Source organism: Pinus tabuliformis, chromosome 4_1 (genome assembly GCF_031772625.1).
Source record: "Pinus tabuliformis cultivar Carrire ecotype Pingquan chromosome 4_1, CPIR1, whole genome shotgun sequence".
NCBI classification, from domain to species: domain Eukaryota; kingdom Viridiplantae; phylum Streptophyta; class Pinopsida; order Pinales; family Pinaceae; genus Pinus; species Pinus tabuliformis.
In genome coordinates, this window is record NC_142303.1 from 144,427,576 (window position 1) to 144,571,754 (window position 144,179).

Consider the following 144,179-nt stretch of genomic DNA (forward strand, 5'->3'; position numbering starts at 1 on the left):
ATTTACTCATAACTTTGCAGTTGTTCCAGACATGAGTCGTACCCAGATCATAACATACAATAAAACATGCGTCAATAATTCAGATCTAGTCTATCCATAATCAAACCATATAATGATAAACATTCCAAGCCTTAATATCCCGATCCATCGTTCATCATCACCCACATGAATGCATCCTTGGTTCAGATCAAGAAAAGCATCACAAACCCATAACCATCATACTAGATCTCACACTTCATCAGATATATCACTTACACTTCCACCCCTTGGCCTAATGATCTTCTCCTTATATAGGTTTAGGCCTCTTTCAATACCATGGTCCAAAACCACTTAGAACTAATACCTTGGACCTAATACTTGGGGTCAACACTTCAGACCAAATACCATGGACCAATACCAAAATACCATGGATCAAATACCACGAACCAAAACTTAGTTTTCCGACATGTACACACCTTTCCTCTTGTGAACCTACGTGTGTATGTATACACGTCTTTTGTTCTGATCATTCGCATGTATATGCACTTTCATCAAGGTTAACATGCATATATATCTCTCTTGACTCGTTGTACTATGATCTATCATCTGATTGAGTTGCCACCTGTATCATACCTCTGAGTGAGTTGCCATCAAGGACAACACCTGTATCATAATTCCAAAAATCTCCCCCTTTGGACTTGATGGCAACCACCACACCAAGTCACTCTCCCCCTTTGACATCAAGGGCAAAGGGTGGACCAAGATATTCTCTTCTTTGATATACATTCTGATGTCCATGTTCCCCCTGAGTACATGCTGAAGTTTCTGATTGAGCGGCCCCTTTGTACATGCCAAGATGTACCAATCTGTCCATGCTCCCCCTGAGCACATGAAAGGTCTACAAAAGCATAACATGACTCTATACATACATTGCCAATGACCTTCCTAAAGACTCATACATACATCAATCTCCCAACCAAGTGGGGATACACCATTTTTGACTCAAGCACAAGAACCATTACATCATCCATCCCATGCATAGTGGGGTAACAAGATACATCATATGACTCACCAAGACCATGACAGTTATCAGAAGCTATCATACACTATGTGATCTGCACTATAAGCATCTTAACCTACAATCCATTCTCTTGGTCAATCAAAAATCAGTAGCAAGACATGTCAATAAGCATCATCACCAAGGACTTCTAACCATAATGGCAACAACGCATTATTTGAAGCATATGCTCCCCCTGAGCCTGTGCCAACCATCATATACCATGACAGAACCATTTCCTGAGTCTGTTCTACTGTTTTTCTTCAGAGCTCCATATACGCGACTGTGGAGCATCTAACTCGTGTATATATGTGACTTGTCTTCATTATACCTATGTATGAGATTTAGAACACCGATGTTCCACACTTCCAGCTTCCTCTGAGTCTGTCATTGCTATGCCACATCTTTCTAGTTGTACTTCCTTTTTCTTCCATATCTTTAACTATGATGATGTTTTCTCCTTTTGGTATGGTTCCCAAAATCTTCTCTTGCATTCCTTTGCTATGTCTCTGAGCTTGTTACATGCATAACATCTTACATGTTTCATATTCCTTCTAAGACAGTCAATGGCTTTGTGACCAAACATATTGCAAGCAAAACAATATCCCTTAAAGTACATGGAACATGATGATCTTTCTATGTGACAATCTTGAACCATTCTACTGCTGCATCTCACTGCGACATGTCCAAGATTATGACATACATAACATTCAACATTATTCATCGGAGGAAATAATCGTCTATCACTTCCACAGTTAGGAGCAAAAAAATTTCTTTGAGGAATTTCTTTCCTTGGCTGTTGATGGGGTTGTCCTCTCATCTCTTTGTTGATGATTTTATATTTCTCATTAGAGTTCCTTGCCTCACCTTGTGAGCTAGATTCACATTCAACAGATTCATAAAAACCAAGACCAGTTTTGATAGCAGGCGACCTTTGACTACTAAAAATATCATCCAAAATCTTAGTGCTGTCTTGAGATCGTAATAGTTTATCCTTTTCTTCTAATTTAACTTTCAAGATATTTACCTCAACCTGATGTTGTTCTTCCTTTTCCAGACATTGCTTCTTCAAAATTTTCTCAGCATTTCTTCCTTCTTCCATTTGTTGCCTTAGTTTGAGAATCTCCTTTTCTTGTTCTTCATTCAGCTCTTGTAGCATTTGACAAACTCTGAAGGCACATTCCATCTGAGCTTTTAAGCTGATAATTTCTTCTTTGAGGGCACTCTCCCTTTTGCTAGGTAGATCTTGTTGATCTATGATTTTATTTGATGCTTCATTTGCTTGTCCATCTTCAATCTAAGGTAATTCAGGATCTGAATACTTGCTTCCACTCAATGGCAGGTTGTCATTGTTCCCTTGAGCTGTCTTCTTCTTTCGACGTGCTTTCTTTCCCATTGTTCTATGGATCTACTTCAAGCGATCAAGCTTCTACCAAAGGACCTGCTCTGATACCAATTGTTGGAAATAATACTGAGAGGGAGGGGGTGAATCAGTATTATCAAATCAATATAAATTTTTCATTTCCTTATTCAGATTCATATACGCTACTTAAGTTAAGGCAAACCATGTGTATACGCAACTGTGTGTAATGCAACAAGCGTATATCCAATAAACTTATGATTTAGTTAGTTGGTCCTTAATGAGTTCATCAGAACATTATTAACCATATTAATAGTAAACAGGTGTAGTAAAACAGAACAGATCATCACAAATAAGGAGCACACATGAACACCATGATATAAGGTGGAAACCCAATGTGGGTGAAAACCACCTGCTACAATTCGTCTCTATCTTCCTTTAATAAGAAACTTCTGTTTACAATATTTATGTACTGGTGCAGTCTTATACCAGTACGCAGGCTTCTACCTGCAGAAGACTACAACCTTCTCTCGTTCTCCAGTTTCTCCTGGAAGGGAGCCACAACCCCCTTAGCTCTTGTACTAGCCGATCCATTTACTAGTACGTAGGCGTCGGCCTACTGAAGGCTCCAACCTTCACTCATTTTCTAGCTACTCCTGGAAGGGAGCTACAGCCCCCTGGCTCTTGTACTGGTCAATATGTTTACCAGTACGTAGGCGCCGGCCTACAGGACTCTACGATCTTATTTCTTCCTCCAGGGACCACGTTTCATAAATTTTCATACTGGATCCAGCAACAACATTGAAGCACAAAATTAGTCATCACAGCTATACACCCATCAACTACACCTGCATCATCAATCTCTGAATCACCCATTACTAAAACACTGAAACCCTGCCAACAACAAAGTCACCAAAACATAGAACAGACAACATGACTCTGCAACAATAACCAAATCCAACTGCAACTTCAAATATCATATCTCATAATGCTACTATGAAGAACCAAACTAGCGTACATACACGCTTTCACCAAAGCCAACCCACGTACAGATCTGCAAATATTTACTCATAACTTTGCAGCTGTTCCAGACATGAGTCGTACCCAGATCATAACATACAATAAAACATGCGTCAATAATTCAGATCTAGTCTATCCATAATCAAACCATATAATGATAAACATTCCAAGCCTTAAGATCTCGATCCATCATTCATCATCATCCACATGAATGCATCCTTGGTTCAGATCAAGCAAAGCATCACAAACCCATAACCATCATACTAGATCTCACACTTCATCAGATATATCACTTACACTTCCACCCCTTGGCCTAGTGATCTTCTCCTTATATAGGTTTAGGCCTCTTTCAATACCATGGTCCAAAACCACTTAGAACCAATACCTTGGACCCAATACTTGGGGTCAACACTTCGGACCAAATGCCATGGACCAATACCAAAATACCATGGATCAAATACCACGGACCAAAACTTAGTTTTCCGACATGTACGCACCCTTCCTCCTGTGAACCTGCGTGTGTACATATACGCATATTCTGTTCTGATCATCCGCATGTATACACACTTTCATCAAGGTTAACATGTGTATATGTTATGAAACCAGCTCATGTAAAGATAGAAAAGATAGATGAACGCCTTAGAATTCAGCCTCTTCTAGGGGGAAACCTCCTTTACATTACATAAATGAACAATTCTTGGATGATTCAAATGACAAAACCTCCTTTCTATATATAGGAGTCTAAGGAGTCACAATATAATCCAGCCGACGTAACAATAATAATATAAAGCCACAAAAATAACAATAGAGGGATTCTATGCGGCACAGTAATAATAATATGGGGACAATAGGGGCACAACAATATTAATAAGGGATACAACTACAATAGTAATGGGGTAATCACTAGTATTATAGGGACCTAACATGCCCCCCTCCTTTAAAAAAGTGTTGTCCTCAATGCTTGAGTAGTTTTGGATGCTTCTGTATAAAATTCTCATCCTCCCATGTGGAATCTTCAGTAGATAAGTTCTTCCACTTGATAAGATACTCCGAAATTGATCGATTTCGTAACTGTAGAGTTCTTATTTCTGTGGCTGCTTCTGGTTCCAATATAATTTTTCCTTCCTCGTCAAGTTCTGGCAATATTTTTTGAACTGGGAGCTTGTCACCTATAACCTTATTTAAACATGAAACATGGAAAACTGGGTGCAATCGAGAAGCTTCAGGAAGCTCCAATTTGTATGCCATAGTACCAATCTTTTGCAACACCTTGCACGGACCATAATACTTTGGTGATAATTTATTATCCTTCTTAGCTTGCTTAATGGACATTTGCTTATGTGGTTGTAGCCGTAGGAATACCCAATCACCTACATCAAAACTTCTTTCGCTGCGATGTTGATCTGCATGTTGTTTCATTCTATTCTGTGCCAACATGAGGTTATCCTTTAAGAGTTGGAGGACTTGTTGTTGATGTTCGATGTGATGTTCTACTGCTTTAACCTTAGAATTTTCTCTTAAATATGATGTGATGGATGGTGGTTGATATCCGTAAAGTGCCATAAATGGGGTCATTTTTGTTGCTGTATGGAAGGAAGTGTTATACTACCATTTAGCCAGAGGTAACCATTTGAACCATTGTGTCTGTTTATCAGATACAAAGCAACGAAGATATCCTTCCAAACATTTGTTTACTATCTCAGTTTGCCCATCAGATTGAGGATGATAAGATGAGCTATGAGCTAACTGAGTACCAAGACAAGAAAATAATTTTGTCCAAAAATTTCCAGTGAAAATGGGATCTCTGTCACCTACAATAATCTTTAGGTTTCCATGTAGCTTTTGAATTGTTTCCATAAATGCAATAGAGACTGTACTGGCTTTAAATGGATGTGATAATGCACAAAAGTGTGCATACCTAGTAAGTCTGTCAACTACCACCATGATGACACTCTTTCCCTCAGACTTGGGTAAACCTGTGATAAAATCCATTGAAACCTCCTCCCAACGTTGGCTTGGAATGGATAAAGGTTGTAATAGACCTGGTGTCTTAATTGTTTCAACTTTATTTTGTTGGTAAACCAAACATTCCGCCACAAACTTTTGAATATCTGATTTAAGGCCCTCCCAAAAATATTCCTTGTTAACCCTGTGGTAAGGTTTTAAAAATCCTGAGTGCCCTCCTAAGGGAGAAGTGTCCAATTCCATAAGAATCTTTTGTTTTAGCTAGGAATTCTTATAGAGGTATAAGCGATCTTTGTACCATAACGAATCATTTTTCCAACTAAATGTATCAGACGTACTGGAGTCTTGTTGTAACTTTCAAATAAGTGCCCACACTTCTTTTTCATTCTTCCATTCCTCCCTTGCTTCGTTTATCCAATCTGGTTGGATAATAAAAATGACACACAACAATGCTTCCACTTCCTCATCCTTTCTTGAGAGTGCATCTGCCACCGCATTTTGCTTCCCTTTTTTGTAGATGATTTCAAAGTCATAACCCAACATCTTTGTGACCCACTTTTGTTGCTCTTTAGAGGATAATCTTTGTTCTAAAAAGTATTTAAGGTTATCATGATCCATTTTTACCTTGAAGTGTCTTCCCATTAGGTAGGGTCGCCATTTCTTAAGTGCATGGAGTATTGCCAACATTTCCTTCTCATAAATAGTTTTTTGTAAGAACTTTCCCTTGATTGGATGACTTTCAAAAGCAATGGGTCTTTCATCTTGCATTAAAACAGCACCAATTCCATTTCCTGAAGCTTCACATTCCACAATAAAGGTTTTTGTGAAGTCTAGTGTAACTAAGACCGGTGCTTGGCACATTGCCTCTTTAAGATGCTCGAAGGCCTATGTTGCTTCTGGAGTCCATGAAAATGCATCTTTCTTCAATAATGTTGTTAGAGGTGCTGCTATTCTCCCATAATTCTTAACAAACTTGCAATAATACCCTGTCAACCCGAGAAACCCTCGTAGATGCTTTATGGATGTGGGGATTTTCCACTCCTTAATGGCTTTAATTTTGCTAGGGTCTACCTTAACTCCTTTATGAGATACAATATGACCCAGATATTCCACCTCTTGTACTCCAAAGAAACATTTGGATCTTTTTGCATATAATTGTTTCTCCTCCAATAGTTGTAGCACCCTGTCAACATGTTTAACATGATCCTTCCAAGACTTGCTGTAGATTAGTATATCATCAAAAAATACTAACACAAATTTTCTAAGGAATGGTTTGAAAATGGAATTCATCAAACCTTGAAATGTTGAAGGTGCATTGGCAAGGCCAAAAGGCATGACTAAAAATTCATAATGACCCTCATGAGTTCTAAATGTTGTTTTCGGAATGTCTTCAGTCTTCATTCTGATTTGATGATATCCTGAATGAAGATCCAACTTGGTGAAGTAAATTGATCCATGCAATTCATCCAGTAATTCATCAATGATAGGAATGGGAAACTTATCTTTAATAGTGAGCTTGTTGAGCTCCCTATAATCTGGACACATGCACCATGATCCATCCTTCTTGTGCACCAATACTACTGGAGCAGAGAAAGAACTTTGACTCGGTTGATTTATATCAACCTCTAGCATTTCTGCAACCATACGTTCAATTTCACTCTTTTGGGCATAGGGATATCTGTATGGCCTGATGTTTGGAGGAACACTTCCTGGAATCAGATGAATAGCATGATCATGATCACGAATAGGTGGGAGACCTTTGGGAGTCTCAAATACCTTGGAATGATTGTCCAATACTTTTTGGAGATCTGGAGAAATAGATGATTCCAACGTGGAAACATCTAGCGAACATAATTGTGCAATTACACCTCTTTGTTCCTTTTTTAGAAGCTTTGTCATACTGTTAGAGCTGATTATCTTTCCTGGTTTCCTTGCAATACCCCTTAATTCAACTTCCTTTCCTTCCACAGAAAATTTCATGAAAAGTTCTTGAAAATTAAAAGCTATTTTACCCAAGGATTGTAGCCATTGGACTCCTAGTACAACATCAGCACCTCCCATTGGAATGGAAAGCATTGGGCTAGTCAATACATATTCTCCCATGGATAGCTTGATATTATGGCACTTTCCAGAGCAATTTATTGTTCCTCCATTTGCAACCATCACTTGACACTCTGGTGTTGGATATAAGAAGAAATTCAATTCTTTTTCTACCTTACAATGAATAAAATTGTGGGTACTTCCTGAATCAATCAACACTATTACCTTTTTCTTCTTGATTTGTCCTTCTATCTTGATGGTTTGAGGAGTGGTAGTTCCCGCCAATGCATTACAAGATATGGTCGGATTCATTTCTTCTTTATCTAGGCTTTGTTCCTGGAGTATATCCTCTTCTTTTTACCTTTCTTGCTCCTTTTCTTCTTCCTCTTCACAATCTATGTAAAATAATTTCTTCTCAGCACACTTATGACCTTTAGTGTATTTTCTATCACAACTGTAACAAAGCCCATTTGCTCTTTTTTCTTCCAATTTTTGTGGTGTCAACCTTATAGGTTGTGGAAGACTAGGGGCAACAACACTTCCATCTTTATAGTTGTGAGTGGTATGCTTCCTGGTTGCCATAGTTTTGCTTTCCATTTTTCTTGCTAACCTGAATGCCTTCTCTAATGAATCAGGTTCCCAAAGGCGAACATCATGTTGGATATTATCCTTTAAATTCCCTATGAACACATCAATCCTATGCTCCTCTGGAATATTTTCTACCCTTATGTTCAATTTTTGGAACTCCTCAATGTGCTCCATTATTGAACCCTTTTGTTTGAGACTTATCAATTGGCTAAAAAAAGTGTTGCTTTTTGTATCCTCATAATGTGCTGTCAATTCTTCCATAAAAATTGCCCAAGTGATAATTTGTTTATGAGAGCAAAGCCATTGATACCATACAAACTGATTTGGTTCCAAATATAAAGTTGCAATACGTACCTTTTGTGTGTTTTTCACATTATTGAGATCGAAAAATTGCTCCATCTGTAATATCCATGTTGCGGGATCCTTGCCATCAAACTTCCTCATATCGATTTTCGAAATATGGTGGGTCTTCAATCCAACATTAGAGTCTATGGAATCATGATTAACATTTCTTTTTTTCTCATCATGAGTTTCCTTTACTACCCTTTCACCATTAGTGACCATTTCTTGTAGCAACTTATTCATATTTATCTTCAATTCTTCCATCTTATCATCCATTCCATCAATTTTAGCGTCCATGCCTTTCATCTTAGCTTCCATGCCATCCATCTTAGCTTCTACACCTTTCTTTAAACAATCCATCTTAGCTTCTACACCTTTCTTTAAACCATCCATCTTAGCTTCTACATCTTTCCTTAAACCATCCATCTTAGATTCTGTTGCTTTTTGTGCAAGTGACACTTGTTTCACTTGGTCTCGTAATTTTGATATATCATGTTGCATTTCTTCCTCTTCTTCATGAGTCATGCTATAGCTTTCAGGTTGCTTACTAGGTGTTTGCATTTTCTTTCCTCGAGGCATCAATTACCAATTCAAACTAATTTTTGAAACCAAGCTTATGCAAAAAATTTACAAAAAAACTACACACCTTTTTTCACTTTGTAGAAGCTTGATATTGAATCTGATGTATCTTTGCAATTTCGGATCATCCAGTTTTGAAATTGCGATCTGTAGTAGCCCTCTGTGTCCTCTTTCTAATGCCACCAGTCTGATCCAAATTGGATTCTCCAAGGAAGAGTTATGCACAATCTCCCAAGATGACCTAATTATAGACTAGTTCAGTAGAACTTGTACGACGTGCCACGAGTCACTGTTTCAACCTTTGGCTCTGAAAAATATATACAAGAAACTAAAGTCTGTTCTCTTTTTGTACCTTCTTATGAAATTTCAATCCGATGCTCAGAGAGAAAGTTATGATGATTTTCCCCAGGTGACCTGTTTGGAATGTAATTCAGGAGCCTGCAAAAAGACCAAGTTCCTTAGATCATATCTCCGCAAATATAGTGCGAAAAGCTCTGAAATTTGGATCCGAGATTCAGCACAATTTCTTCTCAAATGGTTTTTTTTTAAGCTTCTGAAACGTTGCATAAAAAAAGTGATAGTGAAAATGCCACGATGACCTATTTGGAGCAATGAAACCCTAGAATCCAATGCTCTGATACCAAATGTTATGAAACCAACTCAAGTAAAGATAGAAAAGATAGATGAACACCTTAGAATTCAACCTCTTCGAGGGGGAAACCTCCTTTACATTACATAAATGAACAATTCTTGGATGATTCAAATGACAAAACCTCCTTTCTATATATAGGAGTCTAAGGAGTCACAATATAATCCAGCCAACCTAACAATAATAATATAAAGCCAAAAAAATAACAATAGAGGGATTCTATGGGGCACAGTAATAACAATATGGGGACAATAGGGGCACAACAATATTAATAAGGGATACAACTACAATAGTAATGGGGTAATCACTAGTATTATAGGGACCTAACAGTATATCTCTCTTGACTTGTTGTACTATGATCTATCATCTGATTGAGTTGCCACCTGTATCATACCTTTGAGTGAGTTGCCATCAAGGAAAACACCTGTATCATAATGCCAGCATACTGAATCTATAACAAGACTTAAGAAATGAATTTTCTTGGCATTAAATTCTGGTTTCTACTCTAAAATGAGTTTATTTGGCAATCACTTTTGAGTAATTTTGTTTCTCTATATTGTTCTAAGATTGTGATTTAAATTACTGCAAGCGCAACGAGCTGGATGGTTGTGCCCACCAACCATTCCATTACCCCAAACCTCTTAACTTTCATTTGCTGCATTTTAATTTGCTTGGTGTGAGTGTGATCTTAGATAATTTCGCAATTTCATTTTATAGCTCTTCTTTCAGTCATTTCATTTTCAATTTCATTCCACAAACTTTGTTTTACTGATGTGGTTATTTAAGTTTAATATCAATTCTTTTGGATGTATTTTCGTAAAGGCTGAACTTAGTAAATTATGAATGTTTTAATTGCGTCTCTTATTTATTCTTACAAAGATCTACCCTGATCTCATTGTTGCATAACAAAGTTTATTTCCAGAATGAAATGGTGAATTAATTGCTGAGCAAGAATTCAGGTTAACTTAACTTAACATATACACATAATTTCCTTTGAATATTATATGAGACAGATTCCTGCACTTTTGCAGAAAAACATTTATTCCTGCACTTTTGCAGAAAAATATTTATTCCTGCATTGTTGCAGGTAAACATTTATTCCTGCACTATTGCAGGAAAACATTTATTCCTGCACTTTTGCAAGCAGATGCTCGGATCAGCATAAGGAAAGATTGTGAATCTTGTTGACAAAATGCTCACATAATTCTTCATTATAATTCAATGTTGCATATATTATAAGGAAGTATATAATAAGATTAGAGTAAACAAAATGAATTATATATTGGTTATTTTTTCATATTTCTCTTACAACTAATGTACTAATTTTTCTTTTAGAGAAGCAGTGCATTATTATTTTGATTCTTCTTAAAGCATTCAATTATTTCCTTAGATTAGTTGGAATGAAGTTGTTGTGTGATTTCATGTTTGCAACATAGAAATAATGTTTTAAGAGGTTTCGCATTCTTTATTTCTTGAATCTCTTTCTTTTGAATGGTTCCTACATTCCCTTGTCCCTTGGACAATTGAGGAAGACTTATTGCAGGAGTTAACTCAACCCAGAAGATGAGCTAGAAGTAGATTCCCGGAGTATGTTTGCTTTAAAGAGTCTTGTTTATTTTTCCTGAATGATGCTCCTTTTGAATTTCTTGCAAGACTTTGGTTTTTATTTAACAGATCCCTAAGGTCGTATTCTGGCTTATATTGTGCTACGCCACTAAGTTTACTTACCTGGATGGACAAATTAAATGTTGGTGTAAATCTTGCATTTATACCACCTGAAATTTTGGCGCCCTTGCCAGGGAGGCATTCAAGGATAAGCCTCAATGATTTTTCATGTTTTTCCCTTCCCTTTGCAATTGAATTTCTAGATTAATGAGATTCCCCTTATTTACTAAAGCATACTGGATGACATTCCCAAAGAGCTCAGAGGCAAGGCTTTCCTTTCTGCAAATGAGTGATTTCCTTTACTGTAAATTGTGATGCATGATTTGTTTCTTTTACTACAATTTGGTTTTTATGAGTATTTTTTCTTTCTGCAAAGTGTGATGCTTGATTTAATGCAATTGAGTTTTTATGAGAAATTTCTTTTACTGCAAAGTGTGTTACTTTTTTTTTAAATATAGGTTATTTAATTTCTGCAAGTGTGCTTTCCTTTGTTTATAATATTGGTTTGTTATTTTTACTGCAATTGATCTTTTGAGCTTTTCAGGTGTTGAAAGAACCCCCCATCCAACATATACACCATTCATGTGCTAACAAATGTACTAGTTGGCTTGCTAAAAACAAGAAAATGGTATTTGGAGGAATCATCTAATGAGGAATCTTTATGCTGCTACAAAGGCATACAATTCATCCAATGAAGAATTAACAATTGAAAATTTTAATATTTTGATTGAACATAAAAATGATATCATTAAATCTCTAATTTCGAAATTGGATGATTTGCAAGAAGAGTGGGAGCAAGATGAAAACCCACCACTTATCTTTTGTGCCAACTGTAGAAAGAAACACCTCCTTGGAAAGTGTCCACTTAGTAACCTGAAAATTTGCAAAATTTGTGAAGAGGATCATCTAACGGAACGTTGCCCATTACTACCAGGATTACTAAAGGTACTCAGGAAATATTGTAAGGAGTCAAATCGACTACCAGGTATAACTCAAAACCCCTTATTATTTGATACTAGGAATAATTCTTATTTTCTTGCGCAGGTTTCTCAACATGTTTATAATCCTGCAATTTCATGTCAAACTTTTAATCCTCCTCCACTCGAATATCCTATTGCATGGTCATAGTGGCCCTCATCCTCGAGCCGGATATCTCCATGGCCTCAAGAATCGTTTGGATCCTTATCTCTAGGGAAATCTCCCATGCAAATTCAATCATATGAGCACCAACAACAACCACAATTTCTTTCCAATGCACCATTAAGATATCCTCCCCCATGGTCTCAGCCACATGTGTAACCTTACCCTAGCCTCAATTCATACCATACCACTTATCCTAATCCTTACCCTACTCATTATCCTTACCCATACCCTAGCTCTCATTCAAACCCTAACCCTAGTCCATACCCTTATCCATACCCTAGACCTAACCCTAGTCCAAACCCTAATCCCATTCCAAACCCAAGCCTTAGTCCAAGAATTAACCAAAACCCTAGCCTAAACCAAATCATAAACCAATCTAAACCATGAGGTTGCACAACAATTGGAACCACCTATTCTTCCAGTTGATTCCCATGTTGAACAAAATACTACATCTTCCATGTTTGGAAGGGGAATGAATTTGGAAAATTCCCCCATTACTACTGAACATTCACCCCAGGAAGTTATCATTCAAAGACCACCAGAGGAGAAATATTTCATTGGAACTTGTTCTCGAAATGTTGTTGAAGCTCAAAACCCTAGAATCTCTCTCAACCATTCTTTTCAATTTGAAAATCAAATATTTGAGCCTGAATTTGAGGGATTTATCTTTTGTCTTTCACCAGATTATTTTTGCCTCTGGGAGAGTGACTATCGAACTGTGGAAGACTTGCATCAGTTGGAGAATCATACATATGTGGATTTCATCGAATCCTGGTTTCGAGTAGTCATCAAGCCACCTTATTTCCTCATCATTTAGAAACTCTTGGTACCATATCAATTGAAGCAATTAGTTTCTCACACTTTGGTATGTCTTGAAGTTTATTCTTTAAAACTAAGTGTGAGTATAATCAGAATTTTGTTGCGCACTTGGTTGCATTGGAAGTCCTCCTATACTTAAAAGGGAGTCTTGCACTTCTTAGGGTATAGTAGGGTAGAAGAAGAAATAAATGCCATGAATAAAGTTGTTACAACAATGCAATTGGGGTTTTGACTTTCAAAGCATCACTGAAACTGCTTTTAATCCACATCAGTGCTTAACACACACATCTGTGACAAATCTTGTTGAGTATGATTTGTTCTAATACCTCATGATTTTTCAAAATTAACCATGATTAACCACTCTAACGAAGTTTCCATATGAGATATATATTTTCAGTTTTGTCGAGAAGGTACTATTGGAGAGCCCCCTATGGTGGACCACTCTTGTAAAGATCATAATAAGCTATTCATGAGAATGTTAGCATTATTAACTTAAAGAATCCTTCAGTCATTATCTAGGATATTTTTAATAAGTCTTTAAGGTAGAGGAACTAGCCAGTAATGATTAGTCATTAAAAAAATTTCATGCCATCTCGTACTCTTAAGGAGTAGATCTGTCTCCCAACTTATTAAGTAACCTTTAAGGTTAATCACAATCATAATTTATAAAATATTTAGGGGAGTATAGGAGGTCTCGTGATGAGCCAACCTACCACAATCATGAGACCTAACATGCATGACATTACTGTTGCTGGTCACCAAGCCAAAGTAATGGCTTTCAGCTGAAAAGCTGGAAGACAGGAGGTCTCATCATGAACTAGCTTGTTCATCCGTGTTATTTCTTGTGAGTGGCACTGCCATCAGCTGGTTACCAAGCCAGGACAGTGGCCTTCATCTAATTTTAAAAAAAAGGTCAAATAAGCTAACTCTGAATCTATATCTAGTAAGTCGGACACAGGCATTTCGCTAGGCTAAAATACATCCCCGTCGAGGTTATAGACACTTGCAGGCAGCAGGGCCATGTCTATGGTATTAAAGTTAATTGCATACTATGACTTACTCAGTTATCTTTCTCTTTCCATAAAATTCATCATTTTATTTCTTGGATAATGGTTTTAAGATGATTTGAGCATGATGCTTTGAGTTTTTTCTTTAAAAAATTAGGAATCTTTAATGATGTGGTACCCTTAATGGAGATAATTCTTTGTATTGGATTAAGGAGAAATTTACTTTCGCATCTACATGACAACAAATTTAGAGTGTTCAATTTGCTGATCGGTCTAGGAAGGTGTCATTTTGTTCTATTTTTATCTCCTTTTTCTAGTATCCTAACTCACTTAATTTTTTATGGTATTTAGAGTGATGAATTACTCAGTGATGATTACTCACCAGGCGTTGATGGGAAACAATGTGTATTGATTGTGGTTGCCTCTAAATAAGCACTATGTGACGTAGGTGCAGGATTGTTGCATTAGGTGAAGGAACCTTATGGTAATTTTTTTGAAATTGCACCTTTTCAACAAAGATTTGATTTTTATCATGATTGTTAATAAGACTCTAGACAGAAATAAGAGTTCTAAAATATATGACAAGCATGGAATTCATTAGAAATAGGACAACATATATTTGGTTTCTATCGTAAAGTTGCAGTATTCTTTTTTCATAATGTATGGTACGAAGCATTGCCTTCCTACCTGATCTTGTTGCAATTTTATCATTTCTGAAGTCGATACTTTCATAAGTGTTGTAACATGGTTTTATTTGTCACAGTAATAAAAATGTTGCAGACTTAATGAATACCTTAAATGATGACATACCATGATATCTTCATATTTCCTTGCTAAGATTTTTTTGCTGACACTTTCGTTGGAAAGCATGATTTGATCTTTAAAATATTTCCCTTGTCTTCTTCCATGCATTTATCGTCCTATGGTTTGGTTTTCATGAGGAAATGCAAGAAGGTTGGCACGGGGGAGTGTTGAGCCTCCATTTTGTCCAAATTTTCATGATTTACCTGAATAATTCTATGTCTGTACTAAGTGTCTATAATCATTATTATTCGTTTTACACATTATTAAGTTATCATTTAGAGGTATTAGAGCTGACAATTGTTGATCTATGAACTCTTCTTGTTTCATTAATTTAATGTGAAAATATCATTAATGTCATGTGCTTTTGTGGCAGGTGCTAACATTCCTATAGTAGCAGTTCCTATACCAGCTCTGCCTGCACCAACATGTCTACACTAATTTGGGGCTTTCATACATTGACACATCTCTAAGGAAATATGAAAGAGGTTTTTGTTCAAAATGGTGTTTGAACAGTTCCACATAAGCTAAGATGCACCATGGTCATACAGATTTATGTTTAGGCAATAATTAATGCTTCAGCCCCAAATTCGCAGTAGTTTCCAAACTGCCAACTTCTGCCTCATTTTCCATGCAGGTGAAGGCAAATGAAGAAATTCTAGAACATGGGTATTGGTCCCACTATAGAAAATGGAAAAAGCTTCAAACCGATTTCTAAAATTCATAATGGTATAAAAGTTAGATAACGGTCTTTGAGGCAGTTTTCTAAAAATAGACTCTTTTTCCATAATTTTAGCATCTCAGATTTCAAGTAGTCATTTTTGGACACGATGTACAAGGCAATGGATCTGAACTAGAAAATTCTAAGAGAGGTTATTGTTGAAAATATAAAAAGCTAGATTTCCTCCAAACAGGTTTTCAAAATTCGTAATGGTTAAGGAGATACACAAAACTCTTTAGAGGCATTTTGTTAAAAAAACCAATTTTTCCAGAAGTGTAGAAAATAGCCAAACTTGGGAAATTTGTGCCAGATATTCATTCCTTCAATGGGTAAATGGTTGTACTGATATTATATTGATGAATATTAGTTGGGATTCAATCCCCATGTTATTTTCTAAAGAAACTATCATGTAAAAACCAATATAAAAGAGAGGAGCTACGTAGGTGGGAGGATGGCAGCTTGTATTTTGTAAATTGTATTTTAGTTGCAGAAGAGGGAGTTAGATCTTGTTGTGCAGGAAAGGAGGAGCTGCACACAAGTGGGATGATCCCTATAGGGGACCATTGGAGCCAGTGTTGCATTATTTAATGAATCTGTAACAAGACTTCTGAAATAAATCTACTTGGAATTAAATTCTGAATTCTAGTTTCTACTCTGAAATGAGTTTATTTGGCAATCACTTCTGAGTAATTTTGTTTCTATATAATGTTCTAAGATTGTGATTTAAATTGTTGCAAGGGAAATGAATTGGATGGTTAAGCCCACCATCCAGTCTGTTGCCCCAAACCTCTTAACTTTCATTTGCTGCATTTTAGTTTTCTTGGTGTGAGTGTGTTCTTACATAATTTCGCAATTTCATTTCATAGCTCTTCTTTCAGTCATTTCATTTTCAATTTCATTCCAAAATCTTTATTTTACTGGTGTGGTTATTTAAGTTTAATATCAATTCTTTTGGATGTGTTTTAATAAAGGCTGAACTAAAGTAAACGGTGAATGTTTTAACTGTGTCTCTTATTTATTCTTATAAAGATCTAACCTGATCTCATTGTTGCATAACAAAGTTTATTTCCAGAATGAAATGGTGAAATAATTGCTAAGCAAGAATTCTGGTTAACTTAAATTAACATATACTCATAATTTCCTTTGAATATTATATGAGACAAATTCCTACACTTTTGCAGAAAAACATTTATTCCTGCACTTTTGCAGAAAAACATTTATTCCTACACTTTTGCAGAAAAACATTTATTCCTTCACTGTTGCAGGAAAACATTTATTCCTATACTTTTGCAAGTAGATGCTTGGATCAACATAAGGAAAGATTGTGAATCTTGTTGACAAAACGCTCACATAATTCTTCATTATAACTAAATGTTGCATATATTATAAGGAAGTATTTAATAAGATCGGGGTAAACAACATGAATTATGTATTGGTTCTTTTTGCATATTTCTCTTACAATTATAGTACTAAATTTTCTTTAAGAGAAGTAGTGCATTATTATTTTGATTCTTCTTAAAGCATTCAATTATTTCCTTAGATTAGTTGGAATGAAGTTGTTGTGTGATTTCATGTTTGCAACATAGAAATAATGTTTTAAGAGGCTTCACATTCTTTATTTCTTGAATCGCTTTCTTTTGAATGGGGCCTACATTCCCTTGTCCATTGGACAATTGAGGAAGACTTACTGCAGGAGTCAACTCAATCTAGAAGAGGATCTAGAAGTAGATTCCTGGAGTGTGTTTACTTTGCTTTAAAAAGTCTTGTTTATTTTTCCTGAATGATGCTCCTTTCGAATTTATTGGAAGAGTTTGGTTTTTATTTAATAGATCCCTGAGGTCGTATTCTGGCATATATTGTGCTATGGCTCTAAGTTTACTTACCTGGATTGAAAAATTAAATGATGGTGTAAATCTTGCATTTATACCACCTGAAATTAGTAAAAGATTATCCCATGGGAAGACTACAGGGAGTGACATTCGATAGCTAAGGTGCGAGCGTGTTTGCTGATTTTGAAGTGATAGAGATTTTGGATGATAGAAATCCCTACCCTGCACTCCTTAGGATTGATTGGGCTATCGACATGAATGGGGTGATTAATTTGAAGAAGTGGATTATGTCATTTGAAAGAAAATCACCCTGCATAGTAGTACCATTGGACCTTGCAGAAGGACCGCGCTACACTGAACCGGTCCGCAATTATGAAAGTGATGATGATTTGGACCAGATTTATAAGATAATGGTCTGAGATCAAGATTGGGTGAATTTGATAGCTGATTGATGCCTTGCATGGTACCGCGAAATCTCCTACACATCAGACTCAGACGAGGAACTGAAACACTGGCAGAATAAGTTGCACGAAGTATCTATGCTACAATGTAACATGATGACCAAATCGTTGCATTGCGTATCATTGGAGGTAAGAAGTATGCCTTACTATGATGGTTTAACTAACGTTGATAAATTTATGAATGCATTTTAAAGGGAAGTGCCAGAGAAGCATCGTTTCCAAGCCTTGGACTTGGCATTGCGCTCTATTTTTACAAGATGGTGGGGTACACATAAAGACAACTTCAATGGATGGCACGAATATAGAAGAATGATAAGGGTATGGTTTGGTTGCCCAAAGGTATGATTGACAAAGAAATATGATGGAAGGAGTGATCTGCACAATCACTTAGCCAAATGGACTGATGCTTATGGAGTAGAACCACAACAGGAGTGGGTGCATTTATTTTGTCACACCTTGGATGTGATATCTATGAATTGCTACTTGGAGACAGGGATTCTTGATGGAATTCAGTTTTGAAGATGGATTTGAGTGCATTGATGAAACGTTGCAGGAGCTCAAAGCAGTGATCTTCAGAATCCCATAGGATCCCTTGGATTTGATTCAGCCGGATTGAACCACCCAGCTGTGCCACGCGCTGGAGTGCTACAATGTGACTGCTGAAGAATAAGATGAGGATCCAAGGAACATTAATATCCCAGAAATAGAAGGACACCGTGAAGTTGAGGGGGCATAGATAGAAAACCCAGATATCACTGCGCCGCTGAAAACAAGACATGTGAACATCGGGACAAAGGCAGAGCCGATGTTTGTGAATATAGGGGACTACTTGGATGATGCTATGGTGGACAAGGTTGTTGATTTGCTCCGCAAATACCAGGACTTTTTCCCTACGAAGTTCTCAGAATTGAAGGGATAATAGGGGACCTAGGAGTTATGAAAATTACGTTGAAACCAGAGGCAAAGTTGATCAAGCAAAGGCCTTACCACCTCAATCCAGATTATAAAGAAAGGGTCCACTTAGAGTTGAATAAAATTCTTGCCATAGGTATTATTGAACTAGTGGAAGAATCTGATTGGGTGAGCCCAATAGTAGTTTAGGAAAAGAAGTAGAAGGATAAAATAAGGATATGCATAGATCTCAAGAATTTTAGTGATTCTTGTGTGTGTGATCCTTTTCTGAATCCATTCACCGATGAAGTGTTGGATAATGTAGGAGGACAGGAATCATATTCATTCACTAATGGGTTCTTGGGGTACCATTAGATCAAGATCGCACCAGAGGATAGAAGTAAGATGACATTCGCAGCTGAGTGGGGATGCTTTCAGTATATTGTAATGCCTTTTGGACTGAAGAACACGTCGATGATCGTTCCGCACATAGTCATCGTGGCGTTTAAGTACTTCATTCACAAGTTTATGGAAGTATACTTTAACGATTGGATGGTGTTTGGGCTGGTGAAATGCCATGTAGCCAACCTACGCTTGATGCTGTATACATGCCCAAGGTATTAGATCATGCTCAATTTGAAGAAATGTTTGTTCTGTGATCCTTTCGAAATCTTGTTGGGCCATGTGGTGTGTAGAAAAGGATTAATGGTGGACCCAGCTAAGATAGTAGTTATAGTTAATTTGGAGGCGCCAAGAAGTGTGAAATAGGTGCGTACAACATTGGGGCATATGGGATACTATAGAAGGTTCATCAAGAGTTATGCCCAGATTACCGTGCCGATGGAGAAGCTGTTAAAGAAGGATGCTACATTCTGTTGGAATGAAGAATTTCAGTGAAGCTTAGATGTGTTAAAGGAAAAGATGGTCACCGCGTCAATCCTAGTCTTCTCGGATTGGAACAAAGAATTTCATGTGCATGTGGATGTGTCATGTATTACACTCGGAGCAGTACTGACATAGGTCGGTGAGGGAGAGTTGGATCACCCTATAGCGTTTGCGAGTAGGAAGTTGTCTAAAGTTGAGAAGAACTATTCAATGATAGAGTATGAAGGTTTTGCTATGGTGTACATGTTCTAGAAGTTCAGACACTACTTGCTAGGTGGACACTTTAAGATGTATACAAACCATTATGCATTGAAGTACTTGGTTAACAAGCCTGTGCTAGGGGGGAAGATATGTATATCGCTATTGCTTTTTCAGGAACATGATTTCGAAGTCATTGTGAAGCCAAGATGATTGAATGCAGGACTAGATCATCTATCACACATTGAAATAGGAGACCAGCCTACCAATTTGGAGGACTGACTTCCTGATATGCAGTTCTTTGCGGTATGTGTAGCTGACAATCACTTTGTAGATATCATACACTTCCTAATGATGAGGACAACTCGAGAATGGTACACTAGTCAACAAAAGAAAGACCTGGTGGTGCACATGGTAGACTTTTCTGTCATTGCAGGACATTCATATAAGATGGGCTCAGATGAAATTCTACAAAGTTATGTACCTGACTTTGAATGGAATAGCATCTTTGCTGAAGCTCATGAAGGAGATGCGGGAGGACATTATGTAGGAAAAGCAACAAAGAAGAAGATTTACGCACTGGGTTGTGGTGGCCAACACTGCATAAGGATTCCAAGGCTTACTGTAGGGAATGAAATGCATGTCAGAGAATAGGCAGGCCATCGCAGAGGGATGAGATGCCTCTAAATCCATAAGTTTCATTACAACCGTTCGAGAAATGGGCCATTGATTTTGTAGGCTTGATTCAGCCTCCAGGGAAGAAGACGCATGCATGGTATATCATCACTGAGACAGAGTATTTGACTAGATGGGCAGAGGTGCAGCTTGTGAAGGACTGTACAGGGGCAACAACAACAAAGCACCTCTTTGAATATGTGCTGACTAGGTTTCGTTGCTCAAATATTTTGATGAGTGTCATGGCACATATTTCCTTAATGAAACGATCAACGTGCTGACGGAGGAGTTCCAAGTTTATCATCAAAAGAGCATGCCATATCACCCACAAGCTAATGGGACAGTTGAAGCATTTAATAAGATATTGGAGAATGCACTGATGAAGGTTTGCAATGCGCAAAGGAATGATTGGGACGTGTGTTAACTTGCATTGTTATGGGCTTACAAAACTACTTGCAAAACGTTGACTAGATAGACACCCTTTAGGTAGGTTTATGGCGTAGAATCTGTGATGCCAATGGAGTATATTGTACCTAGTCTACGCATAGTGGCATTCATAAGAATGGTGGATCACGGAGCCCTAGAAGAAAGGCTTGCATAGCTGACAAAGCTTGAAGATGATAGGTTTCTGGTTGGATTCCATCAACAAGTTCTGAAGGAGCATGAAAAGGCATGGCATGATCGACACATTAAATTGCGCACCTTCAAGGTAAATGATTTAGTTTTATTATATGAGAGCAAGTTTGATAAATTTCCAGGAAAATTTCAGATGCATTGGCTGGGGCCATATGTCATCAAAGAGATTACCGATGGTGGATTAGTTCAACTCGTGAAATTGAATGGAGATGCATTTCCCGAAAAGGTAAATGGCAGCCAATTGAAGCCATACACCGGGGATCCGGACCGTTGACTATATGATGGAAGCATAGTCTTAGTGCTCCAGGCAGCTGAAAGGAGGCGCGGGACTATAAACTACACTACTTGGGTTTTAGGGATGCATGACTAGGGGACTATGTGGGATGGAAGAATGTCACAGCATCAACAGAAGCACAAAGGGAGCTGCACTATAGGAGGAGAGACCATGCAGAGTAGCCAGAAAGTGACCGTTACAGTCACTGTTCATGATTTGACAATTAGAAAATGGCTAAGAGGAGTGGGGGGGCGACATTTAAGATGAAATTTAAATGCGAGATCTTTGAAAATTTGTTGCCAATCTAGCGTTTATTAATGGATTTTTGGGGGAACAGTCAGATTTGAATTCAAATTTTCCTATAAATTATAGATGGCTGCCCTACAAAAAACACTTTGCATTTTGTGAGTTGAGGTGTCGAGCTATTGGCTATGCATGAACCCTACGAGTTTTGAGGCTTTGGTGGCTAGTTACGTGTTTGGCAGGTTTCCTAAGGAAACCTAGGAGCTCCTTAATCATATGATGTTAGCACCCACAGAAACTGTAAGTGCTTGAGGATTAATGGCCTCTAAGGGAGCTGACCCTCAAGTCGTAAGTGTGGAGGTTCCTGCAGACATTCCAAAGTGACCACTGTGGCCGAGGCCTACACCAAAAAGAGATGAGCCTAAGACAAAGAATGAAAAATAGAAAGTGACACAACTGGTGCACGAGTCGCCAAGGAAGCCCCAGAAGAAAGAGAAGCCCACCGCGCAGGAGAAAGGCAAGGTCATAAAACTAGAATCTGACAAGGGCATGGATGAAGGTGCAAAGGATATTTATATCGAAGGAGTAGACCCTATCTCAAAGCTACCTAAATACATCCCTCTATGCCAGGGTAAAGTGAAGGTCTCGAAGGACCCAGATGAGGGAAAATTTATGCTTAATACATCTCTGCTACCCAATCATATCATATTTGAAGGTCTGCGCTTAGCACGTGTCCCACATCTAAAGTTAGAGGATTAGGACTTGGTGGATACTAAGCGATTTCCCCGCCTAGAGACTGATACATTTATGACACGCATATTCTATAAAGATTCTAGTGTCGCCACGCTAGAGTAGGTGAAGTGGATTAGAGGGGTGGAGAAGGCAGGATTGTTGAATCTGCTCTGGGTGCCGCATTACAACCATGCTCCCACAAATTTGACCATGATCAAACAATTGCTGTGTCTGGTGCACGATGGGTGCCTATGGTTGGGAGAGATGATACAAATCACGAATATGTTTATCCATAGGATCACATTGCTACTGCATTCAGGGCTGAATCTGGCCAAGGCATTTGGTGGAAAGGTGAGCAAGAGCGACATTGCCGAGCGAATGAAGGACAAGTTTAATCTTTTCAAGAAGCTTCATGGATACTCAATTTCAAGCATAACCAACCCTGTGGTCAAGGTAGCCACCCAAATCTTGGCTGGGAAGATCATGCAGAAGTGTCACGCAGATGAGGTGTTGGCACCCATTGTGTCATTAGCGGCCCAGTACATGGAGGGCATACAATTAAATTTGGGGCGCTACCTGTGCGGTGAATTCTTAGCGAACTGCAAGGAGACACAAGACCAAAGCAAAACGCATGGCTATTATCGTCGATTATGTTAGTGGCATGGGAATTACTGAAGGATAACTAGTTTCCTCTGATCACATCAGATTTACCAGAAGCAACAAAGTTTGCTTCGATATGGGCCACAAAGGATGTTGAGCAGGTCAAGGATAGTAAAATATTTTGAGTACTCATGGAGGCAAGCATCTGTGTGGCCATCAACTGCAAGCCAAGACTATCACCAATTGTTTATGATCAGTTGTCAAGATATGCGGAGTTCAAGGTGGACTTCCACTGTATCTCCATTCGGGTGCGAAAGGGCCCAAAATAGAAATGGTATGATCTCCCATACCTTGTGATGGATGATGCTATAGCAGCGGTCCTCGATCATTAGATAACAGAATGGCACACAGCCTCAGATTTTTCTACTAGATCCAGTAAGTCCACGGGAAAGCAGAAGAAGGAAGAGACCTGATTCAAAATGTAGCAGATGGCTGAAAGATGGAAAAAGGAAGTAGAGGAAAAGCCAGAGTTGAAGCAGAGCACACTGCTAAGGAGCATGTAGAAGAGAAGGAAGAGGAGGAAGAGCACGACTTTGATAGAATTCAGAAGTATCCTTCACCACAAACGGAGGATGAGTAGCAATCTGAACAGGGTGGTGGAGATCAGGAGAGCACCCCCTTCTGGATAAATCAGAATCAGGAGTAGGAGAAAGAAGGGTTGCGGAATAATTCCAAGGCCTCTAAGTCATCGCTTAACCCAGTCACCTTGATAGAAGGTGACTTAGATGACATTGGGGATAAGGTCAAGGACGCAACCATGGAACTACTACAGCAGTTCGAGCAATAACAGAAACAAGACTTGGTGGCCATTCAGATGGGTCTACGTGAGCTGCATCTCCAAACACTCAACTACATATCAATGTAGCACAAAGCAGCATGATGTCAACTAGTTTGGTGCCAGGAAATACTCAAGAAACAGAGATGGCTTGGTCATTGGATCCCAGGTCGTCGCGATGTCAGATGGAACTCTAACTATGGAGGCGAAAGCTAACAAGGCTACTAGGAGGAGGTTGTGCTCCCAAGTGAATCCCTTCACACGCTGCAAGCATGTGTGATTACAAAACTTAGGGCCCAAGAGCATTGCATGCTAAGTGTAATCAGTGAGTAGAAGGTTAACAATGCATAAATGTTCATAGAGAATACTTCAGTGATCGACACCTAGAAAAAGATTCAAGAGAAGAATGAGTGTACTGTAGCAGTGGTCACTCAAGCATGTAGAAACTATTCTGGAGCTTTATATCCCCGAAGAAGCACTGGTGGAAGCCAATATTTGGATGTTAGCTACAGTTGTGCGTGATGCCAAGACCAAGATGGCCAAGGTTCAGTTTGAGCTGAACCTTAAGATTACAGAGCTTGAGTTGAAGGCCCAACCTTCGACTCCACCAGAGGTTAAAGAATGGCACAAGGCAGCTATCAAGGATGAGGTTACTGCAATAGACAACGTGGTGACAGATTGCATAGTGCTCTTTGAGCAGTCGCTGGAGGTACTTACCATTCTGCAGGAAGATCCTAACCTGAAAAGGTTAAATACCAAGGTGAGGGAATTACAGCAGCATTATGACGAAGCAAGATCGATAGTGCGCACTATCGTCATCAACTACAGGAAGCAAAGGAACTGAAAGAACAGGTGGAAGCAGTGCAGGGAAAAGAGGTAGTACTCAAGGCTATATTGGTGCCTTAGCTGGATGAGGCCTATGCGCTCACCACCACCATTGAAGGAAAATTGTCTAGCCTACAAGCGGTACAGTAGAAGATCCAGGAAGATAGCGCAGGACCAGCGATGGAGCAGCTGGTAGAGCAGGTCAAGTAGGCAGTGATGCAGTGTACCGTTGAAGTTGCAATGGTGCAAGTGGAGCTAGGGGATCTTCATAACAAGATCTCCATGCCAGCAGAGTGACTCGAGGGCAAGTCACCATATTTGTGTTGGGGACCTGTTGGGACAGGGTCCCCTAGGGTCATTTTTAGAGTTAAAAGCCCAAGTTTTTCTATAAGAATTGTAAATTCTCCACATTTTGTGGTCGCAGAGCTCGAAGATGTAAAGTGTCAAAAAAGGGTTTCTTCCCTTTGTTTATTTAAGTCATGTTGTCTTTAAGAGATCTACCCATGGTCTATGGATCATGGGATTGTATAAAAATGGAAGTCTTAGAAGAGTCTAAGGGAGATGAGATTTGGTAATGGATTTTCATGTAATGGGTCAATAAGAGGTAGGAGTGAAGATTCTTAGCATAGGAAAGAGGCTCTACAGCTGTGTGCACAGAGGCCTAGGGTAGAAGTCCATAACTGAGTGTACAGACCCCTGCAGCTCTGTGCACAAGATAGTTAGAGTCTATAAAGAAGGTGGAGCATTAATAAAGGGGATTATTCTGGAATTACATGTGTTGATCTATTTAGCATGCAATTATGGTATGAAGAATATTGGGTTTATGATTTAATGGTATACTGATACACGAATCTATATGTTTTACTTTGCTATATGAATGCAAGTAATAATATATGTTTACATGAAGAATATCATAATACATGTTGAAGTTGTCAGATACTTAAGCCGATCAGGGTAAATATAGAGGTAAGAATAATTACAAAAGTGCATAAGTAGATAAATCACCTGTTTAGGGTCTGCGAAGGACGATCGTACACCTTCGTGAAGGTCTAGAAGCAGAATAAGATAAGTATATCAATAATCCCTAAAGGGCTTATTGATTTGTGTGAAGGTAGGTTTAGGGTATAAAATGACATCACTACCATCTCTAGGTGTAGAAACTTAGTTCCTACATCCCCCATACTGATTCGAGTGAGACTTCAGTTTTCGCTCGCGGATTGATTCCACAAGGGACAGTAGTGTAGGGTTTGTCTTGGCTAATTAATGTTGAACCTGGGTCAGGGCTCACTAAGCCAACACTTGGCCTACTTTTCCATTGTGGATTGGGTTTTATGAGATATAGACTTTCAAGCAAGCGAATGTCAAAGAATAATATATGAAGAAATATCCATTTAACACACAAAGATACAATCTGTATGACCCGCATTTTCTTGTGAAAGACCACTGCATGAGAGTACAGTTTAACTGGATCCGTGGGGCATGTCGTTAGGTGGAGGAAGACCCATGGAGATATTGTTACAGCTCCTCTAGACTCAATGAACTGGTTGGCCTCATTGTGGAATGGATAGAGAAGCAGCGTGAAGCAGGATCCTGAAGAGCACTAGAAGCAACAACAGCAGAGGTAAACATACCAATGGGCAACAAGGGCAAGAGGAATGTTATCAACATCATGGAGGAACAACAAATTTGAAAGTTCTGAGTAGACCCACTTATGAAGAAAGCAAATTTGGCAATAGAGGCAAAGAGGCAACATCATGGCAAGAGAAACATGTAAAGGCAGAGAGAGAAATGGAGAATGGAGGAAATAGAGAAGGAGTTGCATGAGTTGAAGGAGCAACTCTGGAAGGAACAGGAGTTGCACAGAAAAGAGAAGGTAGTGTAGTAGGAACAGGTACAACAGGGGGTGCAACTTGTGTAAATAGATGAAACTACGCCCGTACAGATAGTAGACTCATTAGAAAAGCTGGCATCACGAAAACAGGGTGAACTGTCATAGGAGGAGGACTTTGCTTAGGAGACAGAGCAAGCATTTGAATCGATGGATACAGATATGGAGCAACAGGAGTTATAGCAAGACATCGACCTCATACCTCATCACCAAGAGGTCGACCCACCAGCTTCATCACATCCAAAAGAGGACAAAGTCCCAAGCGACCAAGGAGACACTAAAATCCTTGGAGAAAATCTCAAGGAGGATATGCACAACATCTCATTCGATGAGTCCCAATATAGAGTTTTACAATCTCAAAAAGTGTCGACTCCATATGATCATATATCTCCTACATAGCTTGAGGAATGAGTGATCGTGTCTAACGTGCGCAAACATCTAACAACATTTTCCGATGCTACCAGAGCATATGCCGAAGCCACTAGCTCGAGTGTTCACTTCCTCATAGCTGAGAATGAGAAAATGGCTAAGGAGCTACAAATGGCCAAGAAGGGAGAAGAATTGGTTACAACATCCACCTGAGAAAAATTCAAGAAGGGAATACTGGATGAAGTATGGTCCCTTGACACAGTCATGTGGGCATTGTATTCCAAGTTTGGTAGCATGCATAAGGCAGTCATCCATCTCAACGATTGGCAACAATGATGTGCTAGAAGAGCACATATCCTATCGAATGTGCATGCTATTGTTGATTACATGCAAACGTGCACAATGATATACAAGGGAGCCCCGCTTCACTTTCCTAAGATGATGAAGCATAAAGCGGTCAAGCTGAAGGAACACATCTGGAGTCAGATCTAGAACTATGAGGATCTATCATAGCTCATCACTAATCTATAGGATTCCCATGCATGTGTATTCAAGAGTATGGATGTTGTGCACACACATGCGATCTAATCTATTGGGACATTCACCCAGGCAAAGACAAAGGCATAGGTCTGACTAGAGCTTGACTCATACTTTGACGAGTTGATGCGCATAGCCACTAGCCCAGACTTGTCAATCAGTGCAGACACCATGCATAAGTATGTTGCGGGTCCGACCAAACTCAAGACAATGATGTGCATGCTATCATACGAGTTTGACAGAGGAGCCTGAGCTGTGTACCCAGATGCTCTAGAGGCAAGAGTTCATTTCTAGAAAGATTCCACCTTAGAGTACACAGACACCATCATGGACTACCGAGCTTGGCATCAGTTCACTACTATCGACCACTGTGAGGATGTCGAATAGTTTGTCTTCCAACAATTGTCTGAGTCATAGTGATGTCTTGCATGGATTTCTCAAGCCATTTTGTCTCACATGGGTACATGTGTATTGTAATGTAATGGCTTGTCAAGTGTAAGGTCAAGTGTCAATAGTTGGATGTAATAGTCATATAGTAGATGAAGAGTCATGAGGTAGATGAATTTTCACAAAGGGGAATGTCAAGGGCCACCCCACCCTTTGCTATATATAGTCCATCATAACTCATTGTATAGGCTTTTGGTCAACCAATCTTCCGATAGGACTATCTTCGAGAGAGTTTGGACAATATTGTAACGAGCCTTGGCATTTCCACTGCACAGAGCTAGTATATTTGTTGGGTCCCTATAATACTAGTGATTACCCCATTACTATTGTAGTTGTACCCCTTATTAATATTGTTGTGCCCCTATTGTCCCCATATTGTTATTAATTTGCCCCATAGAATCCCTATATTGTTATTTTTGTGGCTTTATATTATTATTGTTAGGTCGGTTGGGTTATATTATGACTCCTTAGACTCCTATATATAGAAAGGAGGTTTTGTCATTTGAATCATCCAAGAATTTTTCATTTATGTAATGTAAAGGAGGTTGACCCCTCGAAGAGGCTGAATTTTAAGGCGTTGATCTATCTTTTCTATCTTTTTCTTGAGCTAGTTTCATAACATTTGTTATCAGAGCTTTGGATTCTAGGGTTTTGCTGCTCCAAACAGATCATCGTGGAATTTTCGCTATAACTTTTTTTCTGCGACATTTCAGAAGCTAAAAAAAAAACCCATTTGAGAAGAAATCGTACTGAACCTCGAGTCCAAATTTCAAATAGTTTTTCACTATATTTGCGGAGATATGATCTGAGGAAGTTGGTCTTTTTGCAGACTCCTGAATTACATTCCAAACAAGTGACCTAGGGAAAATCGTCATAACTTCCTCTCTGTGCAACGGATTGAAATTTTGTAAGAAGGTATAGAAAGAGCACGGACGTTAGTTTCTTGAATATATTTTTTAGTGCCAAAGGTCAAAACAGTGACTCGTGGAATGTCGTACAAGTTCGCTCTACTGAATTAGTCTATAATCAGGTCACTGTGGGAGATTTGGCATAACTCTTCATTGGAGAATCCAATTTGGGTTAGACTGGTGGAATTGAAAAGAGGACACAGAGGGCTACCACAAGTCATAATTTCAGAATTGGATGATCTACAATTACAGAGATACATCAGAGGCAATATCGAGCTCCTACAAAGTGAAAAAAGGTGTGTAGATTTTTTAAATTTTTGCTTAAGCTCGGTTTGAAAAATTATTTTGAAGGAATTCAAAGGGCATAGTAGAGAATTAGTATCGGTAACTGATGCCCCGAGGAAAGAAAACACAAACACCTAGTAAGCAATCTGAAAGCTCTAGCATGACTCATGAAGAAGAGGAAGAAATGCTACAAGATATATCAAAATTACAAGACCAAGTGCAACAAATTTCACTCTCACAAAAGCTAATAGAAGCTAAGATAAATGGCGTGGAATCTATGATAAAGGGCGTGGAAGACAAGATTGGCGATTTGAAGATAGATTTGAAGGCAGATTTGACAAATTCTCTACAAGAAATACTTACTAATGGCCAAAAGGGGAGTAAAGGAAACTCATGATGCAAACAAAAGAAATGTTAATCATGATTTCATAGACTCTAATGTTGGATCAAAGACGCACCATATTCCAAAAATCAATATGAGGAAGTTTGATGGCAAGGATCCCGCAACATGGATATTACAAATGGAGCAATTTTTCGATCTCAATAATGTGCAAAACACACAAAAGGTACGTATTGCAACTTTATATTTGGAACCAAATCAGTTTGTATGGTATCAATGGCTTTGCTCTCGTAAACAATTTATCACTTGGGAAATTTTTATGGAAGAATTGATAGCACATTATGAGGATACAAAAATCAACACTTTTTTTATCCAATTGATAAGTCTCAAACAAAAGGGTTCAATAATGGAGCACATTGAGGAGTTCCAAAAATTGAACATAAGGGTAAAAAATATTCCAAAGGAGCATAGGATTGATGTGTTCATAGGGTCTTTAAAGGATAATATCCAACATGATGTTCGCCTTTGGGAACCTGATTCATTAGAGAAGGCATTCAGGTTAGCAAGAAAAATGGAAAGCAAAATTATGGCAACCAGGAAGCATACCACTCACAACTATAAAGACGGAAATTTTGTTGCCGCTAGTCTTCCACAACCTATAAGGTTGACACCACAACAATTGGAAGAAAAAAGATCAAAAGGGCTTTGTTATAGTTGTTATAGTGTGCTAAGAAGAAATTATTCTACATAGATTGTGAATAGGAAGAAGAAAAGGAGCAAGAAAGGTCAAAAGAAGAGGATATACTCCAGGAACAAAGCCCAAATGAAGAACAAATGAATCCGACCATATCTTGTAATGCATTGGTGGTAATTACCACTCCTCAAACCATCAAGATAGAAGGACAAATCAAGAAGAAAAAGGTAATAGTGTTGATTGATTCAGGAAGTACCCACAATTTTATTCATTGTAAGGTAGCAAAAGAATTGAATTTCTTCTTATATCCATCACCAGAGTGTCAAGTGATGGTTGCAAATGGAGGAACAATAAATTGCTCTGGAAAGTGCCATAATATCAAGTTATCCATGGGAGAATATGTATTGACTAGCCCAATGCTTTCCATTCCAATGGGAGGTGCTAATGTTGTATTAGGAGTCCAATGGCTACAATCCTTGGGTACAATAGCTTTTAATTTTCAAGAACTTTTCATGAAATTTTCTGTGGAAGGAAAGGAAGTTGAATTAAGGGGTATTGCAGGGAAACGAGGAAAGATAATTAGCTCTAACGGTATGACAAAGCTTCTAAAAAAGGAATGAAAAGGTGTAATTTCATAATTATGTTTGCTACATGTTTCCACATTGGAATCATCTATTTCTCCAGATCTCCAAAAAGTCTTGGACAATCATTCCAAGGTATTTGAGACTCCCAAAGGTCTCCCACCTATTCATGAACATGATCATGCTATTCATCTGATTCCAGGAAGTGTTCCTCCAAACATCAAGCTGTACAGATATCCCTATGCCCAAAAGAGTGAAATTGAACATATGGTTGCAGAAATGCTAGAGGCTGGTATAATTCAACCGAGTCAAAGTTCTTTCTCTGCTCCAGTAGTATTGGTGCACAATAAGGATGGATCATGGCGCATGTGTCCGGATTATAGGGAGCTCAACAAGCTCACTACTAAAGATAAGTTTCCCACTCCTGTCATTGATGAATTACTGGATGAATTGCATGGATCAATTTATTTCACCAAGTTGGATCTTTGTTCAGGATATCATCAAATCATAATGAAGACTGAAGACATTCCGAAAATAGCATTTAGAACTCATGAGGGTCATTATGAATTTTTGGTAGTGCCTTTTGGCCTTACCAATGCACCCTCAACATTTCAAGGTTTGATGAATTCAATTTTCAAACCATTCCTTAGAAAATTTTTGTTAGTATTTTTTGATGATATACTAATCTACAGCAAGTCTTGGAAGGATCATGTTGAACATGTTGACAGGGTGCTACAACTATTGGAGGAGAAACAATTATATGCAAAAATATCCAAATGTTTCTTTGGAGTACAAGAGGTGGAATATCTGGGTCATATTGTATCTCATGAAGGAGTTAAGGTAGACCCTAGCAAAATTAAAGCCATTAAGGAATGGAAAATCCCCACATCCATAAAACATCTGCGAGGATTTCTTGGGTTGATAGGGTATTATCGCAAGTTTGTTAAGAATTATGGAAGAATAGCAGCACCTCTAACAACACTATTGAAGAAAGAAGCATTTTCATGGACTCCAGAAGCAACAAATGCCTTCGAACATCTTAAAGAGGCAATGTGCCAAGCACCTGCCTTAGCTACACTGGACTTCACAAAAACCTTTATTATGGAATGTGATGCTTCAGGAAACGGAATTGGTGTTGTTTTAATGCAAGATGACAGACCCATTGCTTTTGGAAGTCGTCCAATCAAGGGAAAGTTTTTACACAAAGCTATTTATGAGAAGGAAATGTTGGCAATACTCCATGCACTTAAGAAATGGTGACCCTACCTAATGGGAAGATACTTCAAGGTAAAAACGGATCATGATAGCCTTAAATACTTTTTAGAACAAAGATTATCCTCTGAAGAGCAACAAACGTGGGTCACAAAGATGTTTGGTTATGACTTTGAAATCATCTACAAAAAAGGGAAGCAAAATGTGGTGGCAGATGCACTCTCAAGAAAGGATGAGGATGTAGAAGCATTGTTGTGTGCCATTTCTATTATCCAACCAGATTGGATAAACGAAGCAAGGGAGGAATGGAAGAATGACAAAGAAGTGTGGGCACTTATTCAAAAGTTACAACAAGATTCAAGTATGTCGGATACATTTAGCTGGCAAAATGATTCATTATGGTACAAAGATCGCTTATACCTCTGTAAGAATTCCCAGCTAAAACAAAAGATTCTTATGGAATTGCACACTTCTCGCTTAGGAGGGCACTCGGGATTTTTTAAAACTTACCACAGGGTTAAGAAGAAATTTCTTTGGGATGGCCTTAAATCAGATATTCAAAAGTTTGTGGCGGAATGTTTGGTTTGCCAACAAAATAAAGTTGAAACAATTAAGACATCGAGTCTATTACAACCTTTATCCATTCCAAGCCAACGTTGGGAGGAGGTTTCAATGGATTTTATCACAGGTTTACCCAAGTCTGAGGGAAAGAGTGTCATCATGGTGGTAGTTGACAGACTTACCAAGTATGCACACTTTTGTGCATTATCACATCCATTTAAATCCAGTACAGTTTCTACTGCATTTATGGAAACAATTCAAAAGCTACATGGAAACCCAAAGATTATTGTAAGTGACAGAGATCCCATTTTCACTGGAAATTTTTGGACAAAATTATTTTCTTGTCTTGGTACTCAGTTAGCTCATAGCTCATCTTATCATCCTCAATCTGATGGGCAAACTGAGATAGTAAACAAATGTTTGGAAGGATATCTTCGTTGCTTTGTATCTGATAAACAGACACAATGGGTCAAATGGTTGCCTCTAGCTGAATGGTGGTATAACACTTCCTTCCATACAGCAACAAAAATGACCCCATTTATGGCACTTTATGGGTATCAACCACCATCCATCACATCATATTTAAGAGAAAATTATAAGGTTCAAGCAGTGGAACATCACATCGAACATCAACAACAAGTCCTCCAACTCTTAAAGGATAACCTTGTGTTGGCACAGAATAGAATGAAACAACAGGAAAATAAACATCGCAGCGAAAGAAGTTTTGATGTAGGTGATTGGGTATTCCTACGGCTACAACCATATAAGCAAATTTCCCTCAAGAAAGCTAAGAAGGATAATAAATTATCACCAAAGTATTATGGTCCGTACAAGGTGTTGCAAAAGATTGGTACTATGGCATACAAATTGGAGCTTCCTGTAGCTTCTCGATTGCACCTAGTTTTCCATGTTTCATGTTTAAAGAAGGTTATAGGCGATAAGCTTCCATTTCAAACAATATTTCCAGAACTTCGAGGAAGGAAAAATTATATTGGAACCAGAAGCAGTCACAAAAACAAGAACTCGACAGCTACGAAATCGATCAATTTCAGAGTATCTTATCAAGTGGAAGAACTTATCTGTTGAAGATTCCACATGGGAGGATGAGAATTTTATACAGAAGCATCCAGAACTACTCAAGCATTGAGGAAAACACCTTTTTGAAGGAGAGGGGTATGCTGGGTCCTTATAATACTAGTGATTACCCCATTACTATTGTAGTTGTACCCCTTATTAATATTGTTGTGCCCCTATTGTCCCCATATTGTTATTATTGTGCCCCATAGAATCCCTCTATTTTTATTTTTGTGGCTTTATATTATTATTGGCTGGGTTATATTGTGACTCCTTAGACTCCTATATATAGAAAGGAGGTTTTGTCATTTGAATCATCCAAGAATTGTTCATTTATGTAATGTAAAGGAGGTTGCCCCCTCGAAGACACTGAATTTTAAGGCATTGATCTATCTTTTCTATATTTTTCTTCAGCTAGTTTCATAACAATATCTCTTTCTTGGAGCAAGTGATTGTGGTTGTAACATTCCTTTGTCAGAGCTAGTGGTTGGACATGGATGTATTGTATGACCGAAACTTACACTTCTTAATATAAAAAAGCCAGTACATTTCATGCATACGTCGTATTGTATTTCAGCTATCTTGTTTACTGTAAATGATATATGTATATGTTTACTTACCTCATGCATGTGTAACTATTTTATGTATATGTATGTATGAATATTTCTTAAATGTGTTGTTGGTTTAACCATCACTTTGGATTGCTAGCTTACTTTCCTTCCATGTTGTGATGCATCTTTGGTCATGTGTTCCCTTCTTAACTCCGTGCTATCATAGGTTTCCAAGGGGCGCACTCACCTCACCCTCCGTGTGTTAGAACTGCTCATGCACCTCCATTGACTTACTGCATATGTCAAACCCTTGCTACCAACAGGGACATCTTACTTTCCTTTGTGTGAAACCACGGTCAAGGAATTACCATACGACCCACTATTGGGACTCCTACACCAAATGGTCTGAGGTCTAATTAGGACTTCTTACCAAGGAGATCCCCTGACATGTTGGCGGGTCTAGCACCATCAACAGATTGATGTGTTCATAGGGACTTTAAAATATAACATCCAACATGAGGTTCTCCTTTGGGAACCTGATTCCCTTTTGAAGGCATTCAGGTTCGCAAGAAAAATGGAAAGAAAAAATATGGCAGCAAGGAATCCTATCACTCACAACTATAAAGATGGAAGTGTTGTTGCTCCTAGTCTTCCACAACCTACAAGGTTGACACCACAAAAAATGTAAGAAAAAAGAGCAAAATGACTTTGTTACAGTTGTGATAGAAAATACACTAAAGGTCATAAGTGTGCTGAGAATAAATTAATTTACATGGATTGTGAAGAGGAGGAGGAAAAGGAACAAGAAATGTGAAAAGAAGAGGATATACACCAGGCACAAACCCTAGAGAAAGAAGACATGAATTTGACCATATCTTGTAATGAATTGGCCAAAATTACCACTCCTCAAACTATCAAGATAGAAGGACATATCAGGAAGAAAAAGGTAATAGTGTTGATTGTTTCAAGCAGTACCCATAATTTTATTCATTGTAACATAGCCAAGGAACTAAATTTCTTCCTATATCTAGCACCAAAGTGTCAAGTGATGGTTGCAAGTGGAGGAACCATAAATTTCTCTACAAAGTGCCATAATATCAAGCTATCCATGAGAGAATATGTATTGAATAGACCAATGCTTTCCATTCCAATGGGTGGTGTTGATGTTGTACTAGGAGTCCAATGTCTACAATGCTTCGGTACAAAAACTTTTAATTTTCAAGAAATTTTCATGAAATTTTATTTGAAATGAAAGGAAGATGAATTAAGGGGTATCATAGGGAAATTTGGAAATGTAATCAGCTTGTTACACTAAAATTTGTCACCATGACTATTTGCAGTTAGTATGGCTCCATCAACTGTCATACTATCCTCCTTGGCAAGCCTCATACCTCTGCTCTCCATGTCAAACTTCAAGAAAGAGAGAAAGTCATTAAAAATCTATATATCTCTGGGTACGCAGTTTCTCTTAGCCTTACCTGTGTGTACGCACTTCAAGTTCACAATACCTGCGTACTTGTACGCTCTGTATGTAAATCAATGGGTGCGTACTCCTGTAAAGGTCAAAAGGCGCAAGTTTCACTCCAAAAAAGTTACTTGTGGTCATTTCTAGAGCCTTCTAGAAGCTTGTTTGACGTGTATGAAGCGCCTCCAGATGGTTCATGTATCCCTACCAAAGAGGAACTTATCCCATCAAGAGGGGAGCTATCCCATCCAAAGAGGGGCTTATCCCATTGATGGTGGACCTGAATAACTTCCTCTAGAGCACTATAAATACAGGCATTGGGCCAAAGGGAGGAGGTTGAAAGCTGAACATTCCTCAGGGTAGATGCTGCTGGAATTAGGACTCCCTTGTAAAGCTTGAGAGGAGAGATTCCCATCCTTTCCTAGCCTTATTTGAGAGTGGGTGAGCTGATCAAAGTAAAGGAAAACTCTTGCTGGACCCTAGGAGGGACTTGCACAACACCAAGGCTCAGGTTGTAATGGTTCCTTTTGTTACCTTTTAATGCAAATGAACTTATTTTTCTCAACAAATTGTTATTCATGGTTTGTTTCATATACTCCTTGGTCTATATGATAGATATGTATTGTTTTATGAGTTTATCAGGTGATATTTAATCTTTTGGCTTGTTAGTGAATGCAGGTTTCGAAGAGAAGGAGGAGCTCATCCGGATCGGCGAGGCTGGACTACTACAAAGCGTTGGACTAAAGGTATGTTAAATATCCCCTGATTACTTGTATTTGCAATGCATGTTTAGAGAAAGGTAGCTTTATTTGTCTTGTTTGTCACTAGAAAGCTTTTGCTTCTAGGGAGGTCGGTTGTGTCCGCACTAACGACTCTTTCCGCATGACAAAATGGTGACTCCGCTGGGGAATCCATTAATGTGAATGTTTTTTACTTTGTATGAACTTTTGATCTAAGAAAAGTTATTTGCTTTCTGGTTTTTGGCTGTCTGACTGTGTATTTGGGTGGGCTAGCTTAGGGTTAAATTAGATTTTAGTTTTTCTTTGTTTTGCTAGAAGTACGCAGCCTCTGAGTTGAGCACAGTGCATACCTGTACGCACTGTCGCTTTGTGCACAGAGCGTACCCGCACCTGTGTAAACAGGTTGCCTGCGTACCCCTGTCAAAACTAAGAAAATTTCATTTTCCTTCTTTTTTACCTTTTACTTTTTGTTTTTAATTTGTTTTTCTGCCCAGATCCACTAGTTTTCTGCCATAAATCTTCACCTAAGCTTGTTTCGTCAGTGTCGAGGGTTTTAGTGAAATTCATAGGGATTTTGCCTTAGGGTTTGATTTTTAACTGGTCCTGTAGTGACTTTGGCGTTAGAGGTTGTCGAACTTTGGATCTCCTTGGTTTTGTTCAGTCCTCTTAGGAGTCGGGTCTGTCATAGAATTCACCCTTGTGAGAGACCTACCTTTGTGTCTTCTCTTTGCGAATCTCGAAAAAGTTTGTTGTTTGAACTTTGAATTTTATTCTTGAGAAAAGAACAAAAAGATTTTGATTTTTGTTTTTGACTAGTTTTTGGTTCTGCATTAACTAGTCCTTAGTTACATTTTGACTGAGTAAAACATCCAGGAATCATCTTTAGTAAGCTTTTGACTCGTTAGATTTACTTTTATATTTATTTCTCTTAGATTTTCTTTTGAGTGAAATTGAGTTGATTTGATTGCCATAGCTTTTTTAACTTTGATTTTTGTTAAAGTAAGTTTTACATGCTTTATTAATTAGGAAAAATAAAAATAAAAATCTTTTGAAGGAAAGTTTGCTTTGGTAGCATTTGTGTCTTTGAAAGAAAAAGGAATTTTCGTGAAGTGAATAGTGGTCATGTGTCGTATGTTTTGAAAAGATAAAGAGTTTGTTTCTTTGTTTTTCATTGCCAAGAAAGTTGTCTTTATTTCAAATTTGCATTCTCCAACTCTCTTAGCTAGGAAATTCATTGAAAAAGGAAAAACTAGTGTAAATCATCCTAAGTGCATCTTTTTAGTGGATTTCGGTCGAGTCTACACACCACCAGTTTCATCTCCACTACCTTTTGTCTTAAAAAAGCCATAAAATTAACGCTTAAAGTAAAATCAACTTAGTAACTTTTATTTACTAGGGCTCTGAAACACCAATATAGATCAGGCTAGTGTCTTGGAGTAGGAGAGTAATTAACTCTCCAAGACAGCAAAACCAAACAAGTAGCTCATCTTGTGGTAGGATAAATCCAACTGTTTCATTTGTACTCTGGGAAAGCTCCTCTTAAAGGAGAAGCACGAGCTCGTGTCCGAACCAGTGAGGGGATCAATCCTCCCTCGTTGGGAACGACGCCAGACACGCACGTATTACAAACGGTAAACCTCGGATTAACCATTGTCGAGGAGCCAGGGGTCACTTGTCGGTAAACCTTGGATTATTGTCAAGGAGCCGGCAAGGGGATTGAGCTTGATACTCTGCCCTTGCGTGCTTTCGGAGTGTAGACTGTTCCCCCAGGTGCATTTGTTGCTATTGGTAACCTTAGTGACCATTATCTTTAGGATTCTACCGAGGTGACGGTGGAGGGAAGATCCCACTGTACCTGGAGCAGACGTCGGCTAGACTCACTTGGATTTTCCGGGGGGTTCACTTCACTCGAGACGGTTAAAGTGGAGGGACTTGTGCCGGTCTATTCATTAAGCAGGTTGCCGGGGTAACTGTTCCGCCCACCACTTCTGTACTGAATTCAGCGATGTTGGGTTTCATCTCCAACTAGTGTTTTCGGTCCGGAAGGCTACTGTTTGTGCATGGTTTGACGCCCTAGATTCTTTAGGCGTGTGATTCAAATTTGTTTGGTTCTTTAGAGACTTTAGGTGGTTTGCTTTGAGATTTTACTTTGTTTGCGTGTGCAGTAGTTAAAAGTTTTTAACTGTGGCTGAATTACTGAGACAGTCCCGTAGACTTCGGGGCAAGTCTCCTGAGATTGTTACCGTGGCCGATTTGTTGAGGAAGTCCCGTAGATTACGGGGCGAACCTCCTGAAGAGGTCCCGAGTCATTACGAAGGTTTAAAGGTCCTTGTAACTCCTAGTGGCAGTAAAGTAGGTTCACCTGAAGAAGGAGAATCGTCGTTGGTAGTCCATCCAGATTACCAAGGTCTAGAAACAGGTTATAATCCTGAAGCAGTTGCAGTTTCCGAGCTTGCTGGTAGTTTTTCATCTACTAGTGATATAGGCGAAGAACCTGAAGTATCTGAACCTGTTACTCCAACTTCTAGTGCACCTGATTCACCTAGGGTAGAAAGAGTCATCACCGAAAATCTTCCTGCTGGTTTGATAGCTATTGAAGAACTTGCTCCAGAGGAAGAATTAGGCGTATCTATCCTTGAAGATCAACCTACTATTGATCTAAGGGAGCGTGAATCTATCTTTTACAGTCCTCCTAGAAGTACTACTTGGTACCTTTTGTTAACCAATTATTTAGACAACTCAGGGATAAGTTTTTCTCCACCTCGAACTCCTTTTCCACCTGGAGGTATTTATACTCCTGTCAATATGTCTGGTCAGTCGTCCGTGTTCACTCAATCTCCTGAATCTTTCTTGTACGGCGGTCCTTCTGTTCCCTCCGGGTATCAGTCACTTTCTGGTACCTTTGCAAGAGCATCTCCTCAACCCATTGAACATGGGTTATTAGCTGGAAACAATGGTAATAAACCGTTGGGTGTAGGGGACATTTACATGATGTCAGGTTCAGTTCCCGGTTCTCAACCTCAAGGTGGTCAATTACCGCCTGGGGGGCAACCTCAAGGTACACAAATTGCGTCTGGGGGGCAACCTCAAGGACAGTATGTACCCATAGTACAATACATTCCTCAAGGTCAACCCCAGCCTCAATATGTACCCCAGGGTCAACCTCAGTATCAGTATTTACCTCAAGGGTATCAACCTCAAGGTCAAGGTCAACCCCAGTATCAGTATTTACCTCAAGGTTATCAACCTCAAGGTCAATACTTGAGTCAAGGTTATCAACCACCTCAAGGTCAATCATATGTTCAAGGTACGACAACTGTACCTTTCAGTTATTAATCCTATCCTCAATCCGGTTATGGATCTCAATATCCTCAACCTGTCATGGGTCAATACCCCGGAATGAACATAGTGTGGGATCCATCGCAAGTTCAACAGGTATTGCAGCCAAGTATACAGTTGTCATCTCAAGCTGGACAACCTTTAGTTGCTGGTCCATCCCAGCAACCAGTCCAGTCTAATGTTCAAACTTCTGTAACTTCGGTAGTTACTCAGCCGCCAATTGCACCTAGTACTCCATCTCAAACAACGGCTGCTGCAACTACCGCAACATCTGCTCCTTCCACCACACTTGCTTCTAGAGTATCAACAGCTCCGGCTTCCACTGTCTCTGCAACTACTCCTCAAACATCTTTACCATTGTCTGGATCTACGATTCAAACTACGGTTCAGATGCCTGCAGGACAACCTGGTTTAAGTACGGTTGTCACTAGTCAACCACAATTCGCTTATCAACCGTACCAAGGACAGTACCAATTCGGGCCTGCTGTCCAACAGCCGGTTTACCAGTATCAACCGTATCCTGGGTACACTTATCAACAACCTCAGCAACCCCAGTACGGTCCGGTTAATCTTGGTTTTCCAGGAGGATATAATATCCCGAATGCGATTCCTATTCCAAGTTATCCTGGATATCCTCCTCCTGGGACTCGTCTTGTGACCCAGAGTTTTATGGATCCTAATCGGCAGTTACCGTTTATCGCAACTTTGGATTTACCAGATTTGTCGCGCCTAACGAACGATCCAATACAATATCTTCCGTTCTGGCCGCAAATGCCAAATAAGTTGCCCAGTGATATACCCAAGTTCGAAGGTAAGTCTGGAGAGGATCCGTCCAATCATGTGATGACTTACCACCTCTGGTGTGCTTCAAATTCCATCTCGGATGATTCGATCCGCTTACGTCTTTTCCAGCGTACACTCATTGGTCTCGCGGCCAAGTGGTACATTGAGTTACCACGGGCCTCTTTTTACAATTTTAGTCAGTTAGCTACCTCGTTCCTAACTCATTTTCAGTTGCCGGTCAGATATGATAATGGCACGGAGCTACTAACTTCACTAAAACAGTCGACATCCACTTATATTTCCGATCATATACATGAATGGAGACGTCGACGGCGATTAGTGAAAGTTTTTATCCCGGACCAAATCTTAGCTGAATGGTTTGTTAAATCATTATTACCGAAGATTACTGAAGATGTAGCTAAGGCCGGAGTAGTTACTGAAGAGCAAGTAATTGCTCAAGCGCAGTACCTTGACTTAGTTTACACTCAGTCAGGTACGTTACATGAAAAGATCCCAGATCTTCCAAAGTCAAATCAAATCGCTGCTGCTCCTTCGGGATCTCATGCTGATGATGCCATGATTGGTTCGGTAAATACTAAAAGCAAGAAGAAATCTTCAAAGAATTCTTCGCCCATTATAACCTTACCAGATTCCCCGACAGGAGAGTCTTCTCCTGAAATTTCCGCCGATATTCACGCTGTAGAGTCATCTACGGCTAAATCAAAAAACGGTGGGAAGAAGAAGGGTAAGAAGAAGGGTAAAGCAGACAAGACTCCAAAGGAGAAAACAGAAAAGTCAGAAACCAATGACGAAAAGCGCAAACCTCGATATCCTTGTCTAATTTGTGAAGAGGAACATTTTACGAGAGATTGCCCCCATCGGTCCGAGGTTGTGAAAATCGTCAAAGGTTCCTCAACTCCTGCTGTTTCGAAAGATCCATTTCCAAAGCAGGAGAGTAAGATGATAGGTTCTTCCTCGAGTGCCACTGAAGAACCCATATTGATGATGTCTCATGTAAGGATTGCGACTCGATCTCACGATTATGGTAGTAAAAGTCTTGTTGATGGATCGAAAGAAGCAGAATCTTCTCATACAAATCCATTAACCTCAGCTCCCGGTTCCGATCCACTACAGATCGAGAAACCTAACCCTGACTTAGTAATAAAACCGCCCGCCAAGGGTGTACTTCGAAGGTCTACTTTCAATCCACATGCGAGAGCAGCCTAGAATTACAACATTGTTGAGGATTTAGCTATTTTACCCTCAGCAATGTCGGCTTTAGAAGTGCTGCAATCATGCCCAGCACAGCGAAAATTACTTTTGTCGGCTATAGGAGCTGTTGATGTTCAGGACCCGAACCTGATAATCTTTGATCTAGAAAATAGTACACCGCGTCTCCCTCATCAGATGGCTTTCCAGATTCCAGTGATAGTCAAAAACAGGCCTATTCATCGGACTGTAATTGATGAGGGAGCTTCCACGTGTATTATGTCGATTCAGTGTTGGAGATCGCTTGGTTCTCCTTCGCTGAACCAATCCCCGACAATTCTTAAGGCCTTTGATGGCCGTGGGTTCCATCCGTTTGGCATTTTACAGGATTTGCCTATAGGGGTTGAAGGAAAAACCGTTAGTCTAGATGTGGAGGTGGTTGATGCCCCTCTAGACTACAACCTTCTTTTGGGTCGAAGTTGGTCTTACGCTATGACAGCGGTCGTTTCATCGGTCTTCAGAGTCATAAAGTTTCCACATAATGGCAAGATCGTGACAATAGACCAGCTGGCTTATTTTTCATCCGACCCAGCCTCTTCAGAGAGTATCCAGCATGTCGGTAAAATGACTATCCCTTATAAGGATGTTGGCATAGGATTAGTTAAAGATTCCGGTTTACTGGGAAATTTTCCTTTTCCTCCAATCAACGCAGACCCTTCATTCGCATCCATTCATATGATTACTTCAGACACTATTATTTACGATGATCCTTGGATTGTCCCATCTAAATCTGAGATAGACTCATTCGGTAATGCAATGCCTTTGAGTCCATATGAAATTGCGTATGAAGCCGTGCAGTCTTTTTCTGACCCAAGTTCAACCCAAATCGACCAAATGAATGTGGTCCGTGAGGAATCCCTTTTCGCGTCAACCTCGGAGTTAATAACGTTTCCCGAAGTTGTGTCATCTGACGAACAACTTTGTGAAGTCCTATGTGTAGACGATTTACCATGGGACGATCTCCATCATAGATCGTCGTTTTTACCTAAGGATGATCGTTTTGAAAACGATTTCTCATCAATTTTTACAGCTGAATATGTCAAAGACGCTCAGAATCCAATGAAACAACCTGATTCAGAGCTGAATTTGGGAAACGTTTCTCGCACTATTCCCATTGACATTTCAGTGAAGCCTGGAATTGTTGAACACATTCATATAGGTGCCTCGTGTTCAGATGATGAAATTCAAACATACAAGGCCCTATTTCAAGAATTCCGCGACGTGTTTGCCTAGTCCTATGAGGAAATGCCAGGAATTGATCCCTCCATTGTTGTTCATGAGATCAAGACTTACCCGGATGCTAAACCCGTTCGGCAACGTCTGCGTCAGATCCACCCTCGGAAAGCGGCTGCAATTAAAGCAGAAGTTGAGAAGCTGTTGAAAGCAGGTTTCATTTATCCGATCCCGTTAACGGATTGGGTATCGAATATTGTTCCGGTTAATAAAAAACAGGGAACAATAAGAATATGTATCGACTATAGGGATATCAATCGTGCTTGTCCCAAGGACAACTATCCAACGCCCTATATCGATCAAATAATTGATGATTGTGCCGGCAGTGAAATATTTTCCTTTATGGACGGTTTTTCTGGTTACAACCAAATCAATATTCTACCTGCCGATCAACCAAAAACGGCTTTCATTTGTCCATGGGGGACATTTGCTTATTGCAAATTACCTTTTGGGCTTAAGAATGCCGGAGCCACTTTTCAAAGGGCGATGTCTTATGCATTTCATGACATCAAGCACATTGTGCAACCGTATCTCGATGATTTGCCCGCTCACTCTTTACGTCGAGATGATCACCTTGTCCATTTACGAGCAATTTTTATGAGGTGTAGGCATTATCGTATACGGTTGAACCCACACAAATGTGTCTTCTGCATCGAAGTGGGACGATTGCTGGGATTTGTAGTTTCAAAAGCCGGCATTCGCGTCGATCCCTCAAAGGTCGAAGCTATCATCAAATTGCCTCCTCCTTCGAGTTTGCGCCAACTCCAAAGTTTGCAAGGGAAAGAAAACTTTTTACACCGATCATTCCTAACTACGCCGAGATTACCAAGGGTTTTACCCGGTTGTTGAAACAAAATTCTCAATTTTCTTGGGATGAGATAGCTCAGAAATCTTTCGATGCGCTAAAGCACGCATTGACCCATGCACCGTTGCTGCATCCTCCCAACTACAACCAGGATTACTTTTTGTACCTCGCCGCCGCTCATTCCACTATTGGAATGGTCTTAGTACAGGAAGATGAATTCGAAACGGAACATGTGATATATTATCTTAGTAGGACGTTAAATCCCACTGAGCTAAAATATTCGCATGTGGAGAAATTTCCCCTGGCAGCTGTTCAGGCTGTCCAGCGTTTTCGTCATTACATTCTTCTCCGTAAAACTACAGTCATTTCGGATTGCAACCCTATGATTTACATTTTGACTAAACAATTGCTAGGGGGCAAGTACTCTAAATGGATTTTTATCTTGCAAGAGTTCGACTTGGAGTTTGAAAAATCTAAGTCTAAGAAATCTTTAGTTTTTGCGGAATTGATGTGTGACTTCCCGCGTGCTGACACGGAAACTGTGGTAGAGGAACCCATTGCGGACGAATCTCTGTTTCTCATCAGCACTTTAGATCCGTGGTATGGGGATATAATTGTCTATCTCCAAACCCAAACCTTTCGTCCCGAAGCTTCAAAGTCGGAACGCCGAAAAATTCGATTCCAGTCCCAACAGTACAAAGTTATTGGAGATACTCTTTATCGTCGTGGGGCAGATTTAGTTTTTCGTCGTTGCTTAACTCATGAAGAGGCAGAAAGGGTTATGAATGACTGTCATTCTGGAGCGTGTGGCGGTCATATGTCTGGGTATGCCACAGCTCAGAAGGTGTTGCGTGCTGGCTACTTCTGGTCGTCCATGTTTAAAGATTGTATCATTGCGGTCCGAAAATGCCACAACTGTCAAGTGTTTGATCGCAAGATGCGCGCACCACCTGCTCCTCTCCACCCTATAATTGCTGTTGGTACTTTTGCTAAATGGGGTATCAACTTTATTACATGTAACCCTCCCTCGGCCGGGGGGCATGCGTATATCATCCTTGCGGTTGATTATTTTACTAAGTGGGCCGAGGCGATGCCTACATTCGAGGCTGACGGCAAGATAGCTGCGATTTTCGTATTCAATCATATTATTGCTAGCTTGGTGTCCCTAGGTTTGGTGTCCCACAAGCGATAATCACTGACCATGGGCGCCATTTTCGAAACATTATGATGACAGAACTTACAAGCCAGCTTGGTTTGCGTCATGATAGTTCTACTCCTTATTATCCCCAAGCAAACGGTTTGGTTGAGTCCATCAACAAAGTTCTAGTTATCATGATCCGACGAATCATTGGTATTCATCGGTCGAATTGGCACAACATGTTATTTTCAGCGCTTTGGGCGTACCGAACCTCAGTGAAAACATCAACAGGGTTCACTCCTTTCCAACTAGTTTATGGTTTGGAAGCAGTGTTGCCCATTGAATGCGAAATCCCATCACTTCAAATGGCTATCGAATTACTTCCAGCTACTTCCAAAGAGGAGAAGCGTCTATTATACTTAGCTAAATTAGATGAGACTCGACGTGACGCTGCATTGGCAATCGAAACTCACGCAAAAAGGATGAAAGCTCAGTATGATCGCAACGTGACCCCTCGTAATTTCTCGGAAGGAGACCTAGTGCTATTATATGATCAAGCTAACGATAAATTAGGTGCTGGTAAATTCGTTCCTATGTGGCATGGGCCCTACATTGTCAAGCGAAAGCTAGCAAAAGGGGCCTATGAGCTGGTAGATTTTGATGGGGACTCTTTGGGTAAGCCCAGAAATGGACTTTACCTAAAGAGGTATTATGCTTAAATGATGGGTATGGAGATTTAGGTAAGTTAGTTTTTCTTTCTAGCTGGTGTGTTTGTTAGTATAGACAGTGTGCTTAGTTTAGAGAGTGTGTTTTTCGTCGTTATTCTGGCTTATCTTGGTTTTACTCTTGATATTGCAGATGTCGACGCCTCTCCAAACGTACATTGGATTTGCTGATGGTGCTTGTCGTAATACACGGAATATCTCTTCCGCAGCTTGGGTTATCTATTCGCCCTCTGACGAGTTAGTTTCTATGCATGGGGTGAGCCTCGGTCAAACAACAAACAACATTGCAGAATACAGTGCAGTGATTGAGTTATTATCTGAATCTATTTCATTTGGGATTCGGAGTTTGATAGTGAGGTTAGATTCTGAACTCGTTGTATTACAGCTTAATAGAGTATATGCCATTAGAAATCCAGTGTTATTAAGGTTATTTTTGAGAGTGCGCCTCTTGGAACGTGAATTTGATTACATTGAATATCAGCATATTCCAAGGTCATTAAATACATTAGCAAATGCAATTTCTTCTCAAATGTTAGACAGACATTTGCGATAATCATAAATGTAAATTTAAAAACATTTCATCATACATGTTTAACAAGATAAGCCGGTAATAATGATATATATATAGATAGGAGTGTGTCAAAAATATACATCGTCTTCGATCATAGGTTGAAAAACACCTTATGATCGGCAAAAATGATAAGTACAAAAAACCAAAAATGTCATATGTGTCTACAAAAAGTGACTAGCCAATCACTAGTGGTGCTCTCTATACGAGACCACTGCCCGTGCTACCCTACACAGGAACCTCCTGAAAGGTCCTGGGACTGCGACCACATAGCGCTGAAGTCGGATAGGAATATCGTCTATAGTCGTCTCTGGTATGTCCACTGTGAGACGCTCTAGGTCCTGTTCCAGCTCGGCTAAGGTCTCTGCGGCCGCATCCTGTGGGGCCGGCGCTGGTGAAACTGGTACTCTTCTCTCGAATGGCCGGAGATTGGCCGGACGCTGTGGACCTACATCTGCATTTTGAAATTTGTCACTGTCAGTTTTGAGACGATATAAAAAACAAAAAAGTAAATAATTTAAAAACTTGTGAAAATGAAATACCTCTGTCGTCCCATTGTTCTCCCTGTGGAAGAACCATGTCCGGATCACCGCGAAAATCTACTCCGGCATAAGGAAAGTCCTGAATCGCAAAGACCTGGTCCTCCAACTAGTGAAAGTAACCCGCAGGAAATCGAACAACTCCCGCTCCCTCGTCAGGATGTCGGGCCATCACCGTAACCCATCGCATCAACTTTGGCTCCCGAGGAGGCCCAGCTGGAACAATGAGATGCTGTGGGATCAGCATCAAAACCCTCTCTAGGGAAAAGCTCACAACTAAAGGCCCATACCCAAAGGTCTTTAATTGCCCGTTCTTTGCCCTAGTCAGTTGGCCCTTCATATTGGCCAACACAGCGTCACACAAATTGAAAATGGTGCCTTGGTAGCAATCTATCGCCATCCGCATTTGGGACCCGGTGGCAATATGCAAAGCGGCTGCGCCGCAGAGTCTGGTAACTGTAAAGGCAATTACCATAAGTTCGGGCAGGGATATGTATTTGATTTCTATCCCTTTCTCCTGGTTTTGATTGTTGCACCACTCTAGCCGGAGTCTAGCAAGGGATTGGCCACCCGGCCTAGTCCCAGACAGAGTCAGTTGCTCGCCCCTATTAGGCAAACCAGTGAGAAAATATATGTCTGAGGGCTCTATCTCGAGCTGGTGCCCTCCGATGTAGAAGCATTGATCCTAGACGTTCCACCTTTCAACCAGTCATTCTAAGAATCGCACCTGGGCCCTCATGCCAGGTATGGCCCAGTATTTGTAGAGACCGCATGCCTTCAAAGCATCAATGGAGGGTTGATGATCTATTGCGGCCAAATCGACATCTTCGTGTTCTCTTTCGCGCCAATCAAGCATGGTGGGCAATCTACACACCAGAAAACATTCATTAGAATTCATTAAATCAAAAATTGATGGTTTAGTTTTGAGATTTGGGGTTTTGAAATTGCTTTGCGCGGAGTACGCACCCCGCGTTCAGAAACAGAGTGTATGGACGCAGCTGTTCTGAAGGTAGGCTGCGTACTCCTGCCATTTTCCCATGAACGAAAATGTCGGGGTACGCAGGTCGCCCATGGGGCACCTGCGTACCCTGAAAGGCGGATCCTAAAACCCCAAAGCCCTCAAAAAATCAAAATAGGGCTTAAAATGAAATTCTAAACGGATGAAAACAAAGAGGAGGATGTTGTGAAATACCTGAAAGAGACGGCACTCGATTCTGACAGTCGGATTCTCCGCAAAGTCCACGGGAAGTTTTTTGCCAAAAGCCCTTTTCTCTCCTTCAACAGTAAAATGGTAAAAATGACATGGTAAAAGGTATTTTTATAGGTTTTTTGGATAAATGAATGCTAAATTTGTTTATTTTTCACCATGGAAGGATATTTCTCAATGCATTTTTGCTTATCTTAAACAGGTATGAGTAATGTGTCGTTTTTGTGCAGGACAATAGGACTTTTAGGGAAAATTATCATTTTTCACGAACCAAAACATCAGAGTCATCTTTTAAGCCCTTTTCTGACTCCTAAAACATGAAAAGATTGCCAAGCGTTTCTTTTACACTCGTTAAAACGGAATTAAAAGACGGTCCCCTTATAGCCCTTTTCTGACCGTAAAAACAGGAAAAGATTGTCGGGTTTTTGTCGTTTCAAACTCGATATGGAAATAAAACGGTGTGTCCTTGATCGCTTTTTACTTTTCAGGTCAGAGGCACTAATCATGAAAGTACTCCTTGGTCGCAAGACTAAGCGGTTCTCTCAAGTATTATTTTATACTTTTTCGGGCTTGGGAGACACAACTTTACGAAAAAGTTCAACCTGGAGTCTTCTTTAGTTTTTTTTTTTTTCAGACTCTCTAAACATGAAAAACACCGAGTTTCTCCTATACTGGACTTGTTAAAATTTCACAGTAAAGGACCTGTTCGATTACAAACAGGAACGGACCACTCCTTCTTAGGGTTCGAATCAAAACTAAGTTGGACTCATCCGAAGGATGAGCTTATAATCAAGCATATGTTATCCTCCTCAAGCTTGTAAAAAATAAAGAGGTACTTGCCAGAAATGGTGGGGGAAAAGAGAGAAAAATGAGCCCATTTGTTATCCTTTATCTCAAAAGAAGCCTTATTACCACTCTTGAACACGACACTTTCATTCACCTGGGTTGGGAAATCCTTTGCCTCACAGTTGATCAAACCACATTGAAAGTCTTTAGCCGGGTATTAACTTTGGGTCAAATTTCACCAAGCCATCTGTCGTGTCGTTATGTGTTCAAGAGGTCTCTGCAATAAACATTCATCTGCAAAATACTCGTCATCCATTTTGACCATCCCTGAGTCAGTCCTTACAGCTACATTTCTTCAACTTGATCTATGATTTCGTGTTGTGGGCTTGCCTGCAACGGGTCGCTTTCTATCGACATCAACACATTATCTAGAAAGATGACCTAGGAATCGTCAGTACCTTGAAGTCTGCATGCATCAATGGCAGGTTTCTCGCCTTTGACGACAGTTTACATCATTGACTTTCGATCGAAGGATTCCGTGAAATGTTCGACATCAACTCATTCATTCACATCTCATGGATTGTACTGGGTACTTTGAGAACCATTGACATCACTGGTGGTCTCTCTCACGCTTGTTAACAATTTACATCATTGACTGGTAATCAAGTGGATTCTACCATGTTCGACATCAACTCATTTATTCGCATGGATAGAATCGTACCTGTCGGGAAGTAGAAATGAAGACCCTGGATCTAGTTTCCACCATCCAGGCTGCGAGGAGTTTTGTATTAATTGTACAGTAGACTAATCATAAACGGATGGCTGCGTCCATACTGTGTCTACAAAATTCTATGATTATGATGTACTGCAGAATCATTCCTGTATCAGAGCAGTAGATAGTCAATTAGTTAAAGTTTTCAATCTGAGTATGGGAATGCCTACCTCAGCGATGATATGATCTTATATATGTATTTTGTGTTGAATACTTGCAGGTTCCGACTGGGCTCTCCACAAGATAATCCTTGAAATGATAAAGTACTTCACCCTTCCTAGAAAATATGAAACCCTAATCTACTACAGGCTTCGCACTTTAGGGGGCAATCTATTACACTAAAATTTGTCACCATGACTATTTGCAGTTAGTATGGCTCCATCAACTGTCATACTATCCTCCTTGGCAAGCCTCATACCTCTACTCTCCATGTCAAACTTCAAGAAAGAGAGAAAGTCATTAAAAATCTATATATCTCTGGGTACGCAGTTTCTCTTAGCCTTACTTGCGTGTACGCACTTCAAGTTCACAATACCTGCATACTTGTACGCTCTGTATGTAAAGCAATGGGTGCGTACTCCTGTAAAGGTCAAAAGGCGCAAGTTTCACTCCAAAAAAGTTACTTGTGGTCATTTCTAGAGCCTTCTAGAAGCTTGTTTGACATGTATGAAGCACCTCCAGATGGTTCATGTATCCCTACCAGAGGAACTTATCCCATCAAGAGGGGAGCTATCCCATCCAAAGAGGGGCTTATCCCATTGATGGTGGACCTAAATAACTTCCTCTAGAGCACTATAAATACAGGCATTGGGCCAAAGGGAGGGAGGTTGAAAGCTGAGCATTCCTAAGGGTAGATGCTGCTGGAATTAGGACTCCCTTATAAAGCTTGAGAGGAGAGATTCCCATCCTTTCCTAGCCTTATTTGAGAGTGGGTGAGCTGATCAAAGTAAAGGAAAACTCTTGCTGGACCCTAGGAGGGACTTGCACAACACCAAGGCTCAGGTTGTAATGGTTCCTTTTGTTACCTTTTAATGCAAATGAACTTATTTTTCTCAACAGATTGTTATTCATGGTTTGTTTCATATACTCCTTGGTCTATATGATAGATATGTATTGTTTTATGAGTTTATCAGGTGCTATTTAATCTTTTGGCTTGTTAGTGAATGCAGGTTTCGAAGAGAAGGAGGAGCTCATCCGGATCGGCGAGGCTGGACTACTACAAAGCGTTGGACTAAAGGTATGTTAAAGATCCCCTGATTACTTGTATTTGCAATGCATGTTTAGAGAAAGGTAGCTTTATTTGTCTTGTTTGTCACTAGAAAGCTTTTGCTTCTAGGGAGGTCGGTTGTGTCCGCACTAACGACTCTTTCCGCATGACACAGCTCTAACAGAATGACAAAGCTTCTAAAGAAAGAACCATGAGGTGTAATTGCACAATTATGTTCGCTAGAGGTTCTCACATGGAAATCATCTATTTTTCCAGATATCCAAAAAGTCTTGGACAATCATTCCACGGTATTTGAGACTTCCAAAGGCCTCCCACCTATTCACGATCATGGTCATTCTATTCATTTGATTCCAGGAAGTGTTCCTCCAAGCATTAGGCCTCACAGATATCCCTATGCCCAAAAGAGTGAAATTGAACACATGGTTACAGAAATGCTAGAGGCTGGTATAATTCAACCTAGTTAAATTTCTTTCTCTGCTCCAGTAGTATTGGTGCACAAGAAGGATGGGTCATGGCACATGTGTCTGGATTATAGGGAGCTCAACAAGCTCACTTGTAAAGATAAAATTTCCATTCCTGTCATTGATGATTTATTGAATGAATTTCATGGATCAATTTACTTCACCAAGTTGGATATATGTTTAGGATATCATCAAATCAGAATGAATACTGAAGACATCCCAAAAACAACATTTAGAACTCATGAGAGTCATTATGAATTTTTTGTCATGCCTTTTTTCCTTACCAATGCACCTTCTACATTTAAAGGTTTGATGAATTCCATTTTCAAACCCTTCCTTAGAAAATTTTTGTTAGTATTTTTTGATGATACACTAATCTACAGCAAGTCTTGGAAGGATCATGTTCAACATGTTGATAGGGTGCTCAAACTATTGGAGGAGAAACAATTATATGCAAAAAGCTCCAAATGTTTCTTTGGAGTACAAGAGGTGGAATATCTGGGTCATATTGTATCTCATGAAGGTGTTAAGGTAGACCCTAGAAAAATTAAAGTCATTAAGGAATGGAAAATCCCCACATCGAAAAAGCATCTACGAGGATTTCTTAGGTTGACAGGATATTATTGGAAGTTTGTTAAGAATTATGGGAGAATAGCAACACCTCTAACAACATTATTGACGAAAGATGCATTTTCATGGACTCCAGAAGCAATGAAAGCCTTTGACATCTTAAAGAGGCAATGTGCCAAGCACTGGTCTTAGCTACACTAGAATTCACAAAATCCTTTATTGTGGAATGTGATGCCTCAGGAAATGGAATTGGTGTTGTTTTAATAGAAGAAGAAGACCTATTTCTTTCGAAAGTCATCCAATCAAAGGAAAGTATTTACAAAAAGCTATTTATGAGAAGAAAGTGTTGGAAATACTACATGCACTTAAGAAATGGTGACCCTACCTAACGGGAAGACACTTCAAGATAAAAACAGATATTGATAGTCTTAAATACATTTTAGAACAAAGATTATCTTAAGAAGAGCAGCAAAAATTGGTCACAAATATGTTGGGTTATGACTTTAAAATCATCGACAAAATAGGGAAGAAAAATGTTGTAGTAGATGCACTCTCAATAAAAGATGAGGATGTGGAAGCATTTGTTGGCATTATGATTCAGGTTTGGCGCTATGGCACAGGTGTTGTACTTGATGGCAACTCAAAATGATGGAAAATAAGGGGTTTGCAAGTGCCCCGTTCATAAGGTGCGGACCCGCAGGTACGCCGACCAAGAAGTGCGGTCATACCCACAGGTTCTCCATTCAAAAGGTGCGCTCCCTCAGTTCACTCACTCAAATGTAGAGAAGTGCGCTCACGTGGGGTTTCTTATGTTTGGCCCTTGGTATTTAGCCCGTCGTTCTTGATCCTATGGTTTTGGCCTGTGGTATAGGATCTAAATTATTGAATCCCAGTTTGGATCCCTTGTATTGGTTTTCGATGGTTTTGTCCCATGGTTTGAATAAGGGCTTGCCTATAAAAAGGAAAGGAGATCACTTGGCTAGACACTTGTGAAAAATTGAATATCTTAAGATCTGAAATTTTGGGTAATCGGTTTTAAAGGCTAGATCTAAATCAAGGTGAAATTGAAGGTGAATCTATTGATAGGTCGTGATCTCTCGGGTGCATGATCAGATCTGTGGATCTGACTGTCTGTAGCACATTGGAGGACTGTTAATTTGGCCCTAATCAGAGGTTCGCAGGCGATCCACGGCATGAGTGCGGGGGTCCGCAGCGTAGGAGAAGGCGCAGGTGTGGGGATCCGCAGCGCAGCAGAAGGCGCAGGTGCGAGGTACGTAGCTCAGAAGAAGGCACAGTGCGGAGGTACGCAGGGAAACAGAAGAACCAGTTGCGGAGGTACGCTGTCAGGCAGACAGTGCAGGTGCAGATCTGAGCAGAGGTACGCAGGGCAGCAGAAGGAGGAGGTGCGGAGATACGCAGAGCAGAAGACCGACCAGGTGCGGATCTGCGCAGTTTAGACACAGAAGAGCTACGGATATTTGCATGCCTCTATTGGTGAAGTTGCGGACCTATCTTGAAACATTTGTTGGTTGTCTTTAATCTATTGCTGCAGAGTTCTGGGTTTAGATTTCTTGTATTACTTTTATGTTTACAGCATTCTGAGAGGTTGGATGATTCATTGGTTGATTATATAAGGAGATTGGGTGATTCGTATGTACTTGATGATTATTTGATCTTCTTGGATCTAGTCTAAAAATTAATGAAACGTGGTCCTTAAAGAAGTAAAAGAGCTAAGGGGGTCGTAGCTCCCTTCCAGGAGAGACTGGAAAACGAGAGAGGGTTGTAGCTCTCTGCAGGTTGCAGCCTGCGTACTGGTAAAAGACTGCACCGGTACAAAATCATTGTAAAAGAAGTTTCTAATTGAAAGAAGATAGAGACATATTGCATCAGGTGGTTTTCACCCACATTGGGTTTCCACCTTATATCTGGTGTTCTTTGGTGTGATTATCTGTTTTTCTTGTTCTTGCTCATTATTATATGGTACTGACATACAAACTAATTATCAATATCTGAAGAAGAAATTAATTGAAAGGAATACTGATTCACCCCCCCCCCTCTCAATATTATTTCCAAAAATTGGTATCAGAGCAGGTCCTTCTGAAGAAGCTTGAAGGAAGATCTATCATCATGAGAAACTACGAGAGGGAAGCATCAATCAAGCCACCAATTTTTGATGGGACAAACTTCGTATATTGGAAGGTAAGAGTTACTGCCTATCTTCAATCTCTGGGTACAGAAGTCTGGGACATCATAGATACAGGGTATACTTTTCCATCAGCAACTCCTACAGATCCGGCTGAGAAGAAGAAATATGAAACAAATGCAAAGGCAGTCAATACTCTATTAGGATGTCTATCTCAATCAGAATTTGTCAAGGTTATGCAGTATAAATCCGCAAAAGAAATATGGGACAAGATTGTTCTGAGCTATGAAGGAGATGATCAGGTAAAACGAGCAAAACTTCAAACCCTCTGAATTCAGTATGAAAATCTCAGAATGTACAATGATGAAAGTGTGGCTAACTAATTTCTTCGTGTAGATGAGATTGTTAATTGCATGAAAAACTTGGGTGAAGAAATAAAAGAGGCTATTGTGGTTGAAAAAGTCCTAAGATCATTGTCCCCCAAGTTTGAATCTAAAGTGTCTGCAATAGAAGAAAAGGAAAATCTACGAACTCTTACTATGTCTCAGCTACATGGAATTCTAACTGCTTATGAAATGAGGAAAGGAGGTCCATCTGACAGTGCCTTCAAGGCTTCAGGCAAAGAAGAGTACTATGAATCAAGAAAGTGTGGCTAACTAATTTCTTCGTGTAGATGAGATTGCTGTGAAGAAATAAAAGAGGCTGTTGTGGTTGAAAAAGTTCTAAGAGCTTTGTCCCCTAGGTTTGAATCTAAATTTTCTGCAATAGAAGAAAAAGAGAATCTACAAAACCTTAAAATGTCACAGTTGGACGGAATTCTAACTGCTTATGAAATGAGGAAAGGAGGTCCATCAAACAGAAGAGAAGTTGCCTTCAAGGCTTCAGGCAAAGGAGAGTACTATGAGTCAAGAGAAGAAGAAGAATCAAATTTTGTCAGAAATCTTCAACGGGGTACTGGAAGATTCAGAGGTAAGTTACCTTTCAAATGTTTTTCTTGTGGAAGAGTAGGTCACTATGCTGCAAAATGTCCTCATAAGGATAAGATTGACAAGGGGAAGGAACCTGTTAGATGGAACAAGAAACAGAATGCAAATAAGAAAAGCTATTACACTCAAGAAGACAGTGATGGACTTTCAAATAGTGATGAAGATGAATGAGGTAATGACTATAAACTTTTAATGGCTTTTGAAGATGATAATTACATGGATGCTATAGATGTGGATGGCTTTTATGAAGAGATTTCTAGACTCAAAACATGTTTAGAAGAAAAGAATGTGATCATTGATACTCTGCAGTTCCAACTTGATGAAAAAGAAAAATTTCTTGAGAAGTTAGAATGTGAAATTGTTGGCCTTAGAAAAGAAATTGAGAAAACAAAGGCTCTTAATCTTAAATTTGTTAAAGGATCTGAAACTCTGGATGAGATTATCAATGTACAGCGTTCTCCACTAATCAAGACAGGTCTAGGGTATAATGGAGAAACGTCTCAAGCATCCACCTCAAAGAGTTATCTCAATGTAGCAAGAAGGAATGAGCAAAATCCCAATGGAGATCACCAGGTAAAACAGGGACGAATTACATCAAGAATAAACAAAGACTACCAGGTAAATCAGGGGCAATTCGCCTTAAGGATGAACAAAAGCTACAACCAGCCACAGGTAAAATCTTCTCAATTTTCCTCAAGAATGGATGATAATAGAAACTACAATCATTTGGCAGGTAGAGTTGATAATCGCAGAAGTTTCTTCAATGGCCAATGTTTCTCTTGCCATAACTTTGGCCACAAAGCAGCTCAATGTGTTGCTTATAAAACAATCATGACTAGAGAAGCTCAAAAACAAAGAAATATGACTGGGATCACGAAAAGGACTTATAACAACTTTTCGGCCCTTTAAAATGAAATTGAATGTTCTATTTGTAATAACTTTGGTCATGAAGATTCTAAATGCAGGAGTAGGTTTTGGCAGACAAAGTAACAAGCCTCAAGCACCAGAACATGGAGAATAAAGGAACCACAACCAGAAAGATGTGGGATAGCTTTTTATGCAGAAGGACAGGAAAATCAATGGTACATCGATAGCGGATGTTCGAAGCATATGACAGGTGATAAAGAAAAACTTGAATCATATACTTCTTTAGAAAAGGGAAAGAAAGTTTCTTTTGGAAATGATACCCCTGTAGCCATAAAAGGAAAAGGCACTGCTCAGTTGAAAGAAAAGGTCAAAGCTGGAAATGTTTTGTATGTTGATGGCTTGAAGCATAATCTACCGAGTGTCAGTCAGATGTGTGATCAAGGAACCGAGGTAATATTTCAATCAAATGGATGTAGTGTTCGTGATCTTGATATAGGAAAAACAGTGATCAAAGGCAGAAGAACTCCAAATAATCTATACATATTTGAAGAAGGACAACAACAATGCTATTTGAGCAAGGATGATGAACACTAGTTATGGCACCGGAGGTTGGGGCATCTAAGTTTTTCAAAAATAAGGAAAGCATGCAAATACCAGGCAGTTCGTGGTCTTCCAGATATCAAAATTCTAGACAACACCATATGCAAATCATGTCAGTTTGGTACGCAAACCAGAACTAACTTCCCTGAGAAGGAAGGATCAGCCAGCAAGCCTCTTGAACTAGTCCATACAGATGTATGTGGTCCATTTAGGACAAGGTCACCTCGAGGAGAAGAATACTTTATATTATTCATTGACGACTTCTCGAGGATGGTTTGGTTGGGACTTATGAAACACAAGGATGAAGCATTCGAAAAATTCAAATCTTTCAAAGCCTTGGCTAAAAACGAATCAGATCACAAAATTAAGTGCCTCAGGTCTGACAGAGGTGGGGAGTTTACCTCAAATGAATTTTTCGATTTCTGTGAAGAACATGGAATAAGAAGGGAATTCTCTACAGCTAGGACTCCTCAGCAAAATGGAGTGGTGGAAAGGATGAACAGAACGGTTCAACAAATGGCTCGTGCTATGCTTGATGAGTCTGGAACTCCCGCAACCTTTTGGGGTGAAGCTGCATTTGCTGCGGTTGTTATTCTCAACAAAAAAAATGTCCGAGTGAACAACACTTAAACTCCTCATGAGCTCTGGTATGGGGAGATTCCTTCGGTAAAGCATTTCAAAATTTTTGGAAGCAAATGCTATATTAAGAATAATGATGAACAGCTTGGAAAACTTGAACCTAGAGCAGATGAAGGCATTCTCCTTGGTTTTTCTCCCCACAGCAAAGCATATAAGTGTTACAATAAAAGACTTGGAAGAATTTTTGACAGCATTGATGTAGTGGTTGATGAAAAAGGATACGTTCCTAGGCAAGTAAATTATGAAAATATCGAAGAGGATGAAGACTACCCTCCAAATCAGACTGAAGATGAAGAAGAACCTCAAGAAGCGCCAGAGGAACATACAAGGATAGAAGAGAAGACTCCATCCAGGTATGTTCAAAAGAATCATCTAGAATCTCAAATCTTGGGGCAAAAGGAGGTTGGCGTACAAACAAGAAGAACAATTGCAGAAGCTTCAAGCTATTTGGCATTACTCTACTCCACTGAACCACAAAATGTAAGAGAGGCATGCAAAGATGAATGTTGGGTCAAGGCAATGGATGAAGAACTTGAGAAGATCGAAAAGAACAACACTTGGGATTTGGTTCCTAGACCAAAAGATAAGAATGTCATAGGGACAAAATGGGTCTTCAAAAATAAGTTGAATGAAAATGGGGAAGTAATTAGAAACAAGGCCAGACTTGTTTGTAAAGGGTATGCTCAACAAGAAGGAATAGACTTTGAAGAAACTTTTGCTCCAGTTGCAAGACTTAAGGCCATCCGAATGTTCCTTGCTCTCTCAAGCTTTCAGAAATTCAAAGTATTTCAAATGGACGTGAAATCAGCCTCTCTGAATGGAGACTTAGAAGAAGAAGTATATATTGAGCAACCAGATGGTTTCATTCTTGGGAATGATCCAAATCTTGTATGCAGACTGAAAAAGGCTCTCTATGGTCTTAAACAGGCTCCAAGAGCTTGGTACTACCGTTTGGAAAAATATCTTCATCAACAAGGTTTTTCAAAAGGATCAGCAGATAGCAATCTTTATATAAAAATTGAAAATGACAAATTGCTAATGCTTGTTGTGTATGTAGATGATATTATCTTTGGCAGCAATGAAGAAGCCATGAGTCAAAGCTTTGCCTTGGTGATGCAGAAAGAATTCGAAATGTCTTTGCTTGGAGAGCTGACATATTTTCTTGGTCTACAAATCCAACAAAATGAAGGCAGTATCTTTTTGTCTCAAACCAAGTACCTCAAGTAGATTTTGAAGAAGTATTGCATGGAAGATGCAAAACCAGTATGTACCCCCATGGTTACAGGATGCAGCCTCAGTGCAAATGATGAATCAGCAGCAGTACATCAGCCAACCTATAGATCTATGATTGGAAGTCTACTTTATTTGACAGGTACCCGACCAGACATCATGCATGCAGTGGGAATAGTTGGAAGATTTCAGGCAAATCCAAAGGAAACTCATCTTCAAGCAGTGAAGAGAATTTTCAAGTATCTTCAAGGAACTCAAAACTATGGCTTATGGTATCCTAGAGATACAGATCTCACACTTCATGCTTATACAGATGCAGATTGGACTGGAAGCGTGGATGACAGGAAGAGCACAAGTGGTGGTGCATTCTTTATGGGTTCCAGATTAGTATCTTGGTTCAGCAAGAAACAGAGTTCGATTGCTTTATCTACAGCTGAAGTGGAATATGTGGCTGATGCATCTTGCTGCACTCTACTTCTTTGGATGATGCAGACCTTGTAGGATTTTCAAATCACTTGTACACCACCTATCTCCATCTTATGTGATAATACAAGTGCAATCAGCATTTCAAAGAACCCAGTCATGCATTCAAAGACCAAGCATATACCGATCAAGTATCACTTTCTCAGGGAACAAGTGCTTGAACAAAAGGTCAAGTTGGAGTATGTTCCTTCTAAGGAACAAGTTGCTGATATACTCACCAAACCATTGCCCAGGGAGACCTTTGAATACCTCAGGAAAAAGTTGTAGGTAGTTGATGCATTATCTTGTTGTTGAATCTCATCTGTTTCAGAGATTGTTGGTTGTACGCGAGTTCATATGGGGTATATGCGTACATTTGTTGGGTTATGGATTGGTCGAATTTCGAATGGCATAGGTTCAGGGGGAGCATATATAATGCATTGTGGGCATTATGGTAGCACAGAAGGAGAACATGGATGTTGATCTGAATATGGCTGCAATATGTCTCTATCTCTTTCACGGTCATTTATGGTGTATGGTGGATTATGGTTCTTCTTGAAGAATTTTTTTTTTCTTTTGCAGATCTGGTTTATAGTCAGAGGGAGCATGATCAACAGAATAAATACTTAAGCATGTTCTTAGGGGGAGCAAAACTGGTTGCCCTTGATGTCAAAGGGGGAGAATGACATTGAGGATCTTAAGGTTGCCATCAAGTCCAAAGGGGGAGATTGTTGGCATTATGATTCAGGTTTGGCGCTATGGCACAGGTGTTGTACTTGATGGCAACTCAAAATGATGGAAAATAAGGGGTTCACAGGTGCCCCATTCATAAGGTGTGGACCCATAGGTACGCCGACTAAGAAGTGCGGTCATACCCATAGGTTCTTCGTTCAGAAGGTGCGGTCCCTCAGTTCACTCACTCCAATGCAGAGAAGCACGCTCACGTGGAGTTTCTTATGTTTGGCCCTTGGTATTTAGTCTGTCATTCTTGATCCTATGGTTTTGGCCTGTGGTATAGGATCTAAATTATTGAATCCCAGTTTGGATCCTTTGTATTGGTTTTCGATGGTTTTGTCCCATGGTTTGAATAAGGGCTTGCCTATAAAAAGGAAAGGAGATCACTTGGCTAGACACTTGTGAAAAATTGAATATCTTAAGATCTGAAATTTTGGGTAATCAGCTTTAAAGGCTAGATCTAAATCAAGGTGAAATTGAAGGCGAATCTATTGATAGGTCGTGATCTCTAGGGCGCATGATCAGATATGTGGATCTGACTGTCTGTGGCACATTGGACGACTGTTAATTTGGCCCTAATCAGAGGTTTGTAGGTGATCCACGGTGTGAGTGCGGGGGTCCGCAGTGCAGGAGAAGGCGCAGGTGCGGGGATCCGTAGCGTAGAAGAAGGCGCAGGTGAGAGGTACGCAACTCAGAAGAAGGCACAATGCAGAGGTACGCAGGGAAACAAAAGAACCAGTTGCGGAGATACGTTGTCACGCAGACAATGCAGGTGCGGATCTGAGCAGAGGTACACAGGGCAGCAGAAGGAGGAGGTGTGGAGATACGCAGAGTAGAAGACCGACCAGGTGCGGAACTGCGCAGTTTAGACACAGAAGAGCTGTGGATATTCGCATGCCTCTATTGGTGAAGTTGCGGACCTATCTTGAAACATTTGTTGGCTGTCTTTTATCTATTGCTGCAGAGTTCTGGGTTTAGATTTCTGGTATTACTTTTCTGTTTACAGCATTGAGAGAAGTTGGGTGATTCATTGGTTGATTGTATAAGGAGATTGGGTGATTCGCATGTACTTGATGATTATTTGATCTTCTTGGATCCAGTCTGAAAATTAATGAAACGTGGTCCTTAAAGAAATAAAAGAGCTAAGGGGGTTGTATCTCCCTTCCAGGAGAGACTGGAAAACGAGAGAGGGTTGTAGCTCTCTGCAGGTTGCAGCCTGCATACTGGTAAAGGACTGCACCAGTACAAAATCATTGTAAAAGAAGTTTCTAATTGAAATAAGATAGAGACATATTGCAGCAGGTGGTTTTCACCCACATTGGGTTTCCACCTTATATCTGGTGTTCTTTGGTGTGATTATCTATTTTTATTGTTCTTGCTCATTATTATATGGTACTGACATACAAACTAATGATCAATATCTGAAGAAGAAATTAATTGAAAAGAATATTGATTCACCCCCCCTCTCAGTATTATTTCCAACAACATTGCTTTGCACCATTTCTATTATCCAACCAGATTAGATAAATAAAGCAAGGGATGAATGGAATAATGAAAAAGAAGTGTGGGAACTTATTCAAAAGTTACAACAAGATCCCAGTACATCTGATACATTTAGCTGGAAAATGATTCGTTATGGTACAAATATCGCTTATACCTATGTAATAATTCCCAACTCAAATAGAACATCATTATGGAATTGCACATATCTCCCTTAAGAGGGCACTCAAGGTTTTCAAAAAATTACCATAGGGTTAAGAAGGAATATTTTTGGCATGGCCTTAAATCAAATATTGAAAAATTCGTGGCAAAATGTTTGGTTTTCCAACAAAATAAAGTTGAAACAATTAAGACCCCATGTCTATTACAACCTTTATCCATTCCAAGCCAACGTTGGGAGGAGGTTTCAATGGATTTTATCACAGGATTACCCAAGTCCAAAGGAAAGAGTGTCATCATGGTGGTAGTTGACATACTTACCAAGTATGTACACTTTTGTGCACTATCACATCCATTTAAAGAAAGTATAGTTTCTACTGCATTTATGGAAACAATTCAAAAGCTACATGGAAACCAAAAGATTATTGTAAGCGACAAAGATCCCATTTTCACTGGAAATTTTTAGACATAATTATTTTCTTATCTTGGTACTCAGTTAGCTCATAACTCATTTTATCATCCTCAATCTGATGGGCAAGCTGAGATAGTAAGCAAATGTTTGGAAGGATATCTTCGTTTCTTTGTATTTGATAAATAGACACAATGGGTCAAATGGTTACCTCTGGCTGAATGGTGGTATAACACTTCCTTCCATACTGCAGCAAAAATGACCCCATTTATGGAACTTCATGGATATCATCCACTATCCATCACATCATATTTAAGAGAAAATTATAAGGTTCAAGTAGTGGAAGATCACATTGAGCATCAACAAAAGGTTCTCCAACTCTTAAAGGATAACCTCACTTAGGTGCAAAATAGAAGTAAACAACAGGTGGATCAACATTACAGTGAAAGAAGTTTTGATGTAGGTGACTAGGTATTCCTACGGCTACAACCATATAAACAAATGTCCGTCAAGAAAGCTAAGAAGGATAATAAATTATCACCAAAGTATTATGGTATGTACAAGGTGTTGCAAAAGATTGGTACTATGGCATACAAATTGGAGCTTCCTACAACTTCCCAAGTGCACCCAGTTTTCCATGTTTCATGCTTAAAGAAGGTTATAGGTGAGAAACTCCCAGTTCAAACAATATTTCCAAAACTTGATGAGGAAGGAAAAATCATATTGGAACTTGAAGCAGTCACAGAAAGAAGAACTCGACAACTACGAAATCGATCAATTTTGGATTATCTCATAAAGTGGAAGAACTTACCCACTGAAGATTCCACATGGGACGGTGAGAATTTTATATAGAAGCATCTAGAACTACTCAAGCATTGAGGACAACACTTTTTTGAAGGAAAGGGGCATGTTAGGTCCCTATAATACTAGTGATTCCCCCATTACTTTTGTCATTGTAGCACTTTTTGTTATTGTTGTGCCCATATAGTTCCCATATTGTTATTATTTTACCCCATAGAAGCTTGCTATTGTTATTGTTGTGCCCTTATATTATTATTGTTATGTCATCTTTGATTATATTGTGACCCCTTAGACTCCTATATATAGAAAAGAGGTTTTTTCATTTGTATCATCCAAAAATTGTTCATTTTTGTAATCTAAAGGAGGTTTCCCCCTCGAAGAGGCTGATTTTGAAGTCGTTGATCTATCTTTTCTTATATTTTGTACGTTGGTTAGATAAAAAGCTAGGGTTTGCAATGCTTCTTGATGATTATAGTTGATGATGTCTCTTCTATTTGTTGTTGGTTGTCAATGACGTTTTGATAAGCATGATATGTATCTGGCAGTGTTGATCAATTATAATGATGCAAAAGTGTCAGTCGGTATGGTTCAATGATCTGTGATTGGTTTAGTACTTGGTTCAATAGATGATTTAATGTTACAATGATTTAGTTAGCTAAATGATTCAGTAATAAGTTAATTGATATTTTTATACACATTTTATGCATAAGGAGTGCATATATACGTGAGTATCCTTTAGAACAATAACATATATATTTTGAAGTGTATTAGTTCAAGGTTTGCAATGACTGCACAATCCTTCAGTGATGTTTAAACATTATGAAACATGGTCCAAAAGGTGCCGAGGGTTGGAGCCTTTATTAAGGGCGTCAGATCTTCCTTCTAGTGGTAGCTGGTAAACTTGTTTAGGGGATAGATTCTCCCTTCTCGTAGGAGTTGGTAAATGTGTAAGGCATTGTAGCTCCTTCCAGTTGGTTCTGGAGAATGAGTGGAGGTTGTTGCCTCATGCAGGTGGGTGTCTGCATACTGGTAAGATTCTATGCCAGTAAAAGAGGTAATGAAGCTTTTCTTTATAATAAAAGAATAAGATAGAGCCAACAAAAATGGTAGTTTTCTCCCACATTGGCTTTCCACCTAAAATCCTAGTGTTATATGTGTGTTACTTATGTGTTGTGATTTATTTGTTATCTACTGCATCTTGGATGTTTAATGAATCATTAATGTGATGGTTAAAGTTAAATCATTGATTGTATTTATGATAAAGTAAGTAAACTGGATATACATTTTTTTCCTTCACTAAAGTCGCGTACACATGCTAGTTGCATTAATAACAATAGCGTACAAAATTCAGAATATGAAATGAAAATTTAAAGAGAATTGAAAATATTGATTCATTCCCCCCCGAGTACTTTTCCTAGCAATTGGTTTCAAAGAAGGTCCCTCAGAAGAATCTTGAATACTTAAAGGGATATCTATCAAAATGATCAATCAAGAGGGAATATTTTCTTCCAGACCACCATTGTTTAATGGAACTTTCTTTATATTTTGAAATTTAGAATGAGAGTGTATTTGCAGGCACTAGGAGCTAGATTATGGGCAATTGTTGAAGTAGATATCAATACCTAGCTTGTGTTCCCCCATGTAATGCATGAAAAGAGAAATATGAACATAAAGAAAAGGTAACAAATGTTATTTTTGGAATTTTGGTTGAATATGAGCTTGTGAAAGTCTTTCTGCTGAGCACGGAAAAGGAAATATGGGATAAGCTTGTCGAAAGATATGAAGGTGACAATAAGGTAAAAAGTGCTAAATTTCAAACATAAAGAATTCAGTATGAGACTCTTAAAATGCATGATGATGAAGTCATTGCAAGTTTTTTTCTTAGAGTAGATGGAATTGTTTACACAATGAACAATCTTGGTGACAAAATAAAGGAAACTGCTATTGTTGAAAATATTTTGAGATCACTAACTCCAAAGTTTGATTTGAAAGTCTCCACCATTGAAGAAATGTAGGATTTGAAGAACCTTACCCTTGAACAACTCTAGGGGATATTAAAAGCCTTTGAGATGACAAAAGTAGGTACATCTAGTATGAGAGAAGTAGCCTTTGAACCCACATATAAAGGGAAAGAAAAAGAAAATACTAAATATAAAAGCTACATTTCAGATGAGGAAGAAACGAATATCGTGAGAAAGGTGCAAGTGGGAACTGGTAAATTCATAGGCAAGTTTCCCTTTAAATGTTTTTCTTGTGGAAGAATAGGTCACTAGTGTCGAAATGTCCATATATAGAAAATAATGATAAGAAATAAAAAGGAAATTATGTTGACAAGAAAAATGGAAAAAATAAGTTTTCTTCAAAGAAATGTTTTTATTATAATGAATATAGTCAAGGTAAATATAATGATCAAGAATATTCATATTCATATTCTAATATTTGTTGCCAAATACTTATGGCTCTTTAAGATAAATCAACTAATGAATCATATAGTTGTGAAGAAGATGACTTAATGAAAGCATTGAAAGAAAATGATAGACTTAGGAGTGCAAACAATGAATTGGATACTAAAGAAAGAAGTATGGTCAAGTAAATAAACATGTTAAGGATGTACTTGGAGGAAACCAATAGAAGAACAAAAATATTAGAAAAATAACTTTAAGGAAAGGAAAATCGTTGTGAAAAAATTGAATAAGGAGTTGTGACTTTAAGGGAAGATTATGAGAAAGTTAACAAATGGATAAAGGCATCTGAATATCTAGAGAATATTATCGATGAACAATGATCTCATATAATCGAGATAGGTATTGGATGCAACCACATAGCTTCATATTCAATGTGTAATGAAAATAATTACCAGCATAAAGGTTTTCAAAAGAAAACTAATTCAAGTCACTCATCTGAAAGGAAATTTATTATATCAAAGAAAAGATCGTTCCCTAGGCATAAAAGATGGTTTCATGGATACTATTTTTCTTGTAACTAATTTGGGCATAAGGTCATTGATAGTAGATTAAGAATTTGGAATGAAATCAAAATATGGGAGAAGTTCAATAAGTTCAAGCATATGATTGGAAATTGCAAGCAGATTTGGAGGAAGAACAAACATCAGTCAGAGACATAGGGAATATTGTCCCTACTACAATCCCTTGTTCTTAAAAGTATACTTCTAATAGTTACTTCAAATTTAAAACTGAGGTACATAACCTCATGAAGAACAAATGATGACTATTAGGTCCACAAGATCAATGGTGTATGATCTCAGGGGGAGCTATGCATGTGTATCTAGATGATGATTCCCTATGTTGTTTTGATATTATTTTGGGGGTGTTTATACTACTGACATTGAATGTAATGAAGTAACAGTGACCTAGAACAAATATGTCATGTTCAAGGGGAGTTGTGGTTATGAAAAATCAACATCTTATATTTTGTACGCAGATCTTATGAAAGATAATGATGTCTATATGTGGTTTTTGATCTAGACAGTTGTGTATGCTTCTTAGTGATGAAAAAGAAGGGCCGCATATTTAGGGGGAGCTTCTCATATGCTTCCATTAGTTTATTATTGGCATTCTAGTTCTAACATTGATCTATTATAGTTTTTTTTATGATAACCATATGCTTCTTAGGAGTGATGTTGGTTCATTATGATTTGTTTCAAAATCTTATATTTTTGCTTATAAAATGGTTCTTATGTGCATTTGTTGATTGATGAGATGGCTTTGATCGGATGAAACTTGGCATAGGTTCAGTGGGAGCATTTGTTATGCTTCTAATAGTTCATTATTGGCATTATGTTTCTTGAGCACTCCTTATTGCATGATGGTGTTTATGATGAGTTCATGGTTATTACTACTACTATTAGTCTTGTTTCATTTTATCACTACTAGAAATGATGCACGAATTGCACGTAATGAAGTTATGATTGAGTTTCACTTGGTGAATTTGTTAATGGTACATTAATCCTAGTTGGTCAACTTGATGAGGAAGATGTGTATACTATGGTCATTGTTTATGTTGATTAGTGGCTTGTGATGTTGGAGGTCATTGTTATAGGCCATTTTGTTGCATCTGGTCAATAGGCCTACAAACCAAATCAATCAACATCCATGAACACCTTGTCATCATACCTAGACAAACCCCTAAGAATGAATCTTCCAAATGCCTACGTTTTTGGGTCTAACTGCTTCAATTCAATTATGTTAAGGCCCATTTCACCCTAGCCTTTTAGGGACCTACATTTAGTAGTACGTTGTGAAGTTTTGCACCAACGCTGATTAACAATAGGTTGTCCCTTGTTGGGGGTGTGCTGATTCTAGAAATTCATGAAAATTAAAAAGAATCGTGAACCTTCCTTTTTCATAAGCTTCCAAGAGTTTCTTCAAACATTTGTGTTAGATAATAAATTCAAAACTTATATGATCCTACCTTGGAGATTTCACCTCTTATCCCTTGAGCTCATCCTCCCATCAAGAGTGAATCTCAACCCTAGATTGGTAAATAGATAAGAATTCCTAAAATACCACACTCTCTTATAAATATACAACCATCTCCAATAATGTGATTGGCTTTTGGAGACTAATCATACCCTCATGTTTTTGCTTTGAACCTAATAGAGTCATCATATTCATGCATTAGGGTGACACTGAGGTGTGATTTGTGACAAGGAAGGATAAGTCAAATTGAGGAGATCCCTACAAGATTAAATTCTATTCTTTCTTGTAAACTCTCTGTTTTTCATATTAATACAAAGAATATATTGTTTTCCTATATGTATTATGTTTACATTCATATATTTCAATGCTTTGTTGATCCATTGAATGGAGTAATTGGATAATGCTACATAGATGTCATATATCTTTGACTTGTACTGATTGGATGTGAAGGTTCTAATTCTAGCGATAAAAGCTACAATTGGAGCTTACAAGCAAAGAAGAGAGAAGAGCTTGGGATGAATTCCAAGTAAGCCTCTTTCTATTCTCCAATTTCTCTAAGGGGGACTTTATATTCTTTGCATTTTTTTATTCTAGACTAGTCCACTAGGTCTAGGGAAGATACTTATTTCTGAAGCCGTAATTTTTGCATAAAAATTTGGCGACTCCACTGCGGATTGATTTATTCCCTTACTGGTTTCCTTGACCTTAGCCCTTGTTACACCTCTTGAACATACCTCCACTATCTCACTTAGTTTGAATTGACCTTAGGAAGGCCTTTCATTTAGTTTCATTTTATTTGTTATGTCGGAAACTAGCTTTCCCTTTATTAGTGCTCAACCTGGTCTATTGATAGAGCATTGTAGCGCTCTATAAAATTCTCTAAACTTATGTTGTAGAGCACTGGTAGCCTATCTAGACTTGCGTTGTCCCCTGTTGCATGAAAAAAAATTTCCTTTTTATTCTTTTCTCTCTGATTAAATTTGTTCCAGCTTGTCCTCCTTATGTCCCTGAGTGTGTCTTGGTCTCTTAGAAGCCTTCATTTTGTTTGCTTTTGATTTTGATTTCCTTCGATAAGAATTTTTTTATATTTTCCTTTATTCTTGTCAATTAGGTCATTTGAAAATTGCTTGCTTGATCATTGGATTGTTTGAAGGAATTGGTGTTTTAGCCATCATTCTCAATACTTTCTTTTATCAATGATTAAGAAAATATCTTAGTTTTCATATGAAAATTAGGTGGAATTGAAAAGAAAAATATTATGACCATGCATTGCATCTAGGGTTTTGTGTCTAGAATTGTCGGTAGGAACAATTGCATTAGGGGAATTGTTTAACAATCTTATTTGTTGAAACTTGTATGTTGCATATTATTTGTTCTCTTCCATCTCATACATATATTTTCATTGAAAATAAAAGTTTCATTTCATCATGCTAGCTTACATTTTTAGGATATTCAGGTGAAATTCATGGTGAGCCTTGAAAACTGAACCTTAACTCAAGACAAAGTTTAAAACTTATTGCAGCAATCTTAAGGAACATTTATACCATTAACACAAAAACTAAAGGTTTAGGCTAGAGAAGTGTTCTGGCATCTATAAACATAAGAGCAGTGATTTTTTCTAGCATTGCATTCTAGGGGTGATATCTCGTTCCATGTACATAAGTGTATCATAGTGTTCTCCATGTACCTCCTGGTATATTGGATGGTGCTCCACACATGAAAAGTATATGGGAACATTGTCATCATACGATTATGAATTTGAAAACACTAACACAGATTGCACTTCCATGTACTATCAAGTATATTTTGGAATTCCACTATAGGTTTCTATTCTCACCATAGTTAACTGAGTCAGTTGCCTTGTATATTGTGACACACAGAACAAAACATTTAGGGATATTTCCTGCTCGTATGTAAATCCTTGGTTCTCCAAGGTTGTATATTGCATTTCACAGATGCTTGGTAAACATTTATGCTTAGTTTACCCTCTTTGATTTATTTTTTGTGTTAATTGTTATAATTTTTTAATCCAACATGGAAGAACAATACCCTACCCTCTGTCGTTCACGTAGAATGCAAAATAAGCCTCTTCTTCCACTAGAGGAAATTCATGGTCATCATCAAAAGAATAATAATATGTAGATTATCAAATCTATTACTTCAAGAGCTATTACTTCTTGTCCTCCATCTAAGATAGATCCACTAGAATCATCCTAATATGTGTGTATGGAGCCTAATATCACCTCTCTATTGGCTAGTGAATTTGACACAGTCGAAACAGAAGCACCTGAAATCTCAATATTTGAGGTCATTGAACCTGACTATACTGAATCAGAGACAACACAAGTTGAGGTTATACAATTTGAAGTGCCTCATTTATCTACACCTATTACTTTAGGACCTTCCTCTTCTCTTCCTCTATCTTAGACTCAACTCCAAACTAGATACCTTGGACTCGATGATGAACCATTTCCACCTAGTCTTGTGAGTATCAAGGAGATTCCATAGGAAGAGCCTCAACCCCACTCTCCTATTCAAGTAGGGTCTCATTTTTTTCAGGCCCAACATTTTCCTTCTCCTCATACTCCATCTCAACCTCCTTTGTTTGGTTCTTTTCCTTTCAAGTCACTCTTGATTTTCCGTTAGAAATCTTCTTTGTGATAATTAACCATGATTGAATCTACTATGGTTTCTTAGGATATATCTACTAACATGATTGAGACAACTCAGGTTGCAACATTATCTGTGTTTGTAATGTCACGAGAGACAAATTTGTATGGTGGCTCATTTGTCCTCCTAGATACCAATATTTGTTTGGTACCTTCTTTGGCGCATCATCTAGTTGATGGACCTCTCCCATGTTATCTACATATGGGATTCCATCTAGCACTTCTTTTATGAGACCTACATAGTCTACTCCTCTTCCTCCATCTACACATATAGTTCAGCAGTAGACTGGTCCTTAAGTTAGTGAATATGGAAACCTACAACAGCTAGATAAACCTCCTCTTGGGGGACAGTTGCCGCAGTATTAAGCTCCTCTTTTGGCAGGGGGAAAACCTGTTACAGGTCCATTTCCATCTCCTCAAGTTTGTGCTTAGCCTCAAATGGATCCTCCATATTTGCAACTGGATGCTAATATTTGGAAACCTACCATGTTTATCCAACCTTGTTCAGTTATGGCTTCATCCTTAGTTTCGAAACTTATTCCACCTACATCTTAGATTCCTATTCAAAAACCTATATCTCAATCTGTTCAATCCCAAGTGAATGTGAGCCAAACTTTATAGGATGTACCTCTAACTAAACCAATTCTGTCAGTATCCAATGCATGCCAAGCCATACATACCCAACCTTTTCAAGATAACTTTTGGACAAGACATCCATCAAACTCAAATGGATTAAACGCAATGTAACAAACCTTATGCTGGGATGATGAAAAATCCCATAGGAAAAAAATATCAACCGTATTAAGGTATCCCTCAAATGTCTTACGGTCAACAAATCCAAACTAAACCATTTCAACCTTTACAAGGTTATCCTCGAGTTGGGTAGCAATGTTATGTGTATACTAGTTATCAAAATCCTTGCTATCCTGAGACACAAATGTTGGCATTATGATACAGGTATTGTCCTTGATGGAAACTCACTCAGATGAAAGATCACAGTACAACAAGTTAACGAAAAATAATTACAGATCAGTCTACACCTAATGAAGAAAGAGAGGTATTCACAGGTTCACCTTGACCAAGTTGCGTATACACACAAGTTCACTGACCACAAGTAGCGTATATGCACACATGCACTTTCATAGAAGGAAAAGCACGTATACCTTGCAAAATTAAGTTTTTGGTCCGAAGTATTTGGTCCATGGTATTTTGATCCATGGTATTGGTCCGAGGTATTGACCCTAGGTATTTGGTCCAAGGTATTGGTCCTAAGTGTTTTTGGTCCATGGTATTGAGAAAGGCCTAAAACTATAAAAGGAGGAGAAGATCATTAGGCCAAGGTGTGCAAGTATCGAATATCTGATGAAGTTTGAGATATAGTATGCAGGTTATTGGCTTATGGTGTTGTGCTTGATCTGAACTAGGGATGAACCTTAGCGGTTGATGGAGGATAAGATCTAATGATGGATCGAGATCTTAAGGCTTGAAATGAATTATATTTATATGGTTTGATCATGTTTATTCTAGATCTATATATTGACACATGTGTTGTTCTGTAAATATTATGATTCGGGTATAACTGAAGTCTGGAATAGCTATAGAATTATGAATTAATATTTGCAGATGTATACGCTGGTTGGCTTTGAGAAAAGCCTGTATACACGCAGGTTCAACACATGGAATTAGCATATACCTTATAAAATATGTTTTAGTTGTTTCTATTTGTTGTTGCAGAGTTCTGGGTTCTAGCTTGGGTTCTGGTTACTGTATTCTGGTGATAGTATTATTAATGATCAGATTGATGGGTTGTCAAAGTGATTGATTGATTCAGTTGTGGTTGGTTCAAAAAGTGATTGGTTGATGCAGATGTATTTGATGATTGAATTACAGTTTTAATGTTGTTGATAGATCCAGTCTGAAAATTTATGAAATGTGGTCCTTGGAGGAAGAAAGAAGGTCGTAGCCTTCTGTAGGTCGCAACCTACATACTAGTAAACATATCAGCTAGTACAAGAGTTAGGGGGTTGTAGCTCCCTTCTAGGAGAAGCTGGAGAAGGAGAGAACGTTGTAACCTTCTGCAGGTAGAAGCCTACGTATTGGTATAAGTCTGCACCAGTACAAAATCGTAAACAAATTTTCTTATTATTAAAAGAAGACAGAGACGACAGCAGTAGGTGGTTTTCACCCACATTGGGTTTCCACCTTATATCTTGGTGTTCATGTGTGTTTCATATGTGTGATGCTTTATTCTGCTTTTACTACATTGTTTAATAAATTTCTGATATATTGGTTAAAGTTCAATGCATGATAAATTGGGTAAATCAAAAGTTCTATGCATATACGTTGGTTTCCTTAAGTATAGTCGTGTATACACGCTAGTTCACTTAGCTGAAGTAGCGTATACAAATTTGTTTGGAAAATTAAATTATTGATCTGATAATACTGATTCACACCCCCTCTCAATATTATTTCCAACAATTGGTATCAGAGCAGGTCCTTCAGAAGAAGCTTGATAGCTTGAAGGGAGATCCATCATCATGAGTACTCAAGAAAGTGTGGGATCCATCAGACCGCCAATCTTTGAGGGGAGAAACTTTGTTTATTGGAATATAAGAATCATAGCCTATCTACAATCACTTGGAATAGATGTTTGGGAAATCGTGGAATGAGGATATACATTTCCATCAGCAATTCCTACAAATACGACAGGTCAAAAGGAATATGAAACCAATGTCAGGGCTATCAATACATTATTGGGAAGTCTGTCACAATCAGAGTTCGTCAAAGTTATACAGCTCAAATCAGCCAAAGAAATATTGGACAAAATCGTTCTAAGCTATGAAGGAGACTCTCAGGTAAAATGTGGTAAACTGCAAACTCTCATAATTCAATATGAAACTCTTAAGATGCACAATGATGAAAGTATAGCTAGTTACTTCTTATGAATAGATGAGGTTGTTAATTGCATGAAGAATCTGGGTGAAGAGATAAAGGAAGTTACCTTAGTTGAGAAAGCTTAAATATCCTTGCCTTCTAAATTTGAATCAAAAGTATCTGCCATAGAAGAAAAACAGGATCTACAGACTATCACTATGACACAGCTTCACAGAATCTTAATTTCCTTTGAGATGAGAAAAGGAGGCCCATCAGATATGAGAGAAGCTGCATTTAAAGCTTCAGCAAAAGGAAAGGAAGAACTCAATGAATCAAGACATATTTCAGAAGAAGAAGATGAAATAAACTTTGTTAAGAAGCTTCAATGGGGTTCCGGAAGATTTAGAGGTAAACTACCTTTCAAATGTTTTGCCTGTGGTAGAGTCAGTCATTATGCTGCCAAATGTCCTCATAAAGATAAATATGATAAAGGGAAGGAATCTGAAAAATGGAATAGAAAACAAAGTGTAAGTAAAAAGAGTTACTATACTCATGAAGATAGTGATGGTTTATGAAATAGTGATGAAGATGAAAATAGTAATCACTATAGACTTCTAATGGCTTATGAAGATGATAATTTTTGGGATGCTTTAGAAGAAGATGGCCTTCACGAAGAAATATATAAACTCAAAATCTGTTTAGAAGGAAAGAATATGATTATAGATACCTTGACATACCAACTTGCTGAAAGAGAAAAACACAATGAAAAACTAGAATGTGAAATTGTGGGTCTAAGAAAGGATCTTGAGAAAACAAAATCTCTTAATCTTAGATTTGCTAAAGGATCAAAAACCTTAAATGAAATTATCAAAGTGAAACATTCTCCTCTAATAAAGATATGTCTTGGATATACTGAAGAAGCATCTCAATCATAGAAATCGTCAACCTCCACTAAAAGCTATCTTGATGCCGCAAAGAACAGTGAACAGTATGACAATCGTCAGCAAAGGCATAAAGTAGATCACTAGGTAAACCAAGCTCAATTTGCTTCAAGGATGAACTGAAGCCACAACCAACCTTAGGTAAATCATACTCAATTTGCTTCAAAGATGAATATCAATAGAAACTACAATCACCAGGTCAATAGATTTGATAATTGCAGGAACTTCTTTAATGGTCAATGTTTCTCATGTCATAATTTTTGACACAAAGCTACTCAATGTGTTGCTTACAAAACCTTCATGACTAGAGAACCATGAAATCAAAGGAATGTGACAAGGATCAAGAAAATTTCCTATAATAAGTTTTCTCTTCTTGAAAATGAAACAGAATTCTCAATCTGTAACAACTTTGGTTATGAATAATCTAAATGCAAGAGTAAATTTCGGCAAATATCTCAAAAGGAGCAAACTCCATTAAATCTAAAAATATGGAGAAAGAAGGAACCGCAAACAGAAATATGTGGTATAGCCTTGGATGCATAAGGATAATAAAATCAGTGGTACATCGACAGTGGATGCTTAAAACCCATGATAGGTGACAAAGAAAAACTTCACTCATATAATGCCTTAGAAAAGGAAAAGAATGTCTCATTTGGAAACGACACTCCTGTTGTCATAAAAGGTAAAGGCTCTGTTTTCTTGAAAGAAAAGGTTAAAACTGGGAATGTTATGTATGTTGATGGTCTAAAGCATAACCTGTTGAGTGTCAGTCAAATGTGTGATCAAGGAAATGAAGTGGTGTTTCGATCAAACAGATGTGTTGTTCGTGAGCTTGATACAGGAGAAACCATGATCAAAGGTACAAGAACTCCAAACAACTTATACATACTCAAGGGAGGACAACAACAATGCTATCTAAGCAAAAATGATGAAAACTGGCTATGGCATAGAAGATTGGGACATCTAAGCTTTTCTCAAATAAGAAAAGCATGCAGATTCCAGGTTGTTCGTGATCTTCCAGATATCAGCATTCCTGAAAATATAATATGCAAACCATGTCAATTCGGTAAGCAAACCAGATCTCACTTCATTGAAAAAGAAGGGTCAGCTAGTAAGCCTCTTGAACTTGTTCATACTGATTTATGTGGACCATTAAGGAAAAATTCACCTCGTGGAGAAGAATACTTTATATTGTTCATTGATGATTTTTCCAGAATGTGTTGGATAGGTCTTCTAAAGCATAAAGATGAATCATTTGAAAAATTCAAAGCCTTCAAAGCTTTGGTTGAAAATGAATCAAATCACAAAATCAAATGCCTTAGATCTGATCGAGGAGGGGAATTTACCTCGGATGAATTCTTTGACTTTTGTGAACAATACGGAATAAAAAGGAAGTTCTCCACCACAAGGAATCCTCAAAAAAATGGAGTGTAGAAAGAATGAACAGAACTGTTCAACAAATGGCTCGAGCTATGCTAGATGAATCTGGAACTCCTACAACCTTCTGGGGTGAAGCTGCATTTGCTGCCGTCACTATTCTCAACCAAGCAAATGTTTGAGTAAACAACACTCAAACTCCACATGAATTTTGGTATGGTAAGACTCCTACTGTAAAATACTTTAAAGTTTTTGGAAGCAAATGTTACATCAAAAGGACTGATGAAAAACTTGGTAAGTTTGAACCCAGAGCAGATGAAGGTATTCTTCTTGGTTACTCTTCCCGAAGTAAAGGATATAAAGTTTATAATAAAAGACTTGGGAAAATTATTAAAAGTATTGATGTTGTGGTTGATGAACCATGCAAAAATCCAAAACAGATAAAAACCAAAGATTATGACAATGAAGAATATGGGGATTATTTTCCCACATCAAATCACACTGATTCTGAAGAAGAAACCAATGAAGCACCAGAAGAAGAGATAACAGTAGAAGAAAAGACTACGTCCAGGTCTGTTCAAAAAAATCATCCAAAAACTCAAATTTTAGAGGAAAAAGAGGCAGGTGTACAAACAAGAAGAACTATTATAGAAACCTCAAGCTATCTAGCATTACTGTCCTCCACCGAACCTCAAAATTCAAATGAAGCATGCAAAGATGAATGCTGGCTCAAGGCCATGAATGAAAAACTTGAGAAAATTGAAAAGAATAATACTTGGGAATTAGTTCCTAGACCTCATGATAAGAATATCATAGGAACTAAATGGATATTCAAAAACAAGCTAAATGAAAATGGAGAAATTATTAGAAACAAGGCCATACTTGTTTGTAAAGGATATGCTCAACAAGAAGGTATAGATTTTGAAGAAACTTTTGCACCTGTTGCTAGACTTGAAGCCATAAGGATGTTTCTTGCTCTTTCTAGTTTTCAGAAATTCTAAGTATACCAAATGGATGTAAAATCTGCGTTCCTTAATGGAGACTTAGAAGAAGAAGTCTATATTGAACAACCAGAAGGATTCATTCCTGGAAATGATGCAAAACTTGTATGCAAACTCAGAAAGGCTCTCTATGGTCTAAAACAAGCTCCAAGGGCCTGGTATTACCATCTTGACAAATATCTCCACCAACAGGGTTTTTCAAAGGGGTCAGCCGATAGCAATCTATATACAAATATTGACACTGATAAATTGCTAATAATTTTTGTTTATGTTGATGATATCATTTTTGGTAGCAATGAAGAATCCATGAGTCAGAATTTTTCTTCAGTAATGCAACAAGAATTTGAAATGTCCTTGCTTGCTGAGCTTACCTATTTTCTTGCTCTACAAGTTCAACAAAACAAACATGGTATTTTTCTTTCACAAACCAAATATCTCAAACACATCTTGAAAAAGTATGGCATGGAAGATTCTAAACCAGTATGTACCCCAATGGTAACAGGATGCAATCTCAGATCAAATGATGAATCAGCAGCAGTACATCAACCAACTTACAGATCCATGATTGGTAGTCTGCTTTATCTAACAGGTACCCGACCTGACATCATGCATGTAGTAGGAATAGTTGGAATATTCCAAGCAAATCCAAAGGAATCACACCTTCAGGTAGTCAAAAGGATTTTCAAATATCTTCAAGGAACACAAAACTTTGGTTTATGGTATCCTAGAGATACAGATTTGACTCTTCAAGCATATACAGTTGCAGATTGGGCAGGAAGTGTTGATGACAGAAAAAGCACTAATGGTGGTGCATTCTATATGGGTTCCAGGTTAGTGTCTTGGTTCAGTAAGAAAAAAAGTTCAATTCCATTATCTACAGCTGAAGTAGAATATGTGGCTGCATCATCTTGCTGCACACAACTACTTTGGATGATGCAAACCTTGCAAGACATTCATATCACATGTACTCCACCCATCTCCATTCTATGTGATAATACAAGTGCCATCAATATTTCAAAGAATCTAGTCATGCACTCCAAGGCCAAGCACATACCCAACAAATATCATTTTCTACATGAAAAAGTGCCTGAACAAAAGGTCAAATTGGAGTATGTTCCCTCCAAAGAACAAGTTGTTGATATATTCACCAAACCACTGCCCAGAGAGACATTTGAATATCTCAGACAAAAGTTGGGAGTAGTTGCTACATCATCCTATTATTAAATGTTATTTTTCAGAGAAAGGTTGTTATCCGCGAGTTTCATGAAGCGTAGTCACATACATACCTGGTTTCTGTGGGAACATTCGTGTATATGTTGGTTTGAGGAAAAGCAATGGGCCAGACTCAAGAAAAAGGGGTTTGATATGGTTCTATCAATTATCTACTATGTTTGATGATAGTTACAATCTGCTGATAACATGTGGAAATATATTGGTCCTCATAAATTTGTTGATAACTTGATGTATATCTTATTGATGATGATGCTTTGATATCTCTTACTGATATATGCAATAATCAGATCTGACAGTGAACATCTAGCACAGGTTCAAGGGGATCATATGCTTCTAATAATGCATTGTTGGCATTATCTTAGAAGATCTTGGTACAGATCCACATAATTTTTTTGATTCAGGTGACTCTTTTGATGATGGAAATATACAGGCTATTAATCCTGATGTTGTTGATGGTGCAGATCATATATGGTGTATGATAGTTGTTGATGACTATCATGGTCTTGTTTAGATCAGTTGTCCTTATTATAAATGTCATTCATATCATTTAATGTAAGGTCATGAAAAGACCTAATTTGTAACCCCACTATGCATGGGATGGATGTTGTAATATTTCTTGTTTTTTTCATGTATAAACAATTGGTATATCCCCACTTGGTTGGGAGATGGATGTATGTATGAGCCATTGGTGATAGGAAGGTCATTGGTGATGTATGTCTAGAATCATGTTATTCTTTTAGAAAATCTTTTTGCAGACTTTGCTTATGCTCAGGGGGAGCATGGACTCAATCATGGGAGCTCAGTCAGTACACTTTAGCATATCAGAGAATTTAGCATGTACTCAGGGGGAGCGTGACCAACATAATGTATGTCAGAGGGGGAGCATGACCCTTTGCCCTTGATGTCAAAGGGGGAGAGTGACTTAGTGTTGTTGCTGCCATCAAGTCCAAAGGGGAAGATTGTTGGCATTATGATACAGGTATTGTCCTTGATGGCAACTCATTCAGATGAAAGATCACAGTACAACAGATTAGCAACAAAGAATTACAAATCAGTCTACACAGAATGAAGAAAGAGAGGTATACATAGGTTCACCTTGACCAAGCTACGTATACACGCAAGTTCACTGATCACAAGTAGCGTATACGTACACACGCACTTTCACATAAGGAAAAGCGTGTATACCTTGGAAAACTAAGTTTTTGGTCCGAAGTATTTGGTCCATGGTATTTTGATCCATGGTATTGGTCCGAGGTGTTGACCCTAGGTATTTGGTCCAAGGTATTGGTCCTAAGTGGTTTTGGTCCATGGTATTGAGAAAGGCCTAAAACTATAAAAGGAGGAGAGGATCATTAGGCCAAGGTGTGCAAATATAGAGTATTTGATGAAGTGTGAGATCTAGTATGCAAGTTATTGGCTTATGGTGTTGTGCTTGATCTGAACCAGGGATGAACCTTAGCGATTGATGGAGAAAATATCTAATGATGGATTGGGATCTTAAGGCTTGAAATGAATTATCTTTATATGGTTTGATTATTTTTATTCTAGATCTGTATACTGACGCATGTGTTGTTCTGTAAATATTATGATCTGGGTATAACTGAAGTGTGGAATAGCTGCAGAATTATGAATTAATATTTGCAGATGTATACACTAGTTGGCTTTGAGAAAAGCATGTATACACGCAGGTTTGACACATGGAAGTAGCGTATACCTTATAAAATATGTTTCAGTTGTTTCTATTTGTTGTTGCAGAGTTCTGGGTTCCGGTTTGGGTTTTGGTTATTGTAATCTAGTGATAGTATTCTAAATGATCAGATTGATGGGTTGTCAAAGTGATTGATTGATTCGGTTGTGGTTGGTTCAGAAAGTGATTGGTTGATGCAGATGTATTTGATGATTGAATTACAGTTATGATGTTGTTGATGGATCCAGTCTGAAAATTTATGAAACGTGGTCCTTGGAGGAAGAAAGAAGGTCGTAGCCTTCTGCAGGTTGCAGCCTATGTACTAGTAAACATATCAGCAAGTACAAGAGTTAGGGGGTTGTAGCTCCCTTCCAGGAGAAGCTGGAGAATGAGAGAAGGTTGTAACCTTTTGCAGGTAGAAGCATGCGTACTGGTATAAGTCTGCACTAGTACAAAATTGTAAATAGATTTTCATATTATTAAAAGAAGATAGAGATGACAGCAACAGGTGGTTTTCACCCACAATGGGTTTCCACCTTATATCTTGGTGTTCATGTGTGTTGCTTATGCGTGATGCTTTATTATTCTTTTACTGCACTATCTAATAAATTTATAATATACTGGTTAAAGTTCAATGCATGATAAGTTGGGTAAATCAAAAGTTCTCTGCATATACGCTGGTTTCCTTAAGTATAGTCATGTATACACGCTAGTTCACTTAGCTAAAGTAGCGGATACAAATATGTTTGGAAAATTAAATTATTGATATGATAATACTGATTCACCCCCCCCCCCCTCTCGATATTATTTCCAACAATAGATACCTATTACTCAGGCTATCCCATCATATCCAAGGCATCCTCCACTAGACCTCAATAGGATGTTTCCATTTGTAGCAACTCTCGAATTTTTGGATTCTACCAGCCTCGCCAATGATCCTATTGTACATTCTATTTAGTGGTTGGTTATTCCAACAAAGTTGCCTAGTGATATTCCTAAATTCAATGGAAATCCTGAAGAAAACCCATCCACACATGTGATGACTTATCATTTGTGGTGTTCTTCGAACTCCCTTAATGATGACTCTATTCATTTGCGTCTTTTCCAACATACACTCAATTGTATGACAAAAAAATGGTATATTGAATTACCTCAAGCTTTGTTCCATAATTTTAGCGCCTTGGCTACCAAATTCCAAAAAAAAATCTAGTTACCCATCACATATGAGGTCGGAACTAAAATTTTAACCACTTTCAAACAATCTAATGCCACTCACATCTCTGTTCATATTCATGAGTGGAAATTGTTATCACTCTATAAATTCCTAAGGCTGTGAACGAAATCCAAAGGTAACCGCAAAACCACTTGTAAGCTTATAATCTAGCCCTTCTAAACTCAGAGAGGGGTCTATCTATTGGATTTCGATTTGTTGTTTTGAGATTTTATGTTAGTTATTGATTTCTGTTTTTGGTTGAAACTGCAAGGAAAGGCCATTGGGAAATGGAGTCAAAAAGTATTAGGGTGATCATATACAAGAATGTCAGAACATATGTAACAGGGCAAGGTAGGAAGACTATTGGATCTTTGGAGATTTTGTGGAATGAAAGGGAGGAAAAGATTGAGATTCAATTAAACATAGAACATTTTAGAATGAGTTTTATATTTAATCTTAGTTTGAATAGATATTTTTTACAAGCCATAGCAGAGTGTAATTCAACAAGTTCAACCCTTAATTTTCTTTAAACAATACAGATAGGAAAAACATATGGAAAAATAGAGAAATAACAATTACACAATAGGAAAAAGACCACCAATTTTCTTGACACATGAATCCAGGAATGACCTTCTGTATTAATGAAATGATCACTTTATCTCAGTAAACAACTTTACATCAATGGTTTGCTTTCTTAGTACAAGTCCCAACATTTGTACTTCGAATTATGAAGTATTTATGCAAAACTTATCAAAATATATTGATTTAAAATATCAATATTTTCTACAAAATATCCTAGAAAATTGTTTATAAAAATAGTACAAGAATATATGAAAATAAAATTGTTGGAGCTCTCTGGCACTAATTTTGAGGGTTCTAGTGATGACTTGGACTAAAAAGGCTGCCTCTTTGCTGATGATATCTTAATGCCCTCGAAATTTATAGATGCTGATTTTATGCCATTTGTCTTTCAATTGATAATTTTGTGCCTTAAATTCAGGGGTTTGTGAAGCTCTCCCTGAAAATTTGTCAATTTCTTGAATTTACTAATGATTTTATGTCACTCTTTGACAATGCTTCACCAATGTCATAAAATATTTTGGAAAGAAACATTTTGTAAATGTTTTTCAAATATTCCATAAATGAATTCCATATTTCTTTATTTTCATGAATTTACTAAATGAAATCTTCAAAATATCTCCTCAAATAATTGCATCACGTAAATACATCTTGGTAGCCACGCATGCAAGCAAGGAAGCAGTTTGGCTGTAGATATTGTGTTCAAGTATGGGGTTAGTACAACGAGCTATAAGGATAGACTATGATATTCAAAGTGCAATTTTCTTGGCAAACAACCCTTCTTATCATTCAAAGACAAAGAACATTGATGTTCAGTATCACTTTGTGAGGGATATGGTTGAGGAAAAAAAGGTGTTGCTGGTAAAGGTGGACACTTTAAAGAATACTGCAGATGCATTGATAAAGTCTGTGAGCACCGAGAAGTTATCTTGGTGTAGATAAGCAATGGACATTGCAGGGCTGGATCAATGACTAAACTCTCATGTGGCCCCCTATGGAAAGAAAACAACAATTGGGAGAATGTTGGTTGTGTGTTATATTCTTTCCACGACTACCCCATGCACGGGGGGGTCATAAGGTGGTGGTAGCCCACCTGCATAGGGTCGTGGGTAGTGCCTCGAGAAATTTTTTTTGGACCCTATATTAGGATGGGTGGACCTACCTATGGTTTTGTGCATGGATTTCACACATGGTTTTTTTCATGATGGTTTTCTTTCTATGGTATTTTTTAGATCCAGTCAAGGGAACTACAGTTTGTTAAGAGATTTATGGTAGAGAGATAAATTATTACTAAGATTTACAGATATTTACATAGAGAAATAATGAAATAAATAGCAACAATACACATAAATATTATACACATAATATTTATCCAGGAAAACCCTAAATTCTGGGAAAAACCCAACCCAATGAGATCTCGTTATCATTGACCAAAACCTTGGCCAATCCGTCCAAGTGAGCCTTTACCGCTCACCTCTAGGCCTACATTACAATGATGTATTCCTAGCCTTTTACAAGCTCCATTACATGCAATACCATAGACCATAATACCATGGTACAATATACCATGTGCCCAAAACCACTACTATTTAACCAAGTAAACCTTGACTCAAACCCCGAGTTAATTTTACCTAACAATTCCCACATTAAACTTGACTTGGGGTTCGTTTACTAAATCCAATCGAAACCAGCCGAGTGAGACAATCGGTGATCACCAGTATTGCAGCAATAATGCTGCAACTCCTGGGGCTCCCTACTTTAATTTTATCAACTCAGTAGTTCATAACAAACTTGGAAGCAATAGTGATGTATGCACAAGTACTAGCTCTTACTGTAGGCTGTCACTTGATCAGCTGGCACAAGTTCACTAGGAGCTTAAGCCAACTTCTATGAATTCTCAGAAGAATATTTTAACTTTGATGAAAGAAACTAACTCTAAAGGGGCTATTCTACTTGCAGTAAGAGAAGGAAAACTGAAATGTAATGCAAACCATAATTTACCTACTAACCTTATTGTTGCAAGAAAAGAGATCAAAACTGATGAAATGAGTGTCATTGACTACTGAAAAGGTAAATTGCATTTATTCAAGCTACTTCTGAAAATAAATAAGAAGAAAACATATTTTTGTATTTTTGAGTGTTTTTATGTGAAATTATTATGCTTGTGATTTATCTAGCTATGACTGTGTAGAGGTTTGGTGGCAAAGGAAGATGGAGTTGGTTGTTGCAGAGGTGGAGGAAGGTGTGGAGAGGTCCTAAGAAGCCCCTAGTACCCTTCTAAAGGCTTCCATTGCAATCAGACTTCGAAAAATCACTCACAGGAAATTCTACAGGAGGCTGCAGGGGATCTATAGGAGGATCTACAGGAGGTTCTACAGGAGGAGGCCGAGAGCTATTTTTGGAGTTTTGAAGGTGGAAAAATGATGGGAAAGGGGAACTGAAGGTTGGATGAAGGTTTTGAGGTGTCTAGAACTTGTCAAAGAAGATCAGGGATGAACGTGATGGTTGGATTTGTTCAAATGGCAAGAAAACAACTTTATGGAGAAAACACAGAAATTAGGGCAGATTGGAAAAATGTTGCGAATGAGCTGGGAAATCTATGAGAAGTGAGCTAGTGTTGGGTATTCTATTGATGTATGGTGAGATGAGATGACCTGCAAGAGATCTACACATTTACTTATCAAAACTGACAGAAGAAAGGACTAAAAACATAATTTTCTCTAGCTTGACCTAACTTCTGACTTACAAACAGAAAATGTTGAACAGTACCCTATGAACAGAAAAGAGTGCAAGAGAAATATGGTAAAAGAATAGAAAATGATCTAAGCAACTGAATCTGAACCAATATATCAATCTTCCCAATTCAAGTTATCACACTAGCAGTTGCATTGAAGAGAAAAAACTGTGTTTTCGGTGGCAACAATTGTGCCTTGACCTCAAATCGTAGTCCCAAGAAGGGAGAAAGGAGATCAGGGCTTGTTGTTGGCCTTTTTGAATCTTATCTTGTCACTGCAGTAACCTACTTGATCAACTGAAACAACAACAACTATACTAACCATCAAAAGAAACCTAATCTAACAAAGTAAAGTGAATCTATGCAATAGAAATTAACTGATGAACTGAAGAAAAAACATATAAGTACACAGTAGGAGGTGTTGGGTAGCTTGGGTTGGACCCTAACCCAAGAGATTCATCCCTCTGAAATAGATCAGTTCTGGCTCAAACATTGTTTCATCTTCATTATCAAAAATAGCAGTTACATTACATAAACTATTCTCAAAAGGAACTCGAAAATAAGTTGAGCACAATGCTACACAAAAGTGAAAAAATCAACTAATAAATGGCTAACCTATTGAGGCACAAAGCCTCCTTATTTATACAAGTGGATTCCTCCAACAGTCCTCCTAAAATCAAGGAACTCGGCTTCCTAGAACTAGAGAAAACAGCAGTCCTACTTTACTTGCTCGGCTGCCCCTTGATTCATCAATGTGGTCCTTTGTGCTCTGAGTTGCTGATGGATGATTCGAGGAAAGGGGTAATAAATGTAGGATACACCCCTCCTACAAGTCCTCTTCCCTGTTTCCCTCGAGTTTGGCTGCCATTTGCTCATAAATTCCTTGACTTTGTCCAAAATTGGCCAAAAAATCTGCATACAACACACATTAGACTACATGGCAAAGTGACTAACCCAATTCACTCTATTAGCATAAATATATTCAAAAACATGCATTAAACTAATTAGAATGGTGGATTAAGTTGAAATAAGAGGCAGAATGAGCCCATGTAATTACCCATTTCTGGGGCTCATCAACAATACCGCTCACTCTACCCCTTACCCCCTTCAAATTGTTTACCCTGGATTTGTTAACCCGACATCCCCCTATTACCTAGATCTAACCACGGTCTAACCCAGACTTTGCTGATAATTACCTAGGGCTACACATGCCTTACTAGGTCTTACAGTAGTATGCCCATTTACATGCAAATTTAAAAATTTCATCCGTTATAATAAAAAAAAAATTGTTTACCCTTGTTGTTGTCTTTGTACATATGACATAAATGTCCATATAAAAAGAACCCGTCTACCAAATTACATGGGTCACCATCCATTATAACCACCAGTTATCTAGGCATTCTTTTCAGGTACACGGTTCACCAATTAATCAATCCATGTGCACATATCCTCCTCATCCACTGAATCTCTCATGACCCAATAGTGTGCATCGTTGCTTCACAATCTATGGCTTTTGATCCAGATTTTCAAGAAAAACTCAATTATCTCTCTATCTACCAAGCTAATACAAACCCTTGGCAACAAAAAACGTCCTTTTGAAGCCAACTTAGCTCTGATACCAGTTGTTAAGAAATTTATCACAGAAAGATAAATTATTACTGATATTTGTCGAGATTTACAGAGAGGAATAATAAAATAACCAACAACAATATACATAAATATTATACACATAATATTTATCCAGGAAAACCAAACCCAATGAGCTCTCATTACCATTGGCCAAAACCCTAGCCAATCCATCCAAGTGAGCCTTCACCACTCACCTCAAGGCCTACATTAAAATGAAGTATTCCCATCCTTTTATAGTCTCCATCACATGCAATACCACATATCATAATACCATGGGTACACTATACCATGTGCCCAAAACCACTACTATTTAACCAGGTCAACCTTGACTCAAACCTCGAGACAATTTTACCTAACATGGTTATGTTCTAATTTGGGTTAATGGATTAGGGTTTATGAATGCTTCAACATGTATATATGTGTGTGTGTGTGTGTGTGTGTGTGTGTGTGTGTGTGTGTGTGTGTGTATTGTAACATTGAAAGGAATATAATGAAAAATCAATCTAGTAGTCCCGATTTTGAGATCCACGGGAAAATCTTTGTGTATATCTATTTCATGTTGTATTCTCTTGCTATTTTTTATTTTTTGTTTTTAGAATTCATATGCAGGTAATTTCTGTATGGGGTTAAAGCCTTCAGATATTTTGTCATGCTGAAAGAGAGCTTATATGAGTGAGAGTTCTCATAGAAGAGCATCTCATGGAGATACATGCCACTCTAGTTAAGGGATTTCTTCCTTGTATTGACAATGAAAGAACACATCATGTATTCATCATAATCTTGCAATATTTAATGAAGTGGCCTCCCCACTCTTGACATCTGGCTCAAAGACGTAACCCACATTGGGTTAACTTTGTTATAAACTTATGTGTATTCTTTGATTTGGTGGTTGCCTTTATGTTTTCTCTTCTTTAACGTATGCATATGTGGTTTTTCATACTCTTTCACATAGAATTATTCTAACATCACATAAATAAAAGATCTTGGTTAATTCTGGTAGTTGAGAGAATCTTGACCAAACATCTTCCCAAAATTGTAAGGTAAACCATGTAGGAAATATCATACACCATGCACTCTCCATGATTTTCATGTTCATCATTTCTGACACACCATTTTCTTGTGGTGTTCCTAGAACTGTCTTCTCTCTACGAATTCCATGGTATGAACAATAATTATCAAAATCCTTACTACAATATTCACCTCCATTATCTGATCTGAGACACTCCAACTTCTTCCCTATTGCATTCTCAACCAAAGATTTCCATTTCTTACAAGTATCAAAGACATCATATTTCTTTTGAATAAAATATTTCAAACTTTTTCTAGTTACATCCTTGATAAAAGTAACATAATAATGAGAGCCACCAAGAGATTATACTTGAGCTAGTCCCCATACATTTGTATGCAAAAGATCTATTTTTTCCTCTTCTTTCCTTTCCCAACTCTAATAAATCTGACACTCTTATGTTTCCATAAACATAATTATCACATAAATCAAAATCAACATGCTTCAAACCTGGCAACAAATTTCTTGAGTGAAGAATTTGCAACCCCTTCTCACTCATGTGCCCAAGCCTATGATGCCACAATGTCATATCTTCTCTTGTGGAAGTTAAAGAATTAGCATAATTAGAAATATCATTGCATAAGTACAATGCACCAAATTTGTCTTCTTTTTCTATTACCAAGGCTTCTTTAGTGACCTTCTAGGTTTTATCTATAAATGTAGTTACACAAGCTTCACTTCCCAATTACCCTGTTGAAATTAGTTTTTTATTTAGATCTAGAACATGCCTTACCTCCTTTAATAGACATCGATTTCCATTCCATTTTTTATTAGTAGCTTACCCATTCCAATGATTTTACAGTTTTTATCATCACTTAGATGAACCTATCCAAAATATCCTTAAACGTAGTCATGAAAATTTTTCCTATGGGGTGTGGCATGGAATGAAGTCCTTGAATCTGCCACCCATGCATTAATAATATTTTCCAATGAAATAATCAAGGAATTTTGCAACACATCACCTGTTACATTCGATTCATAATTATTCTCTTGTTTTCCATATCCTTCTTTTACCTTCCTAGATTTATAGTCTTTCTTCATGTGTCCTTTCTTCCCACATTTCTAGCACAATATCCTGATCTTGATTTAGATTTGTCATTCCTTGACCTACTATGATGTCCTGGGTTATTTCCTCTCTCTAATTTTCTTCCCCTAGTCTCTGCAGTCAAATCATTAACTGATGTCTCACTTGAGATTTTCCATCACATTCCCTCACTAAGGATAACACCAAGAACATAATCAAACTTTAAAGTACTAGAACCAAAGTAAAAATTATTGATAGCCATGACTAAGCCACTCCAACTTTCTCGCAATGAACATAAAACAATAGAGCCCTAACTACATTGTCAAAATTTACCCCTATAGAACTTAACTAAATGGTAACTGTGTTAATTTTATTTAAATGATCAAAAACAAATGCTCCGTCTAACATCTTCATATTAAACAAATGCTTCATAAGAAATACCATGTTTAAGGCTGAGGGTTTTTTATATAATTTGGCCAGTTCGTTCATTAGACCTTTTGTTGTCATTTCCTTTCAAATGTTGAAGGCCACCAACATTTCTACGCATAGTCTTATTGTTCCTAGTGCCTTTCTATTGAGAATATGCCATTCTTATTCTATCATACTCGTTGGCTTCTTTGCATTTCCACTCAATGGTAGGTAAAGATCTTTATAATACAAATAATCCTTTATTTGCATCTTCTGTAGTTGGTAATTCTAATCATCGAATTTATCAACCCTAAACCTACCATCTTCCACCATTACTCCCACTCATTTAACCACTAACCCTTCTTTCCTACGATTTTATTAGCCAAATATAACTTTGGATTTGATACCAATTGTTAGAAGCTAAATAACAAAGCAATGGAAGACATAAAATATTGCGGAAACAGAAACACATAAAATCATAAAACAAGAGAGATGCGTATATACGTGGTTCACCTAATATGGGCTACATCTATAGAAAAACAACCAATCCTTCCTTTTATATTATCCAACAAACTAAAGGGATATAATCTACATCACATCCATTGTAACTTTCTCTTCCCTCTCACTCAATCTCCTTTGTTTTTCTCTCACGAAATCATAAACGGTCGCAATACGATTCCCTCATATAAATTGAGGGTTTCCTTATAGGGGAAAACCCCTAAATTAACATAACTTCTATAGTAAGATCTTCCACCTAATGAATGACCTAGATTGGCTATGAAATTACAATATTTTACAACAATTTTTTTCTCAAAAAATTTCTTTTGTAGTCATTGGGGGCAGCGGGAATAGTGGGGGGGCAAGCGCCCGCCCCCCCACCCTCCTCCCCCACACACCCTTCCATCAAGGACTGGGATCCAAGCGTGACAAAAACAAGACCTCTGAATGAGGAAGATAATCAAACTCCACACCCAACAATTATTGGTTATTTTAAACAAAAAAATTATGTAAATATAATTTCCTTGAATTAATGTTTTGAAATTCTTTTAGAATAAGGATATTGATTTTTTTATTGGTTTAATTTTTTCATAATTATAGGTGTAGAAAAGTAGCTCTTTGCCAAAATAAAAGATGCTTCCACCCGAATTTGAAGGTCATGGAAGAGCTCGCGGCGATGGTGGAACCCTAGCTAGGTTAACTCTGGATTTGTTACAGGTTCTATCAGCTATCATGGCGACAGGCACCTGGGCGCATCGGGAACTCACACCTAGGCCCCCTGCATATGGTCAGGGCTGACCACCTGTCAACCGACCGTCTTCACCTCTCCCGCGGTTTGGCACTTGGTCACGAGCATTGTTTTGGTTTTCCCTCCCCTGAGGTCCCCCCCCGTTTGGCTCTTTCTAGCGCTGACCTCTGTTCCGCTCCCGACGGCCCCGGTTTCGAACCTTCTACAGGCGCTTTCACCGACAGTAAAGAATGGTTGAAGAGGACATAGTTGATTATGGGGAGGACCCCATGCCGAACCAAGAAATATGGGCACATACCAACAGTCAGCCGTTGATTCCGAGGAGCGTTGCGCTTGGGTTTTTGACCGGCTCTTCTTCACGGCCTCCGCACCAGTCGGTTAAAGGAAAAGAAAAATCGTCGGTATATCCCATCCCGGACGCCGCACCACTTGACACCCCGCCCCTATCCCCGGCGACTCTACAGATTCTGGGTACTTGCCTTCAAGCGTCGCCATCACTGGACGCTCCTCTTCAACAGCATTACCAGCCCCCCCTCCTCCCGCCCCCGCCGCCACCCCCCCCATCTAGCTCCCATTCCCCCTCGGTCTCATTTATGCCGCTGGGCCAACGAATGCCCCCCCCCTCCTCCGGCCCTTTTCTGCAGGGCACCGGCTCCTCGGATCCTCGCTCTCCTATTCGATCTGGCTGTTTCACGACGCCGATTCCAGCGCGTTCGGTGGGCTCAGCTCAACATAGCTCCACGGACCCGTGTCGCAAATTACTCAGGGAGTCCCTTTCTGGCAAGCGCTCGGAGAAGGTTACGAAAGGAAGGTGTCTACGAGCTATTGACTCCGGTTTCAGGGTTCACTTTGGGCCTGAAGCTCCGCTGCCTGATATTATGGATGCTTCTCGCAAGGTTCTGGTTGGTAGGGTTCGCGGACGCACTTATACGGCGGAGAGACTCAAGATGTGGGTAGAAGAGATTTGGGGACCCCTACTAAAGGAAGTTCCGGAGGTTATGGTTCTCACCAGAGGATGGTTCGCCTTGCATTTCTGCTGTCCTGAGTATGCCCAGTGGATTCTTTCCCAATTTTGGCATATAGAGCTTATGCCTGTTATGCTCAAGCGCTGGGATCCCTTATTTGACCCTGAACGTGAACAACTGGGGGCTGGCCCCATCTGGGTGTGTTTGCCTGGCCTGCCATGGCAATTCTGGAGTCCATATGCTTTCAAACGAATTGGGGACGCTCTTGGCACGTACTTGGAACATGATCGTTCTTATGAGAAGACGGGAAATAGATCTATGGCTCGTATCTTGGTGCACATGGATACCAAACCGGGGCTGGAGGAGAAAATTGACCTGTATCACAATCATGTCACCTGAAAGTAGATTCTGGATTATGAAGGCGTGCCCTTTCGATGCCGCAGATGCCATAAAATTGGTCATCTCTACAAGGACTGCCCATTGGTTACAGGGGTGGCTAAGGAGAATTCTAAAGGCCCTAGCAAGCAGCCTCCTGCAAATCAAAATGCAGAAGCTAATACTACTGAAGGTGGCCCGACTCAACCGGAGATTCCTATCAATAAGGTTGGCGACAGTGGAAAGAAAAGGAACTCACGTAAGATGGCAGTACCTTCATCAGAGCCGCCGCGTACCCAATCAAAGACTGCTGAAGCCGCTCCAAAGCAGAAGGAAGCTGCATCTACACATTCGGGTAATATTTCCTTTCCTGTATGTCATCCTTTATTTTCAGATGATTTGCTTTCCATGAAACTCTCTGATTTCAGAACCTCCCTTGTTGAGAATGTCTCCCTCCCCTCCATCTCATGTCCCATTGCCCCGCCCCCTCCCACATTCTCGACCACTCCTCCTTCCCAAAACCCGGAGCCAGCAGGCCCTGACTCCCCTCCTTCCCCGTCGGAAGCTGGTGCTCACCATTATCTCCTGAGGTCCCGGTCGCGGCCAATGGCCCTAGGCCTAGGGTCCTCCCCCGGGCGGCACCGCAAGTAAAAGCGCGGAAGACCCTCCAGCATCTCTTCGGCTAAATTATCAGTTGTTGCTGATGTTGCACTGGGTTGTCAGACTACTATTGAAAGGGCACTTAGAGCGAATGAGCCCCTGACCTGTGTGTCCCCATGATTTGCCTCTCCTTCAATTGCAGGGGATTAGCCAACCCTAAAAAACGTTTGGCTCTTAAGCAGCTTATTCTTGAATCCCGATGTGATATTATCCTCTTACAGGAAACCCTTTGCACTTCTGATTTGGCTATCAATTGTCTTCTTACCATGCTCCCTGGTTGGGTCTTACATGGGCTGGACACCAGTGGAAGATCTGGTGGTCTACTCATTGGCATTAATCCAAGGATACATAGACCTCTTTCGGCCTGGGGAGGAAGCTGCTTCCTTGGTATGGACATCATTATGGGAGATCTGGGCACCCATATTAGAATCATCAATATTTATGGGCCCAACCAGAACAGGCTCTCCTTCTGGAAAAAATTCCTATCAGAGGATCATATTACTCAGAATACTATTATTGGAGGGGATTTTAACTTCTCTTTGGGACCTAGGGAATCATGGGGCCACCTGTCACAGGGCGACCCCATTGCGGAACAAATGTCCATGCTACTAGATGCTCATCACCTTGTGGACATCCCCATGAACAAGAAACTCCCTACCTGGCACAATCAGCGTACTGGAGAGGCTGCTATTGGAAGGAGACTGGACAGATTTATGATGCATGAGGCCTTGATTCAGATGTTTCCCATATACAGACAATGGGTCAGCAATGGGGGCCTATCTGATCATCATCCCATCCTTCTTCAGATAAGTGGCAACATACAAAAATCGCGCTCCCCCTTTAAATTTTTTGCAGGCCACCTTCAAGACCCTGATTATATCAAGATGGTCTCGGACTTCTGGGCAACACAACCCCCGCTGAGAGATAGGAGGAAAGCTATGGATTTCTGTGACAGGCTTAAGAAGCTCCAAAGTTTTTCGGTTTCCTGGGCTAAACTGAAACGAAGCAGAGATGAACAGGTTCTGAAGGACATGGAAGACAAAATTATTAGATTGACCGATGAAAGGGGAGTGGGTTACCATTCTGAGGCTGCTAAAACTGAACTTTGCTAACTGATTGAACAAAAAATGAAGATCTTGAAGGAGAGGGAGGATCTTTGGCATCTCAAGAGCCGGGCCATTTGGCTCAAAGCAGGGGACAGCAATACAAAATATTTTCACAGCATAGCTAATGGCAGAAAAGCTTCCAACACCATATGGCAGCTTCCAATGGAACCAGATGGATGGGCGACCACACATCAACAGCTGACTAGATTGGGAATTACACATTTCAAGGGTCTTTATACGGCCCCAAGGGTTGTAAACCTACCAGAGATCATCAGACTTGCAGGCAAGTTTCCGAGATTTGTTGGGCCAGAGGACAATGATGATCTCTGTAAACCGGTCAATGATCAAGAGCTAGAAAGTACACTTAAATGGTTTAAGAAGGATAAGAGTCCAGGACCAGATGGATGGCCTGTGGAGTTCTATCTAGCTTTTTATGAACTGATCAAGGACGACCTATTGGCGGTGGTGGAAGAAAGCAGGATCACGGGCCACATCCACCCACCGATGAACCAGACCTTCATAGCCTTGATTCCTAAATCCGATGACCCTCATCCTTCAATGACTTTCGTCCTATTTCCCTCCGTAACTGCCTTTATAAAATTATTGCAAAGATCATTGCTAACCGCATTAAGCCTGTTCTATCCTCGCATATCTCTGCTGAACAATTCGCCTTTCTCCGGAACCGCCACATACAAGAGGCTATAGGCACTGCTCAAGAAGCCTTACACTCCATCAAGCTGAAGAATTTGAAAGGCATCTCCTTAAAAATCGACCTTGCTAAGGCCTTCGACAAAGTTAATTGGCTATACCTGAAGATGATCCTCACACACTTGGGGTTCCCCCATATTATCATTAACTGGATAATGGGATGTGTTACATCGGTCTCCTTTGCCATTCTAATCAATGGAGCTGCTACAGATCGATTCAATATCTCCTGGGGGATTAGGCAAGGATGCCCACTATCCCCTCTTCTTTTCCTTATTGTTATGGAAGGCTTGAGCAGGTATATTGCGGAAGCTAGAAGGTCTGGAGACATCAGTGGTCTCAAAATTACGGATCAGTTCGCCTTGACCCATTTATTGTTCGTGGATGATATCTTAATTTTCCTTAATGGGAGTATACGTGACATTACTGCCCTAAATGATGTCCTGCTCCTTTTTTGTAAAGCCACGGGCATGGAAATAAATCAGCAAAAGTCCTCCATATCCTTGATGCATTGCACTCAGCAGGAATCTCAGCTGGTAGGTCAGTTTTTTCCCTTCGTGGAGAGCCAGTTGATGGATGGCATCAAGTATCTCGGATTCAGATTAAGGCCGGATGGTTATAAAGTAACACACTGGACCTGGCTTATAAATAAAATTGAAAGAAGGATTACAAGATGGCAGCACCGTCTATTGTCAAAAGCGGGTCGACTCCTACTGATCAAGACCGTTCTTGAGGCCACTCCTGTATATTGGATGTCACTGACTTGGATCCCAAAAGGCATCTTAAATAAGATTCAGCAGTTATGCACCCGCTTCCTTTGGAATGGCAACAAAAAGGGACGGATCTTTGCTTGGACCAGATGGTCACTCATTGCCTTGCCAAAACAGTGGGGAGGATGGGGTATCAATTCCCTTCCTGAATTTGCTCAAGCTCTTACAGCAAAGCAGGGTTGGTCCCTCACCAAGATGGATAGTTTATGGGCACACGTAGTTCATCATAAATACATTTGGCCCTCCAGTTTCACGGATTGGCTTCGCAGACCTACGTGGAATTATCATGGTATTTCTGCTATCTGGCGAGCCACACTTAAAGCTATGCCACTGATCAGAGATAATCTTCTTTGGAGAGTGGGTAATGGTGCACAGGTTCGGATTGGTCTTGACCCTTGGCCCGGATCGGGGAACGCACATATTCTGCCGGAAGGTCTGATTCGGCATCTCAATAACAGGGGCATCAAATACTTGGCACAGATTGGGGATCAGGAGCGATCAACTATATTTTCACAGGCATGGATCAGGGATGAGCATTGGCACATACCGGAGGAATGGACAGGCCAGTGGCATGGATATATTCGTGCTCTAACTGAATCGCATATCAAGTTACAGGAGGTTGATGATCAACTTATTTGGGCCCCCGCCAAAACAGGGACTTACTCACCTAAGCTGGGCTACATTCGGCTTATGGATGCTAAACAACCTGTTCATCTCCAATCCTGGTGGAAAGTTGTCTGGAAACTCCAAGCTCCGCCTAGATGCAGACTACTTATGTGGAACATTATTGCAGATAAGCTACCTACGGGCGATACTCTAAAAAAGCGGGCAATATTGGGTCCTTCTTGGTGCGTTCTCTGCCACAAAGACGAGGAATCGACGTCTCACCTCTTCCTCCATTGTGAGACTACTAAGATGATCTGGCTACAGGTTACGCTGGCTCTCAATATCAGCACGGTATGGAATGGTGAGAATATTCCTACTGCTTGGACAAACTGGGGGGCTGTGGCTGCCTCCGATAAGGCCTCAATCCTTCCTGCAGTGGTTTCGAGTCACATATGGCAACAACGGAATGCTATCATTTTTGAAAACTGCAGAGCAAACTGCCAGCTCCTCTCGGTGTCCATTTGTGCTGCATATTCTGAACTTCCTTTCGAACAGAAATCCTCCTGCCCAAGAATTATACAGCCTGAACATATTAACAAGGACCTGCCTTGGGCCTACTTTGATGGGGCTGCCCCGCCCCAAGGCTGTGGAGGGGGGATTGTCTTATACTTATCTGATACACATTATTATCATCTGAGACTGGGTTTGGGGACTGGCTCAAACAACTTCGCGGAGCTCATCTCCTTGAGACACCTTCTCTATTTTGCACTCACTAAACATTGCAGACAAATTCAAATCTTTAGGGACTCAAAGATAGTGATTGATTGGGCAAATAATAAATCTGTTTGTCATGCATATTCTTTGAAGCATATCTTGGAAGAAATTGTTTTTCTAAAAACACATTTTGACCAGATCACTGTTTCTCATATCTATAGGGAAAGAAATGAGATTGCTGACCAGCTATCGAAAGAAGCGGCGGATCGCCCTCTAGGAGATTGGTTGATCGAAGAGTTCACACCAGAAGGGACACACAGATACTATCACCGCCCTTACATTGACGGCCAGAGGATGGGGGATCAGCCCCCTACTTAGTTATTATTTTTGCTGATCTTCGGGCTCACCATTTTTGTATATATCAGTATTGTCATCCGGTCTCCATACTTGTGGATGTTTTGTACATCATCTGTATATTTTGTGATTTTGTAGTTTTTTCTTGGGATACTATCCATACTGTTGGTGGCATACATCTCCTGTATTCACCTTTGTTATCTCAGACACTGTTACAGCACCATTTTGTATCGTGGTTTATACCACTCTACAGCATATGCCTCGGCATCTACAACATGTAATATCTATTATTATCTTTTTAATAGAAATTACGAACTCTATTTCCTCGGAAAAAAAAATTTCATAATTATAGGTAAAAGAAACAGATTGAAAGAATAAAGAGAGACGTGGACCCAAAAAAAAATTTACGCCTAAACAAATAAAAAATAATACATGTTCAAGATCATATATCAAACATAATCACTTGTACAAAAAAATTAATTGTATTACAAAACATGAATACCTCAAATTGGAAAATTAAAAAGTTATATAAAAGTAATTTCTTACCAGAAATAATCATATAATTTTCCAATGCTTTTAGGAATCGGAAAATTGAGACTATTTTAACAAAAAGCCAAAGGATATTAAATGTAAGTACAGAGTAAATTAGTTTAAAAGGGAGCTCTTTTCAAGAGAAAAGAGCTAGGAAAACTGTGTACTCGATTTATATAATTTGTTATTAATTTTAATAAGAAAGAAAAGTCTAGATATTTGTATTAAAGATCTCTTGTATGTGGTAGGTCATTCAACCAAATTTTCACAATTTGAATTTTTTAACAGGTTCTTTATTTTCATGAAATTCTTTTGTGAATCAGTGATTTCTTTGATAAATAATTATTCTTACAAGAATATTAATATTATTTTTTCAATAATTATTTATTGAAAAAATATAAGTATATGTATTTATATGTAAACCTTTATTGAATAATGTGAATTAATTCTTTATATTCAATTATTAATATTTATTCTTATGTATAATCTGAAAAAATTCATGCATAGCTACCTAGAATATATATTAATTAGATAATATAATATTTCGAATTTTATGTGTGTGTGTGTTTTTTTTCAATCAACTTGATATTATATCATATCCAAAATTTATTTGGGGGCAATTGGCCCCACATACTTGTGGAGATCACTACACCAAATGAGAGTGGGTCTAATTAGGACCTTCCATCAAATGATCCTCCCTTACTTATTTTTATTGTAAGAATTTTCTAGACCATCAATAAGGGATAAACCCATTTATATTTTCATGTGCTTCTAATTCATTTATTTGTGACATTAATATGTAAGTGAGACTTCTTACTTCAGACTTCTATATTTTTTACATTGAGTATACGTATGCTCAACAATTGTATACTATATTTGATGCTTCATGATGTATGTTTAATATTTCAATGAACCGTTCATTCATTAGCTACACAATTAAGACTGATTAAGGCCCTAGTACCATAACCTAATATTACACCAAGAGATGAGATCAAGGTGAAGACATCAACTCCAAATTCGGAATCGATCTCAATACAATGGCCCAAACTAATGATTAAAGAATACCTATAATTAAAACCTTACCAAATAAAATAGACTTTAAGGCTAGCAACTAAACTTAAGATTAAAATATGCCTATAATTAAATGTCAAATCTTACTCGAGCTAAAGAATGTGAGATTTTCATTTTGCTAATACTAAATAAAAAGTTTGAGCTATATATACTTATGAAATTTTTGGCTTAGCTTTCTACATCATTAATAACATTTGTGCAATAAATTTCAACAAACAAATCACTTTTTTATCATATTTGTAATAACTGTTTCGTTTCATTTTCGAACAAAAAGTGAATGGTAATCTCAACCAATATTGCAATAGTTTTTTCAAGTTAAAATAGTTCAACTAGATTGTCAACCATACTTTAAACTATAATGAAAATGGTAGTCGAAAATTAAGTCAGAAGATAAGGTAAAATAAGATAAAAGTAACTTCCAAATTGTTTTTCCTATGAATGGAATTTGGGCCTTTATTTGAGACATAAAAAAAGGTACATTATGACTAGTCTAAGTCTAAAATAAAGTTTATGGCTACATGGGTCTGTTTTCTAACCTTTACTTAAAGTTTAAAAATATTGCATTTTCAATCAAGTTAGGTAGAAAATAATGCTTTGCATTGTAACATTGGATTTTGTTATTTAGATATAACGTACTCCGTACTCCAATCAATATGTAAACTTATATTTCTATTAATTAACTATAACATCTTCCTATCAACATGTTAATTAAATAACGACAAAACAAAAAAGCACTAACATTATAACTTAAAATTTATGTCCATCACTATACCTAACACACTTGTATTAGTACAAATAACCACTAGCGGCTGAGTATGACATTAAAGATGTCAAAATCTATATCAATCATTATATCTAACTTATTTGTCTTTATATCTATCTTATTTGTATTTATTTGGATTAATCAAATAATCTCTAATCAATAAAGAAGACATTAAACATGTAACTACACTAACGATCACATAAACTCCAATAAGAAAGAATATTGTTAGCCATATCTTGGTCCTTTAGTTTTAAACATGCATTTTTTAAACCTACATTGATGTATAAGATTAATTACTTCTATTGATTATTCATCATTAAACATGTAATTACACTCAGAGAAAATACAGGTAGGTACGTTTAAAAAAAATAAATTGTAGGAAAATTGAATGTATAAAGTAATATGTAGATTGAATATTGTTCATGAAATTTACTAAATTATAAGATTTGAAGTTATTCTATTTATCTATGGAAGCTAATTCATTATCTAAAACAAGAATCATTGATATTCATGATCTAAACTTAAATAGTAATGCGACAAATTATAGATATAACTATAAATAAAAAGATGCAATAGAAATAACACTTCATTTCATTAATATCAAATACTGAAATATGCTTACAAACATCATGGAAATAAAATTAACTTGGGCAATGGTAGCTTATCTCTGAAAAGAGATGTGGCATCTACCTGCCTCTTAACTGTGTTACAATGAGGCTCAAGGGCCTATTTATTATTGAACAACAAGGGAAAACCCTAAACAACCAAAACCGTAACCCCGCGAGATGACACCAAGAATTTATGGGCCCCATTGGTGTTAGTTGGGCAACAAACTTCTCGGGGTCGTAACTTGTTCATATTATCTCTGATTGGTGCATACGATACCTTTTGGGAAATATCTCTCTAAGTACTACAGGATTTTAGGCAGGCCCTAGCCTATTGCTTTGGGCGTGTTGCAGACCTCAAAAAAATGACTTGTAGGGGGTGAAAACTACTTCAGAAGTTCAAGACCTAAAAATTTTATAAAAATAGTAAATGCTGCAATAAACAAGGAAACAGAGGAAACCGACTAGAGGTCGAGGTGGACTAGGCAGGTGTCCACCAATACCCACCTGGGTCAGTCCTCCATTCTTAGGAAGAAATGGTCCCCATTGCGTGCAAAGTGTCCATGAGGTGACGAAATTTTTGTTGAACCTAGTCCCTAGTGAACCACTTGACCTGGTGAAGGAGTTGGCCTGATTTCACAAATCGATATAGATGGATCCTCTGTTGGTGAATGTTCTTAATCTACATCTCCATGATCTGAACATTTGTGGCCTATTACGTGCAGTCTGGGTTTAGCTCTGTTGGTGTGAATTGTTTTGCAATGTCAGATGTGTCCAGCAATGGTGGAAAGTATGGTCGAAGGTAGTCTACATTTGACACTAGGTGAAAACCAAGGAAAGGTGAAATGTTGAGCTCGAAGGAATTATCCCCTACAACCTTGGTGATGGTGTATGACCCATATCGGAGTGGGTGAAGCTCGCGGTTGGGTCCAGTGAGGCGCTCCTTCTGCAAATGTAGCCAAACTTTGTCTCCCACCTGGAATTTCTAAGGCACCTGATGATAATCATGGCATTGCTTGTACTTAGCATTGGCTATGTACAATATATCATGGACTTGCTGCATGATGCGTTGAACGTGCTCAATGAATTTGTTAGCCTTGTCCGCTTCGGACTGGATGTGATTCGAATTGCCTGAGTGGCTATAAATGGTATGGCCACATCAATGGGACATAATGGCTGAAATCCTAGCCCTGCCTAGATGGGGTTGTGGCCTGTTGAGATATGGAGAGCTCTCTTGTAGCTGTGTTGGATATAGGGGGGGCTTTCATCCCATGTGCGGGGATGCTTCAATTTGTACATGCGCAAAATGTTTACAATCATTTTGTTGATGACCTATGTTTGGCCATCAGTTTTGGGGTGGAAAGTCGTGGACTTAGTAAGTTTAGTATCCAAGATCAACCAAAGACTTGACCAAAATGCACTTAGAAATATGTTGTCCCGATATGAGACAATGGACTTTGGGATCCCAAGGTGTACCCACACTCGCTCAAAGAAGATCTTAGCAGTGGCCTCTGTTGTGATTCTCTTCTTACAGTCTTCCATAATGGCCATCTTAGAGAATCTATCGACGACCATGAAAACACAGTCATTGCCATGCTTAGCAGAAGGAAGGCCCGACATGTAATCCATCGAGATGGATTCCCAAGGTTGAATGGGAGTAGGAAGAGGAGTATAAAGACCTTTCTTCTTGATGGTTGGTTTAGCAATGGCGCCGGAAGTATAAGATCAAATGCACTTCCCAACATCCCGACGAAGGTTCGGCCAATAAAAATGCTTTTGTAGTACTGCCACTATTTTCTCTACTCCAAAATGTCTAGAGACTCGATTGTAGTGCACCTCTCAAATCATCTTGGCCTGCTCGCTTGAAGGAACACATATGTTTCCCAGGTAGAATAACAGTGCATCCTGGAGCTGAAAATTTGGAACATGCTTACCTTCCAAGAGTGTTTGGTATGTGCTACCAAATTCTGGATCGCTCTTGTAAAAATGAAGCCACCCCGAAGTCTCGTGACCACAAGAGTCGAGCATAGTGATCAACGCCATGATTGGTGCTCAGTTGAGGAAGTCTACAACATTATTGGTGTTTCCTTTCTTGTACTTAATGTTCAAATGAAATTGTTGCAAGTATGTGGACTATTTCTGATGGTGATCGCTCTACAACTTTCCTTGTGTCTGTATGAACTGCAGGGGCTGGTGGTTTGTGTGGATGATCATTTCCTTCCCCATAATGTAATGCTTCCATCGATGATAGGATTGAAAAATGGAATACATTTATTTTTCATAGGTGGGATACTTTTGGACTGTGTTCGAAAGGGTCTCAATGTGGTAAGCCACTGGATGTACTTGTTGGGTAAGAACTACACCAATAACATAATCAAAGGCATCTATCTCAATCCCAAATGGTTGCTGCAACTATGGTAATGTGAGCACTAGTGCAAAGAAGAGGTGATGCTTCAACTTGGTAAATGAATTCTACTAGGTTTCATACCAAAAGAACTTTTCTTTCGGTCCACGCTGATTTGAATTAAAGGCCAAGTTATATAAGAGAACGTAAACACGAACCTATGGTCGAAATTGGCAAGACCCAGAAAGTTGTGGAGCTCTGTTAGAGTGGTTGAGGATCGTTAATCTCGAATGACTTGTATCTTGGTTGGGTCCACATGCACACCCTGCTCATCAATTATGTACACCACATATTGAACCTGGGTCATGTCAAAAGTGTGTTTCTCCAAATTGGCACAAAACTTGTGTTGTCGCGGAGTTTGGAGGACCTGTCAAATATGGTGGAGGTGCTCTTCCCAACTCTGGCTGAAGATCAAAATTTCATCTAGATACACCACCACAAATTCATTGGTGAAGGGTCGCAAGATGTTGTCCATCAATCTCATGAAGGTTGTGGGGGGATTTGTTAACCTGAAAGGCATGACCAACCATTCGAAAATGCCCTCCTTGGATTTGAAGGTAGTCCTCTACACATCGAAGTGTTCGATAGGCACCTGGTGATAACCGAACTTGAAATCAATCTTGCTGAATTATTTGGTCCCCTTGAGCTAGTCCAGAAGGTCATCAATCCATGGGATTGGGCACCTATTTCGTATAGTGATATTGTTCATCGCTCGGTAGTCAGTACAAGGTCTCCAGGTCCCATCCTTCTTCTCTACTAATACAATTGGGCTCCCATAGTGTGATGAGCATGGCCTGATCTACCTTTTTTGCAACAACTCTTGAATATGCCTCTTGATCTCATCGTTCTCCATAACAAAGTGTCGATAGATCAGTCCTATGGGTAGCGGTGCGCCTGGGGTCAATCGATGGAGTGCTTGACTTGAAAATGCAAAGGCACCCCTGTAGGTGAGGAGAAAATGTCCCTGTACTCCTCCATGACCATGTCCATCTATTGTCGTTGTGTGGAGGAGCCCTGTCTGGAAGCCATGTCCACAATCTTCTTCTTTCCCTAAGGGATGGCAGTGATCAAAGAGATGGCAGTAGGTGGGGTTGCCTCTAGTATCATGTACAACTTATTTTCCAAAGTAATAATCATAGAGAAAGGTTTAGACTCATATACAACATGTCACATCCAAAAGTATGGTTTTCCTAATAATACATCAAAAACTTCAAGAGGGGCAACATAACACACATCCTCATTCGTTAAGGACTTCATTCTCTAAGGAAGGCGACACTGTTGGCTGACTCAGAGATCTCGTCCTTGGTGAAGCCACCCGATGGTATATGGCTGCGGATGTGTTGTAATCGATAGCCCCAACCACTTCATGACCTATGCTAAAATAAGGTTCTCTTGGCTCCCGCTATAGACAATGAACTGTAGCAAAGAACCCTTCACCCACATCTATGAGTGGAAGAGGTGTTCCCACTCCTTTGGATCTTCAATCTCATTCTTTTGGATCTTAGTGGTGGCCATGGTGGCACTAGGCTCCATATCAATGATTTGCTTCCCTTTGTCATTCCCCTTGTCAAGTTCTAACTCAGAGTCAGAACATGCATCTGATTCAGAAGCCTTCAACTTAGCCTCTGGTGATTTCTTGGCCTGACAGTCACTCGTGTTGTGAGTGGATCTCTTATGGAACTGACACCATTTTCGTGTGTCCTTATTTGTTTTCATGGTGTTGTTCTTTTCTTGTGGCTTTGGCTTGTTATCCTAGGTTGTCCTGCTTTGGCTTCATCCTTTTCTCTTCGGTTTAGGGGTGCCTTTCCCTTACTTCAGATTCATAAATCCAATCTATCGCTTCTTCTATTTAAACTTCTCCCCAATATTGACAGTGTATCGGTATGTCGTGGCAAGCGAGGTGATGTCCAGGAACTCCATATCATCCTGGATCTACCTATGTAGGAAGTCGCGGTACTTGAGTACCAAATGTTGCTCAGAATCCTTGATACCCAAATTCGTGTGAAGGGTATGAAAAGCATTGGTAAACTCCAATACGCCTTGGTCCCTTCCTTGTTGCAGCATGGTCCACTTTATGTATATATTCTCATAACTCTCGACAGGGTAGTAGTGCTCCTTGATGGCATCTGTGAGGTCCCTATAATACACTAGTATTATAGGGACCTATATAATACTAGTGTATTATAGGGTCCTAAAAGTTTCCTGGAATGAATTCCAAGAGGGTGTGGCTAAAAATAGTGAGGGTGTACTTTCATTGTTCTTCTCACAGTAGGTTTCCCACCAGTCCTTGGTGTGGGGGGTGGCTTTGAGAAGTGAAAAAATAATATTTTCTTGGCTGGAAAAATCATGAACATAAAATTATCCTTCTAGCATATCTAACCATTTATCTATGGTTTTTGCATCTATTTGACATTCAAATATAGGGATGTCAAAGTTAACTTGTACCTTAAAGGGTGTGGCACTTCCAAAGTAGATGCTGGAAGGAGATGTGTCACCTTTGGGTAGCCACTAAAGGATTTGGGAAAATTTGTCCATCATCAAATTCCTCTGTGACTCGAAGGCTTCTTCAAGCAAGATTTTGAAAGAATCTTCTCCCCCTTGTTAGCACCTAAATCTACCTTAGGCTGAGAAAGGCAGGATCTAGGGTAACATCAAACCACGCTTAACCTAGTAGCTAGCCCTACCAGGTCGGGAGAGGGCTCTCTCCTTGTCAATCTCAAAAGAATGTGATCTATGGAGCTTGAGATGACTGATGTAAAGACTAATTTTAAGCTAGGTATATGCTCAGAGGAGTTTGATTGAATTTAATGTTGGTTTGCTGGCTCAAATGTGAAAGGCAGATTTGGGTCCGAGGAATGGACACAATCTTGCAGAGATCTCTATGGGGCGAGGTAGGCAAATGGTTTAGTACTTCAATTTGAGTGAGATGGAGAGATTTTAGACCGATGAGGAGTTGGAGAGGGCATGAAAGTCTTAAGGATCCTCTTCAAACAGCTGAAAACATAAATAACTAAACAAAACCTAGGTAGAGCACTGCAACTTCAATGAATTCTACCTTTATCCTTGTTTAATTTAGTTAAGATGAACAGAGAGAGATGATGGCATACATAAAACACATGTAAACTTGCAATTACAGAAGCAAAAACAATACCAAATCAAGTTGCCACAAGAATCCCATAAAGTGTTGCAAACCCTAGTCTATTCCTTTGCCAAACTACAAATATGAGTTTACAATAATGCTCAAAGCATTCACAGGAGTCCAACCTTTACCAATGACTAAAAAACTACTAGATATAGGAAACAAACAACTCATGCTAGGCTTTAGGGGTCGAATTCATGAGTTTAGGAGCTATGTCAACAAGATCTAAACTAAGAACTGAAAAGTAGGCAGTGGAACAGCTTGCCTTTAAAACCTAGGAAACTGATTCATTCAGTTGCAAACTACCTTTTCATGATGTATCTACCTCCATGAGTGAAAATTTAGCATATTTACATCAAAATCCATCAAGTCACATCAAATTACATCATGATTTTGACTATTAGAAAGAGAAAAGTCAAACTGAGAAGAAATCAGGCGAAAAACAAAGTGTTTTGGCCAAAATGACAAAATTTCATCATGTGCGTCGCGCTACTTTGGAGCTGATTTTGGAGGCCTTCCCACGCACCCAATTTGCTCCAAGTGGGCTTGCTGGAAAGGTCTATCTGTCTACTTTCTAGAACAAGTGGAAATTATGAATTTGGTCTCCATTTGCCCCTCTGAAAATGAGTTCTCCCAACACTGCTTCCTGTGTGGCCAAAAAGGGGCAGAAAGGTCATTTTTAGGTGTTTTTGACCCTTTTGGAAGCTCAAAACTTGTCAAAATTTCTTGGCCATGTGAGGGAATTCATATTTTTCCATGATAAATCCAAAAATGCTGAGTTTTCCTCCAAAGGAGGTCACTAGCAAAAGCGCACGCCAGGTGTTGCGGTGCACCAGGCATAAAAATTTGTTTTTTAGTCCAAAAATTCAAAATTTGCGAAAAGTTTCCCAAATTTCTTGAAATTTGGGCTGAGTGTCCTTCATCAAGTGCTGTGTTGAGCTAAGGAAGCCTCAACCAAGATCTGGAGTCTATATTTCTCTTTTCTCTTCCTCAATGCTTTCCTCAACTTGGCCTTCAAAATCCTAATTCTTGCTTTGCACACCTTGTTTCTTGCCAATTAGTGGTAGGCCATGTGCCTCAACATCTTTTTCTCTCTGTTGGCCTTCTCCAGAATCTTTTCCAAGTGCAAATTTGTCCTCTCAAACCAAGATTCACGATCAGCTTGAATTTCTTGCTCAAGTGGTGTCAACTTGGTTTTCCTCCTCTTGGCATCTTGTTGGTTTTCCCTTATGTTTTGGAGCTCCATGATGGTTTTCTGATCCTCTAATTGTTTGTTTCTTTGCTCCAAATAGTTGATTATCCACTTGGCTCTTTCTAGGTTGAGAGACAAGTCATGAATGTCATCTTGCTGCTCCTGAATGATCTCTTTGAGCTTTGAGCATTGGCTTCTTTCCCTTGTCCGGTACCTACTCTGTTGTTGGAGGAAATGAGACCCCTTCCACCCTGGGGGAGATAGTACTCGTTTTACTACTACAAACAATCTCCTAGTGCCCTTTTGGTATGTGACAAACACTGGCACACTGGTGGTTTGTGTCTCATGCACCTCTTGCTGATGTGAAGGCTCTCCTGCCTCATGAAAAACTGATGGGGGAACTTGAGGACCTGTAAAGACCTCATGTGCAATGAAATCCTCCCATGAAACATTCAGTAGACTAAGCTGATGCAAAACCACAATTTTGATTAGTGCAAAGTGATAGATGCTATTATACTACTGATGAGGAGGCTTCCTTTGCACCAATGTGGTCATCTTCTCAATATTCTTGAAAATAAAATACGGGAGGTTCATCATCCTCACCCTAGTGAAGTGCATCAAAAATCTAATATGATAGGTGTACAGACGAGAAAATCTGCCCTCATAGCTGAAATATTTGATTATGAGTTTCATTAGGGGAGCATATGTGTCCTGTAGGTACCTGAAGGGGAAAACCCTACTGACATGTCTCTAAAAACCAGACTTGATATAAGGCTCATAATGATCTCTGTCCACCAGCTGCCCCTTATTCCACTGCTCACCTACATTCGAAATACCGATTGCTTGAGCTATAGTCTCAGGTGTCAAGGTGAATGTCACACCTGCCAAATTAACTTGGCTATTGTGAAGATGGAGCACAAACAATCTGGCAAGCTCATGGTGGTATTTGACTCTTTCCACCATCTCACAAAATTGGTAACAAGATTGATGTTGGAAGCATGTGACAGCAAGAGGACAAGCCAACAACTCGGCAAGTGAAGTAGGCTCCTCTCGGTTATGTTTTCCACTCTTATGAGGTCTTCTTGGTGCATGCATTTCTCTGGAAGAGTCACTGACTGTTTCCTCATTTCTGTCATAAGAAGAATCTGACTCCATGTTTGCCAATGCTTGATTTTCTTAGATGAGTATGAAGAGATTTTATAGTGTCAATAGGTATTTACTGCTAAAAGATAGGGATTAATGGTGAGGGGACAGTGAAGGGTCTGTGAATGGGGGTTTGGGAATGTTGCTTGTAGGGTTTTTGGGGAATGAAAGGGTTTAGGGAATAATATTTAGGGTTTGGGATAAGTGAAAGTAGGGATTAGGGTTAGTAGTTTTAGGGATATAGGGAATAGGGAATAGGTCAGTATGAATGAAAAAAGGGAGGGAGAAAATAGGTAAATGAAATGTAGTGAGGGAGTGAAAATGGTAGGGGTAGGATTTAGCAGCAAAAACAATGATTTGTAAACCCTAGGCAACTTTTTTCAACAAACTATGCAAGGAACTAGGGTTTCAATATTTCCCTATTAAATCACCATAAATACTAAAGCAAACTCATGGATTGGCCATATGGGAATGTCAACTTACTTGTGCAATGAGGAATTGGCAATTTGGAAGTTTGGAGGAGGCGTTTGGATGAATTTCGGGCGCTATAGACTGGTGCGCCGCGCCACCTCACAGGTGTGCCGTGCCTCTATGGTGCGTCGCGCCAGTTATAAATTACAATGTGGAGTGCACTCTGTGTGCGCCGCGCCTTGACCCAGGTGCGCTGCGCCTGCAAGTTTTCACCTTTTGACTGCAAAATCGCTCCCTTGGCTTTGAAAATGCAAATTGCACTTGCTCTCTTCTCCTTTGGACACAAATGAGCCTTCTTTGATATGAAAACACTTTATATAGCAATGGTTTTAATTTTTGACTTATGAAAACCCACTTTGCTAATGTTTGCTTTTCACTTGCTTTTTCAAAACTCTGTTTAGGTAGTTTGCCTTACTTTTTGCCTTTGATGGACTAAATGCTTTGACATTTTGTTTCTTTTGCAGGAACTGGAGTTGCAGAGGCTTGGCAAGGTGACCAGGGCTGCCTCTTGAAATTATTACATATGGAAAAATGAAATTACATAAGATTTAGTACATGAAACATAAAAAACTCTGTTTTTCCTCAAAACAGGGTTTTGAGGAAAAATCAATCACTGAGCATGTGATTATTGAAATTATTGTTGCTAAGACTTTATTTGAGCTCCTCATGCGCCTGCTGACCATTATTGAGCGTTTTCAAGACCTTATTGACGAAATCCTAGACCTAATGAAACCCAAATCCCTAAATATGACTTTTGCAGATTTAAAGACAAAAAATGGGTGCAGATGATCTAGATGTATGAAAATGGGCCAACAGGTAAAAAGACATGAGGGAAAATGTATAATATGCCACTACCATTTGATGATCCATGACCCTAATGGAATGCAGTTGATCGGATGAGACACCTAACATGCAATGCAACAAGAGAATTTGATCACTGATGGAGGGATGAAGATACCGACACTAACACCACTCATCTTTCTTCTCTTCCACCATGGGAGGTCGTTGGGATTTGTGAGGCTAATCTTGCAAAGGTTCAACCGCTCTAATACCACTGATTCGAACTTAAATAGGAACACAATAAATTACAGATATAAACATAAATATAGAGGTGCAACATAAATAACACTTCATTTCATTAATATCAAATACTAAAATATGCTTACAAATAGAATGGAAATAAAACTAGCTCGGGCGATGGTAGCTTATCTCTGAGAAGAGATGTGGTGGCCACCTGTCTCTAAAATGTGTTACAATGAGGCTCAAGGGCCTATTTATTATTGAACAATAATTGAAAACCCTAAACAAACAAATCCATCGCCCTAGGAGATGGAACACCAAGAGTTTATAGGCACCATTGGGGTTAGTTGGGCAACCAACTTCCTAGGGTCGTAACTTGGTCATATTATCTCTATTTGACGTGTACGATACCTTATTGGAAAAATCTCTTTGAGTTAAACATAATGGCAATTGTTGTTATTTTGGAAAGAAATGATAGTGATTGGGGTTATATTTGTAAACGAATGTAAAGAAAATTCCAAGTTTGCTTACATTAACTTTGGCTAATTATTGAATTAAATTTATTTTATTATTTAATAATATATTGAAGTATTGACAAAAATAGTATTTACAAGGTTATTAACAAAGAAAATATAAAGCAATGATTCAAAAAAAAATTGTTAATGATAAATTATTTATTATAAATTGGAAAGAATTTATATAAAAAAAATTATAGATTTAAAATAAATAAATAAATACTTAAAATTCCACGAACAATTATTAATAATTATATTTAAAAAACTTAAATATCAATTGGAAGGATATAGACATTTGTACACTAATGCATTCACTATCTCATGAATGGAACAGTGTTCTCCGAAGGGAACCACACGAACATAAGAAATAAGGTAAAGTTGGAAAAAATTTGGACAATATAGCATAAGACAAGTTTACTTTTTATATAGATAAGGAAGGTCCCATTTGTTCTCATGTGCACGTGGCATACATATTTTGGATACTTCATTTTTGTTTCTGTGATGTTTTTCCAAATTTTCAATTTGTTATTTATTTATAATAAAATATCTTGTATCATTTTTAGGGGAAAAATAATGTAATATATTTTCATAGTCACTAAATGTATAATAAGTTGGGTTTTGATTTATAATGAACAATAAATTATTAATTATATAAATAAAATATAGATATTAATAACAAATAATATGATTATATAAAATTAAAATTAAAAATATTTAAAAAAATTAATAATTGTTCTTATATATTTGTTAAAAATTTATTGTCCCTTTCATTTTTTTTCTTAATTTTTAAAAATGTTTGTTTGGTTTTTGTTTCCATGATGTTTTTTAAAAAAATTAAAAATTTTAATTTGCTATTATTTATAGTAAAATAGCTTGTATTACTTTACAGAATAATTGAAGTGATATATTTTACATTCACTATAATAAGTGTGATTTTGATTTATAATGAAGAATAAATTATTAATTTTATAAATAAAATGCATATATTGATGAAGATATAAATAATATGATTATATTTCGTTAAATTTTATTAAGTTTAATAAACGTTAATTATTATCATTATCTTATAAAATAAAAATTATTATTATTATTATTATTATTATTATTATTTTAACAAATATTTATCCAATTATATATTAGTTATCGGCTCTTTCATTTTTTATTTATTTATTTATTTATTTTTTAATTATATTTTATTTAGTTAAATTAGGTTTATAAAAAATATATAATTTATTCTATAATATTTTTTTATCTTTAACCTCTTTCATATAGTTATAGGTTATATTTCTCAAAATACATTAAAAGTAATATATTAATATAAAATTCACTACAACATATACATTCTAGAATTCGATCCATATGAAATCGATCCATTAGTTTTTAAAAAGTGTCCATAGTAATTGAGTATCAGCATAAGTTAAAATATGAAAGACACGAGATATTTGTCGGATATTTGTCAGCAATTGTTTCAAGGCTTGGCCACCGCCCTTAAATAAAGTATCGATTAATGAAAACTTTGGACAAGTATAGGAATATATCAAAATCATGAACAAATTCAAAATTTGGAGGTTGTGTAAAGGTTAGGTACTTGACATATGTCGTTGTTTAAATTATAAAATGGTGAATTACAATACTATTATAATAATAAAATTGCAGTAATCAATATTTAGGATTTACTATGGGTTTTATGTTTAATATGGGGTTTTCTCTTAGGCTTAACATGCTTTTTCTTTTGAAACAAGTATTTCCCACAACATTTTAGTTGTGGATGTCTTTACATGAAGAACTCATCTTTCCGTATAGTTTTTGTTAGTGTTAGTGTTATCATTTGAAAATTTCTCATAGCCATGATATAATTGATTACTGAAGTCACCAACACTAATCAAATGCAGCATGACTTTAATATATCCATTAAATGAATTGCTAAAAAAACTATGGAACACTAGATTATGTGGACTTGTGCACATTTCCCTAAAAGAGCACATGCAATTTTCACGAAATATCCCTTGATAACCATGCAAGTAAAAAAAATGTACACAAAAGTGGTTATTTGTTGGGAAAGTCCATGCGACAATTTAAGTGGGGTTTTAAACAATATTTGATTTAGTGCACCCTTAGAGACCCAAAATCACAATTAAAGCATGAGTTCACTCAATAAAAATCAATATTTTGTGATCAAAATCAGTGGGTCTTTGATGTATGAACCTATACCATTTATGCTACCAAATTTCCCTAAATAACAAGGCCATGGATATCCGTTGAATTTCTAATTAGAGTTCATAGGAAGAGTTATGCTACCCAATTCACATTTTCGATTCATTATCTTGAGAGATATATGTGCATGTTTGAGAGAGAGAGGGGATCAACAAAAACCCTGTTGAGGAGAAGAAGAACAATCCTACCATTGACTACTTCTTCTTGGTATCTCAGGAAGATATTATTTTTTCCTTATCGTTGGTAATAAAGGTATATTTGCTTCATTATTAGTTATCGTTTTTATTTCATGTTTATTTTAGTTTTGTTTGTGAAGCAAGATATTGATATACTAATCATTTTATTCCTCTCATACTAATATTGGAAAAGTTCAGCCTTTCCATTACTCAAACAAATTTATCTTGCTCACTTTTAAAACACAACTTCCCTTAACATACCATGTGACTCCACTATGTTCAAATTAATAATTCACCCTTCGAATAGCTATTAGGGCTTCAACTATGTTCACTAGAAAAATTGTGTGGCATTTGAAGAAATGGTCACACAATATTGTGTAACCTCTAAGTGAACCAATTATGCAAGTGTAACACCACCTCTCATATCTACCCACTTTAACTGGCCTGTCTGGGGTAAACATGAGTTGAGGGCTAGTATGGCATGACTAAGCCTTGTAGACAACCTTAAGGAATGGAGTCGACAAAATAAGAGCTTACTGACCTCCCTAAGGTGCTAAACGACCACCAGGAGCTAACCAACCACTCTAGGTGCCCAACCCCTTAATTAACTTTATTTCTCACTGAAATCGAGCCTCAGTTGCTCCCATGACAATGCCTCCATGCGACTGGAACCATCCAATCGCTCCCACATGCCTACTTCTGAGCAACTGCAGTATTTTTCACGCAGTTCTGTGTCAGCAACCCTGAGATCTAAGCCACTTTTTAAGGGCTAGGATCCAGAGCTCTGTCCAAAACTTAATGAAACTCCCATAAATGATAAATAACATAGAGATAAATACTCTAACACAAAGGTGAATGAAGGACTTTACCTATCCCAATATAACAATGACATTTATTTTGTCAAACATATTAAGAACATAATATCTATAGGTCATTAATGCAAATATTAACATAGAGATCTAGAACTTATCTAAGGTTTACTAAGAAGGACTAATTCCCTCTCACAACAGCTGCAACAACATCCATTAGGTCATGCATTCATTAACCATTCATTTATCAATCAAACATGATAAGAGCCTTAACTTGATAAAACCATGCTTATAGAAAACATGTAACCAGATAAATAACAATAATAGAACAACCATTAAAGCCACACAATAACAAGTACATTTACTCATAATATACAATGAGGAACTTAGCTCTTATTGACATATGCAAAATCCAACCAAGTCAGGGATATCCGCGTACCAGTCGACCATAAAATGGGCTAAACCAAATCTTTCTTTCAGCCAATCACCCTCGTGCCATATTCCAAGCATGAATATGGGGTCTCATGGCATAAACCAATCTGTAAAAAACCAAGGGAATCAAGAGGTTAAACAACCTCCACCTTCACACTACCCGATCTCACCTAAACTAGTCCCAAGATCAAAAAACCAAACCGATTTTGGATGCCTCATAATTCCATCACCATCTGTTCATGAATTTTCCTATCTCCGCCCACCTATTGAGGGCTTCCCAGAGAAAACATCTCCATTCCCAACCCTTGTGATTTTCCCGAGACCACCTCACCAAAATCCAAAACCTTCCGGCAATCCAAATCTCAACCAAGAATGAATCCCATCACACCATGGCTATCCAAAAATGGTAAGGCAAGGTTTAAGCCATTGTCATAACCTGACCAAATCCAGGCCAATGAAATAAAATGAACCAAATACACCATGCATATACCATCCATTCCCAAACTAGCTAGGAAAATCATACATGCAACCTGTTACCTCCAAGTATTCTCATTGAAGTCGCTTGATCCAACCTTTCCTTGCTTGATACTTGCTTTCCTTTTCTTTCATTTGATTTCCTTGTCCTTCCTTTACTTTCTTATGTTCCTTCTCCTCTTGTTGCCCTTCTCCTCTCTGAGACTAATTCAAAAACTAAACTGACAAAAGGCCCCAAATTGATGCTTTGATGTATTTTTATTATTGATGCCTCTAATTTCTTCATTTTGTCTCTGTTTTCCTTCAATTTCCTCCTCAAATGTAGCTTGTGATCTTTCACCTTCCTTTTCTCCTATTTTCATCAGTAAAATATTAATAATGCCTTTTTGTGTTTTTAAATATTTTACGAATGCCTTTACCAATTTTCCCTTATCCGTAATAAATAACAAGAGATTCTCACTAGGATGATTTTCCCAACATTAAACTTGGAATACATGTCCCATGACCTTGGTCTTATTTTTCCTTTCTTAACTTTATTACATGAACTTTTAACCCAGGGGTATTACAGACCCCTCCCCCTAAGGGAAACACTATCATCGATGTTCAATGATACCTACAACTGGAAAAACCATTAAAAACCCAAAACATAGTACCCATGGAGCTTTATAACCCATCTTGTTGCAATATTTACAATGAATAACTTTCTCGAGAGAAAAATCCTCATGACAAAAATGAAAACATAACAGCCATACCACTTATTGGAGCTTTATAACAAAACTCATTGTGGTATTTACAATATCAACCATACATAAATATGTACATATACCAAAAACACATTTGTCTCCACTAGCACATAATGAAGGATACATAGCCCGCATATGATCAGACATCTCCCATGTAGCTTCTTCGGGACCAAAGTGCTTCCACTGCACTTTAACTTGCTCGATTTGTTTGTTTTGGAGCATGAGTTGTTTCCACTGCAATATGCACCGAGGTTCCAGCAAGAATTCTCCTTCTAGCTCCATCTGCAATACAGACTAATCAATAACATGATCAACATCTTGTACATATCTCTTAAGTAATGAAACATGGAAAACATCATGGACTTTCATTGTTGAAGGTAGTGCAAGTCTGTAGGTCATAGGTCCAATTCAATTAAACCCTTACTTAGATGCTTTGGCACAATTCCCCTACCTAGAATCTCAAAGGGTTGATTTTCATTCATAACAAGATAAATCTTTAAATCAAATTTGAAATTAGAAATTAAGAAAATATGTGATAATCAAACATCCTTATTGAATATTAAACTAATCAAATACAGTTGATGCATGCAGAAAAATTCTAAAGCCAAACAAAATATGTCCAAGAGATGACAGAAGGTAGCAATTAAAAGATATAGAGGAACTAACTTAAACATATTGTTTATTTAGTTAATCTCTTTAATGATTATAACTTTGTATTGCATTGTTAGGGATATTGATACTCAATCTAGCCTTACCCTAACTCCTATGTTACCTTGAACATATGCATAATCAAATTATGGAAAACATAAATGAATAAATAGGAAAAGCTCACAGGGACACAAAATGTGATAACAATGAAGCCAAAATCCTTTGATTATCTTCAGAAATATTTTAGAGTATTACAATGGTCTCACTTGATCATTACAAGGGTTCAACCCTTATTTGAATTACAAAACACTTATAGAGTGTAATTGAAAGATATCTAGATCTTAAATAAAACTTATTACAAAATGCAATATTATCCAAAACTAATTTGGATATTACAAAAATAGCTATTTTGAATTGATTTGAGTAATCAACACACAATTCGAGGGTGTTGTTTGATGACCTATTCGAAACTGAATTTTCTTATTTATGTCCCTGCTATCTTGTTTTAAGCTCCTTCTTTCTCTTCAACTGGTCACTGAATTGGTGCTTTCTTTTTTACTCAATGAGTTCAAGTAATTTATCCCATCTTTTATCATCTAGGATAGAAAACTTTGTTACTTTTCTAGATTCCTCACCGACTTATGTGTATTTCTCAAAGGTTAGCCTAGTAATAAAAAAATCTAAAATTTCGTTTTGAATAAAAATATCATATTTAAGGACTTCAATGAATGCTTTACCACTGATTATCCCTTCGACTTTGGAAAACTTGGATCTATCTGTTGTTATCTCGTGCAATCTATATTGGTAATTTTCTAGTGGAATCAATTAGCCATTAGAATCTCGTAGAGTTGGAAGTCCTTTCTGGCACAAAACATTAAATTTTTTATGAAACTTTTTAACCCATGCTTCTAAGTTTTGAATTTTTTTTCCTAACTGTAACATTAAGTTTATTTTTGTCAAAACCCTTCTTACTTCTAGCACTGTATCAGTCCTATCTTCAATTCCAAATTCTGCCAATTATTTTTTGGTTTTATAATTCAACACTTTGATTATTCTAGTAGCTTCCCCTCGCTTGTGATCTAAATCTTCTTTAATATCTATAATGGTTGTCCTTGACCGCCACACTAACTCCTCTTGTTAAAAAATCATTTCTATAGATGTCCAAAGTTCAATCATGGTTGAATTTATATCAATACATATCTTTTATTTTGGTTAAGATAATATATGTGCAATCAATGATTCATTCTCATATTTCTCTAGTTGCTTAATTAATCTAAAATTTTTTATGTACTTCGTCTGCATATGCATTATCAACTTTTATCTTATTATCTTTGGTCTTCTCCAACTGAACCATGAGTTTTTAAATATCCATATCCTTTAATGATAGGTATCCCATAGATTTAGATAGTTGTTCTGTTAGATTCTGACTAGTATATTATGTTTATGCTATGGACACTACCATTGTGGATATTGTTGTTGTAGATGTCCCTAGTCAATTGTTGATTTGGAGTCCTCTTTCCTTGATCAAATTCTTAATTTTTGCCTCCATTTTATGAATTTGTATATTTTTCTCCACAATCGTCTAAAGCATGTTTTCTTTTTCCTTCTCCATATGACCTACTTCTTTTGCTTTAGGATTTTCAATAGTTGGTAATCTCAACTACTTCCTTAGTGCCTATATATCTGCATTTCTTCTTTTAATTATTTCCTCAATTGCCTTTACATTTTAGGATTCAATCCTAACTTTAAAACCAAATCCTCCAGCCCCTAAATTTTTGTATCCTTTGCTAGAGAAGACATCTTTTCAAGCTTCAATTGAGAACAAATATTATTCAGAGATGCGTGTAGCTTAGAAGTTGTCATGGCAAAACTTGTCAAGGATGTGTATATGATTTCTCTTGCTTGCTTGTGAGGGTCAATTTGATCAATATTATGTATATGTTTGATATCCAATGAAAACACAGAGGTTTTGTAATCCTTAGCACTCTTAAGCACAGGTACTTTTGGTTCCAAAATTCTAACTGGAACTGTCCTCTTTCACTATCTAAGGCATAAAGTAATCTAGTCTGAGCTGTGGAAAACTATTTCCATAACTCTGTATATGTAGAATATTTTAGTGCCTCATTTTTCTTCTTCATCTCTAAGAACCTTAAAAAACTACTTTGTTTCCTTGAAGAAGGAGAATATATTGTGGTTTTTTTAATATGTTTTAATGAAAATGTAGATTCTCCTTAAAGTATGATTGTAGTAGGTTCTTCATAAGTTTGAACTTTTGAGGATTTTTGTTCAAAATTAATATTTTTTCTCCTCTTGAACACTTGGAATGTTGCCTTATGTAACCCTTATCCTATTGGAGATAGACTCTCTCTCAGTATTTTCAATTATTTATCTATCATCATTAGAGTTTCTAGTGTTGTTTGACTAGAAACTAGCTCTTCAACTTCCTACAATGTGTTATCTTCCCATTCTTCTTTGTTGGCATATTGTTCAATATCAGGTTTTTCAATGTGCACGTATGGTGCAAACTTCTGACCAACTCTCATTGACGATATTATCCCTAATGGATCATATGACCAACTGAAACTCAAATATAAACCTCATTTGGATCAATAAATCATTGACTTGTTTTTCTATAACTTTGGTGTTAACTATGAATGTGCCAACCTGCGATTTTAATTAAAATTGGGCCTCTCTTTTTTCTGGAAACAAAATGAAAATCATCCATGTTCATCATTTACCTAATATGTTCAAGTACATAAATCCGCATGGGGAGGAGCACTGGTAATTTTTAAGGTGGAAGGTCGCAACCATAGACCCTAATCTCTGTGAAATTTTGGTATAAATATTAGTCTCCAACTTTAGACCGCTCACTCAAATGAAAAATCCTTTTGATATTTATTGAAACTCTAGGAATTATATCACTACTTAACAAACATATTTCCATATACAAAAATTGATTGACAAAATCACTGAAAGAAAATTGTTCAAAAGTTTTCCTCACTAGTGAGGTCTAATGAACCACTGATTATGGTTTACCTTCAACATCCAATTTCTATAAAGGAAACTTCAATCTTTCTGACTGGTGATATAAGAATAAGTAAATTAAATCTAACTTGTTCTTGAATGAACCTTCAACACTGAACTTTAAAAACTAACCATGAATTACATTGGAAATAAACTAACTATAATTGAACAAGATTGAAGGTTTTTTACCAGAAGAAAATATTGATTAAAAGCCCAAAATAACTTCATCTACACACTAATCAATACGATATACTAAAAGATAATAAACTATGGAAATGACCTACCTAGAGATCCTAGGGAACATTGCAGAGGGATAAGATGGGTTTGTTCTGGGCAATTCTAAGTTTTCTGGTAAAAAATACTTAAATAAATGCACTCTTTCTCAAAAAGAAAGTTTCTGGTAAATCTCCATTATAGCATCAGTGGAAAAAGGGTGAAGGGATTCTTGAGGATTTAACTGGAGGGCCTGACAGATTGACTGAGTGGTTATGAAGAACATAGTTTCATTATTCTTAGTAATTACAACTCTCTAACTAGGAAGATATCGAGCTCCACACCAAGTGACAAATTTACTAAAATGATATGTCTTAGGGAAACAAAATTGGGCTAATAAGGATTCACAGAAGGAAAATTCATCACTGATATCTCGATATTTCTGAAAAGCCCAATTGTGAAGTTCATACAAGTCGAATTCACAATTGGTCTCCGTAATTTTGAAATGAGTGTTAATGAGGGGAAAATCATCTAAATTAATAACACATGGCAACAAAGGATTTTCTACATATAGCTTAGATTTTCCTTTATGGTTAGCCATTGGGGAAAAATAGAAATGCTAAGGACAATTGGATAATTACCTGGAAACAATGACAATTGAAAGTTGGTAATCATAAGAATTCACTTGCAATGTCATGCTAGAAATTCTAGTTGCAGGCAAAAATGGAGAAAGGATGTACTTTGGAGAGGATATCATATTTTATTTAGGTCTTTGTAACGCCTTTCAATTATGCTAATCATTATTGCCGTGGAGGTATTAATGCTCTTGAACATTAGAAAGAGAATTGGATGGGTTAACAGTCACCTACTAGATTTAGCGAAAGAAATGGTGATGACCAGTCATAGCGAGAACTTGGCAGTAGGCGGAAATGGTAGGATAAATGGCGAAAGTAATGAGCGGGAGAAATGGTAGGAGAAATAGCACTTTGCAGGGTGGGGGTAGGGGGCTCGCGGTGGTTTATGGTTTTGAGCGAAGGGGTACCACAATGTTGGAGAGGGTGCCACATAAACAAAGAGGAGTTGGGAGAAACTACTTTGCGAACCCCCAACCCCCCCCCCCAAATTAACTTTTAGGAATGCGGGGGATCTCGCAATGTGTCGAAGGTCATTAATCTCGGCGTGCCTGATCTTGTCAATCAAAAGATGCATGAAAGTTAATTGCTTGGTGGGTGGTAAATCAAATCAATTTATTACAAATAAAATAATTTATTTAAAATGCTAAATAAAATAAAAATAAAGGAGTGGAATTTAAATGTGCTCACTTTTTATAGGGGCATAATTTTTTTTTTCTTCTTCCTTTTCTCCATTTTTATTTTTCATTGATTTTTTTTCTTATTTTTTTCTCTTATTTTTTTCTTTTTCTCTAATTTTGTATTTTGGAAATGAAGGAAAATTAAAAACTATTACAAGGGTAAAAATAAGTTACAACATTGGCTCCATCTCGAGAATGCTTCCCCCTGTGGGATGCGGAGAAGTTGCAGATCCATGTGCCTTCTCCTCGGGCTATGGAGTTTTTTATGTGGAAATCACACTTTCTCTCGAATTTTAAAGAAAAAAAACGAAATCTACATTGATAATGGTAAAAAAAACACACAATATTGAATATAATTCTTTATATATTTCCCATTGTCTGGAAATGAGATATATTGTCCTTCTAGACTCTGTAGGATGAATGTATTATTTTGTTTCACTTCTAGAATGCTGAAAGGTCCCAACCATAAGTTATCCATGTTTTCCTCTTTCTTCTCTTCTTGCATCCTATCTAAAAACTAAATCTCCTTGTCTAAAATCTTTTTTCATGGCTTTTCTGTCAAAAAAATTCTTCATCTTGTCTTGATATTGCCAAATTTTATGTTGAACTTCATCTTCGTCTTGATTTGGCTCAAAGATTTGATTGATCCTTCTTGAAAAATCATCCGCTTCTTCATATGACTCTTGCAAAAACTTCATGACTGGATATGCTAACTGTGTAGGGAAGATAACTTTTATTCCATAAAAAAGTTGAAATGGAGATTTACCAGTAGACCTTTTAGGTGAAACTCTATATTCCCATACTGCATATTTGAGATGACTATTCGAGCTCCTTTATGATCTGATAACACTTTCTTAATGACTTTAATCCGACTTTTATTTGATGATTATGCCATTCCATTACCATGTGGATAATAAGGTGTAGAATGATGTAAATTAATTTGATATTTTTGACAGAACTCTATCATCTTTATGCTACTAAAAGCTTAAGAATTATTTGTAACTATTTGTTTAGGACAACCAAATATAGACAAAATGTTTTCTTCAATGAATTTTATCACCACTATGTCAGTTTCATTCTTAACAGGAATTTCTTCTACCCACTTTTTGAAATAATCAGTGGTTGTTAATATCCATTTGTGTTGATTGTTGGAAGTTGGAATTATTTCCCCAATGAAATCCAATCCCCGTTGCAAGAACGGGGCTTCCACTAAAAGTGGGACAAGGGGAAGTGCTGATAACCTATACTCTCCTCCAAATATCTGACAAAGGATAAAACTCCTCACCTTTTCTCCAATATGTGCAAACAATTCGGCCAAAATCAACTTGCCCTCAGTATTTTATATGTAGTTTCCTTCCGAGCATAATGTCCTCCACAAATTCCTTTATGAAACCACTCAATTACTCCATCTATTTCATTCTCGATAAAAAGTAATAAGAGGATATTTAAGGGATCCTTCCAATACAAATTTTCATTTACTATACAGTACTTCATGGCCTTGAGTTAGAGGGACCTACATTGATTCTTTGTAAAGTCAAGTGGGTATTCAAAATCACGTAGAAAATGGACTATTTCTTTTTACCAATCAGATAGTAAATACGTTTCATCAATTTGTAAAGGAAGAGGAATAGGAACTGCACTGGAAGAATATTCTTTTGGATTCTTCTCACTTGAAATATGAGAAGGTTCTTGTGGATTCTTCTCACCTAAAATATGAGAAGGTTTTTGTGGATTCTTCTCACCTAAAATTGGCATGAAGTATTAATACCAAGTATTTTGCAGTTTGATTCTGCAGACGGCTTAGATAAACCATCTCCTTTCACCAAATTTGCAGGTCTTATGTCAAATAAAATTCAAGTATCTTAGAAATTCGTCTCCCCCTCTTTCGATCTATATCAGGCTAATTAAGCACTGTCTTTACTGCATTATTTGGCACATAAGAAATTATAGGAGAATGTAAAACATAATTACTAAATACTTTCAAAGCTTGTACCAAGGCATAAGATTGTTTCTCTATGATGTCATATCTTAGTTCAACATCTCTAATAACCTTACTAAAGAAGGAAATTGGTTGTTCTTGTTGATCATCATTTCTTTGCAATAAGACAACTGTTATAGTAGTATTTGAGGCAAAGTAGAAAATACTAAATTTTTTTGTATAATCTGGACTGGCTAGCACTAGGGCTTCTAAAATTTCCTTTTTTTTATGTGTGAGAAAGAGTATCTAGCTTGGATATTCGCTTTAAATTCATTATCTTTCTTGAGTATGTTAGTAATATCTTTAACAATTTCATCATAATTAGGTATGAACCTCCTTAAAAACATTATCTTCCCTAAGAATGACTGAATCTCTTTTTTTATTTTTAGGCAAACTGATTATCGGAATTGTTGAAAATCTCTTAAGATCAATTATGACTCCTTCTTTTGAAATTATGTGCCTCAACATTCTTCCTTCCCTCATTGCAAAAAGTGACTTCTTAGGATTAAGAGAAATCCCAAATTTTCTGCATCTTTCAAAATATTTTCTCAAATGTTTAGTGCATTTGGCATCAGAAAAAAAAAAAAAAAAAAAAAAAAAAAAAAAAAAAAAAAAAAAACATTTTCAAATCATCAAGGTAAATGACTATGAATTTATTTACCTTACCAATAAATCCATATCCATGGCCCTTTGAAATGTTGCTCCATCATTGATTAAACAAAATGGAATCTTGGCATAGCAGTGCCCTAGGGAGTTGTGAATTCAGTGTTTTCTCTGTCTTCTTGACTAACCAGAATCTGGTTGTATCTATAAAAACCATCTAACATTGAAACCTATCAAAACAAGATACTCTTTTAATCAATTGATCCATTTTTTGTAACAAATAATTACCTTTGAGGGATAATTTGTTTAAGTTCCTAAAATCGACATGCAATCTTATTTCTCCAATTTTTTTCCTAACATGCACCAAATTAGCTATCCATTTAGAATATCATAAGGGAAAAATTATTTTAGCATCCAACAATTTTCTTACTTCTTTCTCAATAATAGGAAATAAGACTCGATTAATTCTTCTTATTTTTTGTTGAAATGACCTAGCTTCTGGTTTAAGAGGAATTTTTTGCTCAGTGATAGATGTGTCATAGGTTTTCAATTCTTCATACGACCATGCAAACACATCTCTGTATTGCTTAAACAAACTGACATATTTTTATCTTATGTCCTGAGGCAAAGACACTGAGACTTTGACATTTCTAATTTCTTGTGTGGTACCAGTATTACAGTCATATGCATCTTCATGTTATGAACTTAGCAATAAATTTTTTGATACATCATTATGATAAAAAAGTTATTCAAGGGGAACTAATCCATTTGGAATATAATTATTTGATATAGGAATGATATCATGATAAAAACAATTATGTTTTAAGTTCAAATCTAACTCACAATCATTTGATTTGATTTCATCATTGTTTTCTTCTTCAACATGTAAACCAGAAAATTCATCAATTGCTTGTAAGAAATTCTTCAACTTCTCATCATCTTCAAAAACTTTCTAGTGTATTAAATTATCTCGGATGGAAGGTCTATAGTTTACATAAATCTGGTAATGTAATTGCAAAGGATAGGGTGTTTTAAAAGAACTTACAGAAAATGGAAAATAATGTGCATGGATATTATCTTCTCTCAAAATTGATAAGATATTCAAGGACTAAAAATAGTTTTCCATATAGTCCCATACTTCATTCCTAAAAGATCTGAGTTTAGGATGCTTGGTTTGACAAATATTCTTGATATATTTTACAATTAATTCTGAATCACCATATACTGCCAAGTTTTGTACCTTCATACTTTTAGCTAATTCCAATCCTAAAATTAAGGCTTTATATTATGGCAAATTATTTGTGACTTCAAGATATAATTTGAAGGATTAGGTTATATTTTTCTTATGTGGAGAAATGAGTACAATTATTGTGCCAACTCCATCCTTAGAAAATGCCCCATCAAAATACATATTCCAAATGTTACCATCTGAAAACTAGGGCATATTGACAATATCTTCAATTCTGGTTTGAGGATTAGAGAGATCACTTGTGGCCAAAGTAAAGCACCCAAAATATTGATCAATGGGATAAATTGGATGATTTATTACTTGATCAACATTACAGACAATATTAATTATTATTACTTCTTTGTACATTCTTAAATTTTCACCTCTATAAACTGGGATTGTAGCATAAGACATGTCTGTCTGCAAGTTTTCTCCAAGATTAACACATCAAGATCTTGAAAATAACATGCCAAATTTTGGTTGAATGTCTGTAACAACTAAACACAACAATATACTTTTCACATCGATTTGAGAAAGTGTAACAACTAAATCTTTAATTAATCCCAGATAGGGAACTTTCTTTGAATCAAAAGTACATATATCATGATATGGTCTGGTGGTTTGCAACTAAAGTTGGTCCATGATAACTTTAGGCATTAGATTATGGGAAGCACCAGACTCTAACAAACAGCTATACAAAATGAAATCATGAACTTTCAATGTAACATGGAAAGGTGAAACACTTTTATCAATCATATATTGACTAGGTCCAAAAACAACTAAAGGTTTCTCATCTTGTAGGCTAATGAAATGCCCTTCGTCATCTAGACTAGAAGATTGTAACCATTTGGATACTTTCTATTTAGAACTTGGATTTCTAGAAAGTTCAGATAAGGGAATATGCATTTTAACCCTTTCTATTTTTTTTTCAACATTAAAAACAATTGGAACATGTTTTTCAGTAGTGAATGTTTCTTGTAACTAATTTGGTGGTTGGACAGATGGTATTTCAATAACTTTTACTTGAGGTTCATCAAAGGTAACCTTTTTGACAGGTCGACCAGGGCCTTTTATAGGTCTTAGGTCATATCTTCTATTCAGTTCATTAATGAGAAACTCATAAGAACTTGATATTTGGAAACTTGGGATGACTCTTGATTTTGAGCAATAGGTTTGTCCTTGCTCATTGGGATAATAGCATTTTAAGATTATGGATCTTCAAAACAACTTCTTCAGGGTGTTGATGATGAATCATTAATGGAGGTTGAATTTTTTGATCGGTATTTGGTATTTGCAAAATCGGAGGTTGGAAAGGTCTTGTATATTGGACTGGAGATCTATTAGTGACCTTTTTGTTTACTCTAGGTTGAGTTTCCATTCTTGAAATTTTATTAGAAAAATTTCTTAAAAGTGATTTCGTTAATTTTATGTTCTTCGTCTTTAGTCTTTGATGATGAATTACTTTCCTCTCTATATTTTATTTTTCTTTCAACCTTTTTTGCCTTTACCTTCAATTTAATGGATGTTGGCCTGTTTGCTTCCACCTAAATTGCATTATTCTGCATGTCTGCTAAGGTTTCATATTTCCTCTCTCTAATAATAACAACAAAATCATCATCAAATGCTTTAGAAAATATGACTTTAGCTGCAGTGAATGGGGGTTTACCATCTTGCTAAAGTCTGCAACAGGTTCAACAGGGTTTCTTCTCAAATCTTCAAATTATGTTAAATATTAAACAATATACTTTTTAATTCCCCTTTGATTCTTGAAGATGTTAATTAATTCAGCCCATGCGTTTTTATAATTTTCTTGTAGTTGTCTAAATTATATCCTGACATCTCCCTCTAATGATTGAACAAAAAGTCTCGTGTAAACATCGTCATGTTCAATGATCCAGAATGGATCTTGAAAGACAAGTCAAAAGTTTACCATATGTTGATGACCAAGGTGGAAAATTTGTTATCGACTTGTGTAGAGGTTGGTTGTCTCAATTGACTATGAAATTAGTGCCGAACAAAGGATTCGACACACTGATTCTAGCAATGTCTCTAGATTTCCGTTTGGCTTCCCGTGATGGAGAAATCACTCGTCGAAGTTGAAGTGTCGCAAAGGGATTTAACAGCCATGAGACGTTTCTAAATATCGACATGTGGCGTCAAGTCAAACTCTCATTCAGTACACATCTCCTATGAATGGTAAGCAATAGATGTCGATTAATGTTTGGCACATTTATATTTGGAAAGTATAAAGGTCAGGTTATATCCAATGATGTCAAACATTACATTAAAGTTTCATTTACTAATGTTATGAGGACCATAGTGTTAAGGTGGATGCATTATTAAAATGTGAAAGTAAGGCAAAGCTATATGGTATGTTTATAAACCGTATCATAAAAATGTAAAGTCGGAATTATTTCAAAAAACCTTAGTGCAAAGGTTGAAATGGTTATGTCGCATTTAAAAAGAAAATCATATTCAAAGTTTATATGGAAAACTACATGTTGTTAAGGTGGGCGCATATGTAAACCTTGGTGGCAAATGTATTCGATACATTTTAATATGGCATATAAACTATATGCTATAGACTTTTATTATGTCGCATATAAAAGCCATTGTAACGAAGGCAACTTGAAGGTTATGTAAATATATGCAACGGTTATCAACGGAACAACTACTGGTACATGTCAAAGGAAACATTTATTGTTACATCCACATCATCCCATTCAGTGTCAATCAACAGTGTCGCGGGGGACGACCATTGTTACGTCTACATCAACAGGATTGCAGTGCAATCCACGGAAGGTTTTCCACGTAACATGGCACCGTTGTTTATGTGGAAACCAACGCAGAAAAATCCAACGCTGCACAGTTTTGGTTATGTGGAAGCCAACACAGAAAAATCCGTTGCAAATCCAGTCGTATCACGGAGATTTGCGGAATCGATCAGTCGAATCAACAGTCCATGCAGGAACAACGGAGCCAAGGTGGCTACAATGCAAAGATAAATGTGACAAGATTGCATATGCATCCATCCACCAAAACGAAGCTCGATCATCGAGGAAGTACGGATAACAGTTAGCAATTGGATTGCCTCAGGTGCAGGCACGTCAGGATTGGTTATCCATGTGTTCATAGTAAGGATACTTTATTGCAACCAATTTAGGTTTAAACCTATATGCTATCCATTGATTTTGCACGAATAATTCAAGCGCAAGGGATGACTTAATGTTTTTTAAAACATAGAAGTCAAGATCTCATTTGGTAATGGCATATTTGGTCAATTAAAAACTATAGGAGATTGTTTTGTGCTATAATTGATATGTATGCTAAAGTTTGTTGGAACCAAATTCATAATGTATCAAGCACCGAGATTCTAATTGGACCAGAAAGAATTTATTTAAACAAAATTCCAACTTTAGCTTGGGATTTTAGTATAAAAGGAGGTGGAAGTTCATCCTTTATACAGGTAATCTGAAGAAAGCAGAGTTTCTTTAAAGACAGGATTTTGAGGTCTTGGGAAGGAGAAGAAGAAGAGTGGTAGTCTAGAGCCCATCAAGTATTTTTCTATTGTAGAAGTCTTTCAAGAAGGAGGTTTCTCTTTTGTTTTTAGGTGATAGAAGCTTCAGGGTCAAAGTTTTGACATTTGTCTACAGATGCTCTTTGGAGCGTTTCCTGGCCATTTGTGGGCCAATTCGGAAACGAAGACAGGCACTAGAAGGCTGTGGAAGAAGGCTTTCATTCTACAAGTGTCTAGCAATGCCTATGAGCATAGATCATCTAGTAATTCCACATGTAAAGAAACTCTTGAATCTCTTTTAATAGAACAGCCACCCATTTTGAAGCGGACCCAAAGATGTAGTCCAAGAGGGACGACCTCCGTCAACAAATCCTTATTGAGTTTGTGTATTTTTTTTGTTTCTTATGCGTCATATAATTCTAATGTTTTAAATCATTAAGGTGACTTAATATTCTGCTTTCACTTCTCATTTATGCAACTCATGGTTTAAAGCTCCATTTAAAAGACAATCACCCATCAGTTTAATCTTGCACTTTTAGAGTGAACAATCTAATTTCCGCATTTCAAATCATTCAATGTTCATATTATCTGCAAATTCTAGAAATGCAGCCAAGTGGTATTCTACAGATCGCCCAATTTCTCCACTAAATCCAGGTAAATGTTTCAAACACCCCTCTGAAAAATCATGAAGCTGGGCAGTTGGTCGAAGCACTGATGCTGCATATTGAGCTATCACAATTGGCATAAATACAACAATTTTGTGTTGTAATGGAATTGTCTGTCTTGGGGAGACAACTTTTCTTGAATATCGTTATGATGGAGGTTTAGGTTTCTTGAAAAAAAAAAGGATGGAGAACTAATTTTTGAACTTCAGGTATTATTTTCTCTTGATCTTCAAAGGCTATAGGATTGGTATAAGTGCTAATTTCCTCTTCAATCTTGGAAAAAATTAAAGGATGAGTATGTACGAGGGAGGAAATTAAATTATATGGTTTCAATTATGGTGTTTGAAGCTTAGGATCTGTTTCAGTATAACACGGTTCTGAATGGGAAGCAGGAAAAGCAAAGGTCTAAAGCTGATGAACTAGAAATTCTAATTGAAGATCTACTTTAGAAAGGAATTCTATAACTTTAGGTGGAAGATTTGATCATTTAGTAGGTATTGGAATTGTTTGAAAAGGCTCAGTTTGTGAGGGTATTTCGGGTTGAAGAGAAGTAGAAACAGAAGTGGATTCTTCTAATCTACGTTTGATAGATGAAATTCTCACAAGTCTCTTTGGATCTCATAAAGGAGAGAAGAGGTCTAGATCTAAATGAGATCTAGTATGCTTGGGTGAAGTCAAATTCAACCAATGGAGTTTCCAAGTGAAAGATTTTAGCCTGTTGACATCTTATTTACCATTAAGAGGCAAGTCTGATCATTGTCCCAGGGAAAAACTTCAAACATCGTTCCTCGACAATGGCAGAAATTTTATGTTGTATCTTTGTAAATTATAGGCTAGCGAATTGTGCCAAAGTATCTAAGGGTGGGTTTGATCGATTTGGATGACCAATGTATTAAACCTTTAACACTTTTAAAATATTTCTGAGAAGCTCAAAGGGTTGATTTTCATTCATAACAAGGTAAATATTTAAATCGAATTTGAAATCATAAATTAAGAAAATATGTCATAATGAAACATCCATATTGAATATTTAACTAATCAAATATAGTTGATGCATGCAGAAAATTCTACGGCCAAACAAAATATGTTCTAGAGATGACAGAAGGTAATAATTAAAATATATAGAGGAACTAACTTAAACATATTGTTTAGTTAATTAATATCTAAATGATTGTAACTTTTCAGTGGGTTGTGAGTGAGATTCATACTAAATCTAGCCTTACCCTAACTGGGATGTTACCTTGAACATAACATAATTAAATTATGGAAAACATAAATGAATAAATAGGAAAAACTCACATCAATACAAAAGCTGTTAAGAATGAAGCCATAATCATTTGATTATCTTCATAAATATTTTATAGTATTACAATGGTGTTACTGGATCATCAAAAGGGTTCAATCCTTCCTTCTTTGAATTAAAAAATACTTATAGAGTGTAATTCAAAAATTCTAGATCTAAAATAAAATTTATAACAAAATGTAATATCATCCAAAACTAATTTTGACATTACAAAAATAGAACATAAAAAATAGCTATTCTGAAATGATTTGAGTAATCAACACACAATTCAAGGTTTTTGTTTGGTGAATTCTACTGGAAACTAAATTTTCTACTTTTTATCCCTGCTATCTTCAAATCTGCTCCTTTCTCTGCAACTGGTTACTGAATTTGTGCATCCTTTTTTATTCTATGAGTTCAAGTAATTTATCCCATATTTTATCATTTGGGATAGAAAACTTTGTTACTTTTCTATATTCCTCTTCGACTTCTGTGTATTTCTCAAAGGTTGGTCTAGTAATAAACAAATCTTAAATTTCATGCTGAATAAAAAAGTCATATTCAAGGCCTTCAAGGAATGTTTTACCAATGATTATCCCTTTGACTTTAGCAAACTTGGTTCTATCTGTTGCTATCTCGTGCAATCTGTGTTGGTAATTTTCTAGTGGGATCAATTAGCCACTAGAATTTCATAGAGCTGGAAGTTCTTTTTGGCACAAAACATTAAACTTCTTATTAAAAATTTTAACTTGTGCTTCTAAGTTTTGAATTTTTTTTCTAACTATAAAATTAGGTTTATTTTTGTCAAAACCCTTCTTATTGGACTGTATTAGTCCTGTCTTCAATTCCAAATTCTTCCAATTCTTCTTTTGTTTTATAATTGATCACTTTGATTATTCTGGTAGCTTCCCCTAACTTGTGATCTAAATCTTCTTTAATCTCTATAATGGATGCATTTGACCTCTGCACTAACTCCTCTTGTTCAAAAATGATTTCATTAGATGTCCAAAGTTCAATCATGGTTGAATTTATATCAACCCATATCTTTTCTTATGTGTCAGATAATGTCTGTGCAATCAATGATTCATTATCATATTTCTCCAGTTTATTAATTAATCTGAAGTTTTACTGTACTTCGGTCAGGAATGCATTATCGGATTTTATCTTATTATCTTGGGTCTTCTCCAACTGAACTCTGATTTTTGCAATCTCTATATCCTTTAATGACCGGTCTCCCGTAGATTTATATAGTTGTTCTGCTGGATTCTAACTAGTAGATTTTGTTTCTGTTGTCGACACTATTGTTGTAGATGTTTCTATTGTATATGTCCCTACTCCAGTGCTGATTTGGAGTTCTCTTTCATTGATCAATTTCTCCATTTCTGCCTCCATTTTCTTAATTTGTATAATTTTCTCCACAATCTTCCAAAGCATGTTTTCTTTTTCATTCTCTAGCTGACCTCTTTCTTGTGCTTGAGGATGTTTAGTAGTTGGTAATCTCAACTACTTCCTTAGTGTCTATATATCTACATTTACACTTTTAATTATTTCCTCATCTGGCTTCACAGCTTTAGGATTCAATCTCGACTTTAAAACCAAATCCTTCAGCTGCTTAATTTTTGTATCTTATGCTAGAGAAGGCATATTTTCAACCTTCAATTGAGAATGAATATTATTCAAAGATGCTTGTAACTTAGAAGTTGTCATGGTAGAACTTGTCAAGGATGTGTATATCATTTCTCCTGCTTTCTTTTGAAGGTAAATTTGATCAATAGGGTGTATTTGTTTTGTATAAAATGAAAACACAAAGGTTTTGTAATCCTCAACACTCTTAGGCACATGGAATTTAAGTTATAAAATGCTAGCTAGAAGTGTCCTCTTTCACTATCGAAGGAAGAATGTATTTTGGAGAGGATAACAGCTTTTATTTAGGTGTTTTTAATGAATTTAAATTATTCTAATTGTTATTGGCATGCAAGTATTATTTCTCTTGAATGTTGGTGGGAGAAATGAATGGGTTAACGATCACCTGCTATATTTAGCGGAAGCAATGGTGATGACCATTCGTAGTGGGTGTTATCACCAAAATAGGACCCTGATGGGCTGCTAATCAGACTATCTTGGTGTAACTATTTCAAACCAATCTTTTAGCTAAGGCTTAGCCTCCTCAGCCTGAGAGGGCTCTCTCAAAGGGTTAATGATTTAGATTAAAGATATGAATAGGTGGCTAACTCTATGGTTTGTAATTGTATATGTTTATAGGTTGAAAGATGAAGGCTGGCTACCATTGGGCTATGGAGTCAAAGTATGTTTCAATACCACATCAAGATCATCTTAACATGAAGTCAGGGCATAGAGAGTTTTTATGCATCAACAAAACAAAGATACAATGCAAGGAAACACAGTTTATAAATACATGAAGGAAGTTTGAGCATGATTGATGAGTTCTAAGTAACATGTATTCATACCACTGCAAGTAAGTGAAAGAGGAAAGCCATGAGACAATATGACATTAAAAACTCTCTTTGAATCCTGAATAGTGAAGCCAAAGCGTTCTACCTAGCATGGAAGTCAAGGCATTATAGAGTTCAAGTGCAGAAATGAAAATACAAAACAGTGAAACATAGTTAGTTGATGAGTTCTGAGTATCATAACTAAACACCACTACAATGTAAGTATTGGAAGATGCCATCATAACAAGAACATACAAGAAATCTTCATGAATCTTGAGTTGTCTAAGTAGAAATCTGCATAAGGTTAAAAATATACACAGTCTGCACATAGAGTAGCAGTTGAGCCAAAAAGTCTCCAACCCTTTGCTAATTCGACCTCTTGATCTATATATAGCATTTACAATTAGGATTCCATCATCCCTCATCAAGAGAATTCGAATTTGCCGTCAGTGACACCTATTCTAACCATAAAACAAACCTTTAAATGCATTTGACAGCTAACTAGCAGTCCTAGAGACCTAATACAACTAGGAGTGTAACTCCTTATTATGATTACAAAAAACTTATCTAAACATTTAAATGAATTCTTTGACAGCTGAAACTTCATGAAGTCGAATTTGATGAAGCCTCCCACGTGGTCACCCAACTGCTGATGAAAAACCCTAGAAATTAGCGAACATGTTTCCCTGTTTTTAGGTTTAGATCCTTGAAAATTGGCACGTGGGACAGAGCCTTTATCTCCTCACCCATGACACATTTTACAAAACGGAAGGAGGTTTTTATAGCCCATGTTGTCTAGAACAAAAACCTCTCCTGGTTTTTTATAACATTCCTCCAGCTGTCCAAAATATGTCCTTGAAAAACACGTGTCAAACAGGAAAAATCCATTTTCTGAAATTAGGGCCTCAATTAAAGCTTATTATCTTTCAATTTCTTCAAATCCATTCTGAGGTGGGAGAAATTTATGGTTAAACTTGCGCTACGAAACTACTGAAAGTCAAGCTTGGTCTTCTGGTTTTAGCAGTCTTTTTCAAGATCATTTTCGGGTCACATGCAAAGGTATTTTGGAATTCGGAAAGAGGTTTTTGTAGTTCATCATGTTAGGAAGAAAATCCTCTTTCAGTTTACAAAATTGAGTTCTCAGCTGCTCAAGAAAGCTTCTGGAATTTAACTAGTAAAAACAGTTTTTCTGCTAAAACAGGCTGCTTTAGGGGTTTTGTAGCGCGCTACGAAAACACTGATTTCGTAGCGCAAAATAGGATTTTTACACTGTCTGCGCAATGAAAACGTGGATTTTTAGCTAGTTTGAAAATTTCTCCAAAATGATGTGAGATATGACTTCTAAACTCATGGTGAGGCTTCTAGGACATGGAATGAGGATGTCAAACTTTATTTGGAAAAGAGATATGACCTTGAAAGACTTCTAACCTTATGACCTAACCCTTAAAGCATGAAATGACCTAGAGACCCTTTAACACCATGACTAGAAGAAGGGTTTGTAAATGAGAATGACACTAATTGTGATGAGATGACTCAAAACTTATAAGACTATGACTAGAAACAAGACAACTCTCCAAATCTTAGAGACAAAGATGTTAGGGTGATAATAGTGGGAACTTGGCGATAGGTGGTAATGGCGGGAGAAATTGCGGAAGGAATGCATGGGAGGAATGGTGGGAGAATTAGTGGTTTGCAGGGGGGTGGGGAGGGGGGTTGCGGTGGTTTATGGTTTTGAGGAGAGTGATATCACAATGTTGGAGATATTTCCATGTATCCAAGGTGGATTCGGGCGAAACTACTTTGCGGACCCCCCCCCCCCCCCCAATTAGATTTCGAGAATGTGGGTGTCACACCCCTACACCAGCGGTACTCTTCCAACCACACTATAGCGAGGTGTGGCACTACCAACCGTTTTCTTTTCTCCAATACTTACGATTGTAGACTATGCCTAACATTCCATACTTACGATTGTAGACTACGCCTAACATTCCTTTATATAGTGAAAGCCCATAACATTCACATAAACAACATTATACAATAGAAATGCACAACAATATAAAGGGAGGGGCAACTCCCTGCAATATGAGTCTGCCTGAATCAATATATATAATCTTCTTTTATAAGTACATGTTAAATCTTGGGAAACCCCAAATTTACACTTAGCCAAATTTCCAACTTCGGCAAACTCGGTTGCCCAGCTCATCAATGCCTCCACATGGTCGTCGCATGACTCACCAACCCTTTGTTCACCTCGTCACACGATCATGTTGTTTGCCCAACTTGGGTGCTCCTTGTCGTAACCAAGTCGCCACACACGGGCGCCTCCACATGAGTCACACCTCCATTCACAACTCCAACACTTCATCGTTTCCACCGTTTCGTCGTGCACGGCACACCCTACCCAAGTCGCTCATCTGCGCAATTCTTCGTTTCGTCGTGCACAGCGCACCCTCAACTAGCCGCCTGTCTACACGTCCACCCATTCACCCAAACTTGTTCACCCGAACAACTTCACCCAAGTTGCCACACGACTTCACCCAGTTTGCCCGAACGACCTCACCCGAGTCGCCACACGACGTCACCCGGCTCGCCCAAACGACTTCACCCGGGTCACCCAACAATCTCACTCGGCTCGCCCAAACGACTTCACCCAGCTCGCCCAATGACCTCACCCGGCTCGCCCAACGACCTCACTCGGCTCGCCCAACGACCTCACCCGGCTCGTCCGAATGACCTCACCCGATTCGCTTGAACGACCTCGTCTGAGTTTCCTACCTGATGACCTCGCCCGAGTTCTGCCTGAACAAACTCACCCGAGTTCTGCCTGAACGAACTCGCCCGAGTTCTGCCTGAACGAACTCGCCCGAGTTCTGCCCGACAACCTCGCCCGAGTTTTCTACATGAGTTTCCTGCAAAAGTTTTTTTCCCGAGTTTTCTACACGAGTTTTTCACCCGAGTTTCTCACCCGAATTTTTTGCACGAGTTTTTCACCCGAGTTCCACCCATCATGTGGGCTCATCCACGCACTGCAGAACTCCTTTGATCTAACTCGTGATGATCGAATGACGATTTTCCTCCACAAACCATCCATCAATATATACGGGCAGGTGGTGGGTTATGTCACCCAGCCGACCCACACCCAATTCCCAAGCTGACTCGTTCAGCATGTTGCCTTTGCCCGAGTGGAGGGTCGGCCCGCCCAACTCATGGGACCACCCTCACAACTCACCTAACATTGTATAAACTCACCTCTTGGTTCATTTCGCATGCACTTCGTACAAGTCCTTCGCACGGTGAAGGTGACCTGGACCACAGGTCCCTACATCCTCCCCCACTTGAAGTCATTGTCGTCCACAACAATATCTCATCCTGACAACCATCTATCACCAAGATATCCATACCAAGGCATACACCCCATCGGTATGTCATACATCAGAAATCATCTCAATCCATGATCATCAACCACTCTGTCACAATCTCCACATGTTGCTCCCCATCGTGGAAGGTTGGCCCTTCCATCTCAAGCTACATGCTTCCTGCAATATATCATGTCGACCTCATCATGTATCATCATTGTGTGAACTGCTGCTATGATACTCCAACACAATGCTAACAAATCTCTGTACACTACGTGTCCCCATGATTGAACTAGTCGGGTGATCAGTCCAACTGTCACGCTCAAACCATGAGAGTGAACATCCTCATGCCACCATCAGTTGTTTCTCAAAACATCCAATCACATCCTCAACTCGATCAAGAATCCATCTCCATATAAGTGTAAGCCATGCTCAGGTCCATGAAGTAGTCTCCATCCCATCTGCAACATGCTATCCATGATGTTTTCTATCCAACATCATCATCCATTTGCAAAACGTCCATCTCCTCAAAGTGAAGAGATCATCTCATCAACCTCCAACTCTCTATGTGCCACATCCAGGTCCATGAAGCAACCTCCATCATATCTGTAATGTGCCATCGCTCAAGTCTGCCATAGAAACAAGTGTACACCTGTCTCATCTATCCATGTGCTTCCCATGATCATAGATCAATCAACTCCCATGTGTAAAAGGTGGTTGAATCTCAGCTCAACCCATGCCCAAGTGTTGCCACCAAGGCATCATCATCATTGTAACTCCATCACTCCAAGGTCATAACAATCTCATGTCATCATGAGATCCATGATTCATCTCCAACTAGCACTCTAGCAAGCATACAAGTCTTGGCCCAAAGGTCTTTGCAAGATGCCTTAGCTCTCCATGTAGTAGGAATGCTCCATAGTCTTCTCACAACTCCATCCAAGTCCATGGTCTTGTTGTACAAGAGTGCACAACCTCTTCATCGAGTCATAAATAAATATCTCCATGTCACATCAGCAAATCTACCTGCACAACATCTCTGCCTTGGCACTCCTCATTGGATGCCCATAAGTGACACCTCTACAAGTGCTCCTGCATAATTTCCCTACATAAGACTGCCATGCTCCATGTCTCCAACCTAATTTCCATGACTTAGTTTCCCATGTAGTCCAACCAAGTAGACCCATCACAACAATCGGTCATCCCCATCCAAGCCTACAATCTTTGGTCTAGTGAACTTGGTCACCCAACCATATCATCATCATCACGAGTCCCTTCCATCATAGCTCCCCCACTGAAGGTTCCACCAAGACTTCCTCTCTTGGTCTCGGCCATGAGAAGTCCACCCAAGTATCACCATACTCAAGAGTGTGTCCTCCAATCTATCCATGAGTCATGCCGAGCACTTAGCCAATTCTCCATGTGGCTAAAGCATGACCCAATCCTCCGCAATGATCATCATGTTCCTCCCTTGTCACGGGCCTTTGCACCTTCTACCATAAGGTCACAAACAACCCCAACAAGTTCTGCAACAGTTAACAATCCTTGCTTCTCCATACAAGGTCTCATCGTAGTCATCCATGGTAAGATCCTCCCTAGCATCGGCAAACTAATTTTGCTCTTCCCTGCATACGGTTCATCTACCAAATGCTCAAGTGAAACACAAGTATCAATAGTACTTACATCATCATCATGAGGCTCCTCCATGTGAGTGTCCCCATCCATCCATGTCTGCAAACTGCACGATCATGGTCCAACTTGATCATCCTCAAGTTCATCCTCCATCGTTGTCACATCTGCAACATCCTCAATCATCACGGCTTCCTCTTCCTTGTTAGCACAATCTACAACATCATCCTGCTCCATTGTCCAACCAAGTTGAATAATTTCATCTTCAACGTTCCTTTCCAAGACTTAAAATTCCTTTTGAATCCGAGGGTTCTCTTCTTTCAACCGCTTCAACCTGTATAAGGTAAGCAAGAGCTTCCCTTCGCATTCTTCCAAACTTACCATGCCTTGCCGTTTAGCTTGGCCCAAGCACTAAGCTTCTCCTCTGCTAAAGCTGTTTCACCATTCACCTGAATCACCCTGATATTCCACCTATCACCTACAAAACTTGAACTCCCTGCCAAGTCTTCGGTCTTCTAGAATCAGCTCCTTGATTCAGTTCACCAACTTTGATACCACCTGTCACTAAGTGCAGGTGTGTATCAGCTTCAATGCTTTAACACCAGCACCAGCTCCCCAAAACTAGCTCTGATACCACCTGTCACGCCCCTACACTAGCGGTACTCTTCCAACCGCACTATAGCAAGGTGTGGCACTACCAACCATTTTCTTTTCACCAATACTTACGATTGTAGACTATGCCTAACATTCCATACTTAGTTTATTTTTCATTACCAAGTATTATCTTTGTCTTTTATACAATGAAAGCCCATAACATTCACATAAACAACATTATACAATAGAAATGCACAACAGTATAAAGGGAGGGGAAACTCCCTGCAATATGAGTCTGCCCGAATCAATATATATAATCTTCTTTTATAAGTACAAGTTAAATATTGGGAAACCCAAAATTTACACTTAGCCAAATTTCCAACTTCAGCAAACTCGGTTGCTCAGCTCATCGGTGCCTCCACACGGTTTCCGCACAACTCACCAACCCTTTGTTCACCTTGTCGCACGATTGTGTTGTTTGCCCAACTTGGGCACGCCTCATCATAACCAAGTCGCCACACATGGGCGCCTCTGCATGAGTCACACCTCTATTCACAACTCCAACACTTCACCGTTTCCACCGTTTCCACTGTTTCGTCGTGCACGATGCGCCCTAGCCAAGTCGCCTGTCCGCACAATTCTTCGTTTCGTCATGCACGACGCGCCCTCACCCAGCCGCCCGTCTGCACGTCCACCCGTTCACCCAAACAACTTCACCTGAGTTTCCACACGACTTCACCTGGGTCGCCACATGACTTCACCCAGTTCGCTCGAATGACCTCACCCGAGTCACCACACAACTTCACCCAGCTCGCCCGAATGACTTCACTCGGGTCGCCCAACGACCTCACCTGGCTCACCCGAACGACTTCACCCAGTTTGCCCGAGGACCTCACCCGGCTGGCCCAAATGACCTCACCCGGTTCGCCTGAACGACCTCACCCGAGTTTCCTGCCTGACGACCTCGCTCGAGTTCTGCCTAAACAACCTCGCCCGAGTTCTGCCTGAATGACCTCACCCGAGTTCTGCTCGACAACCTCGCCCGAGTTTTCTACACAAGTTTCCTACACGAGTTTTTTGCTCGAGTTTTATGCACGAGTTTTTCGCCGGAGTTTCTCACCCAAGTTTCTCACCTGAATTTTCTGCACGAGTTTTTCACCCAAGTTTCGCCCATCGTGCAGGCTCATCCACGCACTGCAGAACTCCTTTGATCGAACTCGTTATGATCGAATGATGATTTTCCCCCACAAACCGTCCATCAATATATACCGGCGGGTGGCAGGTTATGTCACCCGACCGACCCACGCCCAATGCCCAAGCCGACTCATTTAGCATGTTTCCTTTGCTCGAGTGGAGGGTTGGCCCACCCAACTCGTGGGACCACCCTCACAACTCGCCCAACATCGTATAAACTCGCCTCTTGGTTCATCTCGCATGCACTTCACACAAGTCCTTCACACGGTGAAGGTGACCCGGATCGCAAGTCCTTACAGTGGGGGTCCTGCAATGTGTCGGAGATCATTGATCTTGGCACGCCTGATCTTGTCCATCAAAAGTTGCATGAAATTTAATTGCTCGACGTCTATTCAATCAAATCAATCTATTACAAATAAATTAATTTATTTAAAATGTTAAATAAAATAAAAATAAAGGAGCAACATTTAAATGTGCTCACTGTTTATAGGGACATAATATATAATATTATTCTGCATCTGATTTTTTTTCTCCTTTTGTTTTCTATTTCTTTTTCTTATTTTTATTTCACTTTTTTTCTTTTTATCTATTTCTTCTTTTTAATGAAGGAAAATTACAAACTATTACAAGGGCAAGAATAATTTATAACAGGTCCAATCCTCTCAAGGATCTCGAAAGGCACACAATACCGAGGTGTCAACTTGGCACATGATCCAATCCTCAAGGAGATATTCTTGAGCTTGATGCACAAGTACACATGCTCCCCAAACTGAAACTCCTTAAATTCCCCATGCTTCCTTTACATTATGCTTGATAACCTAATTTTCTCTTCCATTTCTTCTAGCATGTCCATTCCAATAAGTACCATGTTCACTGGATCAATCTAGCTGATGGGAGTATTAAAACTCCACCCATAAAGTGCCTCAAATAGACTCATCCTCAGTCACTCTTGATACCAATTGTTGTAAGAAAAATCTATGATCCATATTTAAACAGGAACACAAAAAATTACAGAGATAACCATAAACACAGAGATGCAGCGGAAATAATACTTCATTTCATTAATGTAAAATACTAAAATATGCTCACAAATAGGAATGGAAATAAACCAGCTAGGGCGATGGTAGCTTATCTTTGAGAATTGTTCATTTATGTAATGTAAAGGAGGTTTCCCCCTCGAAGAGGCTGAATTCTAAGGCATGGATCTATCTTTTCTATCTTTTTCTTGAGCTGGTTCATAAGAGGATGATAGAAAAATTTCAGATACCTGAATGAGATCCACTTCCTCTTGATTGTTAGATAATGTCGCTACAAGGTTGATATCTAGAGCATGAAGGTTTGACTCGCCCATGAGTTTGGCTAAGCCTTGACCCTTGATCAGCTTTGTAGGCTTCATCTCAAGATCATATTCTAATAATGATACTATCCATCTACCTCTTCTACCTTCCGGGTCATTCTGCACAAAGAATTATTTTACCGCTACATTAGGCACATAAGCAAGAGTATGTGTTGAAAAGTGTGCAACAAGAAATACTTGTTGAGAATGCAACAAGATGATGGAGCTTAGTGGAAATTATGGCGCAAAGTCTATTTTTAGACTATGTCTATTTTTAGACATATGGATCATGGTCTATGAGTTGCAGGATGCTGTTTATGGATGAATGGTCATGTTGGGAAAAAATAGATGGACTTCTATTTTTGGATCACAGCAGGAGTGATCAGAGTCTATTTTTAGACTGCTAGTCAAAAATATAAAAGTCAAATATTATTGTCTCATAATAATATTTAGACTATAAACTTTATCTTATCCTCTTGGAACACTTCAGTTTGAGCTACAGATGTGGCACTTGTAGCTGTCAGAACGAAATACACTTTTCTTATGTGTTAGTTGAGCTATTGCATGCAGGACATCAGTTAGAACTCATGTGGTTGAGTTCTATGGAGTTAGATGAGCAGTTAATGGAGTTGTGTTCAGTTTGACTTAGTTGAACTAGTTGTATTTAGTCTAACTGGCCAATAGAATAAGTGATGAGTTGTGTGAATTAGTTATTAATTAATTCACTAATTATTAACTCATAATGCAACTGAAGAATACATCAGTTAACTCAGTGCCTGTACAGTTCAGTGGAGACAGGTGTTAGAGGTTGAGATTGCTATCAGTTGTGACTATAGTTGTGCATGAGACTTTGCACAAGCAATGTATTGAGTATGCCCATGAGAATGCCCAGTAATATAGCTTGTGCTCACGTGATTTCCAGTGTGAGTGATTTTCCAAGGTAAATAGAACTTGGAACGAGTTTGTGATTCATTCTCTTGCAGGATTGGGCAGTGGAGGCAGGCAAGCAGCGGAGGAGATTTGGAGATCAGATCTGAGTTGTATTGTGTGTAACAGGTGGAGATAGTACTGAGTACTTGTGAGGAGTATTGTGCTATGTATTGTTACATGTTCTCAATCATTATAATATACAGATAGTGTGGGGTTTTCAGTTGTAAGCTTTCCCCGGGTTACATACTGTGTTAATGTGTGCATGCTATTGATGTTTCATTGTTTTTGATGCTGCTAAATTGATGATCAACGTAGAGGAGGTTATGTATTATGCATGCATTCCGCAATAGTGTATAATCGGGATAATCTCTGTTGAATATGTGTTTATTATTCAAAATTTCTACAGTATGTGAATGTAAAATGTCAACTTTGAAATCTTTGATCGCCTTTACCAAAGCCAAGGCCTGTTTCTCAATGATGGTTGTACTTAAGGGCTACATCCCTAATGTTTTGACTGAAAAATGCTATTGGTAGCTTGGTTTTATCCCTTTTTTGCATCAGTATTGCTACCATGGTATGCTTAGAAGCAAATGAAAATATAATAAAATCATCGGTGTAATCAGGACTAATAAAAATAGGAGCAGTGGTTAAGGAAAGCTTCACCGCATGAAATCACTTTCGGGCTTCTTTGAACCATTTCACCTCATTATCCTTTTTTAACATATTGGCCATTTCTCTAAGATGTTTAGCTAAATTAGGAATAAATCTACATAAGAAATTCATCTTACCATTAAATGCTTGGATTTCCTTTTTGCTGCAAGGAAAATCAATTTGTTGAATGGCTTCTACTCGTGAAGGATCAATTTGAATGGCGTCTTTTGAAATGATGTGGCTGGGAAGTTTACCTTCCTCCATAGCAAACAAAATTTTCATTGGATTGAGAGATATCCCGAAATCTCTATACTTCTAAAAAATGACCCTTAAATTATACAAATGTTCATCGTCTCAATGTGAAAACACAGTTACATCATCTAAGTATACAACCAAGAAAACATATTTTTCATCTAAAAAGGCTATGTCCATGGCACACTGAAAAGTGGCCCCTGCATTTTTGAGACCAAATGGCATCTTTTCATATTTGAATGTGCCCCAAGGTGTGGTGAATGATGTCTTGTCTTGATCATCTTCATGCACTAAAACTTGATTGTAACCGAAGTATCCATCCAAAAGTGACAGCCAGGAAGCACCCACAACTCTCTGAAGGATATGGTCCATTTTTGGAAGTGGGTAATTATCTTTCAGAGACACTTTGTTCAAGTTTCTGAAGTCTACGTAGAGCATAATCTCCCTGGCCTTCTTTCTCGTCGGGACTAGATTCGATATCCAATCATAAAATCTGATAGGAACAATGATGCCTGCCTTGTAAAGTCTGTCAACTTCTTTCTCTATGGATGGCAGCAACCTTGGGTTAATCCTCCTCAGCTTTGTCTGAAGGGTTTTTGATCAGGCTTGATTGGGATGGTATGCTGAATTATTTTCTTATCATACTCCTTCAAATCTGCATAATCCCAAGTGAAATCATTAGAAAATTCAGACAATAGATGAATATATTTCTCTTTTACCTCGGGTGACAATGTTTTGGACAACTTGATCATTTTTTATTTGTCTTCTATTCCTATGTTCACATCTTCGACACCTTTCTCAGTAGGAACCAATGTAGGCTTCCTTGCTACATCATCCTAATCAAGCAAGTCTTCCAAAGGTACAAGACATTTCGGAATATTGTTGTCCTTCAGTTGTAATATATCAACTTGGGTTTCTTCAATAACTTGATCATCCTCATCGTAAACTTCATCCATGGCACAATTTTCAAACTCTCCTTCACTATGAAGAAATTTATTCACTTGTTTGTCATCCCAGAATACTTGCCAATATCGCAAGTTGTCAAGAACAGAGGGTCGATGGTTTACATGAATCTCAAACTTCTTGTTTGAAAAGATGGGTATTTTGAAATTACTTGCGGTTGTAGCTAATGAATCCGCCATAAGATTCTGAGTTCTTGGTACAAATAAAAGAGCATACTCAGGAAACATCTTAAGAATATCTAAAATTTCATTTCTATATTGTTTCATTCGCAGATGGTGAGCTTGATATTCACCTTTAACTTGCTTGATTACAAGTTCTGAATCACCATACACAGAAATTCTTTGTGCACCTAACCTCTTCAAGATCTTCAAACCTGTGATCAGCACTTTGTACTCCGCCTCATTGTTAGTGCAATCGAAAGCTAACTTGTATGAGCACAATCTAACATGCTGAGGGAGATTATCTTGTTGATGATGATGTGGACTTCAAATCCAAATGCCAATACCTGCTCCATCATTCCCAAGAGCACCATCAAAGTCCATGGTCCAAAGGCCATTTTCCTCTTCTAAGGGTTGTACATCTTTTTCTATTTTGGGTCAATTTTCTGAACTTTATCTTCCAACTATTCTGAATTTTCGATTACCTTCCCTAATGGCTTTTCTAGACCTTTTTCTGCCTTGTCCGGTGATGGTTCTAATGAACTTGGCAACCTTTCTTTCTCCAAATATGAAATTGTCCTTATACATTTGAAAACCTCTAGTACATCTTTAATTTCCATAAGATGACTATCTACATCGTTCACTCCACTATCATTATATAAAATAAAAGACTCTAAATCAGTATGTACATCATTTATAGGATGATTGTTAGGCTTATCCTTGCTAGTTATCATGAACTTCATTTCAGTTTCTCAGTACAACTTTCTCAATTGCCTTAAAACTGGGATGGTTTCATAGGAGAAGTCTAACCGCAGTGTGCCTCTTAATTTCGCTCCTGGAATCTCGACAATAACATGCCAAATCGTGGTAGTATATCAACTACCACCACATCCATTAAAACATTCTTTGCAGGGATTTAATCCAAGGATACTACCAAATCTTTGATTAGGCCAAGAGAACGAACCTTACTGGAGTCAAAAGAATACAAGTCATGGTACTCACGAGTTATATCTAGACCCAACCTTTCCATGATGGCTTTTGGCATTAAATTATGAGAGGCTCTGAAGTCAAGCATGGAGTTGTGAAGAATGAATTGGTGGATTCTTAAACTGAGATAAAATGGAGGAACATCACTATCTCCTAACTGACCATCTATGGATGGACCAAAAATCAATTCAGGTTGGTCATATTCAATATTAACCATGTTAGAACTAGGATCAACTTGGAGCATTTTAACTATATCAGACTTTTGATGGCTATTTTTGACTAGTTCAGTAAGAGGGATTGACACTTTCAACTTTGAAATTTCAGTTTCTAGATTGAAAGAACTAGATTTATCTACCTCTCTTTGGACATTGTCTCTTTTCTCGGGAAGATATCTTGGTATCTGATCCTTCTTTTGACTATCATGATCCTTGTTTGGACTGCTTGTAGATGGCTATTTTTTCTGTTTTGATCAACTGCTGCCAGCTCTTTACCTTTGCTTTGACTACCTTGAGGATTTGATTTTTGTTGGGTATCTTTCTGTTGTGATGTCCTTTTCTGAATAGGAGTGAATGGGACATCCCTATTCCTCAAATAATATTGCTTCTATAGAGAACTGAGTGCGTTCAAATATCCTCTTTGATAATCGTTGGTTTGGGTCTAGAATGCATCGTCACTTGCTAGTATGTAATCCTCGTCTTTAGGATCCTCCACTTTCTCGACATACTTCTCATCTTCAGTCAAGAAAATGGGATGGTGATATTCCCTAAAGAAGTGATTTTCCTCAATGATCGGGTATGTTTCATTATCAAACTCTCCTTGAGCATAATTCTGCTGCAAGGGTGTCTAAATTGGCTTATGAGATATCGATGCTTCAGAAGCTTTCTACTCTCTTTGTTTTATCTTGTACTAAGGTTGTTGCTGATTTCTGAAGTTAGGATTTCTAACTTGTGGCTCCTGAGGTCTATCCAAATTTATCATCCAGTCGGCCATTCTTTCCATGGTTCTGATCAATGCATCTAGATTAAAATTGGTGGAAGAAGAAGGTTCTTCTTTGATGGTTACTCTCTTTTCTGGTTTCTCATGTTTCAATTGAGACTTTTTAATCATCAAGTTTGCTTCCACATTTACCGCATTGTTCTACATGTCTTCTAGAGTTGTAGGATCTCTTTCTTGTTGGCATTATGATATAGGTGTTGTCCTTGATGGAAACTTACTAAGATGACAAATCACAGTTCAAGCTCATAGAATGAAGAAAAAGAGATATACACAAGTTCCCCTTGATAAATCCGCGTATACACACGGGTTAGCTAACCAAAAGGTGCATATACGTATACACGCACTTTCATGCAAGGTAAGGTGCATACATTGGGTTTTGGTCTGTGGTATTTGGACCATGGTATTGTGATCCATGGTATTGTTCCAAGGTAACTTGTCTGACGTGTTGACCGCAGCTATTTGGTCCAAGGTATTGGTTCTAAGAGGTTTTGGACCATGATATTGAGTAAGGCCTATGACTATAAAAGGAGGAGAAGATCATTAGGCAAAGGCACTCAGAAAGTCTTGAATATCTGATGAAGTATGAGATCGAGAATGCAGGTTGTGGTTTCATGATGCTTTGCTTGATTTGAGCCAAGGAGGAATCTCAGCGGTTGATGGAGAACAAGATCTAAGGATAGATCTAGATCTAATGGCTTGGAATGAATCATCTCTATACAGTTTGATCATGCTTATTCTAGATCTGTATACTGACGCATGTAATTTTCTGATCTGGGTATAACTTAAGTTTGAAATAACTGCAAATCATTAATGAATATTTACAGATGTATATGTTGGTTGACTTTGATAAAAGCACGTACGTACATAGGTTAGATGCATCTAAGTAGCGTATACTATATGAACTATGATGTTTGAAGTTACAGGTGGTTCTGGTTGTTGATGAGTTCTAGTGACTGTTTATTGGTGTCAATATTCTGCATATTCAGATTAGTTGATTGTGTTTAGCTTCAGTGTTGATGGATGAGATCTAATAATGGATCAGGATCATAATGACTTATCTTTATGTGATCTGATGGACTAGATCTGGTTGCTAACACACATATTATCCTTGTATATGTAATGATCTGGGTATGTCTGAAGTCAGGAAGTGCAGCGAAGTCATAAGTAAGTGTTTGATAACATATACGCTGGTTCACCTTGGTGAAGTTGTGTATACACATTGGTTCTGCTCTTCCAAGTAGCGTATGCACTCTGATGCATGATTTCTGATGATACAGTTGACACTAAATATTGTTGCAGAGTTCTGTGTTCTGCTTTGTGTTCTGGTGACTGCATTTTGTTGACAAGGTTTCAATGATTCAATATTGGATGATTCAGAGATTGATGATGCAAGTGGTGATTGATTTTGTGCTTCAATGATATTGATGGGTCCAGTATGAAAATTGGATGAAACATGGCCTTCAAATTATGATGTTGTGTTCCATGAGTATCCAGTCTGAAAATTTATGAAACGTGGTATCTAGAGGAAGAAAGAGAAGGTTGTAGCCTTTTATAGATTAGCACCTACGTACTAGTACATTAGCTAGTACAAGAGCTAAGGGGGTTGTAGCTCCCTTCCAGAAGAAGCTGGAGAACGAGAGGAGGTTGTAGCCTCCTGTAGGTAGAAGCCTGTGTACTGGTATAAGACCGCTCCAGTACAAAAATATTG

At 38.1% G+C, this 144,179-nt stretch overlaps 1 protein-coding gene across 1 annotated transcript; it reads left to right on the plus strand.

Moving 5' to 3' along the window:
• Positions 1 to 92,514: 92,514 nt before the first annotated feature.
• On the plus strand, positions 92,515 to 94,824 carry LOC149174618 (uncharacterized). Its single transcript, XM_089420903.1, has 2 exons — positions 92,515 to 94,392; positions 94,645 to 94,824. Exons 1-2 carry the CDS (start codon positions 92,515 to 92,517, stop codon positions 94,822 to 94,824), a joined length of 2,058 nt encoding a protein of 685 aa, XP_089277029.1.
• The last annotated feature ends 49,355 nt before the right edge of the window (positions 94,825 to 144,179 follow it).

Excerpts from the sequence above, each read along its gene's own strand:
- LOC149174618 (XM_089420903.1), top strand. The coding sequence starts at position 92,515 with ATGGGATGTGTTACATCGGTCTCCTTTGCCATTCTAATCAATGGAGCT. Across the intron at positions 94,393-94,644 it reads AAGGCTGTGGAGGGGGGATT|ATCACTGTTTCTCATATCTA; the intron begins GTCTTATACTTA and ends CATTTTGACCAG.